This window comes from Euleptes europaea, chromosome 5 (genome assembly GCF_029931775.1).
Source record: "Euleptes europaea isolate rEulEur1 chromosome 5, rEulEur1.hap1, whole genome shotgun sequence".
NCBI classification, from domain to species: Eukaryota; Metazoa; Chordata; class Lepidosauria; order Squamata; family Sphaerodactylidae; genus Euleptes; species Euleptes europaea.
This window is the reverse complement of record NC_079316.1, coordinates 83,608,965-83,737,871: the sequence shown is the minus strand read 5'-3', so window position 1 is coordinate 83,737,871 and position 128,907 is coordinate 83,608,965. Positions and strand designations below refer to the sequence as shown.

Here is a 128,907-nt window from a genome sequence, read left to right as displayed (position 1 = left end):
CACCCTTGGTAAGCAACACATTGGGTGGTGGTGATGGGGTTTTGCTGTGTGATTCTTTTGGGAGCAGTGTTTCTGGCTCTGCTGCCACCGCAAGGGCCTGGAATTGATTCCTGGAACTAACCAAGCCCTTTGAACTGGTCAAGGGAGTTAGACAAGGTTGCCTCCTTGCTCCTCTCTTGTTTAATCTATACCTGAATGATATGACAACCAATTTCTCAGAGTTTTGCCACCCCCCAAAGCTTGCAAGTCATCCCACCACAATTCTACTCTATGCTGACGATGCAGTTCTCCTGTCCCATACAAAAATTGGTTTGAAAAGATCTTTGCAACCTTTTTCTGAGTACTGCTCTAGGGAAAGTCTTAAAATAAACCATCATAAATCTAAGATTATGATCTTCACTAAGAGGAGAAAAATGCCTCTTTTTCGCTGGGTATTAGATGGCTTTGAGGTTGACCAAGTCAAGGAGTTTGTTTACCTTGGCATTCTTTTTTCCCATAACCTAAATTAGAATGCCCATCAAAAAGCAGTGTCCAACAAAATTAAACCTGTGGTTAATGCTATTGTCAACTTTTTTCACACCAAAGGTGGCAAATATATTCCAGAGGCTATTCAGGTTTTTAATCTGAAAATTACCCCAATTATCCTCTTTGGTGTTGCCATCTGGATAACAGTCATCAATGAATCTATAGATTGTCCACTGCTTCAGTTCTTACGAAAACTCCTAAATGCCCCTTGATGTGTTGCTGGCGTTACTCTTTGTTCCGAGTTTGGCCAAATGTCACTGGAAGCTAGGGCGTGGTTGGCCGCCTTTAAACTACACCTTAAACTGTGCTTTAGCACTGAGGAGTTCCTAGCTTCTCTGAAGCACGACCCTTTTAAATCCTCATGGCAAAAAATCTTAGATGAGAAACTGTCATTGTTGGGCTTCTCGCAGGATATGTTATTAGATCTTGGGAAAAGCTTTTACCAAAATTAAAAAGCACATTAAAGAGCTCAATTACAACAGCACTACTTTTCGTGCTCGTCGCGTCTGTTCATCCCAGTTCTTTGGAATGCCCCCTCCACGTGGTCTGCCTGCCTATACACATTATCTGACAACTCCTCGTCTTTGTAGAGCTTTTTGCTTGGCTAGATTGAATGCAGAATTCTGAATATACCATACTCAGACAGGATCTGCCCTTGCTCTTCTGGCTCTATTGACTCATTATGAGGAGGTTGGTCAGATGGAACTCAAATCTCTCCAAGGGGCCTCCTGGCCAATTCCAGGAGGGCGAACAGTATCAGGAGTGGAGGAGGCACGGCGAGATAAAATCAAAAGGAAGGAATAGGGGAAACAGGAAAGGAAAGTGAGGAAATGGAAGGAAAGGAACAGGGAAGGAAAGAGGACAGGGAGGCCAACAGATCTACAAGTCATCGCTGTCCTCAAACATATGTCTAGCGGAACATCTCCATCTTACAAGTCCCGTGGAACTGAACAGGAGATTATGGCTGCTAACTCTCTGGGTGTCTCCGCCCCACCCCCCATCTTTGGATTCTCAAACATCCTATTTGAATTCTCTCTCTCTCTCTCTCTACTTAGTCTCAGATAAAGCTTGTTTCCCCAAAGCTACAAACTGATGAATGTCTTTGATTGTATAATGCAATCACAGTTTGTAACTTGAGACTGGGAGGGGTGTGTGCATGTGTAGCAACATGGGACTTGGGCGGCAGAGCCGTCTGCGCTCTGCTAGACTGACAACATTTTGAATGGTGGTGGATACCTGACGAGTTGTTCTGCTTTTGGGCATTCAAGAGCAGAGACAGATTGAGAAGGGAAGGTTGAAGGTAGGAGCTGTTTCTCTGCCTGCCCAACTCTGCCTGACCCAGTCATGATAGTGTCCATGAAAACAATTTTGTGATGGTTTCTACAGTGTGATTATGATCACAGCCAGAGCCTGCAACCAAATGAGTTGCTTTAGGCATGCCAGCATTGATTATTTTTCTGTGAACTGCATGCCACCTGCCTTGTCATATGAGATGTGAAGGCCTGGCTATATTTGGGGGGGGGAGGGAGAAGCAGGTTTTCCCCATTTTCTGAGGTCTTTTTCCCAATTGGAAAATTTAGGACAGCATGAGAAAAAATCCTGTGATCCCCCCCTTTAGGAATGAGTGAAATGCTTTAGAGCATTAAATTTTCCAAATGAAACCCTGGAAAATTTGAGGGAGCACTGAAAAAACTCAAGCGATTTTCTCTCTTTTGAAATGAGTTAAATGAACTAAGATAGCTTAAGCAGAACAATTTACATATCTCTTACCTTAGCATGCAGTGTTTTTGCTCTTTGGTTGGCAGGCAACTCAGGTATTTAAACTATTCCGTAGATGTGCAAATTAATACAATTTGATATACCAAGTAATAAATGATGCATTTTATGTTAAAGCAGCAAAATAGATTTAGGTTGGATAGGAAGAAAGGCCTGTGTATGTTTCAAGTTTCCCCCCAAATTCCTCCCCCCCCCAACAAAAACAAAAAACCAGGAAATTTTCCATTTCTGCATGGCTTTCAAATTTCTGGAAATTTTAAATCTGTGCTTGAGTCCCTCCATTTTGCCATGGAGAAAATGCTGGATACGCTACATGTGCATCTGATTGTGCCAAGACCTGGTTCATGTGAACTGCCCTTCATTCATATATTTGGGATTTTGCAGGAACTGGGGCCATTCCTTCAACATGCGATACCTTTGCTGAATGTGCAATTTTGTGCACATTCTATTCCACCCATAAGAGTATTTTATTTATCTGTTTGTTCATATAGGGAACTTATATGCTGCCTCTCCAAAGATCTGCTTAACTTACAAATACTCCTTGTTTCTTGGACTACACATGTCAGGTGCAAAATTGCACCTGTGGCCCCCTGCCTTCTACCTCAGGGAATGGAGTTTCTGGGGAGTGCTACAATGTTGCCCAAGTGCAATACTGTAGACAGTAATAATTATAGAGCATTTAATAATGAAAAATGCTACTGAGTGTGACTTCTACTGAGAGTGATTTATCTTGTTAATCATTGGTTTGTTTCTTAAACATAAGCTTCTTTTACACAGTGGTTCTTTAGTTAGAGGAGTTAGGAACATTACCACACATCCCCAGTTTCTTTTTAAAACTGGTCTGGGATCTTGTATTTTAAATGCCACATTGCAGAGAGATTAATTGTATTTTTTCAGGATCAAAGGCTGTTGTATTGCTGATACATGCCCTAGTTAAAGAGGGCAGTAACTGGGTAGAAAAGCTGCCCCATAATATCCTGGGATTCATCTTAGCTGATGCAGGGTATGATGTGTGGATTGTCAGTCACAGAGGGAATTCATGGTCTAGAAAACACCAACACTTTACTATTGACCAACAAGAATTTTGGCATTTTAGATGTTTATTTGGTGTAAAATGACTGGGATTCAGAATTCAAGAATTCAAGGCAGCTGCAATGTCATTAATATGATATTATTTTTTCAGTCATTAAAATAGTCCTTCGCTTGTGCAAAATACTCCACATGACCACAGAAATCCAGGGCTTAAACAGATTCACCTTGACAGTTCTTTTTTTTTTTATATAGCTATGCAACTCCCATGTCAATGTGAAAGAACTCAAATTTTTGGTGAAGACATGTTATTCAACTGATGGAGAGTCTGTGTGCATCAAACTAGGCACCTAGAATGTCAAACTAGGCACGACAGAGACCCAGGTGATTCAAAGTCATACTCTGCCCTGAAGCTCACCTGGTGCTGGTAACTCCCTTTCAGACCAACTTCCCTTCCAGTGTTTTCCTGAGGACAAAAATGAAAAAAGGGGGAGCCATGGATGCTACCCTGACTTCTTTGAAACAAGAGAGGGATACAAGTCCAGGTCATTAAATCATACAGTTTTAAACTAGTAAATGAAAAGTAATAGGTTCAGCTTGTAGTGTTACAAGGTTTTGGGTGCAGATGGTTCCTGGCATTCAACGAGCCATTATAATTTTATTTTCTGTCATCCAAAGCATGTTCTTCCATGATAAGCCCTAGGGTTCTGGTAAGAGATACTGAGAAAACTCTGCTTAATAACCTGGGGAACTGCTGCCAGACAGAGTGGACAATACTAAGACTGATAGAACAACAGACTGACTCAAAAGGCAGCTTTGTAGGGATGAGCATGAAATCCTATTAGGATATATTTTGTGCTCAGTATTGGCCTCTTCTCTTTCTCTCCTCCCTCCCCCCCCCACCTCTTTGGACTGAAATCTTATCTGTAGGAGGTTTGATGAGCAGATAAAAGCTTGCTCCATACATACCTTGCCCCCTCATTGATGCCCATTAGCCACACAAACCACAAAGAGGATTTTTTCTTATAAAATTTCCATAGGTTTGAAGTAGGGCTGTTGAAAAAAAAAATGCGGTAAAATTCAGATTCGGCAAAATTCAGCCTGTTTTTATTCGGGAAATGCCAAAGTCCAAACTCCCCTGCTTCGGCAATTCGGCATGAGGTCCGGATTTCGGGGGGAAATTCAGCCGAATAAAGCCATTAAAATCACAACTGCACCTTTCTGCGGCTCCGGGGGGCATTTTTTGGGGTAGAGGTCCCAAACATTCAGCGTAGCTTCAAAGGACCCTTCTTGCAATAACCCCCAGGTTTTGTAAAGATTGGATCAGCGGGGGCTGAGATATGGGCCCCGAAAGTGGTCCCCCCTCCCTAATGTGCATTTGCAATTAGCAGAGCTTGCTGCCCACTCGAAGCTCCCAGCCCCGACAAACAGCTGAGCTGCGGGGAGCAAGGGCGGGGCAGGTGTGAAGAAGTTTGCAAACCATGAAAAGCTACACAACCATGCAAACCATCACGTTTGCAACCATGCAAAGCAACACCTGACACCTGGGAGTTTGCAAACCATGGAAAGGGACAGAGGCATGCTAGCTAAGCATAAGAACCAGGAGGGGGTGGGATTTCCCCTTTTGCATCAGACTCGGGACCAGGCAAATGCATTCTTTAAGTCACAATTTGAAAACAATTTTTGAGCAAGCATCAAAATAGACCTAACCAATCTTATGAATGAGGGAAAACCTGAGGACATACAACTGAAGCCCCCCCTCAAACCAGGGAGAGAGAGAGTCGAGGGGGCACCCCCCCCAGACAGAATGGGCAAAATCCCCCTTTGGCTTCCCCACCCACCCACAGAAACTGCTCCCTCCCACACACACACAGACTCTGCTTCCCCCCCCCCCACACACACAATCAGGAGAAAAATTATAGATTAAAGCCCCAAAAGGGGTCTTACTGTGGATGTCTTCTGTTCCATCAGGAGGGACTTGGAGGACTGGGTAATCCAATACAGTTCCATTTAAGCACGGGAGGTTTTGCCTTGGATTTCCCGCTGTCGAGATGCACACAGGATCGGCTGGTCCCATTCATCCCAATAGGGAAAAGGGGGGCCCATATCTCAGCCCCCGCTGATCCAATCTTTACAAAAATTGGGGATTCTTGAAAGAAGGCTCTTCTGAAGCTACGCTGAAAGTTTGGGGGCTGAACCCCCCAAAATGCCCCCTGCAGCCACAGAAAGGAGTGAATGTGCACAAGCACCCCCCACGGGGATTTCTCTCTCACACAAACAGATACTCTCTCTTTCTCTCCCTGGCTGGGCTGCGCAGAAGATGGGCTCATGCACTCAATCACGACTGATTGGCCAGAAGAAGACCCAGCTTGGCCACCGATTGGCCGGGGGAGAATGCTGCTTACTAACTGACGGTTATGCTGCTGCGCCAAACCCTGAATTTGCTGAATTTATTCACCAAACACCCCAAACTCGCTGAATTCAGCTCCCCATTTTCCCGCCTTTTTTGAGTTCGGTTCCATCCGAACTAAAAACCACCGAATCAGGGGAAATTCGGCTGTTTTTCGGTTTGGGACGAACCGAATCGACAGCCCTAGTTTGAAGTAGGATTGCCTGCAAGAGAATGGGGGAGCAGGGACATTTGGGGGGGGGAGGTGCTGTTGGCAACATTGTGTTCACTTCTGCGGAAAGTGATGTTATGTTTCTCTAGAAATTGCCAGAAACTCTATGATAACTCTGTGGTTTTAGTTGACCAGATGCTTAGTTGTTCAAGTGACCAGATTCCATTGGTAATGGAAATATAGAGGAAAAGAAGGTCTGGATCACATCTACTGGCCCCACCTCTGGTAGCCTTTTCAACAGAGCCTATAAGTATAAGCTAAGTGCACAGGATCTACATCCTCCACTTTAGCAGGGCAGAGTTTGTGCAAACAGAGCCTATTTGCTTATAAATTCCATATGCTACGTGTAGTATTTTGGATGCTTCCATGCCAGTTTGGCAGTGGGGCCTGGAGGCACAAGGCTGGATGCAGCATCCACAGAATTACCACTTTACAGCTGTCTCAGTTATTTTGTTATGTCATCACCAGTCTGATTGGTGTTCTTCTGTAGTTTTCTGTATGGAAAGGGAGTCCAGAAGTACTACAGGCAGCTAGCTATCTTGACCATCTTTTCTTTCCCCTGCAAAGATCCTGAAGTACAAATCTAACCACATTTAATTTAATGGACAATGTGTCATTTCATTCAGTCTGCAAAACCTAGAGGCAAAACTATTTCTGGGCTGTATGAACTTAAGGAGTTGATCAGTTAAGGGAACAGAGTCTTGTGTTAGAGTGTTTTTCCATAGAAATGTTGTCTGGCCCTACAAAAGCAGCATATAAAAGAGAAAGCTTCCAGTTAGCTTTGTCCCTGATATGCTATGTTTCTATGTGCAAGGATCTTAAAATGTTTTTTTGGATGCATGCATCCAATTCATTGTCACTTGCTGCCTAATATTTTATAGTACAGAATAAGCTTTACAACTTGGCTTGTGTGTTTCTATAAACAATCGTGTGCTCATTTGATTGTTATCTTAATCTGTTTTCTTGCAAGTCAGAAACCAGGTGGTGCCAAGGAAAAGCTTTGTAATCATTGGGTTGTGAAGACTGCTTAATCATCTTTTCTGTTACGTTAATATGATTACTTGGTGCTTTGTAGAGACAAAGCCAAGTGTCTGAAGAAAGCTCAGAAATGTACTTATTATTCATTGGTGTGGAGTTTTGTTTTTAGTTTTCATGAAAAGGGCATCTATGACCTTTCAGCCTTCTGCAGAAAAGTGCCCAAACTGAGGGAAGCACCACAGGTACATGAAAAACATGCACCTGTGTGGAAAGGAATGTTTTATCAGTCATTGGCTATGTTGGTACTCTAGTCTCTATTACCATAAACCAAAGGCAGTAGAACCAGAGAGGAAACATTGTGAGGTTTACTGTGTGATACATGGGATATCACAGTTCTTAAAAGGCGCCTGGTTGGTAGCAGAATGCAGACTCTGGCACAACAGGCTAGTCAATAGCTGATGCATTGATCTGAAAATCTGAATGCAATGTAGATTTGTGTTTCACATTCCACATAAAAAAGGTTGGTTTTTTTTTTACACTGCATATCACCATTGTTAAGCTTAGTTTTGAAGCTAGCATATTGTTTCACCATTTATTGGAAGAGCATTCCAAAAGGAGTATTTAGGGTTGCCAACTTCCAGGTACTAGCTGGAGATCTCCTGCTATTACAACTGATCTCCAGTCGACAGAGATCAGTTCACCAGGAGAAAACGGCCGCTTTGACAATTGGACTCCATGGCATTGAAGTCCCTCCCCAAGCCCCACCCTCCTCAGGCTCCACCCAAAAACCTCCTGGTGGTGACGGAGAGGGACCTGGCAACCCTAGGAGTGTTTCTCGTTTTTCCAGCCTTGTTTGCATTTTATGTACTGCCTCAACTTGCTTCATGCTTTTTGCCTTGGGACTTTCATATACACTTCTATATAATATGTCCTCTTTTGCACCGGCTACGTTTACCAGATACATTCCTGAGGGTTTGCGTGCAAACATATTGTTTTTCTATATTGTGATTAGTTATGACTTGTTTTGTGTATAACCCTGTAGGGCTGTGATCCAAACAAGCATCTAGTGAACAAACACACACATGTTGTCTGAACACTTTCCAGAATGATTCTTTAGAAGTTCATAAGATTGAGCACCCCTCTTAGGAAAATCCAATACAAGATCATGCAATTCCTTTGATTAGGATCAGCTAAAATGAAGATGAAATGGGTGGCACTGCAACAATGGAGAAGGTGCTGTGCTTGCTGATACTGGGCATGCATCAGCACACTCTGTTTCACCCCCACATGAAAGCAACAGGGACGGCAATGTCCAACTATGTTCCATGAGCCCATTAAGCCTGTTCCCAGTGTCCCCCACAAATGTCAGTAAAACTAGTCCTGAGCTGACCCATCCTTCTGTGATGTGGCCTGAGATCCATGACCGCAACTATTTTTGCTAGGAGTACTCTCCGCACCCCCCAGGGCCTCCATGCATGGTGTGTGCTATTGGCTGGGGGCACACAGTTCAGGGGTTGAGAGCTTAGCTCCCCAGGTCGGTCCATGCAGATGTATGATGGTAACTAGCAGGATGAGTACCATCATCTTCACCAACAGACTGCTGCATCAGCAGTGCAAATCTGCCTCCCCACCCTCTCTGTATCAACACACACACATATACAAGAACACAGTTGTGGCCAATGAGGTGCCAGTCCAGAGCAGAGCTGAAAGCTCGGGATCTCTCCCCCGGTAGTTGTTCTGTGTCAGTCCACGCACACCAAAACCCCTTCTGTGAGGTGGCAAATGTATGTGGGGGAATTTGGGGTTCCAGTTGCCCTCACTGGCTGCTGGGATTGAGTGTGGGAGACAATGTTTCCAGGATGGGGGAAGGAGGTTGGGGGAATGGTCCCCTGCTTACCTATCAGTATGTGGCGGCCCCTTTGGGTCCTGGCTGAGGAGGTGGGGTATCTGTTTGGGTTCAGAACTGAGAGAAGTCAGCCGCAGAGTGTGGACTATACTCTTCCCTTTGTGTACGAAGTGCTCACCCAGCAGTGCTAAGTGCGGCGCGCTTTCTGTGCTTTTCCCATCGCCAAAGTGCTTCACCACTCACTCTAAGTCTGCACTGCAGGGAGCTGTCAGGCAGCATCCTGTGCAGCATGCCCTATCTTCCGAGTTGTGTTTGTCCAGCTGGGGTTTTTGTAGGGCTGGGAGACACAATTGGTTGCTGGGGAGAGCTTGGCCTCACACCTTTAGTCAGCATCCAGACCTGCTTGGGCCTGATGGGCATGGCAAAGGTAGGGGGTGGGGGACGACTTGTTTTTTTACCATTCCATGGATGCCTATGGGCTGCACCACAATTTTTCTTGGCACAGCTTTGTGCCTCTCTTGGGGAGCTTCAAGACTGAAAGGGCTTAGGGAGCGGACTAACTCTGCCATACCCTGCAATCCACCCATCCACTCACACTGTGACCGAAAGGCATCATGCAGTGTCTGCACGGAGTTGGGGCCTTTAAAGGAGGCCAACTCCCATGGGTTTTGGCCTTTCTTGACCTCCCATTTTTAACTAATTTGTCCAAGCTGGGGCTATGCTTGAACATTATCACACCCCTAGAAGAGTTTAGGCAGGAAAAGAAAATTTTCTTTTGGCCAACGAGTTCCTACTGCCTCTGTGCTGCTGTTCAAGTTGGGAGAGGGTTCAGCCTGACATGATATTTTTGTACATTATGTGAGGGTTTTTTTGTTTTTGTTTTTAATTGAATATTCATGCATCGAACCTGCTTATCAACACTCTCAATCCAGGAAAATATTTGCCAGCTTTCTCTGCTATGTTTGATCCTTACATGCTAGTAAAAAGTACTGCTTATTGCAATCTCTCCATCTGTTCTGATACACCCTGAAACCAGATAGACTCAGAAAAGAGCTATTCTCTTTCTTTGGTCAAATTTTAGGTATTTGAAGATAGCTTCATCTTCCTGTCCATTAATTAAATATGCTTCTAGTTCCTTACCCGCAGTTCCTATGAGCGAAGGTTATGGTTGCACACACTGCTCATAGTTTGTGTGTGTGTGTGTGTGTTTTTTTACTTTCAGTTTTGAAGAAACAGGTGTCTATGACTGCTCTGCTCTAATACACCATATTCTACAGAAAATCCAATAGGAGAACATCTAGCTGCACTCAGAAATAAGTATGTAGAAGAGGATCATATATAGTATTAGTTTCTGTGTTGGTCTGCAGCAGAAGAGCAAGATTCAAGCTCAGTGGTACTTTAAAGACCTAAGAGATTTTTAAGGTATAAGATTTCAAGAGTCAATGCTCTCAGAGTGTATCTGAGGAAGGGAGTTTTGACTCTTGAAAGCTTATACCCAGGAAACCGTGTTGGTCTTTAAGGTCCTTCCAACTCAAATATGTGGTGATGGAATTGTGTTAGCTGATCTTAACTTGTACAACCTCTTGACCATCTTTGGATGGAAGGGCAGTTGCAAAATAGTCCAAATAAATAAAATAAATGCTCTTGGAACGCTCTCCTACCAAAGATTGACAGTAGAAAATGAGAGGAAGGTAGGTAGTACCACAGCATCAGCGTTATTGCAGACGTCAATAACGTCTTCCATTTTTTGTGTTGTCTTCCATTTTTTTTTCCTTCCCTGCAGCCTTGCTTTGATAAATGGTTGAAACCAACAGATGGTACCAAACGTCTACAGAAACTCAATATACTTACTAATCAGACAGGTTTTTGTATCAAGTCTCATTCTTCACAGGCAAAGATTGAAATCCGAAAAGCATGCTATTACACTAGGGTTTTTATTGTCTGCAAAATTGTGTCTATCTTAAGCAAAGGATGCTAAATTAAATATCTCTTTCCCCGTCTATCTTTTCTAGCATTTTCTTTAATGTTTCAACTGGCTGAGAAAATTAATGTCTTCTGTGTTGGAAATTGCACCGACATTACAGCGTAAGTTTCCCGCTATGTTTGCCAGAGAGTTTGCTGATAGTATGTATTCAATAATGTTTTATCTGCCCTGCTGAGAACCATGGGACCTGCATGTACAAAACCCATGTCGGGCAGGGGCTTTAGTATGGAGGGGAATTGGGAGAGACAAAGTGAAAAGGATAACTGGATATTTCCAAAAGTATGTAATACTGAGGACACTTGTTAGGATAAAATAATTTTTAAAAATCGGATTTCACAAAAGACTGAAAGATAAATAAGTATTGTTATGTCACATACATACATACATATAACCTTTATTGGCATAGATAGTTATGGTCATGAGATCAGAAATAACAGGTGTTTCATAAAAATTACAATCAATTAATATTTAGGATTGAATCTTAACCTTAACCACTTCCACCAAAAACTCTGCTACCTTCACCGTAACATCAGGCATGAAGTCATTCAGCATGAATTGACATATGGTTGTTCTGTAAGGGGCCATCAACTTACTAATTAAAGGTGATATAAATTTTTTGTGGGGCTCCTCATGTAAATGACAATCTAGGATAATGTGATGTAGGGAATCTGGCTGGCCCATTCCACATGGACATAGTCTCTTGTTAAAGGGAGTTTTTGTGAATCTCCCATAAAGAACCTTGGATGAGAAAGAGTTAAAACGAGCTAACATAAAAGCTTGCCATTGGAGGGGTTCCTCCAGTGTATGGAAATATTGCTGTATATTTCCAGGCAATGTTAGCAAATCCATTTTAAGTGGGAACATAGGTGCATGCACAAGGCTCTGTCCATGTGTTCTGGAGTCCTCCAAAGTGAGGCCAAAATCAGTTGTCATTTCCAAAAACAAAACAAAACAAAACAAAAAACCCCTTTGGGGGAGTATGGTGGTAACAGAGCAGTTGGCATCTTTTGTACTGCTGATAATTGTTGGTTGTCTTGGTGCTTTTGAAACCAGACTTTTGATCGGTGCTTTTTTATTGCACATAAATCTCTTTGGGGTTATAGCAAATTATAATTTGGTGAGAGCATGACAGCACCTCCGAAATTCCTCATTTTGTTTTTTATTAAAAATGAGGCCACTCTATCATTTAACTCTCATGTTCTCTTTAATATTCTAGTCAGCTGAAACAGGTATTCAGGTACTCTGATTATGGCTCATACTATGACAGTAGAGAACTGCAACCAGGTAAGGATGTGCTGGATTTTTTGTTTTTACTGTATGTGCATTGGAGGGGGGGGGAGTGAATAGTGAATATCTGGGTCCTTAAATTTACCCTGTACTTCAACAAGTTACATTGTCTACATAGGGAGGCAGTGTTTAGGTAGGAAGATAATATCTTATTGTCAGGGCTTTGACATATCAAAAAAGATTCTGAAATTCAGACACACTCTTTTTAAAGGTTCACATTGCATTAAATTACAAGCAACTCTTAATCAAACATCTGTGACTTATTCTGACCTCATGCCCTCCAGGAGCTGATAGTAATACTGACTAAAAATGAAACTTGAAAATTAATTTTTATTGAACCGTGTACCTAAGAAAGTACTGAAGGGAGGGGAAAAGAAAATGAACCAAATCAAACATCTGTGTGAAAAAGGACAGCCCAGGGATTTTCCCCAAACAAATTCTCTCTGAAGGTTTGCATTCTAAAAGGCTCTTTGGGAATGTTAAATATGGTGCAACAATATTAACAAGTGCAAACTTGATGCATAGGGTTGCCATCCTCCAGGTGGGGCCAGAAGATCTGCTAATTCATCTGATCTCCAGCCGATAGAGATCAGATCACCTGGAGAAAAATGGCCGCTTTGGCAATTGAACTCTATGGTATTGAAGTCCCTCCCCTCCCCAAACCCCGTCCTCTTCAGGCTCTGCCCCCAAAATCTCCCGCCGGTTGCGAAGAGAGACCTGGCAACCCTAAGGGTATGGGACATTTCTGATGGCAATTTAGGTCTTAGTTGGAACTAACATATAACTCTTTTCTAAAGACATGTCAAAATGTGACTTGTGGTAACCGGTCTAAATTATATTGTGTTGCCTGAAATGAGATGAGGAGAAGGAAATAAAATATTATTTAGCTGATGTTTCAGTATATGAATAAAAATGTGATATAGATGGGAAATAATTTTTGTAATCCTTTTTTAAAATCTAGTACATTTTTCTCATTTTGACTCTTGCAGGCAGTAGTTCTCTTTCTTTGTTCTTTTCTCTTCTACTTGAGATTTTTTTAAAAACTGAATGCTAAAGAAGGTAATCATAAAAGTCTAATAATACGTTTTGATACTATAATACTAATTTGCAAAAGAAGACATACTTCCAAACCATTCTTTCTTTGGTATGGAAATAATAAAATCTTATTTCCCATTCTCAGTGTATACCCTACCTCTCCAGAAAGTTCAGAATGGCTTACATGATGATAAACTTTAAAATATGTTCCCAGCAATTAAATCTTAAAACCCAACTATAAATCATAAAATATTATTGTAACATTTCTGCTAAAGAAAAACACTACTTTGGAATAAGATTCCAAGAAATATATGGATATTTTTATCACAGAAAAAATGAAGAACCCCAAAGCTCCAGGCTCAGAAGATATTGGTACCATTGTAGGTGGTTTTTATTTAACAGCTTCACATTTATTGTATTGTTCCTTGTTGGAAGGCAGGCAGCTGATTTCCCTCACAAACCCACATTTGAAAATCATTAGAAGAAATGCTGTTTACCTGTTCTTTTAAAGATCTTCTCAAAATATCTCTGAACAGGACTTCTATTGACTATGGTGTTGGAAGGTGGGGTCTGTACATATCACAAGAGAGTTTGGTTGGGCTTTTCCTTATCCATAAATGGAATTAGAAGTAGGACTTTCTCCAACATAGAACAGTTCAGGATTCATGTCCAAGGTTATTGATGGAAGGTAAGGGTGCCCATGGTGAAAGGTCTGATGGCTGATTTGTCATTGATAATTCCCGTGGAAGGTCTAGTGACAATATGGTTTCAGACAGAGGCTACAGGCTAGCTCATGACTCCGTAACAGAGCCGCTTCAGATCACTGTTGGCCCAGTGCTAGAACTCCACTTCTGACTGGGAGTTGATCCATTCTCTGTCTTCCTCAGGCAGCCCAATCTTTCTTTCTCTTTGAGTTCTGCCAGTTGAGAAGTTAGACAGCCACTTCCACCATTATTAGTGATCCACACTCATACATGTCTAAACTGTATTTACTCTTGGGCAAGAACAAAAGCCATGTAATACTTTTTGTAGACCAATCAAAATGGCACAAAACAGTGTGTGATTTCAAGATCTCTAGGGCTCATAATCAGGCTGGATGTTGTGTGTTATTTTTTTAAATAATGGTGGGTAGGAAGAACAAAGATCCTTCAGGTGATGACTAGGGCTGTTGAATTTAAAATTTTTTGGTATAGTTCGGATTCGGCCAAATTCAGCCCGTTTAGATTCGGGATGTGCCGAAGTCCGAACTCCCCCACTTCGGATCCGTTCAATTCGGCGGGAATTCAAAGTTCGGAAAAAAAATTCGGCCGAATAAAGCCATTAAAAACACAATCGCGCCTTTCTGTGGCTCTGGGGGGCATTTTGGGGGTTAGAGGTCCCAAACTTTCAGCAGAGCTTCAAAGGACGTTTATTGAAAGACTCCCCAAGTTTTGTAAAGATTGGGTCAGGGGGGGCTGAGATATGGGCCCTGAAAGGGGTCCCCCCCACCCTTAATGTGCATCTCTCAGCAGAGCTTGCCGCCCACGCACAAAGCTCCCAGTCCCGACAACAGTTTGCAAAGCAACTCAACCTTGTAAAACAACACCTTTGCAACACGGAAAAACCAGAAGACACACAACTGAAACCTCCCCCCTCAAACCAGGGAGCGAGAGACTCGAGGGGGAACACACACCCCAGGCAGAACCGACGACAGCCCCCTTTGGCTTCCCCCCCACCCACAGAAACTGCTCCCTCCCCACACACACACAGACTCTGCTTTCCCCCCCCACACACACACACATACACAGGAGAAAAGTTATAGATTAAAGCCCCCAAAGGGGTCTTACTGTGGCTGTCTTCTGTTCCATCAGGAGGGGAGGACTTGTAATCCAAGATGATTCCAATTAGGCACGGGACGTTTTGCTCTGGAGAAGATGCACACAGGATCGGCTCGCTGATCCATTCATCCCAATAGGGAAAAGGGGAAAAGGGAAAGGGGAAAGCCCATATCTCGGGACCCCCTGACCCAATGTTCACAAAACTTGGGTGGTCTCTTAAGAACACTGGTCTGAAACTCCGCTCAAAGTTTGAGATCTGCACCCCAAAAAATGCGCCCCCTGCAGCCACAGAAAGAGAAAAGGGGGGAGGCGATATTTCTGCCCCCACTGAACCCATCTTTACAAAACGTGGGTGGTATCTTAAGAATAACTGTCTGAAGCTATGCTAAAAGTTTGGGGGCTATATCCCCAAAAAAGCGCCCCCTGCAGCCACATAAATGGAAAAAGGGGGGAGGGAAAAGGGGGAGAGCCCATATCTCGAGACCCCCTTACCCAATGTTTACAAAACTTTGGGGGTATCTTAAGAAGCTTCATCTGAAGCTCCACTAAAAGTTTTGTGTCTGTACCCCCAAAAATGCGCCCCCTGCAGCCATGGAAAGAAAAAGGGGGGAGCCCATATCTCGGGACCCCCTGACCCAATGTTTACAAAACTTGGGGGGTATCTTAAGAAGCTTCATCTGAAGCTCCACTAAAAGTTTTGTGTCTGTACCCCAAAAAATACGCCCCCTGCAGCCACAGAAAGGAGCAAATGTGCACAAGCACCCCCCACCCACAGACGAGGATTTCGCTCTCTCTCTCTCTCTCCCTGGCCGGGCCGCACATCAGCTGATTCCTCCAGTACTCAATCCTGACTGATTGGCCAGAAGAAGACCCAGCTTGCCCACCGATTGGCCGGGGGAGGAGAATGCTGCTTACTGACGGTTATGCTGCTTACTGACGGCCGAATTTGCTGAATTTATTCGCGAACTCCCGAACTCGCTGAATTCGGCCCCCCCGGTTGCCCGCCAGTTTTGAGTTCGGTTCCTCCCGAACTAAAAACCACCGAATCAGGGGAAATTCGGCTGATTTTCAGTTCGGGCCGAACCGAATTGACAGCCCTAGTGATGACCTTGAGACAATTTGTCTGCTCCTGTTTATAATGTCCTACATATGCGATCAGGAATCACCCCATGGAGGGACCTAGAGTGGCCAGATCCCCACTGGGGGCAGGAGATCTTGTCTTTTGGGGTGCTTCCCCCAGGTACTGTTCAGCCGAATGGTGGAGGGGACTGTTGGGTCACCGGGCTATGCCACAGAACTGGAAAAGGTCCCTCTAGAGTTGCAAACTATTCTCTGGCAACCAGCAGGGGATGGGAGTGGGTCAGTAGGGAACTTATCATCAGCAAACTGAGGCCTAGGCCTCAGTCACCAGTGACACATTGACATTACTTCCAGTGCTCACAGCAAGTGATATCATCACATCGCCAGTGACATAGGGACACTGTGGTATTTGGGCAAAAACTCTACGGTAAAAATGGCTTGAATCTGTAGAGTTTTTGCTGAAATACGAGAGCGTCTCCATATTGCTGGTAACATGATGACATCACTTCTAGTGCAATCATAGAAAAATTAATATTTCTGAGACAAGTTCAGCCTTGTATTTTCCTTATTATATTTATTTACGGATAGGGAGACTGTCCCCTCTTTTTGTAAGAGGACATTTAAACACACTTCCTTTCCCCTGTACTTTAAAGTGATACAGTACACAGAAACCTACAATTTGGTTTGAAAATATGTCATTGCTGTCTTGAATCTAAACACATTTTAAAAACAGTGAAGTATGATTCTCTTTCAGGTCTAAAATATCATGTGTTTTGCAGGTTCTCCAGGATGTGGCTACTGATCATTATGGTGGTTGCGCAAGGATATGCGAATCTAGGAGACAGCCAGACCAAAATGAATCCAGAACAATTTATGAATGTGGTACATTGAGCTCAGATAAAAATAATCATTGTAGCAGTTTTGCCTAGCCCTTATTCCGGCATCACATCCTGTCAAGGATTTCCACATGAGTACCTTATGTGACGGCCCAGTTGATTTGATTTCTACCCCCTCCTTTCCCTCATGCATCCCCACAAGAAACTAAACTCATAGGATTGTCCTTTTATAATCTATCTTGCATTACTAGCTCTCAGGAGCCATCTTTCAACGTCCACCAAAAATTTAATTTTTGCTGAAAATTGTCTTTTTGTACACACAGACTGAGAAGATCCAGTACTGGGGATATCCTTGTGAAGAATATGAAGTACTCACACATGACGGGTACTATCTGAGCCTTAGCAGAATTCCAGGAGGTAAAAGTAAACTTGGGAACATACAATCATATGCTTTTGTTTAGACAAAAGAATATGATGTGAAGTTCTGCTTTTGTCACTGCCTTCATAAGGAAGCATAAAGACAGTGCTGTGTATATCTGTTGTTTCTTAATGAGTGCAAAAATATCACAAAACACAGAAACATACACACAAGGAGGAGGGTTAATGAAAGAATGCCAAATCAAAAAACAAAACAAAGCAAAACATCACCCACTGGCAAAAGACAATGACGGAGGTAGAAAGGTCCATTTCCCTGTGGAGGGAATTCCCAATTTGAACATCATGACTAAGAAAGCCCTTTCTTGGATTGCTACCTGTCTAACTTCAGATGGCAGGGCCTCTGAAGATGACCAGAGAAGTTGGGTAGATTTATATGGGAGTATGTAGTCCTTAAGGTATGCTGGCCCCAGGCCATACAGCACCTTTAATTGAGACTGGTATTGCTTTACTCTGCTCTGGTATCACTTTACTCTGCTCTGGTTAGACCTCACCTAGAGTACTGTGTTCAGTTTTGGGCACCACAATTTAAGAAAGATGTAGACAAGCTGGATCGTGTCCAGAGGAGAGCAACAAAGATGGTGAGGGGTCTGGAGACCAAGCCCTATGAGGAAAGGTTGAAAGAACTGGGTATGTTTAGCCTGAAGAGGAGAAGACTGAGAGGGGATATGATAACCATCAAGTACTTGAAGGGCTATCATAGAGAGGATGGTGCTGAGTTGTTTTCTGTTGTCCCAGAAGGTCAGACCAGAACCAACGTGTTGAAATTAAATCAAAAGAGTTTCTGTCTAGACATTAGGAAGAATTTTCTAACAGTTAAAGCAGTTCCTCAGTGGAACAGGCTTCCTCGGGAGGTGGTAAGCTCTCTTTCCCTGGAGGTTTTAAAGAAGAGGTTAGATGGCCATCTGTCAGCAATGCTGATTCTGTGACCTTAGGCAGATGATGAGAGGGAAGGCATCTTGGCCATCTTCTGGTCACTGGGGGTGTGACGGGGGGAGGGAGTTGTGAATTTCCTGCATTGAGCAGGGGGTTGGACTAGATGACCCTGGTGGTACCTTCCAACTTTATAATTCTATGAGTCTATGATTCTATTCTATGAGACTGGAAGCAAGTTGGGAGCCAGTTTAAATGGAACAAAACTGGAATGATATGATTCTGCCGACTCACTCCAGTCAACATTCAGGCTACAGCATTCTATACCAACTTAAGCTTCCAGACAGTCCACATAGTAGTAATCTAATCTATCTAGGGCATGCTCCACAGTGACAAGATGTTTCCTGTTCAGTCAGAGCTGGTGAAAGGCACCCCGGCCACCTCTGCCACCTCTGTTTATCCAACAAGAGGTCTGGGTCTAGTAGCCGCCCCAGGCTACAAAACAGCTCCATCAGGGGAAGCCAACCCCATCTAAAACAGGAGGCATGCCAAATCAAACCTTCCCTCCACCAGTAGCACCTCCACTCAACTGGGAATGAGTTTCAGATTGTTAGCTGTTATCCACCCCCAAAATACTTCTAGGTACCTTTTCATAGTTTCTTCAACCTACCTGGTATCTGCTGGAAGCACGAGAGAGAGATTAGTGTCATCCGAGTATTGGTAGCAATTCAGTCCAGCTCTCTGGATGACCTCTTCCCGTGGCTTCATGTAAATGTTAAAAAGCATGGGTGACAAGATGAAACCTTTCAGGAGCCTGCAGGCCAGCAACCAAAGGGCTGAACAGCAGCTCCCCAGCACCACAATCTGAAACCTACCCTTGAGTTAGGCCTGAAATCTCTGAATATGGTGCCTCCCAGGATGGTGAAAAAAGGGCCAACAAATTGGGTGAGAAGGCAACAATGCAGCAAATGAAGTTAAGTGTAAGTAAATATAATGTGATGCACATTGGAACACAAATCCTAACTTTAAATTTATGCTAATGGAGTCTGAACTTGCTGAGAATCAGAGGGAAATAGACCTTGGAGTCATAGTGGATAGCTCAGTGAAAATGTCAGCCCAGTGTGCTATAATGCTGGAAAAGGCAAACTACTATGCTGGATATTATTAGGAAAGAAATGAAAAATAAAACAGCCAATATTATAATGCCCCTATATAGATCTATGCAGAGGCCTTATTTGGAATGTTGTGTGCAGTTTTTGTCACAGTATCTCAAAAAGTGCATTTCAAAGTTTAAAAAAGTACAGAAGAGGGCAATCAAGAAAATTAAGGAGAACATCTTTCTTATGAGGGTAGGCAGAAGAATCTGGAACTTTTCAGTTTAGAAAAGAGAAGGCTAAGGAGAGACATGATAGAGTTTTTTCAGATTATGCACAGGGTAAAGGGAGCGGACAGAGAGAACTTTTTCTCCTCACAAAATACTAGAACTCCATCCAATGAAGTCAATGGACAGTAGATTCAAGATGGACAAAAGGACGTATTTCTATAGTCAAGGAGTGATTAAAAAGTGAAATTCGCTACCAGGTAATGTAGTGCTGGCCACAGGCATAGTCAACTTTAAAAGGGGATTAGACAGATTCATGGAGGATAGGTTTATCAGTGGCTTTCCCCCTGAATCCTTCTTATCAAAAGGCAGAATTTGGCTACTTTGCATGATATCTGATGGTTTTTGTCTACTAACAGAAAAATCCAGTTTAATTTCATCAGTTTCATCTGAAATCCTATCTAACAGAGGCTTTAAAATTTTTAATCTAACCTCCTTATAATAAGGACATCTCAAGAACATATGTTCCATTGTTTCCATCTCACCCAACGGACATAAACACAACCTTTCTGCATGTGGAATCTGAGTAAATCTACCTTCCAGCACTGCAGAGGGAAGTGCCGCACACCTTGCAAGGGTAAATGCTCTTCTAGAGCTGTTAAACGCTAGCAAGGACAAATAGGTCGCCGGGGCAACCACATATTTTGCACTCAATGAGCATTTAAAATCTGGTGCAGAGATGTCAGATTGACGTTCAATATCTTCGACCCTCTGTCGGATAAGGTTTTTCCCAAGATTTTACCCGCTTTCAGGAGGATCTGGGGGGGATAAACCTATATTAAGACTTCTCCTGACTGCCCTCAACCAACTTGACTGATAACTATACTGGAATATCAGAGGAAGGCGACCCTGAGGGCAATCAGCAGGCCCAAGGATGGTATTCTAGGCCTTTGAAAAGTATTGGTAAAAGCTCTCAGCCAGATGAGACACCAGCCTTTGTCAATTGTTTCTCCTTTGTTTCTCTTTGGCACTTGATATGTGCTTGTGCTCAACGGAACTTTCTCTTACCTGTCTCTTTTACTTTGTTCTGTCTTTCCCTATTTTAGTCTTTGCTAATTGTTAAAAGAACCAGTTTGCTGAGTTATGGCCCTTCTGTTGCTTGTGTTAGGTAGGTATGTAGTTTGTTATGTCGGTATGAGAAAACCTGCACATGAGGGAATTCAGCTATTATAATTCCCTCTGAAACTGAGTGGTTGAGTATTATAGTCTTCAGCATGCCACCTTCTGGGTGGCTTCTCACTAAGGTGGCTCACCTGGCATTTATGAGGGCCCATGCTTTCTTTATGGTTCTTCCATTTTATGGAACAGGCTCCCTGAAAAGGTGGGAGGCACTGTCCTTGGAAACCTTTTGGAGGTGCTGTAAGGCTGTTCTATTTGCCAGAGCATTTAATAGATTGCACAGCTGCAAGAATTTTATTGGATCAGATGGGGAATTGGGGTTTAACTGTGGTTTGATGTTTTTAATTATGTATTGTAAGCTGCCTTGAGCCACTGGGAAAGCCAGGATATAAATGTTTTGATAAATTAATGATGGCAGTGAAATGGGTTCACCCACATGCATGGCCAGGATTTCTACATTCTCAGGGGGTTCTTTAGGTATCCGGAAAGCATTATTTTGTAAAGAAAAAAGAAGATAAAACAACCTGAGCATGCTCAGTGGCCACAGAGTATTGAGGACAGTTGAGTGTCAGTTGAAGAGGAGAAAATCTACAGAAGGAGATAGGAAATTTGGCCTTCTCAAGACTCTTAAGAGCTAGCATCCTGAAAATGATGGTTAAGGGGTGGAGTATGGAATTTCTCAAATATAGGCCTTCTGAAGTTTGTCATTGGTAGGGTTGCCAGCTCCGAGTTGGGAAATACCTGGAGATTTTTGGGGCAAAGCCTGATGAGGGTGGGGTTTGGGGAGGGGAGAGACTTCAATGTCATAGAGCCCAATTGTCGAAGCGGTCATTTTCTCCAGGTGAACTGATCTCCATCAGCTGGAGATGAGTTGTAATAGCAGGAGATCTCCAGCTAGTACCTGGGGGTTGGCAACCCTAATCATTATCCTCAACTTGTTAAATTTGACAGGATAAAGGCTCATCATAACCCCTGTGTGTGGGGATGAATGACAGGTATGTTTGGGAGCATAGAATCTTTGGAGAACAGGAGTTTAAGCACACATACACAAACATGCCTCTTCCCAAATTCAAATGCCCCATTTCCCATAAGTTTTGTTTTAATTAAAAAAGGAGATGTCAGGATTTGTTTATATGCATTGGTATATAATTGTAGCTCTTCCCTGAGTTTTCCAGCTGAACATGGATTTAAATCTTTCTACCTTATATCCATCTCCAACATTCTAACCATGTTATGGATGTTTTAATTTTATGTGCCATATCACAGAGGATTTAGCTTCATTACTCCTTCATATTTTTCAGGAACAAAGGCAGCTATACTGCTGATGCATGGCCTGGTTACAGATGGCAGTGTTTGGGTAGCAAATCTGCCCAATAATAGCCTGGGCTTCTTCCTAGCAGATGCTGGATATGATGTGTGGATTGGAAATAGTAGAGGCAGTTCCTTGTCTAGAAGACACCAATTCCTTACAATTGATGAACAGGAATTTTGGGATTTTAGGTAAGTTCATTTGGTGTGAAATGACTGAAATGTGGCATTCAGGGAGTTGCCCAACCACCTTCCTACTTGAGCTCTAAGAGGTGGTCTCAGATCGAGTGTTGAGGTAGCTGAAATTTTTGTTACGTGGTGACCACTACATCCATAATAAGGACCTTCAGGTAGGAATAACTCAGGATTTCATGGCCTCCATGATATCTCAGAACATCTTGGGTCTCACACATGAAGTAAGGCATATATCTGATATGGCAAGTTCTGATCTAGCTTGGGACCAGAGTATTTGCAGGACTAGTTATACAATTCTGCCTGGACAACATAGTCACCTTTTTGCAGGTTTTGAGAAATAGGGAGATTTTGGTGATTGTACCCCTGTTTTGAAATGCCCTCCTCATTTCTCTTTGCCTGGCATCTTCTCTGGACATTTTGTGATGTCATGGTTTTTTTTGCTTTAAATAACCTTAACATCTATAACTGTGTTGATTTTTGTTTGTTGTTTTATGGTTAATGTAGTTCTATTTGCTGTTTTGTTATATCACCTTTGTGTCTTGTTATTTTTTTTAGTTGCTACTTTTATAACACATTGTATACTAAAGGTGGAGAAATGATCAATAACTATTAAATAAAGATGTTATTTAATTACAAAATATCAAGATACAACCAAAACATAAACAGGAAAATCCTCAATTTATAGCACTGTATTTCACAATAAGAAGTTAACCTCTAACAGTTGACTGCTTATCATTCCAAACATTCTGAAGAAATGCCATTTTTTCCCAATTTTCTGTTAATTTTCTGCTGTCCCTCTTTAACATAAGTATTTATCTGTCCACTTACCCCATTTATATTAAATTGTTCTCTCAGAGACTCAGGGCCAAACTAGACTTGACTGCAGACATGAGGCCAACAACAGTGTTCAGGGTCCATAAAATTGGACTCCTTTGTCCAATCTCATTACAACTTGGGAGAATTCAGGAGAGAGAAAGACTTGTTACCCTGCAATTCTGGTGCTGTTTGCTCTACAAATACCCACTCCAGACCTAGAGAAACCGCCCATATTTATCCCTTAGGAAACAATGGAACCAAATGGCTGGGGACACCTGTTAAGGGTTCCATATAGTTGAACACCTCCATTCAACCCCCTTCAAACTTGGAGGTCTTTAGGGGAGAATGTGGACTTGGTTCCCTGCTAATTTGGTGCTATTTGCTTTAAAACCACCTGCTCAGACCCCAGACGTATCCCCTATTCCAGCTGATTTTTTTGGGGGGTAGGGTTTGTTGTTGTTGTTTGTTTGCTGGGCATTTTGGTATGACAAGAACTGTAGATAATTCTATTGGCTAAGTGTGCATCACAGTGTAAAGAGTTGTTGCCAGACCTGTGACATTTTACAGCACATAGAGCATGATAGAGACAGACGTAGAGCACTGCTTCAGCTATGTCCTATTGAGAAGTGGGAAATGGATATTATTGGCCCTTTGAGAAGTGGGAAATGGATATTATTGGCCCATGCGATTGGGGAAAAATAATTTTGACTGTCATTGTTGTTTGCATCCACTTTTGTGAAGTTATTCCACTTACAAAGATTATTGCTCACAATGTGGCCAGAGCCTTAATACCTGTTTGCTGTTGGGAATTTCCTAAGATCATCGCTTCTGTTGTTGGTGCTGCAGTCACATCTGGCCTGATGCAGAAGCTATTTGAGATTCTCAAGGTTGAACACAGAATCAGTCCTGCCTATTGTTAGTGGAATAACAGCTTGGTGGAATGTCTGAACAAAACTATTGGGCAAATGTTAAAGAAATATGCTCTTGCTCATTTTTCTGATTGGGATCAGTCTTTACTTTTTCTGATATGTGTGCCTTTCATGATACAATCCAAGAAAGCTTAGGGTTCTGACTCAATTAATTGTTTTTTGGAAGATCTCTCAGAGGTTTCATAAGTTTTTTAAAGCAACAATGGGAAGCAATTCTTGTGACTGCTCCCCCCATATCGTAAATGAATATATGCAGAGACTTTGCATCACTTGGAGTGATGTGTGGCAAACTGCCCAAGAGAATTTAAAAGGATCTCAGTTTAACCAAAAACAATTTATGATCATCATACTGCTGTGGAGAAAAAGTTTCTCCCTATGGGCAAAGTGTTAATTAAATGTGTGTAATGTGGTTTGGCCCTGGAGAGGTCCTCAAGCAATTGAATGCTATTAATTATCTCGTGGCTTGTCCAGAAGAGCATTCTAAGCCAAACATCTATCATGTAAAGACTCTATGCCTCTGTTGGGGTGGCTTGGGGCAGGGTGCTGGCTCCTGACACTTGACGGCATGCAATTAACATCTGCACCTGCCATCAAGAGTCTGGGTGTGATCCTTGATGCCTCCTTATCTATGGAGGCTCATGTCACAGCCGTGGTCAAGATGGTATTTTTCCATCTCCACCGGGTCCGGCAGCTGGTGCCTTACCTCTCCCGCCTGGATCTAGCCACAGTTATCCATGCAACAGTCACCTCTAGGCTGGATTACTGTAATTCATTCTATGTAGGGCTGCCCTCAAGATTGATCTGGAGGCTCCAGCTGGTACAGAATGCAGTGGCGAAACTCCTTATTGGGACCTCGCTTTGAGAACATATACAGACAATGCTCTATCAACTGCACTAGCTCCAGCTGGAGAATCGGATCAGTTTTGTTTTTATTTTTTATAAAAAAAAATATTTTTCAAAATATTATACTGTAGGGAAATACTTTTCAACAACATATACATATTGTGAATAGATAGCATAAAGAGAGGTTTAACAATATTGTCGAAAAGCTCTTTCATCGTTAATAAAATATAATGTAATAAAAAGACTTCCCCTTCATCTTCCTCCGTCTTGTTATAAATTTGTACACTCTTTTGTATTTAAAATCCTAATCCTACTAGGATATTCCAAACTGTAATTTCAGTTCTGTTTTCTACCCCTATAATAGATATAACAGTTACATATTATCTTTTAACTTAAAATAATAGTGGAAAGGTTATTTTCAAAATATTGTCGAAGGCTTTCACGGTCAGAGTTCATTGGTTCTTGTAGGTTATCCGGGCTGTGTGACCGTGGTCTTGGTATTTTCTTTCCTAATGTTTCGCCAGCAGCTGTGGCAGGCAACTTCAGAGGAGTAACACTGAAGGACAGTGTCTCTCAGTGTCAAGTGTGTAGGAAGAGTAATATATAGTCAGAAAGGGGTTGGTTTTGAGCTGAATCATTGTCCTGCAAAAAGTATCAAAGGTAATGTGCTAATCATTGTCCTGTAAGTAAAAAAGAATTACAGCTGGGACACATCTGTCAATTGCGCTGTTCTTTTTTTTTTTATATAAATTTTATTGGGTTTTATGATAGAAATTTTCCATTGCATTAAACAACATCTATAACAATATCGAATTTCAATTCTAACCTAAAGTTGTTATAATTCCATATCATATAATTAAAAAGAGAAAAGAAAAAAGAAAAAAAAGAAATGGAAAATTTTTTGACTTCCCCATCACCTCTATCTGCCTCTTAATAAAAGGTTCCTCCCGTCATAGGTAATCTAATCTTGATAAAATATCAATACCATATATAAAAAACCATAATCTGTTAGTAAATATAATTTTGCTTATTCAATATAAAAAAAAAATAATAATCCTCTGGATCAGATTAGAAAATATTCTTCCATTCTTCCCAATTTTAACTCATATTCACAATAATGCATCCACGCCCCCCATTCCCCCAAAAACCGAACGTCATTTTCTTCATTTAGAATAGCTGTGAGTTTTGCCATTTCTGCCACTTCAAACATTTTAACAATCCAGTCTTTTTTCTCTGGAGTTTCTAGCCCTTTCCATTTCGCTGCATAAAGCAGTCTCGCAGCTGTTGTGGCATATATCAAAAAGGTTCTTTGTGTTGCTAAGTCGTCTGGAATCATACTCAATAACATCATTTCTGGTGTTTTGGATATATTCTTTTGTAGTATTAATCTCAGTTCGTTATAAATCATGTCCCAGAAGTCTTTGGCTTTGTCACAGGTCCACCACATGTGATAAAAGGAACCAATTTCTTTGTTACATTTCCAACAAGTAGGGGACATCGTTTTATAAATCTTTGCAATTTTCTTGGGTGTTAGATACCATCTATACATCATTTTATAGATGTTTTCTCGCACTGACTGTGCTTTTATTCCTTTTAAATCTTTAGACCATAATCTTTCCCATTTATTTAAAACAATATCATGTCCCACATTTTGAGCCCAATCGATCATAGTTGGTTTAATCGTGTCCTGCTCACAGTATATTGTTAAAAGGAGATTATACATTTTAGAAATCAGCTTTGTATTATTGTCTAGTAGAATCCTTTGAAAAGGAGATTTTTCTTTAGAGAAACCTTTTTTTGCATCTTGTACAAAAACTGATTTGATTTGGTAATATTGAAGCCATTGTAAATCATCCTTAAGCAGTTGAAAGTCTTTTAGTGAGCATTTCTTTCCTTCCCAATTAATTAGATCTTGATAAGTAATAAATTTGTCTGGTCTAAGTGGGCGCAAAGTTAGCATTTCTTGGGGCGATATCCACATCGGTGTTTCTGGTTCCAAAATGTGTTTATATCTCATCCAAATACGAAGTAGAGAGGACCTGATTATATGATTACGGAATGTTGCTTGTAACTTAATTTTATCATACCACAAATAACCATGCCATCCACTTAGGTTATTATAACCTTCCAAGTCTAGCAAACGTACATTTGACAAATCCATCCAGTCTTTTAGCCATACTAAAGCTACCGCTTCAGCATAGAGTTGAAAGTTAGGCAGTGCTAAACCTCCTCTAGTTTTTAGATCCACCAAGTATTTATAAGCAGTCCTTGGTTTTTTTCCTTGCCAGATGAAGTTTGAAATGTCTTTCCTCCAAGTTTCAAAATATTTTGTTTGTGATATTATTGGTAAATTTTGGAATAAGAAGAGCATCCTCGGTAAGACATTCATTTGGATCGTTGAGATACGTCCCATTAATGACAATTTTTTGTTTGACCATATAATCATATCAGTTTTAATCTTACCCCATAACTTGAGGTAATTGTTGGTTAACAGATCTTTATTCTTTGCAGTGATCCAAATTCCCAGGTATTTAACTTTGTTAGCTTTCTCCCAGCCAGTATATGATATAAATTCCTGTTGTTGTATTTCCGATAAATTTTTAAATATTATCTTTGTTTTTTCTTGATTCACTTTAAAGCCTGATACTTTTCCAAAATCATCCAAAGTCTCCTGAAGTATATTCATTGACTGTGTTGGGTTTTCCAAAATTAGCAGTAGGTCATCCGCGAATGCTCTCAACTTAAATTCATGTTTTTTAATTCTTAGCCCGCGGATGTCCTCCATACTTCTTAGTTTCACACATAGCGGTTCCAACACCAACAAAAATAAAAGTGGAGACAGGGGACATCCCTGTCTAGTCCCTTTCGTGATTTGGCAGTTATCTGACATTGATTCATTAACCAAAATTTTAGCTAGTTGGGAGGTATAAATAGCCGATATACCTTTCTGAAAACGATCTCCAAAATTCAATTTATCCAAAATCCGTTTCAAAAAGTTCCAAGAGACCATATCAAAGGCTTTTTCTGCATCCAAAAATACAAAAGCCGCAGTTTGTTGAATATTATGGTCATAATATTCCAATGAATCTAGTAAAATTCTTACATTGTCTTTTATTTGCCTTCCTGGTATAAAACCTGCTTGGTCCTCATGTATAAGATCCTTAATAAATTGCTTTATCCTACATGCCAAAACCGAAGCAAAAATTTTGTAATCCACATTTAAGAGCGATATAGGTCTGTAATTAGATGTTTTTTCTGGATCTCTTCCTTCTTTGGGTATCAGTGATATAAATGCGTGTGACCAAGTCTCCGGGGATGTTCCCTCGTCCAAAATTGCATTGTAAAGTGAACCAAAAAATCCAACTAAATTGTCACTAAATGTTCTATAAAATAGTGCAGTAATTCCATCTGGTCCAGGTGTTTTATCCGTTTTTTGTCTCAGTATTGCTTCTTGTATTTCTTCCCTTGTTACTGGAGCTTCAATACATTCTCTCTGGGTCATTGACAAAGCTTTCATCTGTATTGAGTTTAGAAATTTATCTATTTTCTGTTTTGGAATATTTTCTTTCTGATATAACTTAGAGTAAAATGAAACAAATTCTTTCTGAATTTCTGAAGTTGAATAAACTGGTCCTTTAGCAGTTTGGATTTTTGTTATAATCTTCTTTTGAAATGAGTCCTTCAGTTGTGTTGCTAAAAATTTTCCTGGTTTATTTGCATATTCAAAATACTTTTGTTTAGCAAGTTTCAGATTTTTATTCATTTCCTCCATTATTACCAAATTTAATTGGTGTTTAGAAGCAGAAATCTGTATTTGAATTTCTCTTCTCTTCTCTTCCTGTGTTACCATTACCAATTTCTGCTCCAAATTTTGTAAATTCCAAAGTATGTTGTTTGTAAATTGCAATTGAGTCTTCTTCCAGGCCGAGTGTTTCTGTATCATAAAACCTCTCAGAACAGCTTTGAATGCGTCCCAAACTGTATTTAAAGAAGTTTCCCCATTAAGGTTAATTTCAAAAAAGTCTTTCATTAAAACCTGTAATTCCTTTTGTATCTTGTTGTCTTTTAAAAGTTTATCGTTCATTCGCCATCTAAATGCTTGTTTATTGTTCCAATCAAAGGTAACAGGATTGTGATCAGAAAAAGTTCTAGGTAAAATATGAATTTTACGTAGTTGCGTGAAAATTGATTTACTGGCCCATATCATATCGATTCTGGAGTGTGAATCGTGTCTTGCTGAATAAAAGGTGTATTCTTTAGCTGTTGTATTCATTGTTCTCCAAATGTCTTGTAATTCTAATTCTGAAGCCATGGCAAAGAAAGTTTTAGGCAAGCATCCATCATTGATATCTTTTGCTTTTGATTTTTTGTCCAGAGATGGGAGAATAATTCCATTGAAGTCGCCCATCAATAAAATTTGGTCTTGTGCGTACTGGGTTATCAGGTCATGTAATTTTTCATAGAAGGATTTTTTCCCTTCATTGGGTGCATAGATTCCAACCACTATTGTCCTTTGTCCCAATATTTTAGTTCTGATAATTACAATTCTTCCTTCATTGTCTTTATATACTAGTTCTGGACAGAGACTGGGGTGGGCATAGATTACCACTCCCTTTGTTTTAGTTTTAGCAGAAGCAATAAATGCTTGTCCAAGCACCTGTTTCTCCAAGTATTTTTTATGCTTTGAAGCTATATGGGTTTCTTGTAGGCAAATTAGGGAGTATTTATATTTCTGTAGATATTTGAAGATTCTGGCCCTTTTAGTTTTCTCATTCAGTCCATTTACATTCCAAGAAATTGCTTTTGCCATAATGTAGTATTTTTTAGCAAAATAAAAAGTCTATAGTTTAGTACCACCTTCTGCACCCTGTACCTCTTCTTCTTCCTCTTCTTCTTCCTCCTTCTCTCCAGGTAATTCTTTAAGGTCCATTTTATATTTTCTCAAAAATTTCCCCACATCTGCTTGGGATAGAATTGTCGTTTTCACTTCCTTATAGGTGAAAGCCAAACCTTGTGGCATAATCCAACGATATTTGATGCCATTAGCTTTCAGTATAGACACAAAGTCTTTGTAGTTATTCCTCTGTGAAAGTAGATGCCTTGGAATATCCTTCAGTAGTATAAGAGAGGAGTCTCCTGCTGACACTGGATTTTCATAATGAATCTTCATAATCTTGTCTTTAACTCTGGTGTCATAGAACACTATCATCAAATCTCTTGGCTTAGATCTTCTCATTCTAGCAGGTAGTGGTATCCTGTATATTCTATTAATGGCTTGTTTTAATTCTTGTTCATCTATCTGAAATAAGTAGGCCAAATTTGGTATTGCAGATTCTTTATTATCTCCCATCATATCTGGAAAATTGCGTATACGAAGGTTGGTCTCTTTCACTCTCATCTCCATCATTGCCATTTGATTTTTTGCCGCCATCTGATCCGCTTGTATTGTTTCAATCTGTTTTTCTTGGCTTGTTAATTTTTTCTTTGTGTCCTTGTGCTCATCCATCACTTTCTTAATTGATACATCCATCGCTTGCATATCTGTCTTCATAACAATCATTTGAGTTTTTACTTCTTTCAAGTCTCCAGTGACCACATCCAACTTCTGATTGATAGCTTGGGATGCTTGACCAAGATTTGTCATCATAGAAGTCAACTGTGCCATCTGTGTAGACATCTGTTCAAACTGTTTATTTGTTGCCTCAGTTTGTTTAGTTAGCATATCCTGTAACTTTTTTTCCATGGTCGAGGTTTGTAAAGAGTCCCTTAGTTTAGTATAGGCAGGGCTATGTAGTGAGCCAGAGCGGGGTCGAGACATTTACATTCAAAAAAAGCTGGTAAAATACATGTCCACCGACAGGGCCTTTAAGGTGCTGGTTAAAAGATGATAGTTCAAAGATCAGCCTAATAATTTTTTCGGGTTGAAAAGAGTCGAAATTGGCTTTAAAATTGCATTTTAAAGTTTTAAAATACCAGTGAGTTTTTTCGGTCGCTCTAGATCGGATTAATCAGGAAGTAAACAGGAAGTTACTAGTGCTGCAGACCTTCTATCGCCTCTTCTCGATGGTTATTCCTTCAGGAATGATTTGAAAGTAACTCGAGTGCGACGGATATTCAGTCCCGCGGCTACTTCCTGTTGTTTTAGTTCCAATGATAGAGAGGGTGTTATAGAGAGTCTTCCGTTCCAGGCACTCCCTTGCTGCAAACGTGGCAGGAATTCGCCGGAAAATCAGGAAGAGAAATCACCCTCCCCTTCCTTCGGACCTTCTCATTGGTGATAATTCTTGTCAGTCTAAAAGGTATCCTTCCGACTCTTTGTTATGGTTTAGGCCAGTGATGGCAAACCTTTTAGAGACCGAGTGCCCAAACTGCAACCGAAAACCCACATATTTATCGCCGAGTGCCAATGCGGCAATTTAACCTGAATACCACCCCCAGAGGGGGCCCAGAGGGAAAGGCTAGGGTTGCCAAGTTCCTCTTCACCATGAGTGGGAGGTTTTTGGGGTGGTGCCTGAGGAGGGCGGGGTTTGGGAAAGGACTTTAGTGCCATAGAGTCCAATTGCCAAAGTGGCAATTTTTTCCAGGGGAACTGATCTCTATTGGTTGGAGATCACCCGGGGTGGGGCAGAGCCGGAAAGGCCAGCGGCTTGGAGGAACCGCGCGTGCCGGCAGAGAGGGCTACGCGTGCCGGAAGTGGCACGCGTGCCATAGGTTCGCCAACACGGGTTTAGGCTGATCGATCCGATAAGGACCCACTTGCAAGGGTCGGATTGGGGTATCTATGTACCCCAAAAATAACGCAGACTTGGATTTCTCCCAGGACAACCTGGGGAAATGGAGTGCTCTCTCCAGCGGCACCACCGGAAGTCACCTCAATTGCGCTGTTCTAAGGCGATGAATTTTCATTGCTGCTAAACAAAATTTTGCAACCTGAAGAGTGGTCGAAGGATTACCCCCTTGTAGGAGCATCTCAAACCTTTCACCTGCCCTGTCAGGTCTCAATCTCGATAAGAGGGGCTCAATAAACTTCGAACGGGGTAATGCATAGAAATTGCAGTTCAGGAGGGCATGCTCAACAGTTTCTAAGTCCCCTGATTTGCAGGGGCAGAATCTCTCTTCCCAGGGTGTCAGAAATAAACTGCTTTTGGTATGAACTCTATTTCTCAAGCAGGCATCATTTAAAAAAAATCAATATGTCCTTTTTTGATTTAGTAGTTACACCATGTGTGTGATTGACAGACGGAGATATTTCTCTTTCACCAACAAATTTGCATAGTAGAATGACAGCTCAAGAAACAAAGCAGATGATTGTTTACAAAAGAGAAGGAATTGCAGTGCAGAGGATGGGTAAATGACCATCATTGGTCATTGCTACTAAAGTTATATGGAAGAGAGATTGTATGATATAATTTCTAAAATTACATATCTGTCATTGGAAATCTCATAAGGCAGAATAACGTTATTTGCATTGTGCAGCCATTGTGTATGCCATGGAACAATCATGACTTAGTATAGAATAATATAAAAACACTGTTATAAATCACCATGGGAGACTTGTCCTGAATCCTGGGCTCTGAAGGAAGGCAAACAAAAGCAAACAAACAAACAAACAAGAAAGCAAAAATCTAATCTCCATAGCGGACCACAACCCAGAACTCTAAAAAGGATGTAAATGGACAAAAGGAATATATTTAAGAAACTAGTTAGGAACTAATTAGAAATGAGTTAGTAGAATAAACAATCCGTTTTTAAACATCACAAAACAGTTACATGTTTGATAGTCAAGGATCTGTCATGTGGCTTAAATGAACCTATACTGTTAGAATTGAGCTGACAAAATTGAAAATGCATTGTATGTTCCTATTTCTTACTAGAAACAGTTGCAGTGCTTATGAACAAAGGTTTATGAATGCAGTTAATATTAATCAATGTGTGTTCTCCTTTTCAGTTTGCATGAAATGGGCATTTATGATCTTTCAGCCATGGCAGACTTTATTCTGCAAAAAAGTGGACAGGAAAAAATCTATTATGCTGGTCATGCTGAGGGAGGCACCATAGGTATGTAGAGCATGAAGTTTATCATTCACCTAGACGGAAGAGGATGGTTTTATCTGTTCTTAGATATGTTTGCCTTCTAATCCATACTGTTGTATGCACAATGGTATTTAAAACAGAGAGGAAAGGTTCTGAGAATTATTGTAGCCCAAATGTTTGGGTCAATCTAGATTAGATGTCTCTAGAGATGTACCATTTATGGAAATGTTGAAGCCTTGGGAAAATACTGTGAATTTCCTATTTTTTTCCTGACCCTCCTCCCCAGAAATGTTGGTCAAAACTGTGGTATATTCAATACCTTTTTGTGAAGCCTAAACATATTACTGCTTCAACAAGATAAAATGGATCAAGCATATAAAATTGTACTTGGGACTGGTCAAGTGGTTATGCAGGGCCCGACCAGTGGTGGGACACTCTTAACAGCTCAGTCAGATGTGAACATGGCTACTCCGGAAGTGGTGTAGTGCCACTGACGGTGGTGGGGACAAAGCCAGACCCAGCTACAATGACTTTTAGAATCTAGCAGCAAGCCAGCAAGGTGGGGGAGTGTTCTGACCTCAGGCTGGTCTCCCCAAGAGTCAAGACTTACCCTGCAGGTGGTCACTGAGCAGAGTTTGGGCTTCATGGATCTACCCCCCTTCTGGAATGGGTTGCCCCTGTCCAAAAATGCCCCTGTCTGATGATGTTAGGAGCTTTTGAGAGAATGGCAAGAGCAGCTGCCTGGCTGAAGCAACAATGGGTTGTGATTCTGGGGCCTTTAGTTCTTAACACAACTAGCTCTAGTGACCTATCAGGCCTTAAAGGCAGCTGGTGTGGCTGACTATGAGACTGTTTTAAAAACCTATTCTCAGGAAATTGCACATAACAGAAGAAACCCACCAGCAGCAATTTATTCACATTGTGAGTAGTTATCATGTTTAAACAATAGATAAATGCTTGAAAAAATGTTGCATGTATCTACAGTAGGGCTGTTGAAAAAAAAATTCGGTAAAATTCAGATTCGGCAAAATTCGGCCCATTTTGATTCGGGCCATGCCGAAGTCCAAACTCCCCCGCTTCGGATCCCCGAAATTCGGGCGAGATCCGGATTTTGGGGGAAAATTCTCCCCCCCTCGCACCTTCAGGGGGCTTCCCGGCCGGGAGGCGCAGATCTATTTAAAGCCCCCCCCCCGTGCACCTTCAGGGGAGTCCCCTGAAGGCGCATAGGGGGGCTCGGAATAGATCTGTGCCTCCCGGCTGGGAGGCACAAGTCTATTTAAAGGCCCCCCCGCGCGCCTTCAAGGGATTCCCCTGAGGGCGCGCGGGGGGGCTTGGAATAGATCTGTGCCTCCTGGCCGGGAGGCATAGATCTATTTAAAGGGCCCCCCGCGCGCCTTCATGGAAGCCCCATGAATGCATGGGGGGGACCCCAAATCTGCTGAATTTTTTCACCGAACCCCCGAAGTCAGCGAATTCAGCTCCCTCGTTTCCTGCCTTTTTTGAGTTCAGTTCCTCCCGAACCGAATCGACAGCCCTAATCTACAGTATGTACAGGAATTTCCCTTATCTAATGCATCATCTAATAACTTTTATACTATGCAGTCTGAATGAATAAAGCCTTGTCTTAAAAAGCATTTCAATAATTCTAAAAATAAGATTTCATGGGATATTTTTAGCTTCCAAATATTTATGATTTTTGCATCCTCAGATTAATTTCACCCATATACCTGGTTGGTTCAGATAAAATTCCTAGGTTTTGGCATTTATGTATTCATTTGGAATATTTCTATGCTGCCTCTTCAGGTTCCTTCTTTTTACACTTAGGCAATTTCTCCTCATGTTTTAATATGCTAAGTTTTTAAATAACCATCTGTCTATGAATAATGCATTATTTTTTTTAAAAAAAGTAAGTGTGCAAAATATTTTTTTTCATTATTACAGCTTTTGTGGCATTTTCCGTGGTGCCTCTACTTGCCGAAAAAATTAAGATGTTTTTTGCCTTGGGACCGGCATATACATTCACATACAGCAAAAGCCCTCTTGTACAAATATTAAGGTTTCCATCAGCATTACTGAAGGTATGTGATAATGATGAGTGTGACATCCAATCCCGTTTTTCCAGCAAAAATGAAGAAATATGTGTTAGTGATGGGCAAAAGCTCTTCTGTTTGACCCCATTTTGATATTATTTTGGGCCCTTCACCCTTGAGTACTCAAACTGTTTATTTTTTAATGAATGCTTGAAATTGGTCTAAATTATATTGCATATTTGTTGTGATGCACATCTTGCTTTGTGTTTGCTTGAAAAAATGTTGCATGTATCTAAGGTATGCATAGGAATTTCCCTTATCTAATGCATCATCTAATGACTTTTATACTATGCATTCTGAATGAGTGAAGCCTTGTCTTAAAAAGCATTTCATTAATTCTAAAAATAAGATTTCATGGGATTTTTTTAGCTTCCAAATATTTATGATTTTTGCATCCTCAGATGAATTTCACCCATAAACCTGGTTGGTTCATGGCTATCCATGTACCCCATCCAATAAACCCAACCAACTTCACAGAAGGACCTTTTCTTTTGCTGTCTCAAGCATGCCAGGATGATAGGTAGGGGTGTGCCATCAGATACTTACAACCCAACACAATGCCTGATATTTCCACGATTGGATTGACAGTATCTAATACCATGAAAGGCACTAGCAATAGTTCCCAACTTTAATATTTTCACTCCTGACAATATCAGGAATATCAGGCTGTTTTGCCAGCTGCTTGCAGTTTGTTTTCCTGGTTCCCAGGAAACAGAAAGGAGGGGGGAAAGGGAGACAATCCCAGGAAGGGGTCAGCAGTTTGTCTATGGTTAATCTGGCAATCCTCCTTAGCACAGAAGAAGGGACAGAAGGTCTAAGGAAGGGAATATAACTGAGTGCCAGAATGTTCTTGTGGTGCTCTGTTGCCATTAGGCCTGTGTATGTGGCTTCTTCTCATGTTTCCAAACCGAAGAGGGTGAGCTGAAAAAATGCTAAAATTACAAATATATAAATTTTAATAAGGTACACAGTCACGTTAAAAACATAAGGCCTTTAGCATAAGCAAGACTTTCACATTCAACATATACAAACATGAACACCTGCGATGTACAATCTTACATTGACCAAAGTAGGATCCAAAAAGGACCAAACGCGTTTTGGCCTGAGGAGGCCTTCCTCAGTGGTTAGTCATACAGTTATAATTTTGCACACATCCTAATAATATAATTTTGTCATAATGAACAGTAAAAAATGTATAAAAGCCCTTTGGGAAGAAAAGGGAAAGCAGGGAAGAGAAATCATTCGTATATTCTCCATGGAGATAAGGTCAATTAAAAAAAAGTTTACTTATAAAACCAAAAGTCAAATTACCTTCTAGTATAGTGAAGCTCCCTGTATGTTTATTTATTCCTTATATACTAGAACATGGCTTCCATGTCTCACCTGCATTAAAATATATATGTTATAATATAAAGTATTAGTCTAAAAACCTTTAGTTGTGTAATCCATGACTATATATTTTCCATATAGCTTACCCTATTTCTTCTAGCTATAACAAGTTACCAATTTTAAAACTAACCTTCTGTTACAGACGACTTCTGTAATTTGTGTGAGCTAGGTTTTCTCTGCCTCAAACTGGATGGCCCAGGCTAGCCTGATGTCATCAGATCTCAGAAGCTAAGCAGGGTCAGCTGTGATTACTACTTGGATGGAAGACCACCAAGGAATGTGTGTGTGTGTGTGTGTGAAATGACGTCAAGTCGCAGTTGACTTATAGCGACCCCTTTTTGGGGTTTTCATGGCAAGAGACTAACAGAGGTGGTTTGCCAGTGCCTTCCTCTGCATAGCAACCCTGGTATTCCTTGGTGGTCTCCCATCTAAATACTAACCAAGGCTGACCCTGCTTAGCTTCTGAGATCTGACGAGATCAGGCTAGAGAGTCATTATGCAGAGGAAGTCAATGGCAAACCCCCTCTTGTCTTGAAAACCCAACTGGGTTGCCATGAGTCAGCTGTGACTTAACAGCACTTCTCAAGCACAAGTTTTCTCTGAATCTTCCAAATAGGTTTGTACATAAATTGTTCCTAGTTATCCACAGAAGTGCCTCCGTTTTTTTAATGCCCTTGTTGGGGCAGCAGAACAAAAATATCTGTAACTGTTTAAATGCAAGATCATACTAAGGGAGTCCAGACAGGATTTGTAGGTGCAAAGGGAATATCCTCTGTTTGCATTCGTCTGTGCAGGTACACTACATCACCCCACAGTATTTGATCAGGGCACTACAATGGGCAACCCTCTGTCCCCCTATTGCTTTTATTTGTATACATGTGCGTGCATGTGCACACATATGTGTATTATAGTCTATAAGAATATATTTATTGTTGTATTAAGAAATGTATTTAAGCAATTCATGGAGTAAAGACTCCCCCCTTTTATATAGATTATATTTGGCACGAAAGAATTTTGTCTGTTGAGTCCAAGACTGAAAGCGTTTCTGGCCCGAAGATGCAGTTACCAGCCAGTGGATGTGCTTTGCAAACAAGTTCTTTTGTTTTTCAGTGGATGTAATGAAAAAAATCTAAATCAGGTATTCTTGTGTATTTAAAAAAGCACTTTTAGTGCTCTGCATTAAGGTTTGAATAGTGTACATGTTTAACTTGTTTGAAAACAAGGCTCTTTTTTCAAGAATGTCAGAGGCAGGCCCTGTGCATTTGAGGATTGGTTGAGGCAACTGTAGAATGGAGCAAGGTGAAGGTCAGGTCTACAGGCAGCAACAGCAGATTATTCTTTTTTTTTTTTAAGGAGTAGAAATATTTTATTACAGTTTTTCTAGTATTGGCTCAATGACTCCTGGCTGAAGTTTCCACTGCAAGCGGCAGAGAGAGTCATGCACTGCTTTTCTATGGAAGCACATCTTGCAATACAGACCCACAATGTCTTACTTTCCATCACATGAGGTTTTAAAAACATGCAGGGAAAAGGAGAGAATCTCAATTCCAAAGCTTTTCTTTTATTTATAACCCCCCCCCCCCACACACACAATTTATAATAACAGACTTGCTACCAGCCATCATTCTCATTGGTTGATCAGGTGTGTGCAACAAAATGTTTCTGCATCAATTCCCAGAATGTCAATTGATGGGAAGTATTCTGATGCCGCAGGAGACACTTCAGATTCTTAGGTGCCATTTGGTATAAAGGTCTTTGAAGGCTTTGGTAGTTCCAGTATGTACAACACTGATTGACAGAAATGGCAGGGGCCGGACCTCCAGATTTCAAAGTGGGGATGATTGGTCAGAAAGTCCACGGGACAGTGCCAGGAGGAAGCAGCTGTTACATATGGGCATTGCACTCTGTCTCTGCCAGACACTCTCTTACCAATGCTTGGACATGGATAACCCCTCACTTCAGCCGCTCCATGGCACTCTTGCTGCTTGCATAAGTAGGTTGGATCTCCTTGCCCATCTCCTCAATGACAGAAAGCAGGTCCGTGTATGTGCTCTGGGAATCTTGGGCATCTGGTGGCTTCATAGCCTGCATGTAGCCCATTGATGGGGGCCCAAAATAGTTGAAAAGAGGTCTAAAGGGGGCAGAGGCTCCAGGAACAGATCCAGATTGAGATGGGACATTTGTGGTGACTGATGGGGCTGGGGCTGGCGCTGCTACTGCTGGTGCCAGTGGCTCCTCATATATAAAACAAACCTGCCACTGCTCAAGTCATTGGTTTAAGACTTGTTGACAACTTGGTTTTTGACAGAGATGAAGGCTTCCTCCTAATTTACTATCTCATGTGACAGGTTGGATGTCTAGTGAATGTCCTTCCACTTAGAATTCTCTCCACAGCCTTGCAATCCCAGTACCTCTGCTTGCTAGTTAGCAAATCTCTTCAAATTTCCAGAAAGATCTCTTAGCTATTATTTTTAAACTTTCCCCCAGCAAAGAAATTTCACTTGGCCACTAGTGACATATTATGCTTTTTTTCCCTAAAGAAACTAACCCTTGCTCTGAGACTGTTCATGGAGGATACTATAAAGTCTAGGATTTGGGGGGTTGGAGTCTTTAGATAATACATTCACAGCCCTCCATGCTTTAAACTAGAACAGAGATAGCATACACGCCACAAATTTTCTCATGCTTCCACAGCCCTTCTTGGATACTCCATAAATAAGAAAGGCAGCACTATCTGTTAAATGGGCCTCTTTACGTTCAGGCGCACCCAGAAGATGCCCTGCCTTGCCAATGTCTTGAGTAGCGCCTGACTGATAATGTAGCTATTATAATGAATCCATACCTTAAAGTCCATTTGTAGCACATGAGAGAATGGGTCCTGTTTTAATAGAAAAAAGTCAAATGACCAACAAATCCTTTCTTACAGAGCCGGACAGATGTATATGTATCAATATTCCCAGATTATACATCTGTGAAAAATATTCTCCACTGGAGTCAGGTATAGTTACTATTATTGAATGTTTGTTTACAGTAGTGAAATATAATAACTTTGTTTAGAGAAAAACCCTCCAGCTCTATTTTTGAGGCAAAAAGACCATATTTAGTAGTGAGAATTCTAGACCCAACCAATCAGTACTGGTTGTCTAATGAGAAATCAGCTACCAAACCAGAGATATGGCAAACTAATGATAAATGAAAAGGCAGAAATGTTCCTGCACCAATAGCAAACTTTTCTCTTATAATTAAAAACAAAAACAAGAATGAAAACCAGTCAGCGAAAGAAATCTGTACTGCCGTATAGTGGATCAATCACCTCACTTACCCCCTTGAGAATAGATGGCCAGGGAAAACTTCCACTAGGGACGCTGAGCTGAGCACCACGTCTCTTGGGGGCTCCCAAGGGAACCAAGATTCGTCTCGAATCTGGGGTGTAATCTTGCACCCCTACCCGATCCTAAACAGTGGATTGGGAAACAGGATCTCTCCTGCTGCCCATGAAGTGCGGTTTGACCCCCAGTTTTGCCGAGAGAGCCATCGGGCGACTCTTGGAATCCTGGATGAGGTCCCGTCTGGCCTGAGGGGAAACCATTGCTGTGAACGTCTCTTTGGATTTAGGCTCAGCTCTCCCCTACCTATTACCATCTAAGCAACGATACACAAGCAAGAATACCTACTATTCTAAAATCTGAGTAAGTAACAAGAACTCTTTCTTTTTACCTGGAATTGGAAGTTCCGAAGGAGTGGAAAAAAATATCTGTAGAATTCGTATCTCCCCATCTGAGGTTTGGATGACTCTTTGACATTTAAAAACATTGGATAAGCCGGCAGGATCTTAATCAACTTGATTGGTGGATACACATAACAATAGGGACTTTTTGAATGACGTTATAGCCACCAATCAGAAATCCAGAAGTGTAAAGGGGAGGGCCAAGCAGATTCCCCCCCACTTCCGGGAGGAGGCTTTTCTGAGTAAACAAATTCCTAAGCCATGTCTTACCCGGACATATCAGCTATTGTCTGCCAACGCGATAATACTACGGGATTTGAGACTGGATGTGTGGCACCATTGTGTAACTGGCAAATACTTCCCAAGTTCCTAGGAAAAAGGAAGGAACAGCAGACGTGCGACCTCTTATCCTGCCCCCCGGAATACCATTTTACAACTCACAACATATACCTGTCCGGATTTTACAAATTAAACTTCAACAAACTATCAGAAGTAGCAACCATGGAAAGTGAGACTAAATTTATGGATCAACTAGTCTCTCTGACAAACAACATCTACGAACTGGCTAATCGGAAATTGGATGTAATTTTGGGAGATCTCAAGGATGTAAAAGACCGAATTATCACAATGAGATCTGAGATGAGAGAAGGAAGCTCCCCAAATGATAAACCATTAAAAGAAGAATTAAACTTTGCAAAGGAGATGGAGAGCTACGAAGGACTATCGAAGGATATACATCTGCAAGAAGAAATTGAACCAACCCAATTGACAACCATGGATATGAATGTAAGAGACTTTGAATTTTGGCTGTGTGATTTACTGATGAACTTTTTAAAGTCAACTGGGAGAATTTAAAAGGGCAAAAAGCTGGAAATACCGGGATTTTTCTTCTCATAGGGATGGAAGAAAACATGTTGCAGATTCACTATCTCCCATCAATTTTCACAGAGGGAATTGCACTAACAACTTCCATGGATGCCCTTCGGCATTTAAAGTTGCTGGGAAAAAGAGGAAGATGCTGGCAATTTAAGATAAAGAGACTGGGTCAAAGGGTTTAGTTTTTCTCGGGATTTAATCAAAAAGGACTGATCAAATGGCTTGGCTTGGAAAAAAATAGAATAATTAATGGCATTAACATAACTGATACTTATTAGATATGTGGGAGAAATGGAGGAATTAGAATATTCATTTTTAAAGGAAGTTAAAAATGATACTTATTATCTAATCCATTTTATATTATAAAAATAATGCTTTTTATATCTGTTCTTTCTTTTTATTTTTCTTTTATTTTTCTTTATTTCAATATAGGTAAATGAAATAGCAAACATTATAAACAATATTAGAATTAGAATATTAAACAAAGGAGATTACTAATAAATGATAAGATTGAGGGAGGTATAGGGGAAGTCTTTATATTTTATTTTTTATCTATATATGTATGTATTTTCAACAAGTATTAATTAGAATTCATACTCTGATGTTTACTTATATTGATTGTTGAATACTTTGTCTAATCAGTATAAAAATAATAAAAAAATTATATAAAAAAAGAAAATAGATGACCAGGGATTTTGTAGTAAGGAAAACTGTAAAAATGAGCTCACTCAAGATTTTCTACGCATGGCAAAGCTTACAGCCAGCTCTTTATCATGAACAAAATGGCAGCTACATTTTCTTTAACAAACATCCTGTTGTAGCAAGAGTTAAATAAACTGACATTCTCAGAAATATGGTGACATTTATCCATTATGCTGAATAATGTGGGAAAACAGTGAAAATACTACACACTAGTTTTTTTATTAATTTAAAACATTTATTAGCCACTAGGGGTGAGCGTTTGGCAAAGCTGAACCCAAAAATGGTGGCAATTTAAAAGGAGCCCCAAAGTGTATCCCAAATAATGCCGATTAATTTTTTTTTGCATTTTTCGGGTCGCTTCGGCCCCACCACCATTTTTGTTAAAAAAAAGACTCCCCACCTTCCCTCCCTCCCTCTCCCTCTCATTTACCTGGTGGCCACCCAGGCAGGAACAGAACTCGACTCCCACCCCCTCCGGGCCCCACAATGGTCTTGGAGGCAGTGGGCCACACAGAGCTGCAAGTCAGGCTTGGCCCTGCCAAGCCTGGTGTGCATCTCTGCACCACCAGCCGCTGCCTCCGGTGAAGCTTGGAGGCAGCTTTGTGCTGGCCACTGCCTCTGGCCTCTATGTGGAGCTCAGTGGCAGCCACCATGGCTTCTTGAATTAAAGGTAAGTGAGGGGAGGGGAGAGGGGGAGGAGAAGTTGGGGTGTATATTTTGGATTTGGGTCTAATGGATTTTTGGGAATCCGGATATTCCCTATATGGGAGTTTGGGGGAAATTTCAGGCCATTAGACCTGAATCCGAAATTTACCAGTTATTTTTTGCACAACTGCCATCCTTTCTACCTTATAGAAACTGAAGGAAGTTTGCATTGTTAATAACAAAATACAATCAAATACTTAAAGTACATAAAAACCACTAGTTAAAACCAATTTAAAACTGCTGGTAGGCAGAAGAACTAATCAACTAATCAAATGCTTTCATGAATAAAACTGTCTTCAGCTCGCACCTAAAAATTGAGAGTGAAGGGGTTCTTGGGAAGCAAAGCAAAGCTAGCCTTCAGCTGTAAGGATGGAGGTTGAATCTGCTTGGAGATATAGGGGCTTAACACACGGCCAATTTGTCTCGCTTTTGTGCCTTAATAGTAGCGAATCTCCATGGTCCACACGCACGACCGTCCAAGGGCTGTGCATCGGACCCACCTTAGTCGCGAATTAAGGCAAAAAAACCCGGGTTAATCAATTCCTGGTTTATAGCGATCTTTTCGGTTCTAATCCGCTACTTTTTTTTAATTCCGCTACATTACCGGAACGCCGACGTGCGTGTAATTACTCGGCTAGCTCGCTACTAATGCTCCTTACCGGTCTCCTCCGTCCCGCCCCCTTCCCTGCGCGAGCAATTGCCGCTTCCCGTCCCCCGTCCCGCCCCCTTTCCTGTGTGAGCAATTGCTGCTTCCGGTCTCCCGTCCCGCCTTTTTTTAATTGACAGGTTGAGACGATGGTATACCGGAACGCTGGCGTTCAAAGAAAAAAAAAGGGGGGAGAATTGCCCTTTGATTGGATAACTCCTCAGCCAATCCTTGGGCGATGTCACTCCCCTGCTATCCCGCATTGCGAACTATCCCACATTATATGGTTGGTTCAAACGCACGGGGAGCCTCCAGCAGCTACTTGTTTCAGACTTAATGTGGGATAGGCTGGCGTCATGCGTTTGATTATCCAGACTTAAATATTGTGGGATTAAAATATTGTGGGATAACAGAGGAGCGAACCAGGAACATTCTGCCCATGCGTTAATGCCCATAGAGATGCTTGCACTTTCTAAAGTACAATTGAAAATTAGATAATTGTCTTTATGTCAGTGTTTAATCCTTTGAGATGGTAAAGAACCATAATAATGAAATATTCTTAACACGTACTCTCTCCCAAACTCTTCATCTTGGCTTTTTGTGAGATTTAATATACTCATTCAACTCTTGGGTTTTCCATTTCATTTTCTAGTTGACTAAAACAGGAGAATTCAGATACTTTGACTATGGCTCAAGAAATATAGAAAAATATAACCAGGTAAGAATATGATGGATATATGGAGTCTTTCTGGGGGGAAAACTTGATATAGCTTCCGTAAGTATTTATATGCATTGAGACTTTCTGAGGAAAAAAATAGCCGATATGTCTTCTGAATTAAATTGATTCACCACAATTTCAAATATTGCTCTAACTGGAATTTCTGCATTGAATTAAATTAATTTTGTTTGTTATTTGCCTTTTGCCAGACTGTTCCTCCTTTCTATAGGATAGAAGAGATAACAGTGCCAATAGCATTGTGGAGTGGAGGACAGGACTTGGTTTGCCCGCCCCAGGAAATCATGCTATTAATGTCTCGAATCACTAATCTCATTCATTACAAACATTTTCCAGACTGGAACCACTGGGACTTCATTTGGGGACTAGACGCTGCTCAGCGTATGTATGTGGAAGTCCTTGGATTGATGGAGAAACAGCTGTGAATCCATTTGTACTGGGATTAAGGAGTTGATTTTTTTTAGGCTTACATCTGTTAGTTTCATGGTGTTAATCTTGTGTTCTTCCTGTTCTTTTCATTGTGCATGTTTATTAACTATGGATGAGCTTTAATTGGCTACAATTGGCATCTCTCTCTATAATCTAATATCAAAATATTTTGTTGCATTTCCTAATTTGTTCTTATTATTGGTGCATACATTTACAAGTCATTTTAATGAATTTCTCGATTTAAAAAATTAGAACTTTCTAGCAGGCTCATTTTATATAGTATCAGTTTGATACATAAATGTGTGTGATGGCTCTACTCTTTCAGAAACTAAGGCATTTATGCTTTTTAACTCCCTCCGTTCTAGGACACCTACAGTTATGTCAATTTTAACTCTTCCTTAAACAGTGTTCTCAAATTCCACTGAAACCATATGGGGAGAGGCTGTTTGAAAGTACCTGGTGCAAAGTTCCTTGGAAATATCACAAGTAAAATGATTGCCTTTTAAAAAATTTATATGTTCTAGAGATGCAGCTAAGTGGCAAGATATATTTAAAAATTGTGTGTCTTTCAGTACTAAACTATGTAAATTCCTAGCTCATTAGACTGTCAGTGCTGTATCAGTATAGATTCAGTGCAATCATATTCCTAATGCTAGAAATTATGCTTCCTTGTCAATCAAAGATTATCACTGAATTAAAAAAATCTTAGCCAATTAATTTTGAGTGTGAATTGATCACTTGACTAAATGCACACAATTACTTACAGGGATTCCAGTGTGTCTTTATTCCCTTCCAAATAGCTGGGGGTTTGGATAAGGGTGCCCAAGGCAGCGTTGGGGGCTTGCTGGAAGGTGTGGCTGCCGGTGAGCGGAGGACACCTGTGACTGCACAGACTGTCATCAACCTCTCCCCGTGCCCCTTCCAAGATGAGGGCACTCTTTGCATGATGTGGGCTGAGGACCTGCTTGGGGTCTCTGTGAACGGGAGGCTGCGGGGGCCCTTGCCAACTCTGTCAGCTGCCCAGGGACTTGTGACAGGACTCACTCCCTTTAAGGGGTGAGACAGAGTGCCACAGACATGGAGCCAGCTTCCCAGGCTACACCCATTCCCACCCCTGGGCTGTGATGAGTGTTGGGTTTGGCCCTGGGTTCAAATACAATGTATGAATATATCCAATAATCATGTTATTGCTATTAATAGTACTACAGTAGGTCTAATGTTAGTAATGTCAACTGAGTTTAAGTGACGTAACATATACGCTAAATTACATTATACAGCACGAGATCCATACACATAGGCCTACATGCAAGTGAGGTGGCACTATGGCAGAGGTGACTGCAATACTAACCCAGGGCAACTAAATCAGAGACAAATCACAATGCCCATTTGTAACACAATAACATTGCAGCAAATATTATTTTATAGTTTAGTATAGTCTAGGCTACTGTGTAGTAGTATTTATTTATGGCAAGTCCCTTAACATACACAGATTAGCATAGGGCCCCTATGCTCGCGGGGGCCCCGGGCAAGTGCCCATTGGGCCCATGCGTTAAGATGGCCCTGCTTCTGACAGGTAAGGCTCGTTAAGCTCGAGATGCTGCAGAAGAGCTCCCCAAGGTGCAGACTTAGCTCTTTTATGCCTCTCAACCCTCAGTAGGGCATACATATTCTGGGGTCCCCCTCACAAGAAGGGGTTCAACTCCATAAGCAAGAGTCCACCCAAGGAATCTGGCGTTAGGGTGGCTGCACTCACGCTGGAAGTGAAATACGTGGGCTTGTCCCCATGTAAGTGGCCTCTCACTGTGATTTAATGATCAGCTAGGAGAGTGAGGTCCACATGATGTGTGGCGGGCTCTCCTGGCCAGATTCTCTTTCAGGTTGTACAGAGGCACCTTTCTTGAACCCGGGGTCTCAGCCTTGCCATTGATGGCAAGAGGATGGCCATGCCCGACTCTCTCCCGACTGTCACACCCTCCTGAGCCAGATAGGCATGGCGCAGCAGCCTCAGGCACCCTAGGACGGAGGCTGCCCTCCCTGGCAGCTGCTCATCCCTTCCACAACACCCAGTCTGATGCGTCCCTGATTTCAGCCCATTAAAATTGGTGGGAATACAATATTGGCCTCAGGATCAGCAGCGGGCCTTGAACTGTGAATAAAAACCATGGACAGGAAGAATGGAGGAAAATGGCCCATCCTAGATTTGAGGGCCTTGAATAAGCACATTAGAGCTTGTACCTTTCAGATGCTATCCATTCCTGAGATCCTGCCTCTCCTGCAGTTGGGCTCTTGGTTTGCGGTCCTTGACCTTAAGGATGCATATTTCCATATATCCATACACCCACACTGCATAAAATACTTAAGGTTTTCATGTGACGGTCAGCACTACCAGTATGCTGTACTGTCTTTTGGTCTTTCCACTGTACCTAGAGTGTTTTTCTAAATGTGTATCTGAAGTGTTGGCTTCACAGTCCAGGGGTGCACAATTTACCCTTATCTTGATGACTGGTTGCTGGTTGGGGAGTCCTTTGCAGCACTATCTGACCAAGTAGCACTGGTCCTTAGGACTCTCCACCAATTAGGCCTCATTGTAAATTACACCAAGTCCAAACTGACACCCACTCAAACTATTGAATTTATTGGCTCTGTTCTAGATTCCACCTCAGGAAGGGCCTTCCTCCTGCAGGCTAGGGTAAGGTCCATTGCTCACCTGGCCACACGCTTTACTGCATGCAGGTACCAGCCTGCAGTCAAGGTCCAGAAACTGATGGGCTTAATGGCATCCACCACAGCCGTAGTCCCATATGCCAGGCTCTGCCTTAGGCCCTTACAGAATTGGTTCATACAGAAGTTTAGAATCAATGTGGAACCTCAGTGGTGAATGTTGTCCATTCCGCACACTGTAATAAGGCCCCTACTCCCTGCTCCTCTGACACATGTCCGAAAGGGCGGGAAGGACCGTTGATGGAGGGAAAGGGGGAGCAATCTTTGTTGCTAGGCTAACTAAAAGAAGCTTTCCAGTAGAAGTCCGTGCCTGGCCTGTGCACGTTTCTTGTTTTTCCAGCCGTGTTTGCATTTTATGTACTGCCTCAACTTGCTTCAAAAGTTAAGATTTTTTTGCCTTGGGACCTTCATATAAACTTCTATATAATATGTCATATTTTGCAGCTGCTATGTTTACCAGATACATTCCTGAAGATTTGTGTGCAAACATATTACTTTTCTACGTTGTGATTAGATTAGTTATGACATGTTTTATGTATTACCCTGTAGGGCTGTGATCCAAACAAGCATCTAGTGAACAAACACACACATCTTGTCTGAACACTTTCCATAATGAAATTGAGTATACCTCTTAGGAAAATCCAATACAAAATTATGCAACTCCTTTAATTAAGATCAGCTAAAGTGCAGATGAAATGGGTGGCACTGCGACGATGGAGAAGGCACCATGCTTGCCGATACTGGGTATGAATCAGCACCGTCTGTCAGACAGCACTTGTTTGGATCCCTTCCACCTGGACAGGGAGGCCATCCAAATCCTGTGTGAGGAGCTTGGGCCAAGTCTCCAAGGCCAAGCTCCCACCCCCATACCATCCATATCCTACAGAAGGTCCTGGTCTCCCTCAGGTTCTTTGCCACCAGATCCTTTCAAGGGGTTATGGCTGAGGTCCTGGAGGTGTCCCAGTCCTCAGCCAGCAGCTATCTTCAGAGCTTCCTGGATGTCATGCAGGCCAACCTACACAAGCTTGTGCACTTCCCCACAGAGCTGGCACCCATCTGGACAGAGGTCATGGTAGTCGCAGGGTTCCCTAATGTTGCGGGTGATGTGGACTGCACCCACATTGCCCTCATAGCCCCCCCAGGAGGAGCCGCAGGTGTATCCAAACTGCCATCACTTCTAGAGCCTGAATGTTTAGTCATCCTGAGATCACCAGAGCATCTTCACATACCTCATGGCCAAATTCCTGGGCAGCATCCATGATGCACAGAATTTTGCAGCATTTGGTCTCAACCACCTGTTGACCACATGGCCAGAGGGCAAAGGATGACACTGGGTCAGTAGTCGGGGAAGGGGGGGACAGGCCAGCTGGCAGGGTTCCTCAATCCTGATGTGTCATTCCATTCATGCTAGGTAACTGTAGATACCCCTCCTCCCTTATTTTCTGACATTGTATCCAGAGGACAACCCGCCAGACTACACAGCTTACAATCAAGCCCACCTCCAGATATACACAGTAATAGAGTGAGCATTTGGCTAGTTGAAGATGTGGTTTCGTTGCCTCCACCATGCGAGGGTGGGGGGTGCTGGGCAATGCAGCCCCTAGCAGTTGCCAAACTTTTCACCATCTGTTCTATGCTCCACAAGATGGCAATCCGCCAACTGTTGCCTCCACTTCTTGTAGGGGGCTTGTTGGTGGGTCCTTGCATTGGAGGGCAGGACAATGCACAGTCATAGGAGGTTGTCGTAAGGCAGGATGTCAGGGGGCACACTGAGTGTGATCACATATCTGGTTCAGGTGTCCTGTCACCCTGGCCCCCTTTTGGGGTCTTGCACCCTCTAGCACCTTTGGGGAGGGATTAACCAGCAGGCTCAGAGGGATCATGGTCCCATTGTTGCACTGCCATTCATTAATTATTATGTTATTGTATTACATTTATATCCCGCCCTCCCCAGCAGAGCTGGGCTCAGGGTTCTCCACCATCCTGACACTCCCCTGCCCCCCCCCATCTCATCCAAAGTACCACGCTGGACCCAGAATGATTGGGAACAGTCACTATCTGCAAGGCAGCCAGATTACGGGGAGCCATCCCGGTCAATGTCCCCTTGGCTTGCCACCCTCACCACCTGGCTGCAGGAGCAGGGGCCAGGGGTTAGAGGGAAAGAAGCACAAGCACTGTCCACTGCAACTGCAAGCCCTGAGCCAGCCAACACGAGGGAACTCAGGGAATGTCCAATGGAACCCCTGCAGGCAGAGAGAAAGGCAATCCAAAGCCTCCCTCCATGGTTTTTTGATCCCCTGGAAAGGGCAAGGGTGACAGTGACTTTAGAGCTAGGAATTCCCACATTCTGTGACCAACAAATATTCTGCTTCATTGGACATGGATTTGTTTCTGCTGGCTAAGAGCATCAGCAGAACCAGATTTTTTCCTCAGCGTCCAGCCATATTGGGATCTGTACGGATGGCTGATCCCTCCAAGGTGCAGTCCCATGCACCCGGGATGAAATAGAGGCAGCTGGAACCTGATACACCACCTGCAGCAACTGAGCTTTTTTGTTATGATCAACATTTCTGCCAAGGGCGACAGCTGGCAGCCTGATGCACTTAAGGGCCACAGCACTAATCCTTTTTGCAAACAGCCCCCTATGAAGGCTGAACTCTGCAGCTTTCTGTCATTCTGTCCCTTCATTTGCATACCAAATTGGGGCCACAGTTGCTAGGATTCACTAAGCCCTTCCTACCCTCTGTATTGGTAGACCCCCTGAAATTGACCAACATTGCTTTCCAGCACCGAAAGACAGACTTCCAATGCAAGTGCCGGCAGCAAGGCTCTTCTAGCAGCCTATTTAACTACTTCACCCCACATTAAAGGATCAGGGATGGAAATGTCCAACTATGAGCCATGAACCCATGAAGCCTGTTCCACGTGTCCCCCCAATCAACTGGAAATGTCAGTAAAACCTAGTCCTGAGCTGACCCATCCCTCTGTGATGTGGCCAAAGCCCCATGAACCCAGCTATTTTTGCAAGGAGTACTTTCTGCACCCCGCAGAGCCTTCATGCATGGTGTGTGCTATTGGCTGGGGGCACATAGTTCAGGGGCTGACAGCATAGCACCCCAGGTCTGTCCATGCAGATGTATGATGGTTACTAGCAGGATGAGTACCATCATCTTCATTGACAGATTGCAGCATCAGCTGTGCAAATCTGCCTCCCTACCCTCCCTCTATCAAGACACACATACACACGGACACAGTTGTGGCCAATGAGGTCCAGTCCAGTGCAGAGCTGAAAGGTCAGGACCCCTCTCCTGGTAGTTGTTCTAGGCCAGTCCACATGCACCAAACCCCCTTTGGTGAGGTGGTGCTAGTATGTGGTGGGATCTGGAACTCCTGCCTCCCCTGCTGGCTGCTGAGATTGGGTGTGGGAGACAGTGTTTCCAGGATTCGCAGTCATGGACAAGGGGAAGGGAGAAGCGGTTGTATTTTTCCCACCACCAAAGTGACGTCAGACAGTATCCTGTGCAGTGTGCCCTACCCACAGAAACTGCTCCCTTCCCACACACACACAGACTCCACTTCTCCCCCCCCACACACACACAGGAGAAAAATTATAGATTAAAGCCCCAAAAGGAGTCTTACTGTGGATGTCTTCTGTTCCATCAGGAGGGACTTGGAGGACTGGGTAATCCAATAGGGTTTCATTTAAGCACGGGAGGTTTTGCCTTGGATTTGCCGCTGTCGAGATGCACACAGGATCGGCTGATCCCATTCATCCCAATAGGGAAAAGGGGGGACCCCATATCTCGGGACCCCCTGACCCAATGTTTACAAAACTTGGGGGGTCTCACAAGAAGGGTTCTTTGAAGCTCTGCTGAAAGTTTGGGGTCTCTACCCCCAAAAATGTGCCCCCTGCAGCCACGGAAAGGAGTGAATGTGTGCTTTAAATGGAATAAAAATGCACATTAAGGGAAGGACCCCTTTCGGGCCCCATATCTCGGGACCCCCTGACCCAATGTTTACAAAACTTGGGGGGTCTTGCAAGAAGGGTCCTTTGAAGCTCTGCTGAAAGTTTGGGGTATCTACCCCCAAAAATGCGCCCCCTGCAGCCACGGAAAGAAGCAAATGTGTGCTTTAAATGGAATAAAAATGCACATTAAGGGGAGGACCTGGCTGTGTTTGTCCTGGCTGGGATTTTTCTAGAGCTGGGGAGGTACAATTGGTTGCTGGGGCTGGCGGGACTCCCCCGGATTCCTGCATTCCTGAAATAACAGCCTGCTCTCAAGACCAGTAGCCGGCAGTAACCCGAGATGACCTGGCCTAGCACACTGCCAACTTCCTTCCTGCCAGGCTTGACACACAAAAAAGATCCCAAAACCTTTCAAGAGCCAAAGCTTTCAAAGAGTATCTGATGGACTTTTGACTCTTGAGAGCTTATACTCTGGTATTCTTGTTGGCCATTAAGATGCTTCTGACTCAGATATGTGTAATGGTGTTTTAGATGATCTTAACTTGTATAACACCTTGACTATCTTTACATGGAAAGGCAGTTGCAAAATAGTCTAAATAAATAAAATACATACTCTTGGAACGCTCTCCTGCCAAAGATTGACAGTAGAAAATGAGAGGAAGGTGCAAGGTAGGTAGTACCACAGCAACAGCATTATTGCAGACAGGAAAGCCCCTCTGTTGAAATAGCTCAATCTGCTTGCAGAAAGCAAATAGCGCTGCAGCCTTTACATCAACACATAACTGATCCATGAATTTCCCCCACTCATTTAATTCCTACAATAAATATGCTTTGCTTGGAAAATTTTCAGTTTCAGTACAGTGGATAATCTTAACAAGTGTGTCTTTTCTTTCATCTTTCTTCTTCTTTCCCTGCAGCCTTACTTTGAGAAATGGTTGAAGCCAATAGATGGTACCAAGAGTCTACAGAAACTCTGTATACTACTAGCAGACAGGTTTTTGTCTCAAGTCTCATTCTTCATAAGCAAAGACTGAAATCCGAAAAGCATGCTATTACACTAGGGTTTTCATTGTCTGCAAAATTGTGTCTATCTTAAACAAAGGATGCTAAATAATCTATTTTCCCCTCTGTCTTTTTTAGCAGTTTCTCTAAAGTTTCAACTGGTTGAAAAAATTACTATGTTTTCTGTGTTGGAAATTGCATTTACATTACAGCATAAATTTCCCGCTATGTTTGCCAGAGAGATTGCTGATAGTTTGTATTCCATGATAACATTTTATCTTCCCTGCTGAGAACCATGGGACCTGCATGTACAAAACCTATGTTGGGCGGAGGCTGTAGTATGGAGGGGAACCAAGAGAGACAAAGTGAAAAGGATAACTGGATATTTCCAAAAGTATGTAATACTGAGGACACTTGTTAGGATAATATAATTTTTTAAAAACGTGTTTCACAAAAGCCTGGAAGATAAATAACTATTGTTATGTCATTCTATTAAAGGTTCATACTAAGATTGTGCAATAAAATTTGAAAAGCCCAGTTGCATTTATACTAAAAAAAGGAAAGGAAAGAAAAACAAGAGTATCACCTTTGCAGTTTGGATGCAAGATCATAAGAAGGGAGTCTAGACAGGGTTGTTATGTTGCCATTACAAGTACATAAAGAATTGGCAGCCTGGTGGAGAAATTTGTAGGGCAAAAGAGCCACTCGTGTGATGCAAAGCAGCTCAGATCCAGCAGTTTTCATGTGAGAGTGCATGCTAAGCTCTCTAGAAAGTGGGGGCTGCCCCTTTCATGCTAGTGTTTCATGCAACACTATAGAAGTAATGTAGGTGCATGCACAAGGGTCTGTCTAACACTGAAGTCAACTTGGTGTTTGCATGTGCTCTGGAGTCCTCAGAAGTGAGGCCAACAAAATCAGTGGTCATTTACCAAAAAGCAAACCAAAACAAAAAAAACCCTTTGGGGCAGCATGGTGATAACACAGCTGCTGACATCTTTTATACCTGATAATTGTTAGTTGTTCCAGTGCTTTTGAAATCAGACTTCTGATTAGTGCTTTTTTATTCCACATAAATCTCTATGGGGTGACAGGGCATTATTATTCGGTGAGAGTTTGACAGTATCTCTGAAATTCCTCATCTTTTTTTAAAAAATGAGGCCACTCCCCTCATTATTTAATTCTCGTGTTCTCTTTCATTTTCTGGTCAGTTAAAACAGAGGTATTCAGGTATTTTGATTACGGCTCATACTATGACAGTAGATAACTGCAACCAGGTAAGGATGTGCTGGATTTTTATTACTATATATGCTTTGGAGTGGGGTGAATAGTGATTATGTCCCTAATTTATCCTATACTTCTTCAGGATACAGTGTCTACATAGGGATGCAGTGTTTAGGTAGGAAGATGATACTTTATCATCAGGGTTTTCAAACATTGGAAAAAAATTTAAAATCTTCACATTGCAATAAACTACAAGCAATGCTTAATAAAACATCTCTGACTTATTCTGACCTCATGCCCTCCAGGAGTTGGTAGTAGTACTGAATCAAAAAGGCACTTGAAAATTAAATTTTGAATAAGAGTTTATTGTAGTGTATTGTAATGTGCACCTAAAGAAAGTAGTGAAGGAGGAAAAGAGGAAATGAACCAAATCAAAAAGTATATGTGAAAAAGGACAGCCCAGCGATTTTTCACTAACAAATTCTCTCTGAAGGCTTGCATGCTAAAGGCTCTTTGGTAATGTTTAACATGGTGCAACAATATTAACAAATGCAAACTTGATGCATAGGGTTGCCATCCTCCAGGTGGGGCATGGAGATTTCCCAGAATTACAACTGATCTATGGACAACATTGATAATTTCTCCTGAAGAAAATGGCTGGTTTGGAGGGTAAACTCTACGGCAGTATATCCCACTGAGATCTGTTCCTCTCCCCAAACCCTGGACTACCCAGGTTCCATCCCCAAATCACTAGGAATTTTTGAACCCAAAGCGGGCAACTATGATGCAATATTAACAAACAAAAGAGAAGCCTGAAAAAAAAATCTTCATACATGCCTAGAAGGCTTTCCCATTCTTATTATGTCTTTTTAGATGTGTAATTTTTAACATGTTGAACACATGAACACATGAAGCTGCCTGATACTGAATCATACCCTTGGTCTATCAAAGTCAGTATTGTTTACTCAGACTGGCAGTGGCTCTCCAGGGTCTCAGGCTGAGGTCTTTCACTTCACCTACCTGCCTCGTTCCTTTAACTGGAGATGCTGGGGATTGAACCTGGGACCTTCTGCATGTCAAGCAGATGCTCTACCACTGAGCTATGGCCCTTCCCCTTAATGTTGATTGTAATGTCTACATATGTGTAAATTGCATGCCATGTTGCACAATTAATTAAATCCCTTTAAAATGCATGTGCTACTTGGGGATTGTTTCCTAACTATTAATACCCATTAACTATTTCCAGTTATTGTTATAACAAAGGAATAGTCTGCAGGTATGAACATATTTCTTAATCCATAAACCCTAAACAATAACGCTTTAAATAGGTATGTACTGACTGTTCAAAGAATTCTAAAAGGAGAGTGAGATCAAAATTCCCTTTATTAGGGGAAAGAAAACTAGCAATCTGGATAAGAGGACACGACCTCTTATAACAGAGGTGGGAAACCTTTTTCCTGCCAAGGGCCATTTGCATATTTATAACGTCATTCAGAGGCTATACCAGGTGTAGAACTCCCAGCGGGGGGGGGGGGAAGGTTAGGGTTGCCAGGTCTCCAGCCACCACCTGGAGGTTGGCAACCCTAGGAGAGGCTGTGCAGAAATGGAGGGAGGGAGGGAAGGAGGGAAAGGGAGGGAGGGGGAGAGAGGGGGGAGGGAAGGGAGAGAGAGAGGGGGGGAGAGAGAAGCCTTCCTGGCTTCCCCCCCCCAACACGCACACAGGCAAATGAAGGGAAGGGGAGAGAGGGAGGGAGGGAGGGAGGGAGGGAGGGAGGGAGGGAAAGAAAGAAAGAAAGAAAGAAAGAAAGAAAGAAAGAAAGAAAGAAAGAAAGAAAGAAAGAGAGAGAGAGAGAGAGAGACAGAGAGAGAGAGGGAGAGAAGCCTTCCTGGCTTACCCACACACACACACACTCACACACAGGCAAGGGAAGGGAAGGGAAGGGAAGAAAGGGAAAGAGAGAAAGAAGGAGAGAGAGAAAGAGAGAGAGAGAGAGAGAGAGAATGAGAGAAGCCTTCCCAGCTTCCCCCCGCCCACACACAGGAACGCACCGGGCCACGCAAGCGGGCCAGAGGTTCTCCACCCCTGACCTAGAGAGTGGCAAATCAAGGCAAAACCTCCAATGCATAAATGGCTCAAGAAGGGCTGATGCTGGATGTTGTGTATGTAATAGTTGGGGAGTAAGCAAGGGAAACTTAGGACTTTGAGTTCTGCACTAAGGATCCTAAACCCTGCTCACCCTGTTGGTCAAGCAAACGGACCCCATTGGCTCTAAGCCAATATGTACCATTGGTCACCAGGAGGTTAGGTCCCCCTATCACGGATCAAGGGGGGAGTGGCCGCAGGCGGCTAAGGGGGCATATAAACAGGGGTTGCTCATTGTGTTAACCGGTTCTGTTCCTGTAATCAATAAAAGCGGTTGTGGTTTGAACTCCATCTCCGACCTCGTGAATCCTTCCCACGCGGACTTAACACTGGAAACAAACCTCACCCCACGCTAAACCAACCTCGGATCAAACCCCACCATGCAGCTCTGGGGCCCTCCCACCACAGTGATCAAAGGGAAAGGGTGGGGCTTCACAGGCATGGCTGGGGGACATGGGGTAACCACCTAGCGGAGCAGCTCTGCCACGGCTGCAAGGGGGCATCTCAGGGAGGCTACTTACTAATGGAGATGTGGTAGTTGGGTGAGTGGAGCCGCCCCCACTGCTCCATCCCATACTGGGCCATGAGGCTGCTGAGCCAGCAGCAGCTGGGCAGCAGAAGCCCCGTGACCGGCTGTTTCTTGCAGGAAGCACAGTGGTGCGGAGGCAGCTGCCGCAGCCGACTCCAGCTGACTGCTGCCAGCATGCTTCTGCCTTCCGTTGCTCTCCCGGCGGCCCTTCCTCCATCAGCGGGTGGCTGGAGCTCGAGCATGCTCAGTGAGGTGTGCCCTCAGCCCCTGTTTACAGCCCCATCCGTTGAGGGGAATGGGAGAGAGGAATGCAACCGGGATCCTGCGATCCTTCCTGGCTTCCCTCCCCCCCCACAGGCATGCACCAGGCCGCACAAGTGGCCCAGCATGATCGGGGTGAAGCCTTCCTGGCTTCCCACTTACGGCATTAGTAAATCAAAAGGAGAATACAGAATTTGTGGGAGAATGGGAGGCATGGACAATATATTGTCAAAATGAATTTAAATTGGGAAGTATTGAAGGTTATGTTTTGTTCTAATTCAATTGATTAAGGTAGAAATGTTATTAAGATTTAGATTATAAGAATTGTAATCCGATTTATATATGAAGTATTGTTGAATTAGAAATTAAATGCAAAGGTGACAATAAACTTATCAAAAAGATAGAGGAGGAGAGAGGGGAAGTCAACGTAAATACATGAATTAATTAGTTAGATACAATAGATAAATATTTTTATATCATATAATCATCTTAATGAATGTTGGAAACTAATGTAATACAAAAAACAATAAAAAATGTTATTAAAAAAAGCCTTCCTGGCTTCCCCACACACACACACACACACAGAGGCACGCATCCGACCACACACACAGAGGCCCACCGAGCTGGCGGCATGGCCAGTGCGCAGGCCGGTGAGGCCTCGGCAGCATGAGTCTTGGCCGCCCCAGTAGCATTAGTCCATGATGCGGGGGTGAGCCCGGGGGATCGCCCCACCACACAGACACAGGCAAGCTGGGAGGGGGAGGAAGGTTCAGGGCCAGCATGTGCTTCTGCCTCTCAGCAAAGCCCGAAGTGCCGAGAGGAGGCCCTGGCTAGCAACTGCTAGCTCCATGGAGTTCCTGGCCTTGGCAGGCGAGCCGGGGGCCAGATAAAATGAGCTCACAGGCCATTTCCGGCCCGTGGGCTGGAGGTTCCCCACCCCTGTTTCATAGACTGGAAGCTAGATTATGATCAGGAAGAAGAGGGGAGGAATCAATGGTCTTTTCTACATGGAATGGAAGTAAAAATAGGAGGCCCTAAGTATATGAACTGTAAGAAGTACTAATTATTTTTTTTTAAAAAAAGATACAAATGTATGAAATTGGCTGATACATTATGGTAGCAAAGTCTGGATGCTGATGGCAATAATTTGTTTAATGAGATGGGTAATACTGCAAGGTAATCAGGCTTGATGATGTGTGTTTTTTTTAAAAAAATAGGGATGGGTAGGAAGAACAAAGATCCTTCAGGTAATGACCTTAAGACAATTTGTCTGCTTCTCTTTATAATGTCCTGCATATGCTATCAGAAATCACCCCACGGAGGAACCTAGGGTGGCCAGACCTTCGTCGGGGGCAGGGGATCTCTTAATTTGAGGTGCTTACGCCAGGCACCATTCGGCCGAATGGTGGAGGGACTGTTGTGTAAGCTGGCTACACCACAGAAATGGCAAAGATCCCTCTAGGGTTGTCAAATACTCTCTGGCAACCAGCAGGGTATAGGGGTGGTGGTGGGGAACTTACCATCAGCAAAATGTGTCCTGGGCCTCTATCACTGTTGATACATTGACATCATTTCAGGTGCTCACTGAAAGTGACATCATCACATCGTCTGCGGCATGGAGATGCTCTGGTATTTGGGCAAAAACTATATGATAAAAACAGCTTGAATCTTTCTTTTTTTTTGCTGAAATACGAGAGCGTCTCAACATTGCTGGCAATGATATGACATCAATTTCCGTGCCTGCTGGAAGTGACATCAGCGTGTCACCAGTCCTAGGCCTCAGTTTGCTGCTGGTAAATCTCCCGAATCTCCCACTCACTGCCAACTGCAGGGAGGTCCTTGGCAATCCTAGGGGGACCTTTGCTAGTTTGTGGCATAGCTAGCTTACCCAACAGATAAGATTAACCAGTGGCTTTTATATTGGCAACAGAAACGGTCATTGTCATCTCTCTTTCTAGAAGGCTAAGGGTACCCAAAACTAAATTCATCCCAACATCTCCCAGTAGAGGTGTTTGGAGGAATTTGGCCCTTGGCCTTCTGGGAAGAAGTTGAGTTAACCATGAAAGCTTCCATTGAGAATATAAAAGCCAGTGGTTAATCAGATGTCTGTTGGGTAAGCTGGCTATGCCACAGAACTGGCAGAGGTCCCTCAGTGGAGGGATTCTTGATAGCATCTAGATTGATAGCTGCAATATATATAGTTTGGAAAATCTAGTGATAATTTTTTCCTGGATTCCATTTCAGGCAGTAAATGAATGACTGCACATGTAGATGTCCCTATGCATATATATATATATATTGAAATTACTCTACAATCACAGAAAAATATTTTTGAGAGATGAGTTCAGCTTAGTACTTTCCTTGATATATTTATTTATGGATAGGGAAATTCCCCTCCCCTTTTTGTAGGGGGACATTTAAATATACACTTTCCCTTCCCAGTAGTTGAAAGTGATACAGTACACAGAAATCTACAATTTGGTTTGAAAATATATCATTGCTTTCTTGAATCTAAACACATTTTTAAAACAATGAAATATGATTCTATTTGATGTCTAAAATATCATGTGTTTTACAGGTGCTCCAGATGTGGCTACTGATCATTATGGTGGTTGCGCAAGGAACTGTGAATCTAGGAGACACCCAGACCAAAATGAATCCGGAACAATTTATGAATGTGGTACATTGAGCTCAGACAAAAATGATCACTGTAGCAGTTTTGCCTAGTCCCTGTTCCAGAAGCACTTCCTGTCAAGGATTTCCATATGAGTACCTTATGTGAAGGCCCAGTGGATTTGATTTCTTCCCCCCTCCTTTCCCTCATGCAGCCCTAGAAGAAACCACTTAATTCATGGGATTATCCATTCATCATCTTTCTTGCATTACTAGCTCTCAGAAGCAATCTTTCAACAGCCACCAAAAGTTTGATTTTTGCTGAAAATTTTCTTTTTGTACCTGCAGAGTGAGAAAATCCAGTACTGGGGATATCCTTGTGAAGAATATGAAGTACTCACATATGATGGGTACTATCTGAGCCTCAGCAGAATTCCAGGAGGTAAAGGAAAATTGGGACCATAAGGTCATATGCTTTTATTTAGACAAAAGACTATAATGTGAAGTTCTGCTTTAGTCACTGCTTTTTGTCATAAGGAAGCATAAAGACAGTGCTGTGTATATGTGTTGTTTCTTAATGAGGGCAAAAATATCACAAAACATATGAACAAACACACAAGGAGCTGGGCTAATAAGATTTAATGACAGAATGCCAAACCAAACAAAAAAAAATCTTCACCCACTGGCAAAAGACAATGACAGAAGGAGAAAGACGCATTTCCTTGTGGAGGGAATTCCATAGTTTCAGCAGCAGGCTTAATAAAGCTCTTTTTATTGGGTTGCTACTAGGATTGTGCAAAGAAAAAAATCAGTAAATTTCAGGTTCGGGTTTATTGGGCTCCATTCCCCCACCCTGTAAACCCAGAATAGGCCGAATACCCATACTGGTAAATACCGGCAGGCATGTTTTGGAGCACAGAATCCTTGGAGGAGAAAACTAAGTACACATGCATAAACTCCCAGTTTCAAATGTCCTGTTTTCCATAAGCTTTGTTTAAATTAAAAAAAGAGTTGCCATGATTTATTTATATGCATTGGTGTATAATTGTAGCTCTTCCCTGAATTTTCTAGCTGAACATGGATTTAAATCTTTCCATTTTATATCCATCTCCAACATTCTAACCATGTTATGGATGTTTTAATTTTAGGGGACCTATCACAGAGGGTTGAGCTCCATTGCTCTTTAATTTTTTTTTCAGGATCAAAGGCAGCTATACTGCTCATGCATGGCCTGCTTCTAGATGGCAGTGTTTGGGTAGCAAATTTGCCCAATAATAGCCTGGGCTTTTTGCTAGCAGATGCTGGGTATGATGTGTGGATTGGAAATAGTAGAGGCAATTCCTGGTCTAGAAAATACCAATTCCTTACAATTGATCAACAGGAATTTTGGGATTTCAGGTAAGTTCATTTGGTGTGAAATGACTGAGATGTGACATTCAAGGAGTTGCCCAACCATCTTCCTACTTGAGCTTTAAGAAGTGATCGCATATGTAGTGTTGGGGTGGATGAAATGTTTGTTATATGGTGATCACTACACCCATAATAAGGCCCTGCAGGTAGGAACAGCTGTGGATTTCATGGCCTCCATGTCATCTCAGAACATCTTGGGACTCACACATGAAGTAAGGCATATATCTGATGTGGCATTCTGTTCTGATCTAGCTTGGGACCAGACTGTTTGTAGGACCAGTTATACAATTCTGCTTGGACAATGTGTTCACCTTCATGCAGGTTTATTTATTTATTTATTTATGTAAATGTATAGCCCACCCTCATTCCCAGCTAGGCCAGGCTCAGGGCAGGTAACATCAATTATAAGCAGCCTAAAACCATAAGACATCAGCTTAAAATAACAGTAATCACCGAACAACCATAAAATATCCGGATGGCATTTGCATAGAAAGATGATAATAGCTACTGTAGACCCGGTCAAATAGCTAAACCCCCACAGATAAGCAGAAGGTTTGGGAGGGAAGATGGGGAGGCCAGCACCGATGTAAAACCTTGGTTGTAGGCCTGGTGGAATAGTTCCATTTTGCAGATCCTATGGAACTCTTTACAGTCCCACAGGGCCCTGATGTCACTAGGAAGAGTATTCCACCAGATTGTGAGAAATAGGGTCTTTTTGGTGATTGCTCCTGTTTTGAAATGCAATCCTCATTTCGCTTACCCTGCTGTCTACTCAGGACATTTTGTGGTGTCATATTTTTGGGTTTAAATAACCTTAAAATTTTTAAGGTGTGATTATTTTTATGGTTAATGTGGTTTTATTTACTGTTCTGTTCTATTACCTTCATGAGCTTGTTAATTTTTTTGAGTTGGTACTTTTATAACATATTATGTGCTACTAGTGAAGAAACGATCTATAACTATTAAATACATATTTTTTAATTATAAAATATCAAGATACACCCAAACATAAAGGCAAACCCTCAATTCACAGCACTACATTTTACAAGAAGGAAAGTTAACCTCTAAGTGTTGACTGCTTATCATTCGAAACATTCTGAACAAATGCCAATTTCCCCCAATTTTCTGCTAATTTTCTGATGTCCCTCTTTAACCTAAGTATTTATCTGTCTACTTAATCTCATTTATATTAAATTGTTCTCTCAGAGGGCCAAACTAGACTTGACTACAGTCACAAGGCCAACACCAAGTTCACAGTCCATAAAATTGGACTCCTTTGTCTAATTTCCTTACAACTTGGGAGTATTTGGGAGAGGGTAGGACTTGGTACCCTGCAATTCTGGTGGTGTTTGCTGTACAAATACCCACTCCAGGTCCACAGAAAGCTCCCATATATACTGGGAATTTCTAAGACCATTGCTTTTGATGTCATGCTGCATTCACATCTGGCCTGATGCAGAAGCTCTTTAAGATTCCCAAGGTTAAACACAGAATCAGTCGTGCCTATTGTCTCTGGAATAACAGCTTAGTGGAATGCCTGAACAAAACTATTAGGCAAATGTTAAAGGATTGAGCCTATTGCTCATTTTGTGATTGGGATGAGTCTTTACTTTTTCTGATGTGTGTGCCTATCATGATACAATCCAAGAAAGCCTAAGGTTCTTGCTTAATGAATTGGTTTTTGGAAGACCCCTCAGTGGCCCCTTTAAGCTTTTTAAAGCAACAATGGGAAGGAATTCTTGAGACTGCTCCCCATATCATAAATGAATATATGCAGAGACTTTGCATCACTTGGAGTGATGTGTGGGAAACTGCCTAAGAGAATTTAAAAGGACCTCAGTTTAACAAAAACAACTTTATGATTATACTGCTGTGGAGAGAAAGTTTCCCCCTCGGGACAAAGTGTTAATTCTTTGACCGCCCCCCAACAAAATGTGTGTCATGTGGTGTGGCCCTAGAGAGGCCCTCAAGCAATTTAACGCTGTGAATTATCTTGTGGTTTCTCCAGAAGAGCATTCTAAGCCAAAGATCTATCATGTAAATTCTTTAAAGAAGTATTTTGAGCATTTTCCAGAAATGTTTTCTGTGCAGTTTGAACCTGACACTACAGATCAGCCTCTTGATCTCTTAGCTGAAAATCAGCAGGAGAGAGGAATTGAGGATGTTTTCTTTTTCACCTGAGATCAGTGTAAACTAAGAAATGCAACTACATGCTGTTTTGAAAGACTTTAAACATTTTTTTATAGCTGTCCTGGAAAAACTGATCAATACTCTGTTGCAAAACATGTTGCAGAATGCTAGTGCCTACCTTGATGACGTTTCTATATTTAGTGATACCTGGGAAGACCACCTGATTCACTTATATCAAGTCAGCAGGATTCAAGCTGCTGGACCCACGATTAAAGTTCAAAAGTGTTGCTTTGGTCTAGGAGAAGTTGTGTATTTAAGCCATAAGGCCGATGATATTCATTCTTGTATTTTTATAATGCTGGTCAAATGACTGTAATAAATCGAATTGAATTGAAGCCATAAGGTTGGCTACTAGGCCTCTGGAAGCTAAGGTTCAAAGCAGCCAAGAATGGCTTGTTCCTAAAACCAAGTGTGAAGTCCAATAATTTTTAGGCTTCATAAGCTATTACAGGAGATTTATTCCTCATTTCAGTAGCCTAGCCAGTCCAATCACTAACCCGTGTAAGAAAAACCAACCTATACATGTTGTGTGGTCTTAAAAATGTCAGTCTGCCTTTGATGCCTTAAAAAAATAGTTTTGTAAAACCACCTGTTTCATCTGTCCCAGGTCCACCAGGTCCAAAACTTCCTTTTGTTGTCCAAACTGATGCTAGCAAGATCAGTCTAGGTGCTGTTCTCTTGCAGATAGAGTTATGTCCTGTGCTTTTTATGAGTAAAATAATTGTTGCTCAGATAATTTTTTTGGCTACCATTGAAAAGGAATGTTTTGTGTGGGATTTGTGTGGGATTTACATAAGTGGATGAAGTATTTGTGCAGGGGCAATAGTGTTTCCTATTTAATGCTAGTGCATATCAGTGCTAGAGTGCACACACAAAAAACACAAAAAAGGGGAAGGGGGGAGCATCCAGTATGATCATCCATGATGTCACATATCACATTGCTACTAATGTATCATAAGAGAGATTGTATAATATAATATAATATAATATAATATAATATCGTATAATATAATATAATATAATATAATATAATATAATATAATATAATATAATATAATATATATAATATAATATAATATAATTTCTAAAATTACATATGTGTCATTGGGAACCTCAAATGCAGAATTAAGTTATTTGCATTGTGCAGCCATTGTGTATGCCATGAAACAATCATGGCTTAGTATAGAATAGAATAAAAACACTGTTATAAATCACCATGGGAGATTTGTTCTGAATCTTGGGCTCTGAGGGAGGGCAAACAAAATTGACCTTTAGCACAAACAAACAAGCAAAAATCTCAACTCCATAGGGGACTACAACTCAGAATTCTAAAAAAGATGGAAATGGACAAAAGGAATGTATTTAATAAACTAGTTAGGAACTAATTACAAATGACTTAGTAGAATAAATAATCAGTTTTTAAACATCACAAAACGCATGTTTAATAGTCGAGGCTCTTTCATGTGGTTTAAAAGAACCTATATTGTTAGAATTGAACCAACAAAATTGAAAATGTATTGTACATCCCTACTTCTTATAGAAACGAGTGCAGTACGTATGAATAAAGGTTTAGGAATGCAGTTAATATTAATCAATGTGTGTTTTCATTTTCAGTTTTCATGAAATGGGCATTTATGATCTTTTAGCTATGACAGATTTTATTCTGCAAAAAAGTGGACAAGAAAAAATCTATTATGCTGGTCATGCTCAAGGCAGCACCATAGGTATGTAAAGATTGAAGTCTATCATTCGCCTGTTGATGCTAACCCTACCACCACCACTTCTCTGCAGGCAAACAAGCAAGTTGGCAGGGGCTGAGGGGCAGGAGCCATTGCCACATCCCTCTGCCACCAATGCCAGCCCCAACACTGCCATATCTTCTTTGTGGATGGGGCAAGAAGAGGCTGAGCTGCCCCACCTCTTCCACTCTCTTTCTCCACCATAGAAGTAGTGCTGTAGGTGGGCAGCAGAGGAGAAATGGGACTTATCACTTCTCACCCGTATTGACTGTCAAAGCCAGGCCCACACCCTGCCCCAGGATGTAGTGATGGCTGCCAGCTTGGAAGACTTTAAGAGGGGAGTGGACATGTTCATGGAGGATAGGGCTATCCATGGTTACTAGTCAAAATGAATACTAGTTATGATGCATACCTGTTCTCTCCAGGATCAGAGGAGCATGCCTATTATATTAGGTGCTGTGGAACACAGGTAGGATACTGCTGCAGTTGTCTTGTTTGTGGGCTTCCTAGAGGCACCTGGTTGGTTACTGTGTGAACAGATTGCTGGACTTGATGGGCCTTGGTCTGATCCAGCATGGCTTTTCTTATGTTCTTATGTTCCACTGTGGGTGGGCATGGGAGGAGGAGCCAGAGTCACTGCTCCCACCATGTGAGCTGGCCGGATGGGCAGACAAGGGGGGAGCAAGATCAGTGGCATCACTGAAGGGGGGTCGGCTGGCCAATGAGCAGCTGGCCTGGTGGGTGACCAAAATGAAGAGACAATGGGATTCCCTTCTGTGAGACTCGTGTGTCCTTGCTTGTAGGATATTAATTATGAATAATTATCATGTTAAACAATAAATATATGGTTGAAAAAATGTTGCCTTTACCTTTATCCCTTAGAAGCTCCTTGATCCATTGATCTTGAGCAGCATATATCTAATGTTTGAGGGATATGGGGACTGAAACCAATTGGGATCCCTGCCGCTTAGTAAAAAAAGGCATTATGTCAGACACAGAGGCATTAGATGTGTATGTTAAAAGGGGAGATATATAATGTGATCGAAGTTCCTCATAAAAGCGGCATTCCAGAATGGCATGAGCTAATGAATTGATAGAGCCAGAAGAGTAAGGAGAGGTCCTGTCTGGATATGGTATATTCAAAATTCTACCCTGCATAGAGGGGTTAGCATTCAGTCTAGCTAAACAGAAGGCTCTAGAAAGACGAGGAGTTGTCAAATAATAAGTATAAGTGGGCAAACCGTGTGGTGGTGGTATTCCGAAGAACAGGGATGAAAAATTCGGCAAGCACGAAAAGTAGTGCTGTTATAATCAAGCTCTTTAATGCACTTTTTAATTTTGGTGAAAGCTTCAGTTTCCCCAAGATCTAATAACATATCCTGCGAGAAGCCCAACAATGATAATTTCTCATCTAAGATTTTTTGCCATGAGGATTTAAAAGGGTAGTGCTTCAGAGAAGTTAGGAGCCCCTTAGTGCTAAAGTGCAGCTTAAGTTGTAGTTTAAAGGCAGCCAACCATGCCCTAGCTTCGAGTGACATTTGGCCAAACTTGGAGCGAAGGGTAACGCCAGCAACACATTGAGGGGCATTTAAGAGTTTTCATAAAAACTGAAGCAATGGACGATCTGTGTTATCCAGATGGCAACACCAAAAAGAATAATTGGGATAATTTTTAGATTAAAAACCTGAATAGCCCCTGGAATATATTTGCAACCTTTGGTGTGGAAAAAAATTGACAATAGCACCAACCCCAGGTTTAATTTTGTTGGACAGTGCTTTTTGATGGCCATTCCAATTTAGGTTATGAGAAAAAAGAACACCAAGGTAAACAAACTCCTTGACTTGGTCAGCCTCAAAGCCATCTAATACCCAGTGAAAAAGAGGCATTTTCCTCCTCTTAGAGATAATAATCTTAGATTTATGATGGTTTATTTTAAGATCTTCCCTAGAGCAGTACTCAGAAAAGGTTTGTAAGAATCTTTTCAAACCAATTCTTGTGCAGGACAGGAGAACTGCATCGTCGGCATAGAGTAGAATTGGGGTGGGATGACTTGCAAGCTTTGGGGATGACAAGACTCTGAGAAATTGGGTGCCATATTGTTCAGATATAGATTAAACAAGAGAGGAGCAAGGAGGCAACCTTGTCTAACTCCCTTGGCCAGTTCCAAGGGCTCAGTTAGTTCTGCTTGGTTGCCACAGTGAACCTGAGCTGTGAGGTCAGTATGAAATTGTTGAATGAGCCATAGTAACCTCCTATCCATACTAGAATTTGATAGTTTCAACCATAGCCTCTCCCTCAGGAGAAAAAATATTGCATGTACAGTATGTACAGGAATTTATCTAATGCATCATCTAATAACTTTTATACTATTCATTCGAAATGAATAAATCCTTGTCTTAAAAAGCATTTCATTAATTCTAAAAAGAATATTTCATGGGAGTTTTTTCATCCACCAATGAATTTTACCCATAAACTTGTTTGGTTTAGATAAATAAATAAATGCCAAAACCTGGGGATTTTATTTATGTATTTGGAATATTTCCATGCTGCCTCTTCATGGTTCTTCTCTTTATATATATAGGCAATTTCTCCTCATATTTTTGCATATTAAGTTTTTTAACAACCATCTGTCGGTGAATAATGCATTAACTTTAAGAAAAAGTAAATATACAAAATGAAATTTCTCATTGTGACAGTTTTTGTGGCCTTTTCCGTGGAGCTTCAACTTGCCGAAAAAATTAAGATGTTTTTTGTCTTGGGACCAGCATATACATTCACATACAGCAAAGTTCCTCTTGTAGAAATATTACGGTTGCCATCAGCATTTCTGAAGGTATGTGCATAATAATGAGTCTGACATCCAATCCAGTTTTTCCAGCTAAAATGAGAAAATATACATTAGTGATGTGGAAAAATTCTTCTGTTTGGATCCCGTTTTAATAGTGTTTTGGAACCTTCACCTATGAGTACTCAAAGTGTTTGTTTTTTAATGAATGATTGAAATTGGTTCTATTAAATATGTGTTGAGATGCACATTTTGCTTTGTGTCCCCATGGCTTTGTGTTCCCATGTGTTCCCATTAGGGCTGTTGATTCGGTTCATCCTGAACTGAACTAAAAAAAGGCGGGAAATGGGGGAGCCAAATTCGCCGACTTCGGGGGTTCGGCGAATAAATTCAGCAGATTCGGGGTCCCCCCCATGCATTCACGGGGCTTCCATGAAGGCGAGGGGGGCTTTCTCTTCCACGCCTCCCGCGTGCCTTCAGGGGGCTCCCCTGAAGGTGCGTGGGGGGCCCTTTAAACAGATTGGCGCCTCCCGGCCGGGAGGCACACATCTCTTCCACACACACCCTGCGTGCCTTCAGGGGACTCCACTGAAGCCAGGCGGGGGGCCCTTTAAACAGATCTGAGCCTCCCGGGACTCCCGGGAAGAGGAGGGGGTCTTTAAACCCCTCTGCGCTGCCTGCGCAGATAGCACAGAGGGGCTTGACAACCCTCCGCCCACCTTCCCAGGACTCCCAGGAAGAGGGGCGGGGGATCTTTAAACCCCTCTGCCCCCCCCACACCTTCACGGGGCTTCCAGGAAGGTGCGTGGGGGCCCTTTAAACAGATCTGCGCCTTCCAAACCGCACACCTTCATGGAAGCCCCATGAAGGCCCGCGGGGGGGGGGGGGCTGAATTTTCTCCCAAACTCCGGATCTCACCCGAATTTTGGGGATCCAAAGCGGGGGAGTTCGGACTTTGGCATGGCCCGAATTTAAAAGGGCCAAATTTTGCCGAAGCCAAACTTTCCTGATTTTTTTTCAACAGCCCTAGTTCCCATACCCCATCCAGTAAACCCAACCTACTTCACAGAAAGTAATATTATCTTACCTTTTCTTTTGCTATCTCAAGCATGCCAGGATGATATTTCGGGGTGTGCAATCAGATACTGACAACCCAATACAAATCCTGATATTTCCAGGATTGGACTGACAATGGGCAAAAACGCATGGTCACTTTATCCTCCGTTAATCCCTGTTTCAGTCAGGATTGAACACATGCATTTCACTTAATGTGCGTTCGATCCTGGCTAAAACAGGGTTTAAAGGAGGATAAAGCAACCATGCGTTTTCGCCCAATATCTCAATACTCTTCATTAGGCTGGATGTTTGTTAACCCCCCTCCCCTCCAACAAGGAAGGGAACAAAATGTTTCAGGCTATGATCTTGAAGAAGACCATAGACAACAAATCTATTTAAAGGGCCCGCCGGGCGCCTCCAGGGAAGCTCCCTGGAGGCACGCAGGGGGTCTTCAAACAGATCTGCGCCTCCTGGCCCGGAGGCGCAGATCTATTTAAAGACCCCCAGCCCTGCCTGGACTCCTGGCTGGCAAGACCCTCTGCGCTGTCTGCACAGGCAGCGCAGAGGGTTTCCAGACCCCCCCCCCAGCCCTGCCGGGACTCCCGACAGGGCTGGCGGGGGGCTGGCAAGACCCTCTGCGCTGTCTGCGCAGGCAGCGCAGAGGGTTTCCAGACCCCTCCCCCAGCCCTGCCGAAAGTCCCGGCAGGGCTGGCGGTGGGCTGGCAAGACCCTCCGCGCTGTCTCCCAGCTGGGAGGCGCAGACCTGTTTAAAGGGCCCCCTCCCAGTGCCTTCATGGAAGCCCCATGAAGGTGCGGGGGGCCCCCGAATCTGCCGAATTTATTTGCTGAACCCCCGAATTCGGCAAATTCGGCTCCCCCGAACCAAAAAACAGCCAAATCGGGGGAAATTTGGCTGTTTTCGGTTCGGCCCAAACCGAATCAACAACCGTATTTGGATGGAAAACCACCAAGGAATACTGTGTTCTTTATGCAGAGGAAGGCAATTGCAGACCACCTCTGTTAGTCTCTTGTCTTTAAAACTACTGGGTTGCCATGAGTCAGCTGTGACTTGACGGCACTTTACCCACTCTGTATCTTCCAGATAGCTTTGTACATAAATTGTTCCTAGTTAACCACAGAAATCTTAGATTTTTATGTCCTTGTTGAGACAACACAACAAAAATATCTGTAACTGTTTAAATGCAAAATCATTCTAAGGGTGGCCAGATGGGATTTGTAGGTGCACCAGAGAAGAGTTATTAGGGTTGGGAGAAGCCAGGATACAAAAGAATCACTTGTTAAGGGAAAACAGACAGTTGAGATTCCAGGGTTCTCATGGACATGCATGAGCTCCTACATATGTAGAACACAGAAACAGAGGCTAATGAAAGTTGTTTTGCCAATGTATGTGCATGGGCAGTTAACCCATAGTGTTCAATCAGGGCACTATAATCTGCAACCCTCTGTCCCCCCAGTGTTTTTATTTATATACATGCAAATGCGTGCACGCACACACATATGTGTATTATAACTTATATGAATATATTTATTGTTGTATTAAGAAATGTATTTGAGCAATTCGTGGAGTAAAGTCTCCCCCCATTTTTATACAGATTATATTTGGCACAAAAGAACTCTGTCTGTTGAGTCCAAGACTGAAAGCGATTGTGGCCCAAAGATGCAGTTTCCAACTAGTAGATGTGCTTTGCAAGCAGGCTCTTTTTCTTGTCAGTGGATTTAATGAAAAAAACCTAAATCAGGTATTCTTGTGTATTTAACAACATTTTTAGTGCTCTGCATTAATGTTTGAAGAGGATATCCATTTAACTTGTTTGAAAACAAGGCCCTTTTCATGAGTATCAAAGGCAGCTTCTGTGTATTTGAGGATTGGTTGAGGCAGCGGGAGAAGGGAGCAAGATGAAGGTGAGGTCTGCAGACAGAAACAGCAGATTATTTTGTTGTTCAAACAACAGTGTAAACTTGACCTTCGTAACAGGAAATAATCCTACCTCTGCTATTGGAACAAGTAGGCTTGCTTGACTGGTTTGACTAATTTTCCTATTGCCACCAAAGTCATATACAAAAGCAAACCTGCCACTGCTCAGGTCATTGGTTCAAGACTTGTTGTCAACTTGATTTTTGACAGAGCTGAAGGCTGTCTCTTAATTTACTTGTGTGTGTGTGTAAAGTGCCGTCAAGTCACAGCCGAATTATGGCGGCCCCTTTTTGGGTTTTCATGGCAAGGGACTAACAGAGGTGGTTTTGCCAGTGCCTTCCTCTGCACAGCAACCCTGGTATTCCTTTGTGGTCTCCCATCCAAATACTAACCAGGGCTGACCCTGCTTAGCTTCTGAGATCTGACGAGATCAGGCTAGCCTGGGCAATCCAGGTCAGGGCCTTAATTTACTTACCTTAAAGTTTGGTGTCTTATTCAGTGTCCTTCCACTTAGAATTCTCTTCACAGCCTTGCCATCCCAGTACCTCTGCTTGCTAGCTAGCTAGCTAATCTCTTGAAGTTTCTAGAATGATCCTTTAGCTATTATTTCTATACTTTCCCCCAGCGTAGTAATTTCACTTGGCCACTAATGACCTATGATGCTCTTTTTTCCTAAAGAAACTAAACCTTGCTCTGAAACTTTTCATGGAGGATACTATAAAGTCTAAGAGAGACTGGTAATTAGTAGATGCAGTTGCAGAGGGCTAATACATCTAGATTTGTGGGGGGGGGGGTAGAGTCTTGAGACAATACATTCATAGTCCTCCATGCTTTACTCTAGAATAGAGATAGCATGCAAATGACAAATTTTCTCATGCTTCCAATGGCCTTCTTAGACACTCCATAAATAAGAAAGGCAGCGCTATCTATGAAGTGGGCCTCTTTATGTTCTGGAGGTCCCAGAAAATGTTCTGCCCTGCCATTGTCTGGACTAGCACCTGTATGATAATGTGGCTATTATAATAAATCCATATCTTGAAGTCCATTTGTAGTGCATGAGAGAATGGGTCCTGTTCCAATTGAAAAAAATGTCTTATGACCTGCATATCCTTTCTTACAGAGTCGGGCAGATGTGTATGTTTCAATATTCCCAGATTATACATCTGTGAAAAATTGGATCCACTGGGGTCAGGTATAGTTACTATAATTGGATGTTGTCTGTTTATAGTAGTGAAACATAATAACTTTGTTTAGGGAAAAACCCTCCAGCTCTATTTTTGTGGCAAGATGACCATATTTAGTAATGGGAATTCTAAACCCAACCAGTCAGTACTGGTTTTCTAATGAGACATCCTCTACTTAATCAGAGATATGGCATACTAGTGACAAATGAAAAGGCAGAGATGTTCCTACACCAATAGCAAATTTCTTCCTTGTAATGAAAACAGTTTTAAAAAAACAAAGAATGAAAATCAGTCAGTGAAAGAAATCTGGACTACCATAAAGTGGATCCATCACCTCAGTTTCCCCCTTGAGTATAGGTGGCCAGAGATTTTGTAGTAAGGAAAAATGTAAAAATGAGCTCACTCAAGATTTTCTATACATGGCAAAGCTTACAGCCAACCCCTTTATTATGAACAGAATGGCAACTACATTTTCTTTAACAAACATCTTGTTGTAGCAAGAGTTAAATAAACTGACATTCTCAGTGACATGGTGACATTTGCCACTATACATTCTCACACAAGAACCAAGTTCATACAACTTGTTAAAACTATACACTCTCAAAAGCGGTTGCACTTCTCTGAGAGCATGCTAGAAGCGCCCCGTTTAACTATATTGTTCAGTCTATGGTTGGAGAAGAACTGACGAAACACTAACGCTGTGTGGGTGTGCGAAACTGCTGCATTGAGTTGTGCTGTTTGTTTTCTCCAAGCTGTCTCAGCGCTGCCATCTGCATATCTCTCAGTGCTGATTCCTCAAGTAGGCCAAGGAACAGAAACTTTCACACGTCAAGCCACAGACTGCTGCAGGACTATAGCCTGTTATACATTCTTTTTTTCTGTATTTAAGTGCAACTGCTTTTGAGAGCACAGCTTTAACAAGTTATATGAACTCGGTGCTTGTGTGAGAATGTATAGTGGCAAAGAGAGCCAAATTGTTAAATGAGCTATCACGTTGTTGTTTCCTTGTTACTCCTTTCAACTTGAAGGTATAATGTTTTTTTCTACACTTCGTGTTTATATCAAGGAGAACAGTGAAAATTCTACACACTAATCTTTAATTAATTAAAAACATTTATTAGCCATTAGGGGTGTGAGTTTGGCAAAGCTGAACCAAAAAACAGTGGTGATTTAAACGGAGCTGATCAGCAGACCCATATAATGCCAAATTCTTTCATCCTTTTCCAGGCTGCTTTGGTCCTGCTTCAATTAATTTTTTTAAAAAGACTCCCCCTCTCCCTCCTTCCCGCACTCCCCTATCCCCCTTACTTACCTGGTGGCCAGCCTGGCCAGGGCAGAACTTCACTGCTGCTGCCTCCAGGCACCACGTGGGTCTGAAGGCAGTGGGCTGCACAGAGCTGCATGCCAAGTTCGGCCCAGCTGGGCTCAATGTGCAGCTATGTGCTACCGGCCATCGGCTCTGGGCTCTACGTGGGTTTTTAGAGGTGGCAGTCCATGCGGAGCTGCAAGTTGGGCCCAGTGTGCCCCTCTGTGCCACTGGCTGCCAGCACTTTAGGGCTTCACGTGGGGTTTAGAGGCAACTCTCCTCTGGCCACCACCACTGCCTTCAGCCTCCATGTTTGAGTAAAAGGGGAGGGGAGGGGGGGAATGGAGTGGAGTTGGGGGGTATATTTCTGATTTGGGTCTAATGCACCTGATCCAGGTATTCCCAATATGGGAGTTTGGGGGAAATTTCAGGTCCATTAGACCTGAATCCAAAATTTACCTTTTTTTTTTTTTTTGGACACTCCTATTAGCCATCCTTTCTAACTTAGAAACCCAAGGAGGCTTACAATGTAAATAATAACAAAATACAATAAATTACATAATATGCATAAAAAACCCTAGTTAAAATCAACAATTTAAAACTGCTGGTAATCAACTAATCAAATACCATCATGAATAAAAGTGTCTTCAGCTGCCTACTAAAAATTGAGAGTGAAGAGTTTCTGGGGGAGCTAAGCAAAGGTCGCATGCAGCTGTAAGGATGGAGGCTGAATCTACTTGGAGATATAGAGTTGCTTGCACTTTCTAAGGTACCACTAAAAATTAGATAATGAATTAGATTAATGAAATAGTCTTATCAAGTACTCTCTCCCAAACCCTTCATCTTGGCTTTTTGTGAGATATTAATATACTCATTCAACTCTTGGGTTTTCCAATTCATTTTCTAGTTGACTAAAACAGGAGAATTCAGATACTTTGACCATGGCTAAAGAAATATAGAAAAATACAACCAGGTAGGAATATAATGGATTTTTATTTTCTGTGTATTTGGATGGGAATAAGCAAATACTTGAGTCCCTGTAAATAATTGTGTGCATTTTCTGGGGGGAAAATAGCAGATATGTCTTCTGAATTAAATTGATTCACCACAATTACAAAGATTGCTCTAGCTGGAATTTCTGTGTTGAATTAAATTAAGTTTGTTTGTTATTTGCCTTTTGCCAGACTGTTCCTCCTCTGTATAGGATAGAAGAGATAGCAGTGCCAATAGCATTGTGGAGTGGAGGACAGGACTGGGTTTGCCAGCCAGAGGAAACCATGCAATTATTGTCACGAATCACTAATCTCATTCATTACAAACATTTTCCTGACTGGAACCACTGGGACTTCATTTGGGGACTAGACGCTGCTCAGCGCATGTATGTGGAAGTCCTTGGATTGATGGAGAAACAGCTGTGAATCCATTTGTACTGGGATTAAGGAGTTGATTTTTTTAGGCTTACATCTGTTGGTATCATGGTGTTAATCTTGTGTTCTTACTTCCTGTTCTTTTCAATGTGTTTGTTTAGTATCTGTGAATGAACTTTAATTGGCTACAATAGCATCTCTCTCTATAATCTAATATCAATATAATCTAATACCAGAGACACTGTCCTTCAGTGTTACTCCTCTGAAGATGCCGGCCACAGCTGCTGGCGAAACGTCAGGAAAGAAAATACCAAGACCACGGTTACACAGCCCGGATAACCTACGAGAACCAATGAACTCTGACCGTGAAAGCCTTCGACAATAATATCAAAATATTTTGTTACATTTCCTAATTTGTTCTTGCTATGGGTACATGCATTTAAAACTCATTTTAATAAATTTCTTGATTACAAAAATTAAAATTTTCTAGCATGCATGGTATAGTAACTGGAGATGCAGGGATTGAACCTGGGACCTTCTGCATACCAAACAGAGGCCCTACCACTGAGCCACAGCCCCTCCAATGAGCCATGGCAGCTTTTAAAGGGGAATTTTGTGGAGCTCTGGGGGCGGTTTTTCAAGGCAGAGCGACCAAATTCGCAGCATAGCTGCAGGCGACTTTCCTTAGAAGAACCTCCCAAGTTTGCTAAAGTTTGGGTCGAGGAGGGGTGGCAAATTTTATGGGCCCTCAAAGGAGGCACCCCCCATCTATCCGATGGAGTTTTCAATTTGGTGCCTCTACCTTGAAAAACAGCCCCCTTGAGCCCCACAATTATTCTCCATAGATTTTTATGGGCCAATGTCACATTATTGACTTTAATGGGGGGGATGGGTAACTGTTTTGCTCCAATTGCATTCAATGGGAGATCATTGCAGGTTTCTGCAGGGGCTGTGTTTCAAGGTAGAGGCACCAAATTTGCAGCACAGCTGCTGGTAACGTTCCTCAGAAGAACCCCCAAGTTTGGTGAAGTTTTCCTCCATTTGGGTGCCCATAGAATTAGCCCCTCTGGCCCAAACTTCAATAAACTTGGGAATTTTTTTGAGGAGAGTGACCAGCAGCTGTGCTGCAAATTTGGTCCCTCTACCTTGAAAAACAGCCCCCCAGAGCGCTGATAATGTCTCCCATTGAATGCAATTGGAGCAAATAGGCTCCCATCCTCTCACTGTTTACAATGGAGGAAAAAGCAGCCTTTTTTCCTCCAGGGGAAAAGCAAAGAGGCATGCCTGTGAGCAACCACATGTCAATGACTCACACCCCAAGAACCAACACAAGCCCCACAGAACAATACTAGAACCAAATCCAGCAGAACCGCAAGCCAATGCATAGAGTTGCCAGGTCGCTCTTCTCTACTGGCGAGATGTTTTGGGGGCAAAATTTGAGGAGGGCGGGGTTTGGGGAGGGGAGGGACTTCGATGTCATAGAATCCAATTGCCAAAGTGACCATTTTCTCCAGGTGAACTGGTCTCTATTGGCTGGAGATCAGTTGTAATAACAGGAGATCTTCAGCTAGTACCCACCAAGGTTAGGCAGGAGGACTGGCCTAATCTGGGCAGGCAGGGACACAATTTTTTCAGGCCAGGTAGATCAGGGGTCTCGGGAGAGACAGCTCCACAGGCCATCGACCCAAGAGGACTTTTCTTGGTCACCATAATAGCCAATCCACCCCTGAACATTACTGATGGCTTTCTCTGTTATTAATGGTGACAAAATTTTAGTTTTTCTTGCTGAAACAGGAAACTCTGCATAATCTGCTGTGAAAGTGAACTCATTTAACTTGTTTACCAAACATTGACCGAAACATGACTAGTTTTATAACTGAAAAAAGCAAACACACACAAATGAAAAAAAGAATAAATCAGACTTTTATCAGCTGTTTCTGATAAAACTATCACAAAAAATTTTTCATGTAGATTTCCCATTAGTCACTTGTATTCCTTAAGATGTTCTCCAAAAAGAGAAATCCCTTAAACAGGAGTGTGTCTTTATTAATGTTGGGCAAGTTGTCCAGCAAGCTGTAACCTGTCTTCAAAAGAGATAACATATTTTCCTTACTCTTCAACTTCAACTATTATGCTCAGCATAATAGCTACTATGACACTTTTCTTTAAGTAGGCTTCAAAGAATGGTCCAGTCCAGTTAATTCCCAAGAATGTGCTGAGGTTGGGTTTCTCAGACTTCAGTCTGTCATGCTGCATGACAGTCTGTTTCTGCAGTTAAGGCAAGTTTCAAAAGTAGATTGTAACATCACAAAGGGAGAACTGTTAACAATGCCATTGGTCTTAATGTATGGACTGAATCTGAATATTGGCCATTAGGTGGCACCCAGATGCCATGGCAGGAAATCTTTCTCTCCCCCACCCCCAGTTTTTGGATACTTAAATCCGATGAGTCAACAGGCAACACAGCTCTTTCTACAAACCTGAAAAAAATCTCAGGTTTGCAAAAAAATGTAGAATCTAAAAAAATAAATAAAAAATAGGGAGTTTTTTTAAAAAAACCAGAAAACGATAAAAGAAGCGCCTGTAGCTTTAAGCAACAGATTCCCTCAGTGGCTGTTGCTAGATAACCAAAGCATTCCAGGCTTCCATTTCTTTGAGTAATAGGCAGGGGCAGGGGGCAGGGTTTTTTCCAGGCCTATTTTGGCCTTTGAGACATGACTCATTGGGGGCAGGCTGAGGATTGCCAGCTCCAGGTTGGGAAATTTGTAAAGATTTTGTGGTAGAGTCTGAGGAGGTGAAGATTGGGTCAGGAGGTCCAGTGTTATGGCCTCTGGAAAGGTTGCCCCTCCCTCCTCCATAGACAAGCATTAGCCAATTAGCGAACGAACAGGGAATCTGACTCTTACCTTCCTGCTTATGTATGGAGGTGGGAGGGGTGACTTCTTCCAGACCCCATAACTTTGGACCCCCGACCTAATCTTCACCAAACTTGGGGGTTCTTGCAAGGAGAGTCCCTGCAAACTACCATGAAAGTTTGGGGGCTCTACCTCAAAAAATGCCCCCCTAGGGCTGAATTTTTTTGGGGGGGAAACCCAAAAATAAACCAAATCCCCATATTTACTGGTATAGGAATTCAACTTATTTCGGGTTTCCCGAAAAAAATCAGGCCCAATAAACCCGAACCTGAATTTTACCAGTTTTTTTTTTTGCACACTCCTAATGCACTGCTATTTCACTTGCTTCTAAAGAGAGAAGGTGGGATATCAATGTTTTTTATAACAATGTAAAGTGCTGCCCTTGATGGTCTTCCATATATGATGGGGATAAAAGGGCATTCAAAGCCATATTTTGCTGAACATATGTTCTTGTCTCAGAATGATTACAATTTTTAATGGTATTAAATAATAATAAAAAAATTCAGTTTATTTGCATGATCCCCATTCCACATTGTTTTGCAAGCCTTAGACTGAGGTTTTTCTCCCTCTCCAGTGCATTAATTCCCTTTCCCTAGATTTTACAGCCACTGGCTATCCATCAACCACTTCACACTTTAAAAAGGGGAAATGAAATTTAATTTTTCCGTCACACTATAGAGAGTAAAGTTGCCACATCTCTCACGCAATTGACCGATCTATTTGACAGCAGATAACACAGTATCCACTTCCCCTCCCTCAGGCTCAGCCCCAAAAACTTCCCACCGGTTGTGAAGAGACACCTGGCAACCCTAGGTAAAAATGGTAGTACATTCACACACCACTGGGTATTCTACTATATGATATCTGTGAATTCGTGCAGCCACAATTATATGGCTATGAAGAGTTGGACTAGCCTTGCTCCCAACAACATGAAAAATTGCCTAAGCATAAAACATAAACTGTTGTTGAGCTGTCAGTGCTAGATTATTGCCTTCCAGCTACACTTTATATGTGCTGGAGTTATCACAACAGGCATGGGCAGAGGTCTTCCAAGAAGATCTGAAGTGTGTACGCAACTGATGGCCCTGCCATTTCAACCATTTGCCCCCCAAATAAGCCCCAAAATCGAAGACCCAGGCCAAAGGCTGAGATGTGGCAGCCTTACCCCCATCCCTTGCAAAAGAATGCACTGAAAACTGCCTTCTCTGCTAAAACAAACAAAACACACACCTTATTCCAAGAAAATATATGGTTAAATGGCTTTGATGGCTACTGCTAGGTCCCCAGGTGGTTTATTTTTACAGCTGAGCCCTGTAGGTAGCTGTTGAGTGAGCAACAGGTCTCTGTTTGCCTTTAATAAGCAAAACTTTTCCAAAGGCACATCAAAACCGGCTTGCTTTCTGTCAGCAGAGGAGCATTATTATGTATGGTGCCTGCAATGAGACGGATGGAAGGAACTAAAGGATTCTTTAGGTGAGTGTTATACTGATGGACTGTCTCTGGAATGCTTTTTTGAAATTCAATGTTTTATTGCTTTGTTTTTAAACAATTTTACCATTTTAATTCTTGGGGGATTTATTTCTTCCCTTTCTCCAGCCTTTCCAAGTTAAAATTGGGTTTCTCATTTTTTCTATAAAGGTCACTTTATCCTGTAGCTTCAGGGACGTGTGAGGGGCAAGTATACCAGGACCCCTCTCTGAATCCCCAGCTTTCATTTTTGTTTAATAAAGTCTCACACCCCTTTTCTTGCAGAGAGGTAAGAGAAAGTGTTTAAACGATTTTTGTTTACATGATTCTCTCTGGAGTGATGGGATTTTTTTTTAAATGTCACTGTGGTGCTGTTATCCACAGTCAGCTAACCCCTTACTCACTGAATGTACTTTAACCAGACCTGTTCTAAAACCTTGTCTCCCTAGGCCTTTCTTTCATGTTCTTTTGCTCTGTTTTATTAAAGACAACAGTGACATGTAGGGTTGTTAAGCGGTGAGAACCCTCAGGTTACAACTCAGGTTGCCAAATTTTGTACCTTCTCTATGAAGCTTCATAGACTTCTACTAGAATGATGTTATTGGTACTTATTGCACTTTTTCCTACTCCATCCACTTTTATGTAAGGTGTTCTTAAAATTTATATAAATATGTCTCATTTTTTAAATACACTTTTTTATATTGTTCATGCGAGGTTCATTGTTGTATAGTTTTTACTGGTCTGTACCAATAAATATTATTATTATTAAGCCTCTGTTCAAGTGGGAACTCAAATGCTTCCAGATTGGAGCTTGGTGACTACTGGTGCATACCAATTTTTTTATTTTGCAACAGAAAAGTGTGGGTCGAGCAAGCATTGATCCCCAGGTAAAACTCCCACGAATAAATGACTGATGGCTAATTGACCCCTCTCTTTCTCTATTTATGTGTGGTACATTGATTTTCTATGAATTTCTACAATTTTTTCCCGGGGGTGGGGGGAGTCATTTTTCTTTTTGAATTTTCTACCTCTTTTTTCAATGTCTAAAGTATTCATTTGTTTTGTAGGTTGTCCAGGATGTGGCTGTTGCTGACCATGATAATTGTGCAAAAGCATGTGAGTCCAGAGGAAGTCAAAGACAAGACAGAAATGAATCCTGAACAATTTATGACTATTGTAAGTTGAGAAGTCAGATGAAAGTGAGCACCATGGCAATTTAAATGACCTAGCCGTGGTGCTTACATTGCAAGTTATGCTCATGCTGCCATGGTATTGTGGAAGAACAGCACAAATATTTTCATCAACCATGCAGATAGCCTTCAGAAAGAGCTGGGATCCAGTTTGTGAGATCCTTCCACTTTTTCAAATGATGCAGAAATTATTTTCAGTGAGCCTAGGCTTCCATCTAGAACAACTGGTTCACCCTGAAGGCTATATGCACTGGGGCTGGGATGTAATCAAGGATGTCCCGAACACCATACAATTATTCCATCGCTCCTTTGTTGAGTAACCTGTATCAGCTGAGAATGAAATCAAAGCAGATTCTCTGAAGAAACAGCATATAAATTTTCTAAAAAAACAAAAAAAAGATACAAATTGCTTCTAGAAATATTGTGTGTGTGAAAAGTGCCATCAAGTCGCAGCTGACCTATGGCAACTCAATAGAGTTTTCAAGGCAAGAGATGAATAGAGGAGGTTTGACATTGCCTTCCTCTCATAACGACCCTGGTATTCCTTGGTGGTCTCCCATCCAGGTACTAACCAGGCCCAACCCTGTTTAGCTTCTGAGATCTGAGGCAATCAGGCTAGCCATCCAGGCCAGGGCTCTAGAACCATTTCACATGTGATTTATTTAGTTGGTCCTTGATTTCACAATGCACCGAGACAAAACAACAGCAACAATTATTATGTATAAAATGCTTATTAATGTAAGTCTTTCAGATTTGTAGCTTCTGTTGTTGAGAATCAGAAATGTGGATCCATGATTAAATGTTCCAGCCGCATTTTAAAAGCTGCTTTCCGTTTATGCGCATGATTTTGTTTTGGGTTTTTTTTGGGGGGGAGGCCTAAGCAATGCTGAATTGTTTGTGGAGATTGATCCCTAATCTGGAATTTATTTTGTGTTTTTTTAAAGCATGTAAACCCTCACCTAGAGTTAACAGCTATTAAAACCTAACCAGAAATTTTCTTCAGAACCTGCACAACAATTTCATTTTTAAAAACCAACAGGAACATCCCAAAACTCCATGAAACCAATGCCCCCAAAAGCACAACTCTAAAAGATCTTCACAACAAAACTGTAAAACTAGAATCAGAAGAATGCAAAAATAAACTTTTAAAAACAGTTAACAACTTGGAACACCCCAGCTCAAACCATTTACATTTTTAAAAAGCTTTTAGAAATGGAGAAAGTGCAAAAGAGTTAAAAATTCTAAAGCCAGCCAAGAGAAAAGAACCCAACAGCACAAATCCTTTGAACCCTTTTAAAATCAGTACACCTTGACCTGAATAGCCCAGGCTAGCCCTATCTCCTTAGATCTTAGAAGCTAAGCAGGGTCAGTCCTAGTTAGTATTTGGATGGGAGATCTCCAACGAGTACCAGGGTCGTGACACAGAGGCAAACCACCTCTGACCATTTTTCTGCAAATCTCTGGGTTTCCCTGGGTTTGCAAAACTCTGATTTGTAGCCATGGTTGGTTCTGATACCCAGATTTGCCTCTCCAGCCCTCGACTATTAGATATAGTGAGTCATGTGCTTAGCATTTGACATGTGGTTTCCACTTGCATGTGAAGTGAAACTGTGGAGAGCATCAAAAAGGTACAAGTAAAATCTTTATTATGAGGAAAGACCTGCATGAAGAAGTGTAAAGTTTCAGTGTAATTACTCTTTCCTTGGGGCAAATGCTCATAATATACCCTTGCGCACCTATTTTTGTTACCTCAGCTGCCTCCTACAAGAGCACTTGCATAATTTGCATCATAGGAGTCGTTATGAACATTTGGCCTCAAGGTTAAACGTTTGGGTCACCTACAGACATCCATATTCATGAGAAACAAAGAAAAGGGAAGCCTATATCTGGTTAGGATTGCCAACCTCCAGGTACTAGCCGGAGATCTCCTGCTATTACAACTGATCTCAGCCGATAGAGATCAGTTCACCTGGAGAAAATGGCTGCTCTGGCAATTGGATTCTTTGGCATTGAAGTCCCTCCCCTCCCCAAACCTCGCCCTTCTCAGGCTCTGCCCAAAAATCTCCAGATATTTCCCAACCCAGAGCTGGCAACCCTGTATCTGGCACAGGACTATCTTGGCATGTGAGTGGATGGATCCAGAGAGGAACAGGATCATTTCTGTTGTCTTAAATCACTCTGAGAAAAGGATGTGCATCTTTTCAAGATCTCTCTCCATGTTCACTTTTGCCTTTTCTGGTACTGATCCCTTTTCAGCCGTAGAAATACTGGATCGTGGTCCATGAATGCAAACACATGCAAATATAAATATTCCTCCCCACCTGAATAATTACAGTAAATCAATCTTTCCAGTGTTGTGTAGTGGTTAGTGTCAGACTAGGTTCTGGGATACTCAGGTTCAAATCCCCACTATGCCATGGAAGCTCTCTGGATGACCTTGAGCCAGTCTAACCTATTGCACAGTCTAACCTATTGGTGACCTTGAGCCAGTCTAACCTATTGCACACTCCCAGCCTAACCTATTGCACAGGGTTGTTGCTGTGAGGATCAACTGAAGGAGGGGAGAAGGATGTAAGCTGCTTCGGGTCCCCACAGGGGAGAATTGGAGGAGTAAATAAATAAATAAATAAATAAATCTTAGCTCATCAGGTCCGGATCGCACTTGTATTCCCCCCAAAAGCAAGCATTTGGGGAAAGCAGCTTCCAGCAACTGCTTTAAATGTTTGTTGAACACATGGGACCCCTAACTTTGTTGTGTTATTCTTACAGAGTGAGATAATCCAACACTGGGGATATCCTTCAGAAGAATATGAAGTCCTTACACATGATGGCTATTTCCTGAGCCTGAACAGAATTCCAGGAGGTGAAAGAAAATTTAGGAACATACAAGACAAATATTTCTTAAAATAATGAAGCTTTGCTTTCAATCTTATTCTAATAATGAAATGAACAGCCAGGTTTGGGTGTATGCTATGATGCGTGTGCAGGCCAAAAAGCTACTTGAGCCATGGCTAAGGCCTTGGGGATACTCATATAGATTTTTGAATTTTTTTTTAAAAAAGATTTAACCATAGAGGCCCATTTTATTTGCAAGTCACTTTGGAGCCCCACCATGCAAATAGAGTTTGCAGTTTCAAAAGCAAATTCAGATGTGGTTGCTTTTTGAGAAATACAAGTTGCAACTCTCCTAAGGCTCATCAAAGTTAATTGTGCAGTTATTCAGATTTTGAAAAGTATGTGAATATGATTCAGTAACTTTTTCTAGACGTTACAGCTAGTGTGATCATTCTGTTTCTCTCTGTGTATGTAAAATACTAATTTCCCAAGGCTGGAGGGAAAAATTATCAGCACAAAATATTTAAAACTGCAGAGTAAATTATGCAAAGTACAAGACATTACAAATGTTACTGGGCATATGTACAAGGACTCTTTTTTTTTTTTACAAGGACACCATTTGCCATCTGGAGAAGGCATGGAGATGTAGCATCTCTGTCTCTGTCTCTGTGTCTCTGTCTGTTTGTCTATCTATCTAATCCACACACACACACATGCAAAGGACAGAGAAATATTTTATTTATTTATTTGTTGCAATATTTATATCATGCCTTTCCACTTTGCTCAAAGTAGCTATTAAAACAGGGATGGGGAACCTCAGGCCCGGGGGCTTGTGGCCCTTGGGAGCTCCGGGGCCCTGCCACGGAGGCAGGGCGCAGGGTGGCCCTCCCCAAGGGTGTTCCTGGGGCCGCGGCTTACAGGGGCACTGCGGCGCCCTTTGGACCTCCTCTCGCTAATTGGTTGGCGAGAGGAGAGGGGAGGAACGCTTCCCCCAAGGCTGCCCCCTACAGCCGCGGCGTGCAGAAATGCCACAGCACATTGTAAGCCCCTCTCGCTGCCTGTTGGCTGTTGAGCAGCGAGAGCGGCAGCACAGCATGCATGCGAGAGCCAATCGGGCTTGGGGGGGGCTTTTGTAGACTCTGGGGGGGAGGGTATGGAGACTGGGGCCCAGTCACGTGGGGCTACGTGCGCTGCCGTGTGTGTGTGGGCGGGGGAGGCGGGGAGGCTGGGCCCCCTGTTGCGTGGGGTCGGCATGCGCAGGTGTGTGTGTGTGGGGGAGGCTTTTCTCTCTTTTCTTCCTCTTTTTCTGTCACTCTTTCTCCTTTCTCTCCCTCTCTTTCTCCCTCTTTTTCTGTCTCTTTCTTTGTCTCCCTCCGTCCTTTTCTTTCTTTCCCTCCATCCTTTTCTTTCTTTCTCCCCCTCTCTCCATTTCTTTCTCCCTTTCTCTCTCTTTCTCCCTCCCTCCCTCCCTTTCCCTCTTTTTCTGTTTTCCTTCCTCCCTTCTTCCCTTGCCGATTGACTCTGGGCTGCGCCCCCCTGGCGCCTCGTTTTCTCGGGCCCACCGCTGGCTGCCCTCCTGCCTGGGAGGGGGGAGCGGGGGTGCCCGGCAGGCCTTCTCTGTGTGGCCTCTCCTGGGGTTGCCAACGTCCAGGTGGTGGCTGGAGACCTGGCAACCCTAGCCTCTCCCCCCCCCCCACCGGGAGATCTACACCTGGTATGGCCCCTGAATGATACAGAGAACAGAGAAACATCAGCAAACAGAAAGGGAGGATAAGGAAAGGATGGGGAAGGATGGGAAAAGGAGACCAACAAGATGGAAAACCATCACTAACATTTATAGGAGTCTTTGTTGGCATCCCCTTTTTGTTTTCTTTTATATTCTGTAGATTGCTCTGGTAGTATTAGTTTGTCAGTCACCACAGTGAGTGGCTGATATCTGAAAAATAAAATAAAGAAGCCAGGGGATACAACCAAAGGCTACAAGATGGTTGGACAGTACTGCATCAAGGATTTTTGGCACCCTAGGTGAATAACTTTGCTGAGCCCTGCACTGCAGAGAAATGGCTGCCTGCCCTCCCCCCTCAAAAGCCCATCTTACCAACAAGGGGGGAAGGGAAGGAGGAAGAGGCCCACCCCTGGCCCTAGAGTTGACAGCTCCAGTTTGGGAAATACCTGGAGATTTGGGGGGGGGGAGCCTGAGGAGGGTGGGGTTTGGGGTAGAGTTGCCAAGTCACTCCTTGCAACCAGTGGTAGGTTTAGGGAGGTTGGGTTGGGGGGTGGCAATTGACATCATCTATGCGATGGTGTCACGTGAAAGTTCCAGTATCACACTCGGGGGATGCTCTAGCACTCGAGGAAAAAACTCTATGGAAACAATAGAGTTTTTCCCCCAAGTGCTTGAACATCTCCCCAGTGCATCACACTGCTAGAGCATCCCCCTCCCAGAGCATCACACTGGGGGGATGCTCTAGCACTCATGAAACAACTCTATGGTTTCCATAGAGTTTTCCCCCGCAAGTGTTAGAGCATCCTCCCCAGTGTGAAACCCGAACTTCTGTATAAACTGGAAGTGATGTCATCACATAGGAGGACTAGAGTTTAATGGACAAAGACAAACAGATATGTATGAATATATCCATAAAACAGGGAGGCACTCTAATGCAACACCCTAAAATGCACAGAAAGATAAAAACGTTCGACTAGAATGACTGATGGTGGAACAACATGTTTGTATTAAGTCTAATTAGATTTAAGAGCTGTAATTTAACATGGTTATGCATTGTTTTTGATGGGTGAAAGATGTGTGTCTGTCTTAGGCACAAAAAGAGCCATATACCACTGATGACTCAAAATGAGTCCAAGGTGGTATAGTGGTTATGAGCGGTGGACTCTAATCTGGAGAACCGGGTTTGATTCCCCGCTCCTCCACATGAGCGGTGAACTCTAATCTGGTGAACCAAGTTTGTTTCCCCACTTCTGCACATGGAGCCAGCTGGGTGACCTTGGGCTAGTCATAGTTCTTTTCGAGCTCTCTCAATGCCATCTACTTCACAAGGTGTCTGTTGTGGGGAGAGGAAGGGAAGAAGATTGTAAGCCAGTTTGATTCTCCATAAAAGATAGAGAAAATCGGCATATAAAAACCAACTCTTCTTCTCCTCCTTCTCCTCCTCCCCCTCATTTTGACTACTAGCATGAAGTCTGCCCTGGGACAGAAAATTGAAGAAATCCCAAACTCTTTCCCCAGTGTAACCACCTACAACTTTCTACTCACAGAGTATTCCCAAACAAGTGTTTCCTATGTCGAGGGAAGAAAAGCAGGTATGAGGAGATGCCAGGGAAAAGCAGTGAATGGGAAGGGTTTGTTTCTCTTGTTTTGTTATTCATGTACATCCTGAAATCTTTGCCCCTCCAAGTACTTTGAACTATAATGAAGTCATGGCCTTCAAATGCATAATTTATCCACAAGTGGAACATTCTTCTGAAATAGAACGTGATACAAGTTTCACTGGCTTTCCTTAGAGAAATCTTGGGAAATTTATTATGTTAAGATGCTGGTTATTAATGCTGGTAGAAAGGTTTCAAATGCCTTCACAGAGCTCCAGTTTTCAAATGAAGTAAGCACATATGCAGTTAAACATATAGAAACCATGATGCACCCTCCTGAAGCAGCCGCTCCTGGAGGAGGTTTTTCAGAAGTAAAAAGAGGGCTTTCTGTTAAAGGAGCCTGTATGTAATTTGTATTCAGTCCAGAACTTCATCGCTATGCATCGAAACCCAGCGTTCTAACCACCAATTCATGTTGAAGCAGCTTTTGCGTGCTTTATTATTGGCCTTTTAAGGTTAGAAATCTTTATATTTTCAGGCTCAAAATCGTCTGTACTGCTGACACATTGTTTGGACATGGAGGGCAGTGTCTGGGTAGCAAATCTGCCCAGTAATAGCCTGGGCTTCATTTTAGCAGATGCTGGATATGATGTGTGGATTGGAAATAATAGAGGCAATTCCTGGTCTAGAAGACACCAATACCTTACAATTGACGAACAAGAATTCTGGAATTTCAGGTAAGTTCATTTGATGTGCAATGATTAAAAATGTGTAATTCAAGGAGCCATTTAACTTTCACTGTCTTGGAATTTAAAGTATGTTCTTCCTCAGTAGATTTTACTCTCTCTGAGTACCCTTGGTAGCTGAAGCATAGGTGTATGCTATCCATGTGATTGAAGTGTAGGTGAGTGAAGTGTAGGTTTATGCTGAATGCCATCAAGTTTAATCATTTCAATGGTTCTCGATGGGTTGGATCCAGACAAAATTTTCCATTAATTTCCCCTTCCCTTCCAAGTGCACCCTACTGATCTCCATGAAATTCTCCTTCTGTGGGACTAGGTACTCTGAGAGATGACATGAAGGGGATCTGCATTGGGAAGGAAGAATGGGTGGAAATGGCTAATTTAATCTGGATCTAACCCTATGTTAACAAAATAATTTCCATATCTGTATAAAGTTAGGGCTGAAAACAATTTCTGACTTTATAGATTTGCAGATTTAATGTGGATGTGCAAAATCTTCTCTTCTGATTGCTAAAACAAATATCAGGTTGTTCTTACCATATTAAAGAGTTGCAAAATACATTCAAATTAGGGCTATTGATTTGGTAAAAACTGAACCAGAAAAATACTGAATAAATGCAAATTCGGTAAAATTTGGGTTCGGGTTTACTGAGTCTGCAAAATCCGGGAGGTTGGAAAAGCCAAATTTGCCATTCCTCAAAAAGTCGGATAAAAATCTGGCTTTTTTGGGAATGTCTTTCTGTGGCTCCTGGAGGAGCATTTTTGCAGGTAGAGGTCCCAGATATTCAGGGTAGCTAGAAGGGACTCTCCTTGCAAGAACCCCCAAGTTTGGTAAAGATTGGGTCAGGGGGTCCGGAGTTATGGGGTCTGGAAGGGGTCACCCGATCCTCCTGCAATGAAATGCATTGGCAAAGTGTCTTTGTTCAGATGCTTTAGTGTGATCTTTGCAATGTATCACAATGGAGCAGCAGAAGACAGAAGTCTGTCTTGGTTTAAAAACAATCTTTACTAGATTAAACTCAAGGGTAGGGTTCACTGGGAGATAAAACAAATAATCCTTTCTACATTCTAAGTTTCCTATGCTTGCCAGAAGCCTCTGGCAGGTGCTATGCTTACTCGCGGGTAGGCATTCTTAAAGAACAAGATTGCCTCTCCATCCATCTAGGCTGGCATCGAAACTTGTTGGGTTTTGGATAGCGAGTTTCATTGTATTTCAGTCACTCAAGGGTTAAACTGTTTGTAACCAAGCTGACCAGATCAAAGGTGATGTGACCTACAGTATGTGTCAAATAGCCATTGGCTAAACAGGACAGTTGTAAAGGTATTTGCATACCAGGAGCTTCTTCTTTGTCTTACCTAGAAGAAGCCTCCGCCATTAGACATTAGACTCTAGATCTGACCATGTGAAGATGTAAACTATAGAACTCCCACTTTGGGATGTGATAGGAAACTTAGAATGTAGAAAGAGATTTATTATTTTACATCCAAGTTACCCTTTCCTGAAGTTAGTAAGTAAAGGTGATTTTTACTAAGAGAAATGACTGCGTGTCTTTCTTTGTGTGCGTGCAACCTTAATTAGCTTCTGCCGGTGATTCCATTAATATTCAACGATCCATTTCCTCTATTAAGGGTAAAATTCCCATCAAATTGGTAGCATCAGACGGTTTGGAATATTAATATGAATTATTAATGGATTTTGGAGAAGCCAAAACACGCACAGCTTAAGTTAGGATTTTTCCAGGGAAGCCAAACGGATTACAAAACGCCAGAAGGGATCTTTTTCTCTGCAAGAGCTCAGCGGTTTATTCGTGTGAGACCTGAGGAACTCAGACCCAGCGTGCTGTAATCTGAGAGGAGGGAAGCTGCGAGGATGTCGAACCCAGACGACAGAGCTACAACGAGCACGGGAACTCCAGCCGCTCCCAACGCAACTCCACAAGTCGTGAGTGCAAAAGGCCCCCAAACTGTGACTATACCTCCCATAGCAAAAACACCATTTGCTTTATGGAAGAGAAATGTAATGTTTGCCTTTGAAGCTATGGATATTGAATGGGTCTTAGATAAAGAAAAGCCAGGAAGAGATGACCCAGAGTACCCTGATTTTAAGAGGGCAAATGCACAAGCAGTCTGCCTCTTAATGGGAGCATTAAGCCAAAGTGAATCTGATATTCTGTTAAATAATGAAACGGCCAAAGATATAATGAAAGAGCTATCTGCAAAGTATTCTGTAACTTCCTCAAATCAGCTCATGGCAATGAAAGGAAACTTATTCTCAAGCAGGATGCCAGAAAATATTTCTCTGACTGAGCATCTAAGACAATTACAGACCCTGGCCGCTGAAATTCGTATTGCAGGCGAAACAGTGTCAGAAAGAGACTTTATAACAATTTTCCTAGCCAGTCTTCATCCCAAATTTCAGTCTGAACGGAGAAACTTGCTAGGGAGAAAGGACCTGAACCTTAATGATCTTGTGTGTGCACTGAAAGAGTTTGAAAATGATCAGAAACGTTTAAATGAAGTATCAAGTGGGATCTCAGTGATGAATGTGCATGAAAGAAAGATTTTTAAATGCTTTACGTGTGGGAAAATTGGTCACAGAAGTTTTCAATGCCGAGAAAACATGGCGAAGGGGGGCCCCTCATCCCCCTCCCCCTCTTCTTCTTCTCACCAAAAGCCCGCGAAATTCAAACAAAGGCCGGAAAGGCAGCAATCGCGCCAACCAGCCACAAGAGGGAACCAGAGTACAAGTAAAAGGCCAAATGAGATGACCACGCTTATGGTTAAGCAAGCTTCTTGTATTGATTTAAAGTCTAAAACTGAATCCAAGCATGTTAGAGACATTATTCTTGATTCAGGAGCGGATTGCCACTTATGGTCTAACAGGGAATGTTTTAACCATATGGAAGCATGCAATGAGAAACTTACAGTTGCCAATGGAGAGTCAATCACTTGCAAGGAAAAGGGATCTGTGACTGTGTATATAGAGAGCCTATGTGGAAATGTAATGCAACTGAATTTGACTGATGTTTATCATGTGCCTAATGCCAAAGAATGTTTGATGTCTGTAAGGAAACTGAATAATGCAGATTTTAAAGTGACTATGGAGAAAGATGGATGTTGGTTAATTGACCCTAAAGGACGGATTTATCCAACCAAAGCAGAAGGATCTCATTACTGTTTGGTTAACATAGCAGATGAAATAGACACTTCTGATTCAGATTGCAATGATGAGGCATTGCAGGAAGCGCAGGATGAGGCCTGCGATTCAGAAACGGAGCATTTAGCTGCATATAATGGAAAATCAAATGAGATGAAAACTAAGGAATGTAATCATAAGGACTGTGTTTATGGATATCATGTGAAATTAGGGCATAGAAATTTCAAATCTGTGAAGCAACTGCTGAATGATTGTGATATAGCAGTAAAAGAATGCTTTGCCAGCCAGGAGCGATGCAGCGTTTGCATTAGAGGGAAAGGAACTGCCCCAAAGCACGTGCAGAGAGGCACAGATGTTAAGGCAGAAATTCTTGATGAAGTTCACTCTGATCTTATTGGGCCAATCAAAGATTCTGCTGGAGGATCTAAATATGTTCTGCATTTTATAGACAGTTATTCAAGATATGCATATGTCTACTTATTGAAATCAAAGACTGAAGTAGTTGATAAGTTTAAGATGCATGCTGCCATGGTGAAGAACAAATTTAATAAAGGAATTCAAGTGTTATTCACAGATCTAGGAACTGAGTACGTTAATAGTCAAATGAAGGAATTTGTTGAATCTGAAGGGATTGAACATGTGACCAGTGTTGCATATAGCCCACGGCACAATGGACTCTCAGAGAGATTTAATAGAACTCTGATGCAAAGTGCGAGATGTATGTTGTTGCAGGCAGGATTGCCTGACCCCTGCTGGGGAGAATGTGTTAGTACAGCAGCCTATCTCTACAATAGGTCAATTTCTAGTACCATTAACATGACTCCATATGAAAGATGGAATGGCAGAAAGCCTAGTCTAAGACATTTGAAAGCTTTTGGAAGTCATGTATATACTTACATCCCGAAAGAGAAAAGGGGAAAGCTAAGTCCTACAACAGAACTTGGAATCTTAGTAGGATATCTCCCAAAAGGATACCGTGTAATGAATCCAAAGACATTCAAAGTTCAAGCATTGAATGCAGTGTACATAGATGAGAGAGATGTCATGAATGGAAAGCAAACCAGCTACTCATCTAATCCAGAGGACAGTGAAGAGGAAGAAAAGGGGATTCCGTTTACAGCATGGGAAATCATACCACCTGATTCTGCAGACAACCCAGAGACTGCAGGAACAAAAGGGGATGACCCCGGTGCTGATGGAACCACCTCACCCTCTCCAATCCTAAGAAGATCCACAAGGACTACAAAAGGAATACCAGCACCTAAACTGAATCTCTATGCGGAAGTGAAAGGTCAGATGGAGCCCTCAAGTTGGGAAGAGCTGGAAAAGCTTCCCGATGGTGAGCGGACCAAATGGCTTGACGCAATTCGAGATGAACTAGAATCGCTGAAGAAAAATAAAACTTGGAAATTAACCACACTCCCACCTGGAAAGAAGGCAGTGGGATGTAAATGGGTTTTCAAACTGAAGGAAAATGCTGATGGAAAGATCAACAAGTACAAAGCAAGATTAGTCGCAAAAGGATTTACCCAGAAATATGGGACTGACTACACAGAAACGTATGCACCTGTTAGTGGACAAACAGCTATAAAGACTTTGCTGAGTATAGCTGCATCTAAGAACAAAATTGTCTTACAACTGGATGTCAAGACAGCATTTCTAAATGGAGAATTAACAGAGGAGATATACATGGAAATACCTCCTGGACTAATGGACAGTAATACGGAGAATAAAGTTTGTAAACTTGAAAAGACTTTATATGGACTTAAACAATCTGCAAGAGCATGGAACCACAAACTTACAACCTTACTGGAAGCTCAAGGCTTCAAACAAGGAAACATAGAGAGATGTTTATTCAGCAGGAAAGTAGATGATCGATGGCAATATATTTTAATTTTTGTAGACGACATTCTAATCTGTTGTGATACAGAAACAGCTGCTAAGCAAATAGCAGACAAACTGAACCAATCAGTAGAAGTCAAACTACTTGGAGAAGTGAAAAATTATGTTGGAATGGAAATTGAAAGAGATCAAGATAATGGATTCTCAATCAGCCAAAGGAGCAAAATACTGAAATTCCTACAATTTATGGATATGATGGAGTGCAAAACCAAAAATATTCCACTTGACCCATCATATATGAGTCTGGAAGGAAGTGAACCATTGGAGGACAATCAAGCTTGCATAGCAATACTGAGCAGCGAAAGCGCCAGGAAAGGAAGAAGATTTCTTCAATACAAGACTGCCTCCGTGAGAGACAAGCAACAAAGAGGACTTTTGAAAGTGAAGTACTGTGAGAGCAAAGAGATGGTGGCGGACATTTTGACAAAGCCACTACACAAGCAACAATTTGAATATTTGCGTGATGCTTTATGTTTGTATGCCTGAATACTATGTAAACTCGAAAAGGGGTTTGTTGGGTTTTGGATAGCGAGTTTCATTGTATTTCAGTCACTCAAGGGTTAAACTGTTTGTAACCAAGCTGACCAGATCAAAGGTGATGTGACCTACAGTATGTGTCAAATAGCCATTGGCTAAACAGGACAGTTGTAAAGGTATTTGCATACCAGGAGCTTCTTCTTTGTCTTACCTAGAAGAAGCCTCCGCCATTAGACATTAGACTCTAGATCTGACCATGTGAAGATGTAAACTATAGAACTCCCACTTTGGGATGTGATAGGAAACTTAGAATGTAGAAAGAGATTTATTATTTTACATCCAAGTTACCCTTTCCTGAAGTTAGTAAGTAAAGGTGATTTTTACTAAGAGAAATGACTGCGTGTCTTTCTTTGTGTGCGTGCAACCTTAATTAGCTTCTGCCGGTGATTCCATTAATATTCAACGATCCATTTCCTCTATTAAGGGTAAAATTCCCATCAAATTGGTAGCATCAGACGGTTTGGAATATTAATATGAATTATTAATGGATTTTGGAGAAGCCAAAACACGCACAGCTTAAGTTAGGATTTTTCCAGGGAAGCCAAACGGATTACAAAACGCCAGAAGGGATCTTTTTCTCTGCAAGAGCTCAGCGGTTTATTCGTGTGAGACCTGAGGAACTCAGACCCAGCGTGCTGTAATCTGAGAGGAGGGAAGCTGCGAGGATGTCGAACCCAGACGACAGAGCTACAACGAGCACGGGAACTCCAGCCGCTCCCAACGCAACTCCACGAGTCGTGAGTGCAAAAGGCCCCCAAACTGTGACTATACCTCCCATAGCAAAAACACCATTTGCTTTATGGAAGAGAAATGTAATGTTTGCCTTTGAAGCTATGGATATTGAATGGGTCTTAGATAAAGAAAAGCCAGGAAGAGATGACCCAGAGTACCCTGATTTTAAGAGGGCAAATGCACAAGCAGTCTGCCTCTTAATGGGAGCATTAAGCCAAAGTGAATCTGATATTCTGTTAAATAATGAAACGGCCAAAGATATAATGAAAGAGCTATCTGCAAAGTATTCTGTAACTTCCTCAAATCAGCTCATGGCAATGAAAGGAAACTTATTCTCAAGCAGGATGCCAGAAAATATTTCTCTGACTGAGCATCTAAGACAATTACAGACCCTGGCCGCTGAAATTCGTATTGCAGGCGAAACAGTGTCAGAAAGAGACTTTATAACAATTTTCCTAGCCAGTCTTCATCCCAAATTTCAGTCTGAACGGAGAAACTTGCTAGGGAGAAAGGACCTGAACCTTAATGATCTTGTGTGTGCACTGAAAGAGTTTGAAAATGATCAGAAACGTTTAAATGAAGTATCAAGTGGGATCTCAGTGATGAATGTGCATGAAAGAAAGATTTTTAAATGCTTTACGTGTGGGAAAATTGGTCACAGAAGTTTTCAATGCCGAGAAAACATGGCGAAGGGGGGCCCCTCATCCCCCTCCCCCTCTTCTTCTTCTCACCAAAAGCCCGCGAAATTCAAACAAAGGCCGGAAAGGCAGCAATCGCGCCAACCAGCCACAAGAGGGAACCAGAGTACAAGTAAAAGGCCAAATGAGATGACCACGCTTATGGTTAAGCAAGCTTCTTGTATTGATTTAAAGTCTAAAACTGAATCCAAGCATGTTAGAGACATTATTCTTGATTCAGGAGCGGATTGCCACTTATGGTCTAACAGGGAATGTTTTAACCATATGGAAGCATGCAATGAGAAACTTACAGTTGCCAATGGAGAGTCAATCACTTGCAAGGAAAAGGGATCTGTGACTGTGTATATAGAGAGCCTATGTGGAAATGTAATGCAACTGAATTTGACTGATGTTTATCATGTGCCTAATGCCAAAGAATGTTTGATGTCTGTAAGGAAACTGAATAATGCAGATTTTAAAGTGACTATGGAGAAAGATGGATGTTGGTTAATTGACCCTAAAGGACGGATTTATCCAACCAAAGCAGAAGGATCTCATTACTGTTTGGTTAACATAGCAGATGAAATAGACACTTCTGATTCAGATTGCAATGATGAGGCATTGCAGGAAGCGCAGGATGAGGCCTGCGATTCAGAAACGGAGCATTTAGCTGCATATAATGGAAAATCAAATGAGATGAAAACTAAGGAATGTAATCATAAGGACTGTGTTTATGGATATCATGTGAAATTAGGGCATAGAAATTTCAAATCTGTGAAGCAACTGCTGAATGATTGTGATATAGCAGTAAAAGAATGCTTTGCCAGCCAGGAGCGATGCAGCGTTTGCATTAGAGGGAAAGGAACTGCCCCAAAGCACGTGCAGAGAGGCACAGATGTTAAGGCAGAAATTCTTGATGAAGTTCACTCTGATCTTATTGGGCCAATCAAAGATTCTGCTGGAGGATCTAAATATGTTCTGCATTTTATAGACAGTTATTCAAGATATGCATATGTCTACTTATTGAAATCAAAGACTGAAGTAGTTGATAAGTTTAAGATGCATGCTGCCATGGTGAAGAACAAATTTAATAAAGGAATTCAAGTGTTATTCACAGATCTAGGAACTGAGTACGTTAATAGTCAAATGAAGGAATTTGTTGAATCTGAAGGGATTGAACATGTGACCAGTGTTGCATATAGCCCACGGCACAATGGACTCTCAGAGAGATTTAATAGAACTCTGATGCAAAGTGCGAGATGTATGTTGTTGCAGGCAGGATTGCCTGACCCCTGCTGGGGAGAATGTGTTAGTACAGCAGCCTATCTCTACAATAGGTCAATTTCTAGTACCATTAACATGACTCCATATGAAAGATGGAATGGCAGAAAGCCTAGTCTAAGACATTTGAAAGCTTTTGGAAGTCATGTATATACTTACATCCCGAAAGAGAAAAGGGGAAAGCTAAGTCCTACAACAGAACTTGGAATCTTAGTAGGATATCTCCCAAAAGGATACCGTGTAATGAATCCAAAGACATTCAAAGTTCAAGCATTGAATGCAGTGTACATAGATGAGAGAGATGTCATGAATGGAAAGCAAACCAGCTACTCATCTAATCCAGAGGACAGTGAAGAGGAAGAAAAGGGGATTCCGTTTACAGCATGGGAAATCATACCACCTGATTCTGCAGACAACCCAGAGACTGCAGGAACAAAAGGGGATGACCCCGGTGCTGATGGAACCACCTCACCCTCTCCAATCCTAAGAAGATCCACAAGGACTACAAAAGGAATACCAGCACCTAAACTGAATCTCTATGCGGAAGTGAAAGGTCAGATGGAGCCCTCAAGTTGGGAAGAGCTGGAAAAGCTTCCCGATGGTGAGCGGACCAAATGGCTTGACGCAATTCGAGATGAACTAGAATCGCTGAAGAAAAATAAAACTTGGAAATTAACCACACTCCCACCTGGAAAGAAGGCAGTGGGATGTAAATGGGTTTTCAAACTGAAGGAAAATGCTGATGGAAAGATCAACAAGTACAAAGCAAGATTAGTCGCAAAAGGATTTACCCAGAAATATGGGACTGACTACACAGAAACGTATGCACCTGTTAGTGGACAAACAGCTATAAAGACTTTGCTGAGTATAGCTGCATCTAAGAACAAAATTGTCTTACAACTGGATGTCAAGACAGCATTTCTAAATGGAGAATTAACAGAGGAGATATACATGGAAATACCTCCTGGACTAATGGACAGTAATACGGAGAATAAAGTTTGTAAACTTGAAAAGACTTTATATGGACTTAAACAATCTGCAAGAGCATGGAACCACAAACTTACAACCTTACTGGAAGCTCAAGGCTTCAAACAAGGAAACATAGAGAGATGTTTATTCAGCAGGAAAGTAGATGATCGATGGCAATATATTTTAATTTTTGTAGACGACATTCTAATCTGTTGTGATACAGAAACAGCTGCTAAGCAAATAGCAGACAAACTGAACCAATCAGTAGAAGTCAAACTACTTGGAGAAGTGAAAAATTATGTTGGAATGGAAATTGAAAGAGATCAAGATAATGGATTCTCAATCAGCCAAAGGAGCAAAATACTGAAATTCCTACAATTTATGGATATGATGGAGTGCAAAACCAAAAATATTCCACTTGACCCATCATATATGAGTCTGGAAGGAAGTGAACCATTGGAGGACAATCAAGCTTGCATAGCAATACTGAGCAGCGAAAGCGCCAGGAAAGGAAGAAGATTTCTTCAATACAAGACTGCCTCCGTGAGAGACAAGCAACAAAGAGGACTTTTGAAAGTGAAGTACTGTGAGAGCAAAGAGATGGTGGCGGACATTTTGACAAAGCCACTACACAAGCAACAATTTGAATATTTGCGTGATGCTTTATGTTTGTATGCCTGAATACTATGTAAACTCGAAAAGGGGTTTGTTGGGTTTTGGATAGCGAGTTTCATTGTATTTCAGTCACTCAAGGGTTAAACTGTTTGTAACCAAGCTGACCAGATCAAAGGTGATGTGACCTACAGTATGTGTCAAATAGCCATTGGCTAAACAGGACAGTTGTAAAGGTATTTGCATACCAGGAGCTTCTTCTTTGTCTTACCTAGAAGAAGCCTCCGCCATTAGACATTAGACTCTAGATCTGACCATGTGAAGATGTAAACTATAGAACTCCCACTTTGGGATGTGATAGGAAACTTAGAATGTAGAAAGAGATTTATTATTTTACATCCAAGTTACCCTTTCCTGAAGTTAGTAAGTAAAGGTGATTTTTACTAAGAGAAATGACTGCGTGTCTTTCTTTGTGTGCGTGCAACCTTAATTAGCTTCTGCCGGTGATTCCATTAATATTCAACGATCCATTTCCTCTATTAAGGGTAAAATTCCCATCAAAACTCAAACTGGGGTACTGCTTTCGCTTCTAAACAAAGGATATAGGAAAGCAGTAAAATGCAGATTGTTTGTGTACGTGACAAGCAAACACGTCCGCAGTGGATACTCTGCTGACCGCATGGTTAATTAACACATTACATCATTTCCTTGAACTGGTCAGTATCTTTACATTCAATATTAACTCTTGACTGTCTGACATGTAACAAAAGCTCACCACTAAATACCCAACAGATCTGAACACAGCTACTTTGCCAATGCATTTCAATGGAGGAGGATGGGGCGACGCCTTCCAGACCCCATAACTCTGGACCTCCTGACCCAATCTTTACCAAACTTGGGGGTTCTTGCAAGGAGAGTCCCTTTAAAAAAATTTTTTATTGCTTTTTATAATTAAACACAAAAAAGAAATAATAATAAAAAATGCAAAACAAAAATAAAATCATAATTCAATATAAAAACAAAAATATACAGAGCACTATTACATCCGTTGCTAATACATTGTTTGCTATCCTTTGTAAAATACATAGTGCCCACCACCCACCTTTGTGCCCTCCACCCATGGACTTCCCGAGCGGTGTTATGACAGTATATAATAATCTATTATTATAATCATTTATTAAAAAACACATTACTCTATAATTCATTAACTATAGCTGTAAAATCCATTTTTGCCAATTTATCCCAATATGCAGTAGCCTTTGACCATGTTTTTTTAAATTCATCCATATCTTTAGCATGTAAAGAATCTGTAATCTTGGCCATCCGCATATACAACCATAGCTTTTCTCTCCACTCTTTAATTGAAGGTTTATTTGTTTGCTTCCAATTTTTAGCTATTATAATTCTAGCTGCAGTGAAGCTATATTGGCATATGACTCTATCACCTTTATCTAAATTCTTTTTAGGAATACCCAATAGACAAATGGCAGGATCTTTTTTTATTTTTGAATTAATCAAATTACTAGTTTCTTTTAAAACTAATCTCCAAAATCTCTTAATTTTTTTACAAAACCACCAGACATGCATAAATGTACCTACCTCCGTTCCGCACCTCCAACAAAGACCCTCATCCTCTTTTTTCATTTTACTTAACAATACAAGGAGAGTCCCTTCTAGCTACCCTGAAAATTTGGGACCTCTACCTGCAAAATGTCCCCCCAGGAGCCACAGAAAGCCGCAAAATGGGTTTAATGAGTTTAAATGGCCAAATTTTTCAGGAATCCCGAATTTAAAGCTGAGTTCCTACCTTTACCCGTATAGGAAATTCGGCATTTGGGTTTTCCCGGGGTGGGGGGGAAGACCAATAAACCCGAACCCGAATTTTCCCGATTCCCCCCCCCCCAACAGTCCTAATTCAAGTTACGCTAAGCAAAAGAAAACATAACCACTTGCTAATGTTGTGATTTGAGATTGAGGATTGGGTTTATATGTTCTTTCTGGCAGGGTTGCAGGGCATATTCTATAATTATGTGATGCTTCAGCCTCCATGCAACTAAGTAAGCTTGTAGGTGGCCAGTACTTTGATGGCAGAATGCTCAGGAATCCTGTAAATAACATTGTTGAGAACATCTGTGGCTATAATGAAGGATGGATTCTCATGAAATTTGAGAGAAAATATTCATAAATACTACAGGAGGCAAAGCACAACCAGTGGTTGTTAGTAAATACCCCACTCAGCTTCCTCAAAGGTAAGGACAGCAAGAATAACTGACTGCTCACAAAAAGGTGCTGCCTCACTCCGGCTCTGGAAGAAAGCCCCAAGGCACAGCCTCTCCATTAGCGGCCCTTTATGAGGCGAGAGCTGTGCTATGGTGATTGATAGGAGCTGAACCACAGAGAAAAAGTGGCCCACAAGCCTTGGTTGTGGACAGGGAAGTGGTAAAAAACCCCAGTACAGACCCACATGCCTCAAAAGAAAGGTCAGTCAGGAGGCACTGTAGCCTCATAGGAAGTAGTAGTAGAAGAAGACTTGGTTTTTATATGCCAACTTTCTCTACCACTTAAGGGAGACTCAAACCGGCTTACAATCACCTTCCCTTCCCCTCCCAACAAAAGACACCCAGTGAGGTAGGTGGGACTGAGAGAGAGCTGTAACTTGCCCAAGGTCACCCAGCTGGCTTCGTGTGTAGGAATGGGGAAACAAATCTAGTTCACCAGATTAGCCTCCATTGCTCATGTGGAGGAATGGGGAATCGAACCCAGTAGCACACTTCTGGTGTAGCCCTGAAACAAGGAGGGCACATACTTTGCAGTTGGGGGGGGCATGAGAATGTGGCTCCAGGTGTGATTCAGCTGCGGGGGTGATTCAGCCAAGGAACCCAGCAGAGGCCTAGACCGAATGCCTTCATTGGGTCCTCTTTAGAAGCCAAACTACCACTGAAGTTCCTGCTGCTGAAGATCATTGTTGGTGTTCTTCTCCTGCCGCTGAAGCTGGAGTCACATCACCAAAACTGCTTCTCCTTTATGACAATGTTCACTCCAGGGGAAGCCAGAGCCAACTGATGGAACAGCCTCTGCCGCAGCTGCTTATATCTGAGTGAGGCAGATCTGAATGAAAACTCCGGCTTCCAGGTCCTCCAGGAAACCCACCCCAGATCTAGTTCACCAGATAAGCCTCCATTGCTCATGTGGAGGAATGGGGAATCGAACCCAGAAGCACACTTCTGGTGTAGCCAGCCAGAATGTCTGATTGGCTGCCAGCCCAGATGCCTGATTGGCTGTCCCAAGTGGCATCTGTGGCCAACCACTGCAGTCCTTACATGGCTGCTGTGAAGACAGAATGGGGATACCTTCCCTTTCTCTCCCAGCTGGGAGCTGCCGCTACTTTGACCACAAAAATGGTGGTGCTGGGGATAATGGGACCTGCAGGGACAAAAGCCAAGTGGGACGAGGGCTGAAGGGAGTAGGAGAATTGGGTGAGATTGAATAAAAAACCAATTGTGACTTTTGGTTTCCCTGGTACTGTCAGCTGTTTGACACTCATATTTCTGTGTCATCCATCTTGCTGATGCTCTTCCAGTGTCTTCATTAAACACTGGTATGAAAGACAATTCAGCAACTTCAGGCAGCTGCTTTCCTTTTTGAATCTAGGGTTGCTATGCAGAGGAAGGCAAAGGCAAACCAGCTCTGTTTGCCTCTTACCTTGAAAACCCTGCAGAGTCATCGAAAGTGGACTGTGGTTTGACAGCACTTCCCACCACCACTGGGGTGGTGTGTCTGTGTGTGTCAGCTCACCACCATAACTCTCACCAGCTTCCTGAAGTTTTAGGTAAGGTAAAGGTCCCCTGTGCAAGCACCGGGTCAATCCTGACCCATGGGGTGACATCACATCCCAACATTTCCAAGGCAGACTTTGTTTGTGGGGTGGTTTGCCAGTGCCTTCCCCAGTCATCTTCCCTTTACCCCCAGCAAGCTGGGTACTCATTTGACCGACCTCGGAAGGATTGAAGGCTGAGTCAACCTTGAGCCGGCTACCTGAAACCGACTTCTGTCGGGATCAAACTCAGGTCGTGAGCAGAGCTTTTGACTGCAGTACTGCAGCTTAACACTCTGCGCCACGGGGCTCCTCCAGAAGTTTTAGAGTCTGGGAAAATGTTATGATTGTACAAGGTGGTGCTTTTTTAGTCCAGAAAGGACCAGTTGATTCAATGGAAGATGTCCATAAGATGCATTCCACTGACCTCCATCTAGGCACAGTCATTACTCAAGCAGAAAGGGAGATCAAGCAATTGGTAGCCCAATTAATTTTTTTTTGTTTTTACTGCAGCCTTAATCTGCTTGGTTATAGACTGAGACTAGATGGCCCAGTTGTTCTTCTACCTTGCTGTAAATTTTATGTATTGGAAGACTGGAATGTATGTTTGTTAATGCTTTCTAGGTTTAGAGACAAAGCTGATGTACACATTTCATACCAGTTAATGTTTCTCTAATTTTCAGTTTTCATGAAATGGGCATCTTTGACCTCTCTGCCATGATAGACTTTATTCTGCAGAAAACTGGACAACGTCAAATTTATTATGTTGGCCATTCTCAGGGAAGCAGTATAGGTATGTCAAGAGTTAAGACTGGTATTCACTTATACAGAAGAGGGAAATGTTATTGGCTTTGGAGGAGGGGGTCTTTGCTGCCATAGCTCAGAGATGGTGAAGATACAGACTATTACAGAAATTGCACAGAGTATACAGATCTTGAATATGCATAAAGGTATAGAAAATACATACCACACCACTGTGGAAGACTTGGGCTGAGTCTCCAAAGAATAAATAATTTTTGCACCCATATATACTCTTTGGCATCAGAAAATTCTCTATTAAAATTGCCCCCATGACCCTTCTCTAGGATTTTCATAAGGTTCTCATAATATTATAATCTTTTTAATGGCATATTAATCACCTCACCTGTTTCACACCACTTATATGGCCAGATGTACGGCCAGATACTCGGAGATAAGAATGTTATCAGGTATTCAATGTCAAACCTATTAGTAAGGTGTGAAATAGGTTCAAGAATAGGACATGGGAGAGCATCCTTAAAGAGGTTTCAGTGCATTCAGAACACCCCCACAGGGCTTCACATTAAAATACAAAATGTGGCCAAGAATATTCCGCTGTTACCTTAATGTTATGATTACAACAAGGTTACTAGTGGTATGCCCAGCCTTCGAGTTGCGGTAGCAGATGACATAGTGGTATGGAGCTTTCTCTGTGTGCCAGCTAACTAATAGAGAAAGCTAGCTTTTAATTAGCAAATGATATATAAAAAATCAATCCTTTAATGCTAAAATATAACTAGAACTTGGTAAAATATATCTGATACCCAACACCTCCAGGTGGTGGCTGGAGATCTCCTGCTATTAGAACTGATCTCCAGCCGCTAAAGATCAGTTCACCTGGAGAAAATGGCTGCTTTGGCAATTGGACTCTACGGCATTGAAGTCCCTCCCCTCTCCAAACCCCACCCTCCTCAGGGTCCACCCTCAAAATCTCCAGGTATATCTCAACCTGGAGCTGGCAACCCTACCCCCAGCATGGTATTTGTATGGGAAAACGGGTGGGTGGGGTTTTTAAGTAGCTGTTCCCCACAGCTGCTGTGTAGCTGTGTGCTGGGTGGGGAACTCTAAAAACAGTAACATGTACTTTGGCTCTGACAAACTGGGATGCTTTCCCGCACTCCAATACTACTGGTGTGTGATGCCTTCACAGTCAGCAGTCTAGTAAAAAAAAACACCATTCTGACTGCTTGTATCATTTGAGTTGCTGCTTCAGGCCAACTTTCTTGGATGTGGTGAAGCTGCCCGAAAGGGAACAGTGGTAAGATTTTGTTATTACGGTCTTCTGGTTTCATGAGCGATCAAATATGTGAAAAGTAATAGTTGAAGCTGGAACAAAGCCGGTCTAACTAACATGGATAATAATACAACTTGCTTTTAGCTCTTTACTAATTGTAGTTTATAATAATAATTTAAAAGGGTTATAGGGCAATAAAAGGCAACATTTTCCAGGTTTTCCAGCGAATACTCTGTGGCCTACATCCCATATATTATTCCTTGATGCCTAGATGCTTTATGGCATTTGAAGGGGTTTCAGGAATTTTACTAAAGGAAAGTATTATTTGCCACTGGTCGAAATTCAGGGCACCTGGGCTGCTTTCTGTTAAAGTAACATTTTGTTAATTGTCAAGAAATGCTTTCCAAACAAATTGGCACAGGTTTCAATTATGAGCAAAGCATACGGTCCGTTACTTGAAATGAATGTCTGAAGTGGGAAATACCCTTCAAATCCTGTCAGATTGTGTCTGTTATGACACAGTGACAATTAGTACTGTTTCCTATGTATTCCATAATGTTAAAAAACATATTTGAGTGTGGGGCACTTAGGGGCACTTAAATACTAATGTCTGTATCTGCACTGGTTGAAAATTATATCAATTATGGGGACAGTAGTCCTGTCACAGCACTTCAGCATTGTATTTTTTGTCAATTCTAATTCCTCAGAAATAAAAAAAGTTTTGAGCCTACTAAGCTGAATTTTTACAATTTTTTTGTCTGTAAATGTGGCGTTTTTAAAAAGTAAGTGGCACTAAATGGAGTTTCTATTGTTTTTCTAGGTTTTGTGGCATTTTCTGAATTACCCCAGCTGGCTGAAAAAATCAAGATTTTTTTTGCCTTGGCACCATCTTATAATTTGGAAGGCAATATAACTCCCCTAATGCAGCTTCTACATTTGCCAGAGGTATTGATAGAGGTATGTGTGCAATATTACTTCAGTCACATAAGGTTTGATGGCTCCTCTGTTTCTTCTTGCTAAAACAGATAGGAAAAATGGAAGGTAATAGGAAAGAGCTACAGCAACATGCTGGGGAAAGAAAGGGAACTTATTCACTTGATGTTTCGAAGTGAGCTAACATGTAATCCAAATATATTATCACTATTATTGTTGTTGTTGCCCTCACCTGGATGGCCCAGGCTAGCCTGATCTCGTTAAATCTCAGAAGCTAAGCAGGGTCAGCCCTGGTTAGTATTTGGATGGGAGACCACCAAGGAAGTCCAGAGTTGCTATACAGAGGAAGGCACTGGCAAACTACCTCTGTTAGTCTCTTGCCTTGAAAACCCTATAAGGGGTCGCCACAAGTCAGCTGTGACTTGACGGCACTTTACACACACACACATTATTGTTGTTGTTGTGTTTATTTATTTATTTGATTTTTTATCCTGCTCTTCCCACACAAGCTGGGCTAAGAGCGGCTAACAATATAAACAGGCATACAAGCCAATACAAACCAATATAACTATAAAACCACAGATTAGTGATACTTCTAAAATACTTAAAAATACTTTAAAAGGTGGTGCCCTCAATTTTTCCTTGACGTACATCCCTTGCTTGAATTTTTTTCCAGATTTTTTAGAATATGCATATAGAGCTTTACAGAAATAAAGTTGCCTTCTTTATGCCAGTGTTTGGCTGCGTTATATGAATAATGTAAGGGCATGCTCTGTTATCCCCATTCCCAGCATTCAAATACAGAGGGCATCTCCTGTTTGCATGAAGCCATGTTTTCTCAGTTGAGCATTCAAATGGATTGGATTAGAGCAAAAATAAAAGTAGTATTTTGTTGAACAAGAAGTCAGGATATGGTCTCTTTTGTGTGGGGTTACACTCCTCCTAAGAACCACATTTTTGTTATTTGATTGTAGATTGTGATCTTATGTATTTTACTGGGAAGTCCCCTTAAGCAGATTTGGAGACATGATACATAATGGTTTTAAAGAAATAAATGAAGTAAATACTTATATAAATTCATTCTGATATAAATTATTGACAAGAATGTATAAAAAAAATCAATCTTATTAATTATGTTCAATTAATTATGTTTAAACAGCTTATGTTTGGTAGGAAAGAATTCTGCTTAATGAATATGGGACTGAGAGCATTTGTTGCCAGACAATGCAGCTACCGTCCGATAGACTATTTCTGCAAACAAGCTCTTTTGTCCTTTTGTGGGTTCAATGAGAAGAATCTAAATCAGGTATTTACATGTGGGTTGTTGTTTTTAAGTAAGTGTGTTTTATTTATATATTTTTATATTTCCTTTCCTGGATGAGTATTTCATTTGTTGGATGACATTCCAGAATCACAAACACAGCTTACCGGCTCAACTGGCAACTTCTCCTATCTCTTCTCATTATATGTGGTGTGTGACTGAAGGCTTCTGGCCTTGGGAAGCTTTGAACCGAGCTCTGGTTCACTGCTTAGGCACCTAGACAAATTTGAGTTTGTTTCCCCAACCCTAAACTGGGATTCTAATTCTCTGTTTGGCAAGAATGCAGTTATGTCTACATTCAGACATAAAGGCGACTTAGAGCTTGATTCAAGGCTTCCCATATCTGGACAACTGAGCTTCATGGAGGAAGAAGAAGAGTTAACCATAGAAGAACCTGTCACAGAAAAAAAAAATCTGTTTGTGATGTCTGAATGCAGAGCCAGCGTGGTGTAGTGGTTAAGAGCAGTGGTTTGGAGCGGTGGAGTCTGATCTGGAGAACCGGGTTTGATTCCCCACTCCTACACACGAAGCCAGCTAGGTGACCTTGGGCAAGTCATGCTCTCTCAGCCTCACCAACCTCACAGGGTGTCTGTTGTGGGGAGGGGAAGGGAAGGTGATTGTAAGCCGGTTTGATTCTTCCTTAAGTGGGAGAGAAAGTCGGCATATAAAAACCAACTCTTCTTCTTCTTCTTCTTCTTCTTCTACTTCTGCTTCTGCTTCTTCTTCTTCTGCTTCTGCTTCTGCTTCTGCTGCTGCTGCTGCTGACATGGTTGGGAGAGGCAAAGGCATAAAGTGTAGGCAAATCTGCTGATAGCACCATTGGATCACTTTGTTGCTCAGAGCAGATATGAAGCCTGGCACAGAATCTTTTAGAGGCCCAGGTGGCATCAGCTGACCAGTTCTGGCCTATCAGCGTAAAGAGGTTTTGATTGGTATGACAGTTTCCCCTCTTTTTCAAGAGTCAAAGGGTAGCACAGATGCTGAACCTCAACCTGCCATGGCTTAGTGTAACACCAATTGCAGACTTGATTCCTGGTAGGCATATGGGATTTCATCTGACATGTTTGTTAAATGCAACAATGCCCTAAGATGTCCTTCTCTTTGTCTTGTCAACCCAATGCCATTCACTTCCCACATATGCTGGAGTGAACAAAAGGTTCCTTCTAATCTTTCTCTCTGTTTTTGTTTTTGTTCCTAATGGTTTGCTTACAGTACCATTTGTGGGACATTTTCAGTGCACCTGAACATTAATCAGAGAAGGTGCTCCGGCTAAACATGTTCATTCCTGAGTACTGCTCTGTAGCTTGAATCTGGGATACCAAGTCTCTTCAAAGGGACACTCCAGTGAAGGGCAGAGGCCAGCGAAACAAAAACTATGGGGAGTAGTCCAACTGAAGACAACCAATCACTGTGCAGGATTTGGGGGTCCATCAGGCAAGACCGCCTTGTAGAGTTTCCTACATATGCAAGCCAAACGTAGGGGCCTACCTTCAGCGCCTACCACTGCCCCTATCTCTTAGCAGCCCCAAGGTAATCCCACCCTCCCAGGGGGTGGTATCACCCACTTTGGGAACCACTGCTCTACTGCATCCATGCTAAGCGTGCATGGCAGCACGTCATATAGGCTGGGCCGTTATCTATTCTTGGGGCCCAAACAAATGCTTTATATCACATTATCTGAAGATGACCCTGACAACGTATTAAAGTGAGCATCTGAATCACTGAGGAGTGCAGCTAGTGGGTTAACCACAGTAAAAATCTTCACTCATTATTCATGTCCCAGATGTTGGACTTCGTATGCCAGTGTTTCTTGAATTATTGATTTCATACTTCAACAATTACTTTTTGGTGTGCATATCACCACTCCTCAAACAACTCTCTTGATAAACTGTGGTATGCAGAGCAAAAATATTACATAAGGGACTGAGGTGCTATTTTTTCGATCCCAGCACAAAAGAGTTGTCTGACTTGACATGCCTTCTAAATGCACCTTTTTTTTTTTTTTTTGCAGAGTCGGACAGATGTCTACGTCTCACGATTCCCAGATTTTACCTCTGTAAAAAATATTCTTCATTGGGGCCAGGTAGAGTAACTGAAAATAAACATAACTTTTGAATATTGTCTATATACGTATCTCCTAAATAATAATGTACCTTGTTTAATTACAGGATAATAAGATAGCTCTAAAGATCTAGACTCCAGATAATCTAGTTTATTCGAGAGAAATGCTAAGCTAATCACTATGTAACAGCTTTATAGTCAGAAATAATCTAAATCACAGTGATGAATTTCAGGATCAAAAAGAATGAACATCTACTCCTAGCTATTCTATTATTACTATTACAGTGTCAATAGTAAACTTTCTCTTTGGGATTATGGCTCAGTGGTGGAACACCTGCTTTCCATGTAAGACCTCAGAATCAGTCTTTGGCATCTCCAATAAAGGATTTCAGGTAGCATATGTTGAGAACAACCTTTCTTTGCCTGACACACAGGAGAACTAATGCCAAGCACAGAGCATAATACTAAATGTTAGACCAATGATCTGAAGGTACAAAACAGCTTATATGATGTCATGTCATTCTCTTTTGAAATGAACAAAGCTTATAATAGAAGAAAAGAACTCCATTGGTGAAAGAAATCCAGTTTGCAAGATAGTGAATCAGTCATGTGACTACTCTCCCAAAAGCATATATGCCAAAGAGCCAATGATAAGTTGAGAAAGTGAGCATGCTGGAGATCCATATTTAAGGCAAACTCTAGAGTAAATGATTTTGTCTTGTCAAATGAAAATGGCCACGTATCCTCCCACAATAACAGTCATGTGAACTTATCCTGATCCTCAACAGTATACTAAATGTTACTCATTCATAATGAGTCAGTAATGAACTGAACTGAACTCCTTTTTAAGGAGGGCGGCAATGGGGGCAATTTTCCCATCATGTGAAAGCGACCACATCAACACTGCCAAACACTGATGTATTTCAATGTCTGAAACGGTCTGATGTTCAGATGTTTCCAAGGCTGTAACTGGTCAATGAAAGTGCAACATCAGGACTATCATAGCATGGTCTATGTTGGGCTGCCCTTGAAGACAACATGGAAATTGCAGCTGGTCCAAAATGCAGAGACTGATAGTTGTTAGGGCCTAGCCTAGACACATCTTGCCCACTTTCAAACAGCTTAATTGACTGCTAGTTTGTTTCTGAGTTCAATTCAAGGTGCTGGCTGTGATCTTCAAAACCCTTCATGGCCTGGAACTAGGGCTCCCAACTCTGGGGATTCCGGGAGATTTGGGGGTGGAACCTTGAGAGGGTGGGGTTTGGAGAAGGGAGGTATGTCAGTGGGGTATAATGCCATACAGTCCACCCTCCAAAGCTGCCATTTTCTCTAGGGAAACTAGGGTTGCCAGGTCCCTCTTTGCCACTGGTGGGAGGTTTTCAGGGTGGACCCTGAGGAGGGCAGGGTTTGGTGAGGGGAGGGACTTCAATGCCATAGTCCAATTGCCAAAGCAGCCATTTTCTCCAGGGGAACTGATCTTTATCAGTTGGAGAATTACAGGAGATCTCCAGCTAGTACCTGGAGGTTGGCATCCCTAAGGAGAACTGATTTGTGTAGTCTGGAGATCAGCTGTAATTCTGGGAAATCTCCAGGCCCCACCTGGAGGTTGGCAGCCCTACTTTGAAGCCTCAAAAAGGAAAAAAAATCCTGAACTATGTAAAAACCAATTGTTATTCTATCCATTCCAAACAATCCTATTAAAGTGTAACAATAAATACAGTGCAAACAATCCTAGTAAAGTGTAACACTTTCTGAATGTCCTCATAACAAATGAATTGACGGTCTTCCGGCTAGTTAGCAGCCCATTCCTAAGAAATGGGCTGAAAATGCTTTGGAGGTTGGGGGTGGTTGTTTCTGGGGTGCAGCCTGAGGAGGGTGGGGTTTGGGGAGGGGAGGGACTTCAATGCCATAGAGTCCAATTGCCAATGCAGCCATTTTTTCCAGGTGAACTGATCTCTATCGGCTGGAGATCAGTTGTAATAGCAGATCTCCAGCTAGTACCAGCCCCACAGCTGCCATGCAAGATTCAAAATATTCATTCCACTGTGCATCGTATAGGCATGGGAAAGCAAAGTGCTGGGCGCATTGCCTTGACACAAGGGTAACCAGAACCAGACTGGTGGTGAAGGCTCCAGTATTGCTAACTTCAGAATGGCTCTTTGGAATGAAACTGTGATGGTGTGTTTGTGTGTGCACATGCGTGCTGGAGTTGAGAGGTCTGCGCTTGGCCTGCTGCCAACGACCACTGAGATACATTTTGAGTGTTTCATCACTGGGAGTCTTGCTAGCACTTGTTTGTATTCCATCTCTGTACCTGGGCATTTCAGCTGATCAGTTAAAAAGATGTATAACTTTTGAAAACAATTGTATTTTAAAGCCTAATATGGGGAATAAGTCAGTGAATGAATTAAGATGTTTATTTTACTGATGCTTAGATAGATGGATATAACCTGCACTCTCTGTAATTTGACTACATTTAAAAACACTGCAATCCACGTATAACCAAAAAACAAACCAAATAAAGTGTTAAAAAAGAAAACCAACAATGAATTTAAAAGGATAGCAAATGTGTCATGATGACTCAGATTTTTATGAGGCAGAAACTAAAGGGAAAGTATCCCAAACCCACATTCGCCATAAATCATTTCTCCAACTGCTTAGCTACACAAGTTGTTTACATTTTAATATGCTGTGTAATCTTTTGTATGTGGGAGCAGCAAAACATCCTTTGAAAAACTGTCTGTCCAAACACTGTAGTAAAAATTGAAATCTCAACTTTGAAGCTCCTTTGCTAATGCATTTTGTTGACAAACATCATCATCCCATAGATTTCAAATTTTTCATTACAGAAAAGATTCAATCTAGGTCTTATCAATTACATAAGATTGATAAGTTGTTATTTCAGAGAGGGGACTTTTGGATTTTTACATTGGACACATTCTTTCCCAAAGGCCTTAATGATCATTTGGATTTGACTGCCTTTGTATAATACGGGATTCTTTCCTTTTGGGCTACACTGTGCAGATTGGCTAGAGCTTTTAATGGAGGTTCATGGGCATTTTACGAGGCTGGGATTGAATTGTGACTTTATTGCCATTTATTATTTTTGATTATGTATTGTAAGCCACTCTGACACCTGGGGAAAGGTTAGGTACAAATGTTTTAATAAATAAATAAAAATAAATAAAAATGGAGGTGAGGAAGCTCAGTCATGCGTAAATATGCTGACCATTAGTGGTTGCTTTCTTTCGGCAGATATTGATCGTCATAAAACATGCTCAACAATTGTCTTTCCCTGTACTTTCTTTAGGTTTTATTGTGAGAGCCAGGATAATTACTCCCTTCTTGTGTTTCATTCATTTTTCTAGGTAGCTAAATCAGGGGAATTCAGATATTTTGACTATGGCTCAGGGCTGGCAGATAAATACAACAAGGTATGATTTGCTGGATTTTGTTGTTTGATTTTGGTTGCTAATAAGATAAAAGGAGGTTGAGTCTCCATCCTTTCTGTCTGTAAAAGATAGACAAGAAATTTTATCTGGATCTTTTCCTCCTATGTTTATGTTGTTCTTTAACATTTTATTATCTTTGTTGTAGTTGGGATACCTTTTTCTACTTATTTATTTTTTTTGCTTTCCTTGTTTCAATTAGAAACACATTTATAGCTTTAACTCTTCATTTGCTGCCCAAATTGGGATGAAATTCTTGGGGTTTGTACACTTCACCCAGGCAACCCTTCCTGCCACATTCCAGGAAAAAAATGGAGAAAGTGTCCTTATCTAAGCAATGAAAATTCTCACTTGCATTGTAGACAATGGAAGGCATGAATTGACACGAATTAATTTTCTTTGAATTCTGAAGTCTGTCATGTACTAGTTGTGCAGGTGCAGAGGGTGGACAACAAAAATAGAGAACACAGGCAAGGGAAACTTTGGGTTCTATTAAATATAATTCAAGATGTCAAGGAATCTCAAATCCTTAAGCAGTAGTTCATTCTTACGTTGTGAAACCCGTTCTTCCTATTACTCATTTCTCATATTCTGTCTGGACTGGCAAGAGCCCCTTGGCGCACAGTGGTAAGCTGCAGTACTGCAGTCCAAGCTCTGCTCACAACCTGAGTTTGATCCCAATGGAAGTCGGCTTCAGGTAGCCGGCTCAAGGTTGACTCCCCCTTCCATCCTTCTAAGGTCGGTAAAATGAGTACTCAGCTTGCTGGGGGTAAAGGGAAGATGACTCAGGAAGGCACTGGCAAACCACCCTGTAAAAATAAAGTCTGCCTAGTAAATGTCGGGATGTGACATCACCCCATGGGTCAGGAATGACCCAGTGCTTGCACAGGGGACCTTTACCCTTTTTACCTTATCTGGACTGGCAATGTGTGTGTGTGTGTGTGTGTGTGTGTGTAAACAGCTAAATTGCCTGTTCACCTATCCTCTCCCCAGTCAATGCAACAAGTGAGTTACATATCATGAAGGGTCAACATTTGAGCCTCTGCCTCTGTAAAATAGCCTATTAAAAATGCCTGTAAAAGAGCCTATTGAGAAATAACTCAAATGGTCCTCATGAGGACAAAGGTCATCATTTACTTCAACTTTTGCTTTAGGTAGAGAGCCAGCATGGTGTAGCGGTTAAGGTGTTAGAATAGGACCTGGGAAACCCAGGTTCAAATCCCCACTCATGCCATGGAAGCTTGCTGGGTGACCTTGGGCCAGTCATATACTCTTAGCCCTGACCTTGGGTGGTATGTGGATGGGAGATCTCTAAGGAATATGAGGGACATGACAAAGAGGCAGGTAATGGCAAACCACCTCTGAACATCTCTTGCCTTGAAAACCCTGGGGGGGTCACCATAATTCAGCAGTGACTTGAGGGCAAAAGATAGAGAGAGAGACTGTAGATTCTGCAAGTATGAGCCATGAGAATTCCACAAAATATTTAGCTAACTTTACTAACTGTTTTTTTTAAATTTCCTTTACAATTCCTCAGATGTTTCACCTTTGGTGGAACTTTAAGTCTTGCTATAGGTAATATTTCTGTGGTATCTCTAGTTAATTCTGTTATTCTTTTTTTAACAACCCCCTAACTGTTATTGTGTCCTCCCCCCCCCCCCAGACGACTCCTCCCTTGTACAGGATAGAAGAGATCACCGTGCCAATAGCAATATGGCATGGAGGACATGACTGGCTTTGTCAGCCTGTGGAAATCGAAGCTTTGTTACCACGAATAACTAATCTCATTCATCTCAAATATCTTCCTGACTGGAACCACTTTGACTTCTTGTGGGGCCTTGATGCTCCGGAACGTTTGTATAGAGAAATCCTTTACCTGATGGAGAAGAAGCTGTGAGACTGTTTGGGATTAAGAATGTTCAGTTTATAATAGCTCTTCCCACTTCATAAATTTGTCAGGCCTGCTCGCTGTGTCTCAAATAGTTTCGTTTTCTCACAGACTTTCATTCAAGGACTGTTTCCCTAAAGTTGCATTCCTATTCCCTTTGAAGCTAGCAGATGCCCGTGGGAGCCGTGGTGTCTCTAGACTGTGAGGTTATCTCATGAGACTGTATTGCTGCCGCTTTTCTAGTGTTCTTATATTATCAAGTGCATGTCATTGCCCTCCCCCCCCCCATTCCTGCCTTTGGACTTCTAAGCTCTGCTTGCCTGTGATACCATTAAACCAACTTTTTTGGACTACTAAGTCTCCTGGTGTGGCTTTTGGTTTTCGATGGGACAAGTGCTTACAGTCAAACCCATGGAGAACATTTCAAATAAATTTTGTTGAGCTTTGCTAAGCCATCTGCCCTGTACAGTGGCTTCTCACCCTAGAGAAAGGACTGGTTTCATGATCAATGAATGTTCTATTTTCAAAGAATGTGAATGGTTTCATTTGCATTTAGCCATGGGCCGTTACAAACATATCAAGGATACCACAGATACCTAATAAAGGAAATATGAGGTTAACAAAGTAAACACCCAGATGATACTGCTTCACTCTCTTCCAGCAGACGTCTTCTGAAAACCCACAAAGCCTTTAGTTTAACCTCTTAAGTCTGCATCCCTTAATGTAAGCATGCTTAATAAAGTTCCTTTAGATGTTTTCTGCAGGATGAGTGAACTTGCCCCTTCCACAGTGGGAGGAAAAAGATGAAATTCTCAGGGACAGAGAGAATGCCCACTTCGTACATTGTACAGCCGAGCCAACTGGAAGAGGTGGGGTAAACTGCAGCTTCCCTGGTTGTCATAAGCACGACCATGCTGTAGCAATGGCCCATATACCTTATTATGGAGATCCCCATATTCATATCTGGGTCTATTTCCTATGTTGAGTTCCCCCAAGGTTCATGGCACGACAGGTAGTAGATTCAGAAAGTGCTCCAGTAAAATTCCACCCAACCTGAAGACACTCCTAAGCATGACAAAAAGGAAGCAACCTGAATAGGGCTACTGGCAAGTGGTCAAGTCAGTAACTTCCCCACTTAAAATTCAGGCAATATCTGATGATAATAATGCACAGAAGGATCTAGCTGGCAGTCACCCATCATAGAGTTGGAAGGGACCACCAGGGTAATCTAGTCCAACTCCCTGCACAATGCGGAAAATTCACAACTACTTCCCCCCAAACCCCCAGTGGCCCCGACTTCATGCTGTAAGCTCTAGCCCTGCGGCAAACCCATAAACATATTCCAGCAGAAAGCAAGTCCACGAAAGCAGTTTTATTGGTTAGGATCGACAGGTTTCAGAAGCCATATTCAAAAGGACACTAGTAAGGGGCAAAGGCAAGGTACACAGCATATATGGAAGAGCAAAAGGAGATAACTGGTAGCGCAGGCAACCCCCCTCCCAGAGGCAGGAAGGAGTACTTGGCGATTCCCACAATATGGGTATAGATTCCCCGTGTATAAAGACTAAACACGGGGCATAGTCTGGCCTTGGACAGAATAGCACAACAGCACCTGGAAGCAGCACAATCAGAGCTCCCTCCCCTTCCTTTTCTCTGTTTGTGTTTTTCTGTGTATTCTATCTTTGACTTTCCAAGGCGGGGAGTGGACCTATGCCTACACAGAGCTGACCCGGTCTGCACCAGAGGGTTTGGCATATGCAAATTTCACGCCCAGGAGCAGGATGGGTACCTGACTTCTCCCGGCATTTTGACGGGTGTCAAGCAAGGGTGCTTTCAGTTTAGGAGATGGTACCTGGTTTTCAGATTGAAAAAGAAGGTTGGCTTTCGAAGGGCATGTCTGTTTTTAGGGGGAGGGGGATCCCCATGATCTTACAGTAGATGGTTCGGAAGCCACCACCACTTGGGGTGGAGAGCTTCTTCACGCAGTGAGTAGGCTGTCCAAAACCTGGACAGCTCGAGCGCTTGCACCCCTCGCTCCATCTACTCCACCATGGCTCAGGCCACCACAGCCTTGGAAACGTGTCACTTGCATGTATGGGGGATGAGAGGCGGGGGAGGGCCTACATCAGACCAAGCCTTCCCTTCCTTCAGCTGGAGCTCAGGTACAGTGGAGGCTTCCAGGATGGCAGAAAGCGGAAAGGAACAGCTGACCTGTGAAGGAACAAAACCAATCACATGAAGAAGGGATTGCAATGGTTGAGCAGCTGTCTACAGAAATCAGTTACTTTTTCACAATTTTCACATTTTTTTGGCCAAATCAGTTTGGGGACGTCAAGTGAGGCTAGCTTATCAACTTAAATCAGGAAAAGAGGTGGAAGCGGACCTAAAGTGGCTGCAGGCCTAAATCTGACACCAAAGTTCATCCCTCCTAAGCCACTTCCCCCCCCCCAAACTAAGTGTCCCTGAAAGGAAGAGTGCACGTGGAGGGGTCCACTTAATGCTTCATGAACTTTGGAAGTGGAGGGCAGCTTGGGAACTTGTCACCTGTCCGTTGGGGGCAGGAGAGGCGGGGGAGGGCATACCTCAGACCAAGACTTACCTTCCTGTGCCTGGAGCTCGGGTGGAATGGAAGCTTCCTGCATGGCCCCAAGCAGAAAGGAACAGCTGACCTCAGAAGGGATACAAACAGTCATATACAGAAGGTGATTAGAAAGGTGGCACAGTTGTGTAGGTCTTACACAATTAGTGATTGTTTCTAGATTTTTGGATGTCATTGGCCAAATCAGTTTGGGAAAGCGACCTGAGGCTCTATGCTGACTGGTTTTTATTAGGGAAAGAGCGCTTCACCCAAACCTCCTGACACTGGCCCCGAGGACATGCAGTCACAAGCACGTGCTCACCTCATGCATCCTCAAGCTCCAGGTCAGGGAAGCCAAACAGAGGCAGGTTGACCTTTAGGAAGGCCAACTGCTCTGCATGCCAGGGTGCCAGGCTTGCGCGTTGTGGGCGAAGCACTTCGCCCAAATGTGAAAAAAGGCACTCGCTCTGGACGCTCGTTGGAGGGCAGGAGAGGAGCCTCTGGGCCACCACAGAGAGGGCCGGCCAGACCGACTCCTTCGCGGCCCAGTAGCTCAGGGGACACGTGGTCTGCGACTTGTAGGGCTCTGAAAGGTACTCCCTCACCATCGCATCCGCCATGTCCTGTCTCTTGCGCCTCGCCAACGCCTGGGAGGGGCCAACTGCCTACCCGATGACGTCCATCTCCATCATCATCGAGGTGGTTGCCTGGAGGGGGACAATCCGAGATGGCGAAGTTGGGGAACGGGCAGCAAGGGAGCTGCCCCCCTTCTCCACCTCCTCGGGTGAAATCCCCCTTTCGGCCCGCACTTGCTCCACACACTGGGAGAGCTTGTCTCGCCAGTGCACCAGCTTGTTGGCTCGCTTGGCAATGCTGCCCTTGATGCTTGGGTCGCACATGCTTGCCAACATGTAGACCGGCTCCTGGGTGACAGGCAGCAGACGGTTGGTCACACTGTCCCGAAGCCTTCCCACCAGGGCTTTCACGGCTGGAAGATTATCTGCACGTCCTTCGGCCAGCTCCAGAAAGGCACTCAACCTCACATGAAGCCTGTGGGCCATGGGGGTGAACAGAGCCAGCGTCGCCGTGTCAGACGAGAGCATTTCTGTGCAATGATTGAAGGGCTCAAGCACATTCACAGTCTGAGAGATAGTCAGCCACTCACGTTGGTTGACTGCCTCTCAGACCCCACGGAATCTGTTTCAAGGAACAGTGCCCTGAGGGCCCTCTTCTGCTCCACCAAATGCTCGAGCATGGCATGGGTGGAGTTCCAGCGCATGTCGACGTCACCCTTCACACGGTGCTTGGACACGTCTTCTCGGACCTGCATCTCAAGCAGTGTGTAGTTGTCCTTCAGACTGCATGAGAAGAGACTCGCAAGCTGCCGGCATTTCACCATGAGACACCGGAAGTTGCATGTCTTGCCATCCAGCTTGGACTCCGGTTGGGGGCCCAGGGCATCCTTCACCACAAGGTGGAGAAGGTGGGCTGCACAGTAAATCCGTGCCTCCACGCCCAATAACCCTGCTGCCGCCCTGATGTTGGCGCCGCCGTCCGTCACCATGAAACCCATGGTGAGATCCCTGCCTAACCAGTTCTCTAGTTGTGGCCTCAGGACGGCGACAATGTTGGCCGCCGTGTGCGCCTCCGCGAACTCCTCCGCGTGGAATAGCTGGCCCGGCGGCTCTCTCCCTGCCTAATGCTGCCCACCCAACCCCCACCCACGAGGTCCTGAGGTTGCCACCAATGCGCGGTGAGGGAGATGAACGATTCCGCATAAAGGCTTGTACAAATGTTGGATGTGAAGTGCACAGTTCCTCCAGCAGTGCAGGACAGCTGTGCCTTCACATGCGCCCTGGTGCCCTCGTACAACGATGGCACAATGGATGTCGCCATTGTGGAGCGAGCTGGGAACTTGTACCAGGGCGCCAGGAATTGGATCAGCCTCCGGAAGCCAACCTTCTCTACCACACGATAGGGTTGATCGTCCACGGCAATCATCTCGCGGATTAGACAAGTCGCCCTTCTCGTGGCTGCTCTGACCCCACCTCTCGGCATCCTACAGACACCACCCTCCCCACCAAACAACTCGGCAAGAGTGGTTTGGCGTGCCCTTGCTACGGTCGTCGCAGCACGGGGTGCGACGGGGAGAGCACCAGACGCTGGCGGTGTACTGGCTGCAGGCCCCTTGGCCAACGAAGAACCAGCCTCTCTCTCTCCCCCTGGAGCAGCACCACGTTGTGGTGCTTCCGGAGATGGTTCCGGAATGCGGTGGTCAAGAGATGCTGGAGATCTTTCCCTCGACTGACCCACGCCCTGCAGAGCTGGCACTCGGTGATATGTGCATCATCCTCTGCCACCTGGAAGTGCTTCCAGACCGTGGATGTGAAGTGGCTCCCATGCGGCTTGGCCGCTGCGGTTGCCACAGGAGCAACCTGCGTGGAGGTGCTCAGGGCAGACACATCGTGTCTAGGGACCTTGTGGGGAGGCGGCGGCGGGGGAAGGGGTTGAGATGGCTGGAGCTCCAGCACCACCACCATCTCTTCCTCTTGCATCTCCTCCACCCTCTCCTCCCATTCCATTGTGTCTGAACTGCTGCTGGGGAGTGGAGAAGCAGGCAAAGTCGACGGGCTTTCCATCGACTGTGCAAACTCCTCCACCACCTTTCTTGAAGTGGGGGTGAGATACGTCAACACATCCGTGTCAAAGCAGCTCAGCCCCAATTCCTCCCCAGACAGCCCCCCTCCTCCTCCTCCTGCTGCTGCGGGACAGACTCCACAATGGCAGCAACAGGAGGAACAGGAGGAGGGACGGTCTGAACAGCAGCAGCAGTCCCCCACCCAGTGCCAGCGTCACCTGTCATCACCTGTGCAGGGGTGGCAGCTGCAGAGGCCCCCTCGGAAAAGTCAATCCGCCGCTGGATCCTGGAGGGCGCCGCCGCAGCTGATCTCTGCGCAGGGAGGGGGGTGAGCCAAAGCCCTCCCCCTCCCCTCCACCCCTCTGGTCTTCTGCTTCGCTTTCCCCCCAGGGCCCCTCTGTTCTGCACCCCTGCCACTCATTGTTTCCCTTTGGCGAAACTAGTGCACTTACTGTGGGAAAGGTTAACTGACTAGCTCCCTGAACCTCACCTGACCACTGTTTTTATGAACCCTCCCCCAAGATTACTAACTGAGAACAATTGGTCCGGCCCTAACCTAACCTCACCTAAACAACTGCTGCTTTGTAAGATTCAGTAACTGGGGAACTTAGTCTACACTCTAGAGACCTGTGTTGTCTGGCCGTGGAGATGGATTTGTAAACCTTTTTAACAGGGGGAGGTAGTGGCTGGGATACGTTTTACCCTATCTAAATCTGCACACCAACAATGGTTCTCTCAGGAACCAGGAGGAATGTTCTCCCTGCAAGGATGGACACTACCCCCTCACCTTTGACTTGATCTAGTGGTAGCAGCCGTCCACAAGACAGACTAGGTGCTTCTCAACAACTGTTTCACCTAGTTATAGTCTACTTAAAAGTCAAGATCCCTTCCCGCTTTTAAAATACTAGCAGGCCCTAGTCTTTGGAGAAGCTGACCGGCCCTACAGCTATGGTTTTTATTGTGAGGGCCCTAGGCCAGACAATGCCTAAACTATCTTGTTAATGCCAGAAAGCCAGTGAGGACACACACCTGAAGCCCAACCTTCAAACCAGGGATAGAGACAGGCGAGCTGACACACCCCAGGCAAGGGTGGCCAAGGGAAGAAAATGGAGAAGGGACACACGGAAGAAGAGGAGAACAGGCACACAACCCCCTAGGTGGAAAGGGACTAGGCCCCCTCCCCCCTTCTCAAACCAACCCAGGGGGGCTCGGCTGGACTGTGGAACCCCAAGCACGGGGGGTAGGGTGGGATGGAAATGCAATAGGCGCTCCTGCCCCAGCGGCGAGAGGGCCCTCGCACCTCCGCACGGAGACCCTTCGCCCTTCTCAAACCAACCTGGGGGGGGGGCTCAGCTGGACTGTGGAACCCCAAGCACAGGGGGTAGGGTGGGATGGGAATGTACTAGGCGCTCCTGCCCCGGCGGTGAGAGGGCCCTCTCACCTCCGCACGGAGAACCTTCGCCCTTCTCAAACAAACCCGGGGGGGGGGCTCAGCTGGAATGTGGAACCCCAAGCATGGGGGGTAGGGTAGGATGGGAATGCACTAGGCGCTCCTGCCCCGGCGGCGAGAGGGCCCTCGCACCTCCACACGGAGACCCTTTGCCCTTCTCAAACCAATCCGGGGGGGGGGGCTTGGTAGAATGTGGAACCCCAAGCAAACCAGACACCCTCCCACCAAAAGACCCCAAAGCACCCTCAAACCAATTCCAATGGATCAACTCGAGTGGCAACCAAGCACGGGGGTAGGGTGGGATGGGAACGCACTAGGCGCTCCTGCCCCGGCGGTGAGAGGGCCCTCGCACCTCCGCATGGAGACCCTTCGCCCTTCTCAAACAAACCCGGGGGGGTTGGCTGTACTGTGGAACCCCAAGCATGGGGGGGTAGGGTGGGATGGGAATGCACTAGGCGCTCCTGCCCCGGCGGTGAGAGGGCCCTCGCACCTCCGCACGGAGACCCTTCGCCCTTCTCAAACAAACCCGGGGGGGTTGGCTGTACTGTGGAACCCCAAGCAAGGGGGGTAGGGTGGGATGGGAACGCACTAGGCGCTCCTGCCCCGGCGGCAGGAGGCGCAGGGCCCTCGCACCTACGCACGGTGACCCTTCCCCCTGCACAAACCAATGCCGGTGGGCTCAGCTAGAATGTGGAACCCCAAGCAAACCAAACACCCTGACACCAAAAGACCCAAAAACATCCTCAAACCAATTCCGATGGATGAACTCGAGTGGATCTCTCAACCGCACCAATTCTGCTGGCTGGATCTCTCTCGCCACCAAAATGGAAGGCAATGGGACAGGGTGGGATGGGCGGGCGTTTTAAACTTTCTTCTGGCCAGTTCAAAAGTGATAATCCCTGCTCTGATTGGCCAGGAGAAGAAGCTACTTGGCTACCATTGGCCGCGGGAGAAAGCAGCTTACCAACTGGGTGTTAAGCTCCTGTGCATGCATCCCTGCCGAACCCTGAATTCACCAAATTTACTCTCTGAACTCCCCGAACACAACGAGTTCGGGGTCCTGGATTTCTCGCCTTTTGGAGATCGGCTCCGTCCGAACTGAAAACCGCTGAATCGAGGAAACTTCAGCTGATTTTCGGTTCGGGCCAAACCGAATCGACAGCCCTACTTGGCACTGAGTTTATCACATGGGCGGGTGGACCGTAGGTTCGTGGTGGACAGATAGACAAGATCCCCCACTTTGCATTCCATACTGGGGGAGCGATGTTTGTCAGCCTGAGCCTTGTAACGCTCTTTGGCCCACTCTAGATTTTTAACCAGCCATGGCCAGGTTGTTTGAATTGAACGTACCCATCCAGCCACATCAGCTCCCCCCTCCTCCTCAGAAACATCAATATGACCAGCGGGGCCAAACTCTTTACCATGGACAACCTGGAAAGGGCTGAACCCCGTGGATTGGTGAACCACATTATTATAAGCATACTCAGCAAAAGGCAACAGGTCTACCCAATCATCCTGATGGTAATTAACATAACAGCATAAATAGCATTCCAATACCGCATTCACCCATTCAGTTTGACCATCTGTTTGGGGATGGAAGGCACTAGACAGTCCTTTTTCTACTCCGACCAATTTGAGAAAAGCCTTCCAGAATTTGGCCATGAAAGTTGACCCCCTGTCCGTCACTATCTTGTGCAGAAAGGAATGTAGACAGAAGACATGTGACACAAAGAGGTGGGCCAATTTCGGTGTGGAAGGGATACCTGTGCAGGGTACAAGATGCACCTGTTTTGAAAATAGATCAGTAATCACTCAAAGAACTGTCTTTCCCCCACTAGGGGATAAATCCGTCATGAAGTCCATTGCAATAACTTCCCATGGTTTGGAGGGAGTCTCTAATGGTTGTAAAAGTCCGGGCGGTTTGCCCTGAGATCGTTTGGCCGATGCACATATGGGGCAGCTGCGGATGAAGGAGTCCACATCTGACCGCATGCCCGCCCACCAAAACTGTCTCCGTAGCAAATGCAATGTCTTGAGAAATCTGAAATGTCTGGCGGTCTTGGCGCCATGAACCAAACCCAAAACCTCCCCCCGCAATACTTTCGGAACATACAATTTAGAATCTTTGTACCAAAACTCCCTGAGTTTAATTAGAGTAGCTGTAAGGGTCTGCGAGGACAGTTCCGTTTGATAACTGCGAAGGAGAGTCTCCTTAAAGGAATCAGACAGTCCTTCCACCCCCTCCGGAGAGGAGACGGCGGGCAGTTTGACCGGGGATGGAGCCGACACAGGTGCAGGGAGAGACTGAATGGGGCGCTCGGGCCCCTGCACCTTGGGAACCATGGCTGTCAGTCGCTTAGGGGGAGGAGGAAGTGAGGTGGGCGGCGCTGCCAGCTCAGCCGGGCGTGGGGCTTCCCCCCCATCGAAAGCGGTGGTGGTGGGGATCGGGTCCGAGAACTGGTTTGTACAGCTAAAGTGGGCAACAGACTTCGTTGGGCAGGGGTAAAGAGCGATTCTGTGGGCCGATCAATCTTGTGGGATATTGGGGAAGTCTGGTCAAAGTGTCAGCCAGAAGGTTTTGCTTCCCTGGTACATATTTTAGGACAAATCGAAATTTTGCAAAGAAGTCCGCCCAGAGTATGTGCTTTGCGGACAGCTTGTGCGCCCCCATTAGGGCCTCTAGGTTATTGTGATTGGACCATACTTCAAAGGGCCCCTTGGAGCCTTCTAAAAACTGCCTCCACACTGCCAGGGCATGCTTTACCGCAGCGGCTTCCTTTTCCCAAACGGCCCAATTGAGTTCGGATTGAGTGAACTTTTTAGAAAAATAAGCGCACCGATGCAGGTGCCCATCCTCCCCCGCTGCAGGAGCGCACCCCCCCCATCGCTACGTCGGAAGCGTCTACATGCACTACGAATGGTTGATTGCAGTCCGGGTGCTGCAAAACAGGCTCGGAGGTAAAAAGCTGTTTAAGACTATCGAAGGCGGTTTGACACTGGGGGGTCCACTCCACCCAGGCGTTGGGTAAGGTGGCTGTATTCCCTTTCCCTTAGTCTTAAAGTGGGTAGTGCAATCTGAGCGAAATGTGGGAGGAACGCCCTGTAAAAATGTGCAAACCTGAGAAATCTTTGGACCTGTTTACAAGTAGAGGATGGTTCCCAATCGAGCACCGCTTGCACCTTTTCAGGATCCATAGTCAGTCCCTGGTGTGAGATAATATATCCTAGGAAAGTCAATTGCTTTTTATGGAATTCGCATTTAGACACTTTAGCATACAACTGATTGTCTCTGAGACGTTGCAACACCTCTCGAAGCAAGGCAACATGTTCATCTATGGTTTTAGAGTAAATGAGAATATCATCTAAATAAACTACCACTCCTTTGAACAGTAGATCATGGAGGATCTCGTTAATGAATTGCATGAAGACCCCTGGGGCCCCTTTAAATCCAAAAGGCATCACGATAAATTCGAACATCCCAAAGCAACTGGAAAAGGCTGTCAGAGATTCATCTCCCTCCTGGATTCTAACTCTGTAATAAGCCTCGACTAAGTCTAGTTTGGTGAAAACGTGTCTCTCTTTCAGTTGTTCCAAGAGATCAGAAATGAGAGGGATGGGATAAGCATTCATTTGAGTAACAGCATTGAGTTTTCGAACGTCAATACACAAACGCAAATCCCCTGTTTTCTTATGCACGAAGAAAGCTGGTGCCGAATAGGGCGCGGTGGAGGGTCGGATAAAACCGCAAGCCAAGTTTTTGTCTAAGAATTCACGGAGCACTGTCCGTTCCATAGGACTCATAGGATAGATCTTACTTTTTGGCAGTTTTCCATCCCCCACCACATCAATAGTACAGTCCGTCCGGCAGTGGGGGGGGGGGGTAACACATCAGACTCCTGCACATTAAACACATCTGTAAAGTCCTGATATTCGGGCGGCACTTGGGTCGGACTGGAGGTGTCTGAGGCCAGAGCAGGAGTTGGTTTGCTTATGGTTTTAACGGCTACTTCATATCTGTGTAACTCACACAGCGGGCTATTGAACGTTAAAGTCTCAGCTTCCCAGTCTATGATGGAACTGTGTCCTTTGAGCCAATTTGTGCCTAGCACCACAGCATATCAAACATTGGGCACAATAGTAAAGTTAATTTGTTCCCAATGGTGGCCAATTCCATTGCCACTCCGTCAGTGTGACGGTCGACTGTCTCCCCCCGAAATCACTGCCATCCATTTGAGCAAATTGAACAGGTGCTGGCAAAGGGACTGACTTCACTTGGAGCGCCCTAAAGGTGGTTTCGTTAATTAACGAGCGGGCACATCCGGAGTCTATTAAGGCTTTAACTTGTAATTGATGACCTTTTCTATAATGTCGTAATATCACATCTACATACACAGTCTCTTCTACTTCACTCACCATGAAAGGAGCCTTGGGTTTCGCAGGAACACCTGCAGAGGTCTGCAGTATCGCTCCTTCTACCGCAGACCCAGTCCGTTTTTTGGCTGTTCGAGGGGAGACTCCAAGTTAAGGGCGGGGGAGTTCCAGTGGTCACTCTCCTCTGAAGAAGCGGAGCTACCCTCCCCAGGAGTAGTAATTGTAATTCTGGACCCCGACGGGTCCACTGGCGAAAGGTCCGTTGTCACTTCTCTGGCGTGCAGAGCTGGGGGCGCTTTTCATCTTGGAGCGATGCTCTGCTCAGCTGCGGTGCCCCTCCCTTGAGCGCATCCTCTCCCATGAGGGGTCCCCTCTGACTGGGGAGTGGGACTCGGCAGTCCCTAACATGACGGACAAGTGGCAGCGAAGTGACCCATGGCACTGCAAATGAGACAGGCTCCCCTTTGAAACCGCAACGCTTGGTCTTGCAGAGGTAGAGCCGGCCTCCACGGGGCCTGAGAAGCGGCAGGTTTGGGAGGGTTTCTCTGGTTTCCCTTCTCCCTGGCCTGCCATCGGGCAAGGGAAATAAACTGGCGGCGGCTTTCCACTTCCTCCACCAGCAAAATCCACTCTGCCAAGGTGGCTGGGTCTCGCTGCATGTATGCCAAGTTTAGAATCTCAGGATGCAACGCTGCTCAGAAGTAATGCACCCGGGTAGCTTCAGTCCAATCCACTATTTTGTTAGCGAGTTTTTGGAACTCATCTGCAAACTCTCAGACTGAGGAGGATCCTTGACGGAGTTGTAGGAGGGCCTCTTTGGCCTTCTCCCCTTGAAACAGATCCTCGAAACGTCTCCTTAACGCTCGCATGAATTCATTAAGCGACCGTATGGAGCTGGCCCGGGTATCAAACTGGAGAACCATCCATTCTGCAGCCTTTCCAGCCAAAAGTGAGGAAACAAACCTTACTCGGCTGTCTTCCATGGGAAAGGTATGCCCCTGTTCTCTCATGTAACTGTCCACATGGTGCAGAAAACAGGGCAACGCGTCTGCGGAGCCATCAAATGTCACTCGCAAATGGGGTTGCTTCCACTGAATGACCGGGACCACATGGGGTGGTGCCGATGGTTGCCCAGGGGGTGGCTGCCCGGGAGCTGGTTGTACCGGGGCCGGCTGCCCCAGAGGTGGTTGCGCCAGGGCCAGCTGCCCTGGAGGTGGTTGCGCTGGGGCCGGCTGCCCTGGAGGCGGTTGCGCCGGAGGTTGCCTTGGAACCTGCTGCATTGGAGGCTGCTGGCCGGGGGGCTGTTGGCCCGTGACAAGTGCCTGCGCAGGCACCACTTGAGCTCACTGTAGGCGACCGTACTCACACATCAACACGTCCATTTGGTTCTGCATACGAGCCATACGATCCAACAGTTCTCGGTTTTGAAACCTGAAGGCATGGATCTCCTCCTCAGCCCCCCCCCAGTCCATCGGGCTTGGCTGACTCGGTAGTTCGTATTCCAGTCTCCCTCCTCTGCGTACAAGTCCTCCTCATCCGAATATTCCTGTACATCAGGAGCAAAGGTGAGCCGTTGCCTGTGCGCCACATCCCGGGGCAGGCCAGGTTCCGGGGAGCCCAAAGAAAATGAGGGGAAAGACCAGTCCAGTCCCCCGCTAACTTTCAACCATGCTCCAGTTCCTGCTGTCGCCTGCGCCTGAGCGGCGGCCGCATCCACCAACAGTTGCTCCTCCGCCCGCCTCTGGTCAGCGAGTGCTCAGTCCGCCTCGAGTTTGGCGGTGGCGGCAGCCGTCACAATTGGTTCGGCAGCTTGCTCTAAGAGCATTTGGATTTCCTTGTGCTGGCCCAACAGCGGTTGGACCTGTTGAGCCAGGTCTGCAGAGGCAGGACCGAATTCAGGAGTTAGTATCTTTTCAACATTGGCCGCCATCGCCGTGGTCAGCGTGAAATCCACAAGAACCAGGACTGTCCTGGCTGCAGAGTTCTGTGCTTCCCGGCGGTATAGGGTGGGATCCGGAACAGTTTGCGGAATGTCTCCCCCCTGAGCCCCCGTCATTGGGAAACAGAACTCAGGCCCTTGAATTGGGGCCGCCGACTCCTGTTGCGTCCCGCAGAGCGCAAGCTCAGCCAACAACTGGGTTAGGAGTGCAAAGTCCTCTTGCGCCAACCGGACCTCCTCCAGCAAAGTATCTAGTCCCAAAAGGTCGTTGTGGGCACGTAGATCAGGGTCCTGAGTCCTCCAGGGGGTCACCACTGCCAGTCCTAATGTAAGCTCTAGCCCTGCGGCAAACCCATAAACAGATTCCAGCAGACAGCTCTCATGATCTGCCTAAGGTGTTTATATTTTAGCGAGATTTTTATTAGTGAAGATTTAACAATGTGATGCTGAAAAGTCTTATGAATCTTAAGCTTATCATACCATAGGTAACCAAGCCACCCATATCTATTATCAAAACCCTCCAAATCCAGCAATCGATTATTTTTTAATTGTATCCAATCTTTTAGCCATACCAAAGCTGATGCTTCCGCATATAGTCTGAAGTTTGGTAAAGCAAATCCTCCTCTTTCTTTAGAATCAACCAAGTATTTATAGGCAATTCTAGGTTTCTTCCCTTGCCATATAAAGTTCAGCAAGTCCTTCCTCCAAACATCAAAATATTTAGATTGTTCCACAATTGGTAGAGTCTGAAATAGGAAAAGTAGCCTTGGTAGAATATTCATTTGGGTTACCGAAATATGTCCCAGCAATGAAATATTTGTATTGGACCATGATATCATATCTTTTTTTTTACAGATTCCCAAAGTTTCACATAGTTATTCTCCAATAAATCTTTATTTTTATTTGTAATCCAAGTGCCTAGGTATTTAACCTTATTAGTTTTCTCCCATCCTGTAATATCCACAAAGTCTTTTTGTTCTTCTTTTGAAAGATTTTTAAATAGAGTTTGAGTCTTATCTGGATTTATCTAAAAACCAGAAACTTCTCCATATTGCTTCAATAACTCTAATAGATAATTTATGGATTGATTTGGATCAGTCAAAATAAGTAGTAAATCATCTGCGAAAGCTCTCACTTTAAATTCTTGTTTGTTTATTTTCAACCCATGAATTGCTTCTATTTCCCGAATCATACAACATAAAGACTCCAAAGTCAAAATAAAAAGCAGAGGAGATAACAGACATCCTTGTCTGGTTCCTTTTTGCATTTCACAACTTTCTGATATTGATTCATTTACTAATATTTTAGCTTTTTGTGTGTTTTATATCACATCAATTCCTGTCCGGGATCTTATCCCAAAATTCATTTTTTCCAACACTTTTTTCATATATTCCCAAGAAACCATATCAAAAGCTTTCTCTGCATCTCCCCCCCAAAAAAAAACTGCTTTATGTTGATTGTTCTGCTCATGGTATTCAATCACATCTAATAAAATCCTCGTTATCTTTTATCTGTCGTGCAGGGACAGATCCCTCCTGATCTTCATTAATCAACGATGTTATAAATTGCTTCAAACGGTTAGATAAAATAGAAGCATATATTTTGTAATCCACATTTAAAAGAGATATTGGTCTATAGTTCATTACTCTTTCCATGTCTCTTCCAGTCTTATGAATTAACGATATGTAGGCGTGCAACCATGTCTCTGGAAATAATCCTGTGTCTAAAATTGTATTACATACCTGCAAAAAAGAATTCTTCAAATCATCCTTAAATGTCCTTTAAAATAAAGCTGTAATTACATCTGAACCTGGTGTTTTATCAATCTTTTGTTTCGTTGTTGCTTCTTCTATTTCTACCATTGTGATTGGTGCATCCAAAATTCTTTGCTGTTCAGAGGATAACCTGTTAACTTTTACAGTGCTCAAATATTTTTCCATTTTTCCCTGAGATATTATCTTTTTGATATAGTCTTGTGTAAAATGATTCAAATTCTTTCAATATATCTGTTGTTGTATAAACTGGTCCTTTTGAGGTCTGTATTTTGCCAATTATCTTTCTCTGCATGGAGTCTCTTAATTGACTAGCCAAAAAATTGCCTGGTCGATTTGCATGTTCAAAATATCTCTCTTTGGCATATTTCATATTTTTATTCATTTCTTCCATGACCACCAAATTTAATTGATGTTTAGCCACCTTAATTTTTGTCACAATCTGTTTCCTCTGATCTTCTTGCATTTCCAAAATAAGTTTTTGTTCTAAATTTTGTAATTCCCAGAGTATGTCATTTGTTTGTTGCAATTGTTTTTTCTTCCATGCAGTATTCTTCTGAATCATATATCCTCTTATCACAGCCTTAAAAGCATCCCATACAATATTCAAATTAGTTTCTCCATTCATATTGATTTGAAAGTAGTCCTTAATGATATCCTGAATTTCTTTCCTTATTTTATCATCTTTCAATAGTCTATCATTGAGCTTGTCTATTGTACCATTCAAAAGCGACCGGGTTATGATCTGAAAAAGTCCTCGGTATTATTTGCACTTTTTCAATTGGGTGAATATAGATTTATTCACCCATATCATATCTATTCTGGAGTGTGAATTATGTCTTGTGGAATAAAAGGTGTACTCCTTAGCTGTGATATTCATTGTCCTCCAAATGTCCTGTATTTTAAATTCCTCAATTAATTGAAAAAAAGTTTTAGGAAGGCAACCTTCCTTTTCTTCCTTTGCCATTGATTTCTTATCTAGTGAACCATCTATAACTCCATTAAAATCTCCCATCAACAATATTTGTTCTTTTGCATATTGCGATAAGATATCGTGAAGTTGCTTGTAAAATTGTGCTTTCCCCTCGTTTGGAGCATATATCCCTGCAATCAATGTTTTTTGTTCACATATTTTTAGCTCATACCAATAATATTCTGCATCCTTATATACTAATTCTGGAGCAAACGAGAGATGGGCATATATAACGAGTCCTTTTGTTTTTGTTTTAGCTGATGAAATAAAAGATTGTCCCAAATTTTTCCTCTCCAAATATTTTTTATCTTTCTTTGAGATGTGTGTTTCTTGCAAACATATTAATGAGTATTTTTGTTTTTGTAGAAATTTAAAAATCCGTCCCCTCTTCACTTTCTCGTTCAAACCATTTACATTCCACGATATAACTTTAGCCATGTTATCAAATTTTTAATTATATAGTTTTATAATCCACCCACTGCTCCTTTGGACACATCCTCATCTTCTTCTTGACTTGAGTCATGTTTCTGGTCTGGTGTATAACCTACAAGTTATTTCTTGTACTTTCTCAAAAATTTCCCAACGTCTTCTTTTGTAGTGATTGTATACTTCACGTCTTTGTAAGTGAATGCCAATCCTTGTGGTAACAACCACCTATATTTAATTCCACTCTTCCTTAGATATGTTGTAAATTCTTTAAATATATTCCTTTTTGCCATCAAGTGTCTTGGTATATCCTTCAAAAGTATCAATGTGTTGCCTTCCAAAACTATTGGGTCTTGATAATGCTGTTGCATTATTATATCTTTCATCCTAATATCATAAAAGGAAATCATAACATCTCCTGCTTTTGCCCTTTTCACGTTAGGTGGTAAAGGAATCCTATTAATTCTTGTTCATCGATGTGAAACAGTTCAGCCAAAATCTTAACCAGTGATTCTCTGGTGCCACCACAATCTTCAGGCAGATTTCTCAGGCGTAGGTTAGGTTCTCTGGCTTTCAAGTCCATCATAGCAAGTTGGTCCTTCGTGGATTCTTCCTGCATCTGCAACTGTTCCAGTTGTTTTTCATGAGTATCCACTTTCTTCTTGACGTCTTTATGTTCCTCAGTCATCTTCTTAACTGAAGCATCCATAGTCTTCATGTCAGTTTGTAGTGAGGTAACCTGTGTTTTGGTTTCCTTTACTTCTTTTACTATCTCTGCAAGCATCTCAGTTAATTGACTCATTTGCTTTTCCGGCTTTTTAGACATCTGCTCCATTTGTAACTTGGACATTTGTTCCATCTGTTTAGTAAAAGTGTCAGTCTGTTTGGCCAAAAGTTCTTGTATTTTCTTATCTTGCTTCTCCGCCATAGTATCAAAGGGTTTTGTTAAAACAGGGCTATGAAATGATCCAGAGCGTTGCCGTGGAATAGACATGAAATCCAGCAAAAGTTGTCGATTATTGAGCAGGCTCCAATCTTCCAAGACTTGAGAATGAAGGTACTAGTACATCCTCCCATCCATTTTGCTATATTCAACTTTAGTTTTGCCCTCCGGTTAGCTTATTAATCAAGTTTTAAGAGTTTGAGTACCATCGAGATTAAGGTCACTCTAGGTCGGCTTCTTAGACAGGAAATAGGAAGTGCCGCAGACCTTCTGCCGTTTCCTTTCTATGGTGTAGGATGCATTTACCAGTTACACAGGCTGACATACTTTCGGTCCTGCAGCATCGCTTTGCAGCCAACTTTCTCTGTCTTCGCCTAGTAGTTCTCTCTCTCTTTAACTTGCCACACAGTCAGAATTCAGCTATACGGAAGCCATTACTGGAGGAGGGACATCTTTAAACTTCCTCCTTCTCTCTCAAGGGTTCGGGCTTTGCTATTGGAT

The 128,907-nt window shown here is 43.0% G+C and overlaps 2 protein-coding genes and 2 pseudogenes across 2 annotated transcripts; 3 read left to right on the top strand and 1 right to left on the bottom strand.

Moving 5' to 3' along the window:
- The first annotated feature begins 8,471 nt into the window (after positions 1-8,471).
- LOC130478350 (lipase member M-like) lies at positions 8,472-44,043 on the top strand. The gene is made up of 12 exons (XM_056850496.1): positions 8,472-8,487; positions 10,788-10,860; positions 11,976-12,043; positions 16,733-16,860; positions 17,138-17,231; positions 21,924-22,122; positions 32,662-32,771; positions 34,689-34,825; positions 37,218-37,364; positions 39,153-39,224; positions 43,535-43,600; positions 43,810-44,043. Exons 1-12 carry the CDS (start codon positions 8,472-8,474, stop codon positions 44,041-44,043), a joined length of 1,344 nt encoding a protein of 447 aa, XP_056706474.1.
- LOC130477771 (cyclin-dependent kinase 2-associated protein 2-like) lies at positions 38,111-38,404 on the bottom strand (annotated as a pseudogene).
- A 14,423-nt stretch (positions 44,044-58,466) lies between the features above and the next one.
- LOC130477348 (lipase member M-like) lies at positions 58,467-73,528 on the top strand (annotated as a pseudogene).
- A 4,277-nt stretch (positions 73,529-77,805) lies between these two features.
- On the top strand, positions 77,806-111,325 carry LOC130477343 (lipase member M-like). The gene is made up of 10 exons (XM_056849268.1): positions 77,806-77,865; positions 78,927-79,035; positions 81,819-81,912; positions 85,747-85,945; positions 100,316-100,425; positions 102,485-102,621; positions 103,757-103,903; positions 105,930-106,001; positions 109,348-109,413; positions 111,092-111,325. The coding sequence occupies exons 1-10, from the start codon at positions 77,819-77,821 to the stop codon at positions 111,323-111,325; spliced, it is 1,215 nt and encodes a 404-aa protein (XP_056705246.1). The 5' UTR covers positions 77,806-77,818.
- The last annotated feature ends 17,582 nt before the right edge of the window (positions 111,326-128,907 follow it).

Coding starts and splice junctions, on each gene's coding strand:
- LOC130478350 (XM_056850496.1), top strand. Junction 12,044..16,732: donor CAGTAGAGAACTGCAACCAG/GTAAGGATGTGC, acceptor ATTCTCTTTCAG/GTCTAAAATATCATGTGTTT. Junction 17,232..21,923: donor CCTTAGCAGAATTCCAGGAG/GTAAAAGTAAAC, acceptor CATATTTTTCAG/GAACAAAGGCAGCTATACTG.
- LOC130477343 (XM_056849268.1), top strand. CDS start 77,819: ATGGTGCCTGCAATGAGACGGATGGAAGGAACTAAAGGATTCTTTAG. Junction 79,036..81,818: donor CTGAACAATTTATGACTATT/GTAAGTTGAGAA, acceptor TTATTCTTACAG/AGTGAGATAATCCAACACTG. Junction 102,622..103,756: donor TGCCAGAGGTATTGATAGAG/GTATGTGTGCAA, acceptor ATGTTTAAACAG/CTTATGTTTGGTAGGAAAGA.